The sequence below is a fragment of the Silene latifolia genome, chromosome 3 (assembly GCF_048544455.1).
Source record: "Silene latifolia isolate original U9 population chromosome 3, ASM4854445v1, whole genome shotgun sequence".
NCBI classification, from domain to species: Eukaryota; Viridiplantae; Streptophyta; class Magnoliopsida; order Caryophyllales; family Caryophyllaceae; genus Silene; species Silene latifolia.
This window is the reverse complement of record NC_133528.1, coordinates 33,577,166-33,716,532: the sequence shown is the minus strand read 5'-3', so window position 1 is coordinate 33,716,532 and position 139,367 is coordinate 33,577,166. Positions and strand designations below refer to the sequence as shown.

General features: G+C 39.0%; 4 protein-coding genes and 3 long non-coding RNA genes across 7 annotated transcripts; 3 read left to right on the top strand and 4 right to left on the bottom strand.

The window, feature by feature from the left end:
* Nucleotides 1-18,017: 18,017 nt before the first annotated feature.
* Nucleotides 18,018-83,055, bottom strand: LOC141646035 (uncharacterized). The gene is made up of 3 exons (XR_012545297.1): nucleotides 82,790-83,055; nucleotides 80,625-81,977; nucleotides 18,018-18,235 (listed from the first exon to the last, which is right to left on the bottom strand). It is a non-coding gene; the product is annotated as an uncharacterized LOC141646035 (long non-coding RNA).
* LOC141646034 (wall-associated receptor kinase-like 2) lies at nucleotides 25,826-27,793 on the top strand. The gene is made up of 2 exons (XM_074454132.1): nucleotides 25,826-26,886; nucleotides 27,571-27,793. The coding sequence occupies exons 1-2, from the start codon at nucleotides 25,881-25,883 to the stop codon at nucleotides 27,609-27,611; spliced, it is 1,047 nt and encodes a 348-aa protein (XP_074310233.1). The 5' UTR covers nucleotides 25,826-25,880; the 3' UTR covers nucleotides 27,612-27,793.
* Nucleotides 72,901-73,951, top strand: LOC141647536 (NDR1/HIN1-like protein 1). The gene has a single exon (XM_074455750.1). The coding sequence runs from the start codon at nucleotides 73,122-73,124 to the stop codon at nucleotides 73,749-73,751; it is 630 nt and encodes a 209-aa protein (XP_074311851.1). The 5' UTR covers nucleotides 72,901-73,121; the 3' UTR covers nucleotides 73,752-73,951.
* Nucleotides 83,056-83,565: 510 nt separating the features above from the next.
* On the bottom strand, nucleotides 83,566-84,269 carry LOC141648935 (NDR1/HIN1-like protein 3). Its single transcript, XM_074457641.1, has 2 exons — nucleotides 84,147-84,269; nucleotides 83,566-84,039 (listed from the first exon to the last, which is right to left on the bottom strand). The coding sequence occupies exons 1-2, from the start codon at nucleotides 84,267-84,269 to the stop codon at nucleotides 83,566-83,568; spliced, it is 597 nt and encodes a 198-aa protein (XP_074313742.1).
* Nucleotides 84,270-104,701: 20,432 nt separating this feature from the next.
* Nucleotides 104,702-105,771, top strand: LOC141648934 (uncharacterized). The gene is made up of 2 exons (XM_074457640.1): nucleotides 104,702-105,386; nucleotides 105,440-105,771. Exons 1-2 carry the CDS (start codon nucleotides 104,702-104,704, stop codon nucleotides 105,769-105,771), a joined length of 1,017 nt encoding a protein of 338 aa, XP_074313741.1.
* Nucleotides 105,772-106,947: 1,176 nt separating this feature from the next.
* LOC141647535 (uncharacterized) lies at nucleotides 106,948-107,571 on the bottom strand. The gene is made up of 2 exons (XR_012545758.1): nucleotides 107,493-107,571; nucleotides 106,948-107,383 (listed from the first exon to the last, which is right to left on the bottom strand). It is a non-coding gene; the product is annotated as an uncharacterized LOC141647535 (long non-coding RNA).
* A 15-nt stretch (nucleotides 107,572-107,586) lies between these two features.
* Nucleotides 107,587-109,574, bottom strand: LOC141647534 (uncharacterized). Its single transcript, XR_012545757.1, has 3 exons — nucleotides 109,333-109,574; nucleotides 109,013-109,064; nucleotides 107,587-108,111 (listed from the first exon to the last, which is right to left on the bottom strand). It is a non-coding gene; the product is annotated as an uncharacterized LOC141647534 (long non-coding RNA).
* Nucleotides 109,575-139,367: the final 29,793 nt, after the last annotated feature.

Sequence of the window (139,367 nt, the reverse complement as noted above, 5' to 3'; positions counted from 1 at the left end):
GGGAAGTTTCATATGCCACTCATCATCAACCCTCCAAGAATAGGTGTCGTCCTCCTCTCTATCTACTACCCAAGACTTAGCTTTCAACCAATCAAGTTCAAAATAAACCACTTCCTTAGACATGGGTGCATCCACCGCCCCCGGTTCAAAAGCTAACATTTTCTTGTCCAATCGAGTCATCAAGGCCCCACAATCTAAGGAGCATTGGTCCACCTCGACCATCTTCTCAAGGGCAAAACACACTAAAGACATGACATTGAAATGGAGACGGCTTTCATGGCGGGGGTTAAGGTAGAAGCTCAAGATCAATACCTCCATGGAGTTGATCTTGCTCGGGTCCCTCCTCCCATAGAGGAGGTTGGTCAAGGAGCGCAAGAAAATCGTTAGAACGGGGTGCTCAATGTTACTATTTTTCATGTTACTTACACTAACCTTTTCCTTGCTTGTGTAAAAGTGGTAATATTTTAAAGCTTTCATGTCCTTCTCAATCTTGTCATGGTGACCTACAACTCGCTTACCCACCCCTAGAGGGTCGGAAAAAGCATCACTACTTAAGTTGAAGGAGGTATTTTTGAGCCTAAAACTCACCTTATGGGTCCCCTTGTTATAGGTGAAGGAGCTCAAAAACTCGAGGGTGAGGTTGTGGTAACTTATCTCCTCTAAGGTGTAAAAGCCCTCTAATCCAAGAACCGTGAAGATGTTATGTACCTCATTCTCTATTCCTAGGGTTTTCAAGGCACTTACCGACACACACTTAGTCGGGGCCATCCTCCTAGTGGCTAGGACCTCAAACTTGTCCCGGTGCTCCTCACTCTCAAAAGCTATGGAAGGGTAGTCGCGGAGGGTGATAGCGGGCGGTGCTTCTTGTTGAGGTTGGCGAGCATTCCTTCCATGACCGGTTCTCGCGTTCCTTGCCATGCTACAAGAGGAGATCACACAAGATATGGAACGGGAAAGATGAGAATTTGAAGCAATTTTGAATATGGATAGAATTTTCTTGACTTCTCAATTTTATAAGCACCCAAATACAAAGGATTTTGATTATAGTCTTCTTGTAATTTAATTGACCCCTCCAAAATATTTCTTATGTAACAAAAATTATTTTTCCGGAATTTAAAGATCCTTTTGACATAACATGAGTTTGAGCATGACCTTAATTACATGTATTATCCCGATTCATCACCCGACTCGTCAAATTTCGACTCATCCATGACACACTACACTTCAAAGTTTTACTTAAGTGATTACATGACATTAGCATTAACAACAATTTCGTCAAAGTTGGTGGAAATAAAATTTAGCTTGTCAAAATTAAAAGGAATTTTGGGTGAGTGAAGTGCTTCTCTATCACAAGAAAATCTTTAAGTTGAACAAGTGAGTAGTAGCACAAGTAGTGAGATAAATTAAAATCTAACATCGTTAGTGTCGAATTTTCAAGACCTTGAGACAAAATTTCTCTTAATCCCTCTTATAAGGTGGTAGTAATCTCAAAATCCTCAATACTACAACATGGGAAAATCACCATTAAGGCACAAGAATGCATTATTCATGAGATTTTTTTTTTTTTTTTTTGAAGAACTTAAAAGAGTTTCACCCAAATTATAAGACAAAAATTGGTTTCACTTTGGTTTACATAATACATTATCAACCAAGATAGTAGTCTTACAAGGTGATTAAACTAAGTCTAGTTCATGAAAAATCAAAATTTGGGCACGACTTGTCTAGAATTCGAAAATTTAATTTAAGACGGAGTTTTAAGACGAAATTCACACATTTTATACAAGATCCATTCATGACAACAAAAGTTAGGCCTTTGTTGTCCAACTATACACAACAACAATCACCAAAATCCAATCATTAACTCAAGAACACCACTTTTCGAGTTCTACAATGGTGGACAAAAATTTTCCACAAAAATTTGAGTTTTATCTACAACAATGGTATTAAAAGCTTACTAGTACCATGAATTAAGCAAAAAGAACATATAATCAACAAAACTTGTAGGATTTAGAAGTAGATCTAAGAAATTCAAATTTGGGGAAAAAGATGGAAGGAGATGGATTAGCTTACCTTGACCAAATTAGTGAGATTAGATGAGAAAGGTGGAGAAATAGGATGAATTCCAAGCAAATTAGAGCAACAATGGAGATTTTTGGGAGAATTTGGTGTTGGAAGGGATGAAGATAAGAAAATATGAAGATAAGAATGGAGAATTGGGGAAAAATAAGGGCTTTAAGCCGAGTAACCCAACCCGTGTGAACCCACTCGGTCGAGTGCCGAGTGCACTCGGTCGAGTATGAGTCCACTCGGTCGAGTGGATGGCCCACTCGGTCGAGTGACGGGTTTTCCAGAATGTATAACTCCCTGGAACCAGGTCCACTCGGTCGAGTACCCGCTTACTCGGCCGATTTAGCACCCGCACTCGGTCAGGTGACCCCGCTGGGTTTCAAATCCTCACTAAGAGCTTATCGACGGATTTCTTGCAAGACAATACAAGGTTCGGGAGTCCACCACTTATCAGCGACTCATCCCAAGTTAGTTCGTGCGACACTAAGGGTGCCGATCCATACTTCCTACATCCACACTCGCACTTATCTTACCGAAATGTTGCCATTCATATACTATCAATAACACTATCAAGCATTAGATAACCGCATGATATGCATCAAGGGAATGAGATTATCATTTTCCAAGAGATGTCAAGACACGTAAATTCCTCCCTGCACATATGAAATTTCATAGAATGCAAGAGTCTAGCAGCAACCATATCATTCATGCCATCATACCACATTGTCAATATCGTTTACCCTTACTTGTAACCACCCACGTAGTGACCAACCAAGGCAATAGGCACTAGTTTTGATATGAGGGCGCCCACTCATACAAAACCAATTTCCTATCACACTCAATCGGGTTCATTTTATTGGACACACCTAGTTCATTTTGGTTCATTGGTTTTAGGTTCCAAAATCGTCGCTCTGATAACACTTTGTAACACCCCAACTATCCGGCCAAGATGATTGGGGCGTTACCGTCTCGGTTTCCCGAGGTAGTGAAATCGGAGATACAATGCAAGAACAATTTTATAAATAGAATGTTTAATGGTTTACAACGAATAAGTAAATAATGAGAGATTACGAGTCATGACCCCTAAACTAATCTAATCAATCATGTCTGACTCGGAGATCATCAAGCCTCATCCCTTCTCCACCATGCTACCAAAGCGAACCTGTAATAACTGCTCCCCATATGATCGGAAATATCATATGGATCGACACAGGCCACCCCGGAAATAGGTGACATTTACACGGACACAACAAACGCCAGTTTCAATGATAAATGCAAGACATGACATAATAAGTAAATATGCAACATGTTGATTATGTGAATGAGACACGAATAAATCAAGATCTTACCGGTACCGGGATACGCCCAGACATACCCATAGCCATTATACCGGTACGGAGACACGCCCAGACATACCAACCATCACACTAGGTACCAGGAGACGTCCAGACGTACCGGGTCCGGAAGCCAACCGGATCCCCTGCTAGATGTCGTGTCTCAACCACACGCGTCCCTCCGTACTCATGTCATTAATGTACACATTCCCCTTGGAGTGAGAAGCTTCAAGGGGAGACCCGAGCGTAAGACGGTTTCACAACCGTCTTACGTCTCCTCAACAATCAAGTACTACCATCAAAGGTCTCTAACACAATCCATTCACAACTATACATAGAAAATGGAAGAACCAATGGAAGAACCACATTAAGCATATGACCAATTCATGAATTCCATCCCACATGCTATGAATAACAACCCTTCCAATACCCACATGACATACTAACCAATTCATAAATGCATATGACAAGGAAAGACACATTAACATGCTTAAACAACATTGAAACCGAGTAGGATAACCTACCTTTAAGCATAATCCTCAAGCTAATTGAAACAACCAAGTATCCATCTCATAAAATCGTCTCATCCTACATAAATCATGTAATAACTATCACAATTCACTCTATACTAAATTATAACATAAAATCCCTCATTCTTAGTTATTAACTATTCGTTTTACCTAATTAAATACTAATTAACCTCTTTTAGTAAACCCTAACTCGAATTTATTCATAAAACAAAGAGATCGAAAAGGGTGAGATTTCTACTTACAAAGGTAGATCGGGGCATAGGAGGCATGTTCCACCATTAATCCAAGCTTGAAGGTCAAGGGAAAGGCATTTGAGGGTATTTTAGAGAGAGAGAGGAGAGGGTTTTAGTGTAAGAAGAAAGTGGGAGGAGAATGAATGGGATAAGGTTGGATAGAATGAAAATCCCGAAATATCATCTCTCGGGTACAGCTCAGCACACTCGACTGAGTGACCGGTTCACTCGACCGAGTGGCTCTCACTCGGTCGAGTGTACCCTCACTCGACCGAGTGTCAACTCACTTGATCCACTTGAGGTATTACTCGGTCCAATGGAAGTCCACTAGGTCTAGTTTAGGTCTTACTTGGTCTTATCCGAGTACGTGTGGGTTCCCTCACGCGTCCCTAGCTCTAAGTACGGGTCCCACGAATGTCGGGTATTACATTCATTGGGTAGGGATTTTTCAAGAGGTAGGGTGGCTAATGGTTGAGGTTCCAAGGGTGTTTCAGGGGAAGGGTTAATCGGAAAGGCATAGGATCCTATCCGTTTGTTGGTCATGTCGGTTTGAGAGGAGGACTAGTTAGGTAGGGGGTTTGATTGTGAGGTTAGGGAAGACATGGAGGTTTATTTGAGGTTAAGATTGGTATTGAATGACGTTTTTACCATAGTAAAATGGTAAAGGTGGGCTTATGGGTAGGTGAGAGAGGGAGATGAACGGTTGGTAGGTGAGAAGAGGTAGGTTTAGGATTTGTGAAGTGTTTAGACGGGTTTTGAAGAGCAACCCAATAAAGATAGTATAGTAAGGTAGTTGGGCCGAAATAAATGAAATGTATACAATTCAATCTCAAAACAGATGGTGAAGTAAAGATAAACATAGAGTTAGATATGAGGTTGAGTGATTACCGACTCACAAGTATGATATCAATTTACGGTCAAAAAACAGTATGCAAACACGAGAAAGAACAATATCATCCTAACATGTCCGTAATTAGTCAATCATTTAGGAGAATAAATATAATAATATTCATGAATAAATAGCAATTAATTAAACCTATATCCAGCCTAAGTTTCTCAAATTGTTTCCTTTCAAGTGGTTTAGTAGAAATGTCGGCTATTTGATCTTCGGTTTTGCAAAAAATAAGTTTAACATGCCCTTTCTCTACATGGTCTCGAATGAAATGATGATGAATCTCAATATGCTTAGTCTTAGATTGTTGTATTAGATTTTTGGAAATATTTATCGCACTCGTATTATTACACATGGTGGGAACGGAGTCGTAAATAATACCAAAGTCAAGGAGTTGTTGCTTTACCCAAAGAAGTTGTTAGCAACAATGTGCGGCAACTAACGTACTCACTATCAGCCGTTGAAAGAGCAACTGTGTTTTGTTCTTTTGAGCCCCACGAGATTAGGCATGGACCCAAGAACGTTACAATTCCGGAAGTGCTCTTTCTATGAACACTACACCTCGCATAGCCCGCATCGGAATATCCTATAAGATCAAAAGGACAATGTAAGGGGTACCATAAATAAAGTTCTTGTGTTCCAATCAAATATCAAAGAATAAGTTTAACCGCTTTAAAATGAGATTCTTTCGGATTTTATTGGAATCTAGCAGATAAACAACTGCTAAAAAGAATGTCAGGATGACTTGCGGTTAAATAGAGAAGCGATCCAATCATACCTCGATACAGCCTTTCACTAATGCTCTTACCGTTCTCATCTTTGTCCAATTTGGACTTAGATATCATAGGTGTAGGAAATGAGTTCCCATTAGTCATCCCAAACTTCTTAAGCATTTCTTTAATATACTTTTGTTGATGGATCATGATTCCGTCTTTGGATTGCTTAATTTGGAGCCCAAGAAAAAATTCTAGCTCACCCATCATGCTCATTTCAAATTCCGATTTCATTAGTTCCGAAAAATAAGCATAGAGTACTTCATTGGTTGCCCCAAATATAATATCATCAACATATACTTGGACAACCAACAGTTCGTCTGACTGTTGCTACAAAAACAATGTTTTGTCATTGGAACCTCTTCTAAAACCATTTTCAATGAGAAATTTAGACAATCTATCATACCAACACCTGGGTGCTTGTTTTAAACCATAAAGATCTTTGTCTAATTTGAAAACATGTTCAGGAAAATCATTGTTTAAGAAACCCGGAGGTTGTTCTACAAAGACATCCTCTTCTAAATATCCATTTAAGAAAGCGGTTTTGACATCCATTTGGAAGAGCTTAATGCCTTTGTGATCCGCAAAAGCTATTAGCAATCGAATGGCTTCAAGCCTAGCTACCGGTGCATAGGTTTCGTCATAATCGATTCCTTCTTGTTGATTGTAATCTTGCACCATTAGTCTAGCTTTATTCCTTACAATTTCACCGGAATCATCAAGCTTATTGCGAAAGACCCACCTAGTACCAATGACGGTACGATTAGGTGGTCTAGGGAACAAGTTCCATACCTCGTTTCTCTTGAATTGATTGAGTTCTTCTTGCATTGCAATCAACCAGTCTGCATCAGTCAGAGCGACTTTCACATTAGCGGGTTCGATTTGAGAAAGAAAGGCATTGTGTGCACAATATTCGTTGAGGTAGGCTAGGTTGTTGAGGGAGGATCTAGTCTTGATTCCACAGTTCAAGTCACTTGTGAGATTTGAAAGTGGGTGTGAGCTTTGATGTTTCCACCTTCTTAGAACAATGGTGGTTTGTTCTCCCTCAGATGTAATAGTCTCGGTGACTGTTGCTTGCTGGTCAGAACAAGGGTCTTCATTATGGTCTGAGTGGTCGCCTGTAGTAACAGTGTCTTGCACTATTGCTATTCTGGAAGTGGATGCAACAGTGGTTGGGTCTCTTACTGCTTGGGAAGAGGAGCAGGTAGTATCAGTGTTACTGACTGTTACCCCTAAGTTGTTGCTTAGATTAGCAGGTAACAGTCCGTCTGTCTGTTGCAGGGCGTCATTGTTTGGAACTTCTTCATCCACAAACACAAAGTCTTTTCTCACAAGACCAATCTCAAATTCATCATCTTCATCATCTTCATCCTCATTTTGTACCTGTCCAAGAATGCTAGATTCATTAAATATGACATGGACAATTTCCTCAATCAACATGGTTCATTTATTGTAAACTTTATAGGCCTTGATATGGTCGGAATAACCAATAAATACCCCTTCATCACTACGTGGATCGAACTTTTCCAAGTTATCTTTACCATTGTTGTGAACAAAACATTTGCTACCAAAGCGTCTAAAATATGAAATATTGGGCTTTCATCCACGTAGTATTTCATAGGGTGTTTTATTGATTATGCTCCTTATCATGACTCGATTATAAATATAGCAAGCGGTGTTTACCGCTTCGGCCCAAAAGTTCTTAGGCAACTTACTACATAATAACATGGTTCTAGCCATACTTTCAAGGGTCCTATTCATTCGTTCAACAACTCCATTTTGTTGTGGTGTTCTAGGAGCCGAGAAATTATGGTCTACACCATTGTCATTACAATAAGCACCAAATGATGAGTTTTCAAATTCAGTTCCATGATCCGTTCTTATGGAAACAAGTTTATTTTGAATCTTTTTCAACCAAATTAAAAACTCATCAAATGCCTCATTCTTGGAACTTAAGAAGAGTGCCCAAACAAACCTAGAGTAATCATCAACAATGACACACACATAACGACTACCATCTCTACTTCTAGTTCTCATTGGTCCACATAAGTCGATATGCAAGAGTTGCAATAGACGAAGAGTACTCACAATTCTTTTAGGTTTAAAGGAACTTCTAACATGCTTACATATAGCACATTCATCACATACTTTATCAAAGTCAAATTTCATGTTAGGAAATCCTTCAACCAAGGCAAGTCTTCTAAGAGTATTAAGAGTTTTAGCACTAACATGTCCAAACCTTTTGTGCCGCAACCAAGGATCGTTTTTCATTACACTCATGCATGAAATGGTATGACCGGATAACGTGTTTAAATCGGTTAAGTAAACATCTTTGACACGTCTCCCTTCGAGAATAAGTTTATGAGTTATGGCATAAATTATTCGACACACGTTAGCACTAAATTCCACAATGTTACCTTTATCACATAGTTGAGAAATGCTAAGGAGATTATGTTTCAAACCTTTGACAAGCCGCACATTGTCGACACAAAGTAACGATGCCTTACCGACCTTCCCAATGCCTATTATTTCACCTTTCTTGTCGCCAAATGTTATCTTGCCACCATCATAAGCTTCTAGTGAGAGGAATTGGCTTCTATCTCCCGTCATATGGCGAGAACATCCACTATCCAAGTACCAATTGCGGCCGCCTCTCACCAAGCCCTACACAAGATTAGATTTTGAGTTTAGGAACCCAAATGAATTTGGGTCCCTTCCTATCCTTTACATTTCTCAACATATCATTTCTAATCCACATTTGTTTTATAACTTTTTTTTTTGGTGGAATGTTAATATCATTAATTAATCATGTAGCAATTACAAACTGTTTCACCACCTTACAAGAGACTCCAACCCTTTACTCTACCTGACACCTCTCAGTTATCAAACTATTTCATCATTTAAATCTAATACACCATTCATTATCTAATCTATGAGGGACAGACCAAATCTTCATATTAGCTCGCACTTTGACCTGTTGTTGAACCCGTCTGAAAAGCACCCTTGGATGCCATACCAGTTGCTCCACTCGACATTGATTTCTCATACTCCAAATCTGATAAATCAGAGCTACCACCACCATATGGATCAATTTCTTTTTCAGCAGTGACCTATACTTCAGTCTGTAGCACCAATGAATACAGTCCCTGACTGGTATCTCACTGTCCAACCAGGCATTTATCAAAGCCAAGCACATCTGACTATATTTGCATTAAAAAAATAAATGCTCTACAGTCTTAGGTTCCTCACCACACAACTCGCAGCCTCCATCAGTGATTACTCCAAACCTCACCACTCTATCTTTTGTAAGTAACCTGCCCAGGACAAACAACCAAGCAATGAAGGAATGTTTAGGCCAATTCATTTTGTTCCAAATTACAGGGTACCACTCCACCTTCTCATGCTCACCCATCAACCATTTATAACCTGCATCAGGCCTATAAGCATTACCAGTAGGCTCCCAGATGCCTGCCTCATAACTTGGTTTCAACGTCTCCTTCACTTTACAAATTTGCCTCCAAGTCCAGCTGGTATTCGTATTAGGTAGATACTCAAACCAATCCTGATGCTTAATATATACATGATGCACCCAACGAATCCATAAATGATCCTCTTTACAAGCCATCCACCATGTATATTTGCCTATCAAGGCAGTATTCCAAGCCAAACAATTAATGACCCCCAACCCATCTTGCCTTTGATCCTGGCAAACTCTCTCCCAAGACACAGCAGGTGCTTTGTGGTAATGATCAACTCCCTCCCATAAATAATTCCTACATATGCTCTCTATCTTCCTTATAATACCCTTAGGTATAATAAAAATCCTTGCCCAGTAAGAATGTAACTGTGACAGGACAGACTTAACTAGGACTAGTCTTCCTGCATAGCTTAGCTTCCTAGACCCCCATCCTCTAATTCTGTCCACCATCCTTTCAACCAGTTTAGAGCAATCCCCAATAGATATTCTCTTATATGAGATAGGTATCCCAAGATACCTAAACGGGAATATGCCCACCCTGAAGCCAGACATCCTCAGAACCACCTGTAACTCCTCCTCTTTGATCCCATTACCAAATATTTCAGACTTGTCCCTATTCATATCAAGCCCTGATGCAACTGAGAAGGTAAGAAAAGCTCTCAAAATGACCTGCACAGAGTCCTTATCTCCCCTACAGAATAAGAGCAGATCATCTGCAAAACATAAGTGACAAAGGTTAAGCTGTTTACATAGTTACAAATGATATACTCGGGAAGACCAACATATTTCCTTCTCCTAAAGTCGGTTTTGGTTGGATCCGGTTTTTGAATGTAACAGTCGGACTGATTGTTCCATTTAAAATCGAGACCGGCAACCCTATCGCATCTTTTGGACTGATTTGTGAGAAAGTTTAAAACATTTTGACTTCCTTCCCAATTTTTTGAAACATTCTTAGCCTCAATAAGTTCCTTGTTTAGTTCATCGACTTTACAAGTGAGATACTTGTTTCTCTCCTTAGAGTTTTCAAGCTCTTTCTTCATTATGACATACTCGGACTTTAGCTCCATGAAAGTTTCAGATTTTTGTTGAACATTAAGCTTAAGACTCGAGATGCATCTATCTAGGTGAACAATTTTAGATCTAGATGAACTACATTCGGGAGATTCATGTTGAAATTTGATAAATTTTTCGTGAAGCATTCTAATCTCCCTCTTGTAGGCATCTATGTTAACCTTAAGACATTCATTCTCCTTGGATAGGTTAGTGACAAGTTCATTTGAAATTTCTTTGCTACTGTCAGAGGTGACAGTCTGAGACACTGTTACTTTAAGTTCTTCTACTTCATCAACTAGGTCATCGATTACACCTTTGAAAACAGATTTTTCTTTTAAAAGCTCATCACGTTCCTTGGTTATCATGGACATTTGCATAATTAGAGTAGTGTTGACATTCTCAAGGTCGGAGATATCATTGGGAGTCGACCAAAGACACTCTAGTTCTTTAGAAAATTGTTTGTTCAGTTTGTTCACTCTTTTTACTTCATCATGTGCCTCAGGGGTGACAGTGATGTTGTCTGTTGCTTTCAGTTCATTTTTAAGGTTAAAATTTTCTTGAGCCATTTCTTCTATTTCGTCTTGCATGACATTTAGCTTTTCATTTTGTGAACGACATTTATCAAAGAGTTTGTCAAGAAGCTTACATACTTTTTCTTTGGAGTAAGACATAACCTTGGCTTTTAGATGTTTTACCTCATTGTCGGAATCCGAGTCGGAATCATCGGGATGAGTCATAAGACATCTAAGATGTTCCATTTTAGCGGTTTTGGAGACTTTGTCCTTGATATGACTTGTAAGACACATTTTAGCCTCTAGTTCCTCCTCGATGATTTCACCGTCCTCGGAGTCGGAAATTCCCCAAATGGCGGACATGACCTTGTTCTTGTAATCCTTTTTAGCCTTATCTCGCTTATCCTTAGACTTAATCTCATCCCACTTAGGACATTCTTTAATTTAATGTGATTTTTCACCACACTTAAAGCATCCTATGGTGGTAGTAGGTCTTCTCTTTGGAAAGCGGTTTTTCGTGTAATTATCGTTGAACTTTTTATGTTCATGGCCATTCACCGTTCCAACTAAGTTCCTAGAGAACAAAGCAAACCCCTCTTCCTTTTCATCCTCATCATCAATTGAAGAGGATGCTAGAGCAAGACTCTTTCCCCTTTAATGTTTCACTCGAATGCTTATCGAGATTGAACTCGTGAGCCATTAGTGATCCCATTAGTTCATGAAGAGATAGAATGGATAAATCTTTGGCCTCCTCTTTGGCGGTTACCTTAGGTTGCCATTTAGTGGTAAGACTACGAAGAATTTTTCGAATGGTGTCCTCGGACTCGAAATTTCACCCTAGACTTTTAAGTTCATTGATAATACACGAAAAGCGAGATGAAAAACTATTTATGGACTCATCCTTTGACATGTGAAACATCTCATATTGTCGCATGAAAAGGTCAATACAGTGTTTTCTAACTTGAGATGTCCTCTCATAGGCAAGAACAAGGGACTCCCAAATTAATTTAGCCGTAGGACATCTGGAAATCCGACTTACCTCGGCGTCTCCTACACACCGTTGAAGAATCAATATTGCTTTCGAGTTCTTTTCGGCCAATTTAAAATCATTTTCATTGTAATATTTCTCGGCCTTGATTTTAGTAGAACCCGTAATAATGTCGGTTTCCTCAATAACAAGAGGTCCGTCCTCAATAATTTTTCAACATTGATAATCGATACTTTTGATATAGTGCTCCATTTTGCGCTTCCACCACCCAAAATTCTCACCGGTAAAGACCAGGATCTTGGAGTGTGTTGAGGAATCCATATCCCAAGAATTAAACTCTAAGGCGGTTAGCCTTGATCAAGAGCACAAGGCTCTGATACCAATTGAAGAGTTTAGGATTCTAAGTACCTAAGAGGGGGATGGGGTGGATTTGGTACTATTTTAAAATTTCAACTTTAATCTTTATTGTTTAAAGATAAGTTGATTAACAATGTGAAGATCAAATGGATACATCAATTAAATTGAATGATTAAATGTGTATCACGAAAGCTTAAGAGGACGAATGAAGTTTATAAGTGACAGTTGTTCTGACTGTTACTTGATGGTCTCAGTTTATAAAGTAAAAACTATAGACCACAAGTAACAGTATTCAGGACTGTTACTAGCAAAACCATAAAAGAAGAACAATAAGCAAATTGCAGCGGAATTAAAAGCGAAGGTAGATCAACACAACGGTTTTGAATTGGTTTGGTCAACACTCTAAAGGCCTACGTCCAATCCTCTTTTATTAATAAGTGAAGTTATCTACTCCGACTACTTAAGATACTTACAATAAAAGGACCAACAACCTACTCCGGTTGCGACACGAGTTCTAAGACTACTCCGTCTATAAACTCTGCACTCTAACTAGAATGTTTACAAAACCAAGTTTCCTCAAACTGAAAAGGATTGAGACAGACAACTTATTGGTACAAACGATTCTAGATGAGAGAGTACAATACTATGAAGTAACAATATTAATGACTGATACATGCACTTGAAGATTTAGAAGATTTTTGCAAAGGGAAAAGCTTTGAGTTCTTAAAACTGATTTTGCAAAATGCTTTGATTTCTCGGGTAAAGTCTTGCTTTCAAAGTGAAGGGAGGTACTCCTTTTATAGGGAAAAACCGAATGGATGCATGCTAGGATTTTAAGTCAAAACTTTTGGTCATGAGACAAAAGTGTTGACCTTCCCAAATTAGCACCAAAAGGACTTCTTTCTAAGAAGCATAAAGGAGAAAAGAAGGCTTGTAAATTTCCTTAAAGAGTCTTTGTATTTTTCAGAAACAAAATGAAGAAGACATTAACAAGAGGACAGCTCTTGATAAAGGAAGGAAAGAACCAAACATTGTTTCATAAAAGCCAAAGAAAAGTTGTAGCATAAAAGAGGAAATCTTTTGATGTGAAAATTACAATCTCTTTATAAAGACCACCCTTCCAATTATCTCAAGTTTAAAACGCTATTTTAGAGCTGATGTAAAAAAAGGTTATTTTGATAAAAGGTGAAATATTCAAATTGAAAGACTTGCTTCAAGTGTGACGGGTCAAACGTGACAGTCAAGCACACTGTTACCAGTGATGAGTAACGGTAGGCTTGACTGTTACCATTACATGTATTTTACCCTTCCATCTTTACATAGGTTGACAAAAACGACTCTAAATCTTGGGTAGCAAGCGATTGACGAATCTTGATTAAGACTTGCAAATTGATCGATTAATCCTGAAATAATAAACTAAGAAAGCACAAGTTAAATGGGTATGTCATCATCAATTAAGAAAACCCAAAAGGAAGTCCACTGTAAGTTCAATTTATATTTTCGCACTTGTCAACCATAAAAATTAATCAAGTAGAAGCGCAAAATTAATCATGTAGAAAACGCGAGAGTTCTTGATGAACAAGAGTATAGTACATGATTTAGGTATCAAAGGTTTTGTTTCATTGGGGCCGAGTTTTGCAATTATGGAGAAAAAATTAATTATGGCTTCTGGATAACATAGTTATTGCTTGGAGGACATGTAGTTCAAGATTAATATTGTAAAAGCATAACAATCTCTGAATTTTTATTTTTATTTTTTTATCATAATAGAACACTTGTTTTTATCAACCGATTCTTTGACATATTGCAAGAAATATTTAGCTCTCGTGACATATTCCTAGAAAATTAAATTGTCAGGTTGTAAATTGTATTTTGATGAAAATATACTTATTATGGTAACAGTTGTGTATATTTAGATCACTCGTGGGCATAACATTTGTTCCATTTCAAGGGTTTTGTACCCTATCATCCGATCATACACTATAGAGTATTTACTCTGTTTCATTTAATTGCGTACGTTTTTCAAAATACATTCCTATATTTTGTTAAACGTATAAAATCAAATGGAGTAGATGAAATATAATACAATGGGCATGAATCGCTATCGAGCCCAGGACCGTCTTTAGCCATGTACAACATGTTCAAATGAACAGCGCCCCCAAAAATTTGAGGCCCAAAAATTCTGATTGGGCGGTCTAGAGATAGGCAGTGAGGCAGATAGTTGTAAAAGCGGTGAAAACTACTACTACTAATTTATAGAATATGGACTACACAAAGAGGCCCAACTCCCAACATTTAGACTTTTCCTAAGTAGTCATAATTTGGCCCAAATTAAAATCTTCCTTATTCTTCTTTAAAATAATCTCCTCCAAGATTTAATCCTGGACTTTTTGATTCCTCCTAACTCTTGTGTTTTGAAAATAAGGAGTATTATTTTTGCTTGTATTAATTCCTTTCAAATTTACCTTAGGTTTTCCAAATTTTCTCTAATCTTGTAAGACTAAGTTTATCTCAATACCAACTTTCGGTATGAGTAACAGTAAAGGCAAAATTTCAACCAAAAAGTAGGCATAAAAGTAGTTTACTGTAGAAAAATCTTAGCAGGAGTCTTGGGTTTCAAAGACCCATTTTAAGACTCATAAATAGTGTGTTGTATGGGTAATAAGTGGGTCCTATTTACTATAGTTGAGATTGTTTATGAGTATGAGACTTTTGAGGGATAAAGTGAAAGAAATAAAGGAGTCTGAGGTAAGTCTTACCGATAAAATATTAATCCCCTATTTACTAAATGAATTGGCGAAACTCCAACTTTTCCCGCTTAAAACATATTTCGTAGAATAGTAATTGGTATTTTTAGCATATACTATAAGTGTGGATATGATAAGTTATAAATGGATATAATCTTTTGTATTTAAATATTTATAACATTTAATATTTCACATTCTACACAAATTTATCTCCGATCTTTTTAGGATAAGGAAATTCTTTTTTTTTTAAAGAACTTATTGATAAAAAAGTATTGACTTTTTATGATAAGAAGTTGCGGCTAAAAAATATGGTATTAGTAAATATTTGCTAAAATTCATTGACTTTTTATGATAAAAATTTGCAGCTAAAAAATATGTTATTAGTAAATATTTGTAAATTAACATCATTAATTTCTCGATAAAAACCCAAAAAAAAATTCAAAAAAAATACTCATTTTATTACTTCTTACGATTTTAATTTTTATTTATTTCTCTAATCAAAATACATCAAGGAGAAACATGAAAAATAAGTGAATTGTCAATTTAAATTCTATAAGTAATACTCTAAAAGATAAAACTCTATAAATATCGTGCATATATTGCACGGGATCTATATTAGTAAATCTATAAATATCGCGCATTCATTGCGCGGGATCTAAACTAGTATATTACTGTTCTTAAGACTCATATTAAGTCTGTGGATAAACATAATCTAATTTAACTAGCATTTTTCATCAAGACCTAGTAAGGGAAATTAGAAGGATGTTGCGGTAATGTATTTTTTGTAATTTTTTTTGCATATATCTTTTAATACATTATAGACAATATTTTGCTTTTGAAATGAGAAATTTTTCGAGTATTTGGATAATGATTAAGGTATGTGCTTAAGAAATGTTTATTGTTGTGTAATCGTAAATCTCCTTTAAAAAAATTAAGTATGTGTATTACTAGTCGTATTAGTTAGGGCCCCTTTTGAGATTTCGCACAGGGCCACTGAAATCTCCCAGACGGCCCTGTTCGAGCCGTTAAATAAAATGAAGCGAATCGGATGCTCTCGTGACAGTGTCACTTGGTATACAATTTGTGTTATAACAAGTGTTTTTTGTCTGACACCACCTTTAACATAAGGCACTTTGTCAAACACCACCTTTAAAAAAAATTCTGGCAATTTGATACCTTTAAAAAAAAAAATTGTAAAACACTACCAAATGCCCGGAGTTTGACCAAATTAAAAAAAAACGGTGTTGACTTCTACTTACTAACATTCACACGTGCGTAAGAATTGTAGACTCCTCATCAGTTCATTTCATTTGAACCCTAAATGTTTAACCAGTGCAATGCTCTTCCATTTTATGATATTAAGATCAAGCAAACGTAAAACTAGAAGACCAGTAGTTAGCTAGGCTACAAGCTTCGTAAAAAAACGTCACTCGACCCAATATTTGTCCTCTCTCTCTTGCCCCAAATTCCTGTGCACTCTCATCATCAACTTGAGCATACTTGTATCAAACTATGAAACTTAACAAGTAATCCCATATCTAGCTGAGTCTTAGCTCTTTTATTGTTACCTCGAAAGTGGTGGGAGCATATCGTAAATAAGTATTACCTCCAAATGCCAGAAATCAACATCAACTCCCTCAACCCAGCAGCATATGCGTCGAACTGAAGTAAACCCAAAATGACAAGCAGGCTAAAATTTATATTTCCATATTTCGTTAGAGATGATATACATATATGAAGTTAAAAGATTCAACAAATCTCAATTACAGACGACAACAAAATATACAGACAAAGATAATTACTTGAACATGTCTAATTTGACAAAGATATTACTATAGCCAGATTCAAGAATAGGGTAGAAATGTTATTAAGTGAAAAATGATAGGATAGAAGAGAGAGAGACTGTGAAGATGAAATGGAGGGAAAACTAATATAGAGTATATAAGGGGAAAAAATGGAGGGAAACTAAGGAGGAAATTTTTTCCCACGTGTGAAACAAATGAATGCCGGAGTGTTTAAATAATTTCCCAGTTTCCGGCAATTTGGTAGTGTTTTACAATTTTTTTTTTTTAAAGGTATCAAATTGCCAGAATTTTTTTTAAAGGTGGTGTTTGACAAACACCTTTTTTATAAGGTGGTGTCAGACAAAAAACACTTATAACAATAAGGATTTGCCAAGTGTAGCTGATTTATATCGACGACGTTTTAGTAAATATCGACGACGTTTTTCATAAAAAAGACGATGAATGCCCTTTTGACTTTATCTCTCTAAAAAAAATTCTCTCAAATTCAACTAAATAAAAAACAAAAAACAACAACAACAACAACAACAATTAACAATATGTCGGATCTCGATTCAACGGTATGTAAACAACTTAATCATTTGCTTAATTTTTCAATTTTTTTTTGCGCATCGTTCATTCTATTCGATAGTTGAATTAATTGACGTATTAACTTAATAGTAGCGAATGTTAGAATTTGTTGCGTAATCTGAAAAATGTCCCCGAAAGATGAACCATGGCCAAAGTTGGAAACCAGCGTTGGACCACGGTCCAAACGTTGGAAACCAACGTTTGCCACGGACCAAACATTGATTTCCAACGTTTGGCCATGGTCCAACATTGGATTTCAACGTTTGGCCATGGTCCAACGTTGGATTTCAATGTTTGGCCGTGGTCAAACGTTGGAATTCAATGTTTGGCCGTGGTCAAACGTTGGATTTCGTTGTTTGGCCGTGGTCAAATGTTGATTTTCATTGTTTGGCCGCGGATTAAAGTTGGTTTTCGTTGTTCGTCCGCGGTTGATCGATGAAAAGTAATGTTTTGCCGCGGTCGTTTATTGAGTCTCGTTGGAATTCAATGTTTTAGGCATGAATTACTCGTTTTTACATGTTTTTCTTTCGTTTTACGCAACTTATGTTGTTTATTAATCCTTTTTATTGTCTTACTATAGTCCTTATTGCTTGTAACAGGAATCGTGGGAGGATTTTGGCGAGAATCCAATTGATTACAACCCGTTGTTCGAGACTAATAAAGATTTCAAACGCGTGACGATGCTTTCAATTGGGCTCGAAAAATCGCATTCGAGAATGGGTTTGCTTTGGTTAAAGCAAATAACGGAGCTAAAAATAGGAAAAAGAACGGGTTGTTGGCAAGTTATTTTCGATGTAAAAGACATGGTAAACCAAAAGAAACGGACGATCTTGAAAAGCCAAGGAGGTCGCAGAAGTGTTCATGCAAGTTTCGTATTCGTGCCGTTCAAAATTTCGTGTCTAAAAATGATAAAGAGACGGTGGTGTGGAACATTCTAACCTCCGAGGGTGGTGGACTACACAACCACAACGTAGCCGTTTATAAGGACGGGGATCGGCACTTTGCGGGATTGGATGCGGAAGAGAAGGCATATGTTAGGCAACAAACATTGGCCGGGGTTCAACCGAGGGATATTAAAAATGGTCTTCATTTGAGATCCCCGATAAACCTCAACCGTCAAGCACCCAAATCGTATAATGAAACAAGGAAAATTAAGAAAGAAGAAATGGGTGAAAGAAACACCGCTCGGCAAATGTTGGCTCTAGCGGTGGCGGCGAAAATACGTCCACTTCTACGAGATTTCTTCCGAGGAGTCAAAAGAGTTGACTCACATTTTCATGGCTCATCCTGAAGCGATTAAGTTGTTCCGGGCTTATCCTTATGTGGTCCTCATGGATTCGACTTATAAAACCAACATTTACCAGAATCCACTCATTGAGATGGTTGGTGTGACACCCACGGGATCGTCCTTCTTAATTGCATGTGCGATGATTCCTAAGGAGAATGACGTGAATTACCGGTGGCGTTGAGAAAGTTAGCTGCGATTTTAGATGCCACCGGAGTTGCGTCCCCTGCTGTATTTGTCACCGACCGGGAATTGGGTTTGATCGGCGCTCTTGAGCAAGTATTTCCCAGGCCGAGCATTTGTTGTGTAGATGGCATGTGAACAAAGCCGTCAATGCAAAAGCCTTGACAACATACCAAACTGAAAGTATGAGGAAATTTGTCATCTCAAATGATGAAGATGGTTGGTTTAAGGTGATCAATTCTACCACCGAGGAATCGTTTCAGCGTGCGTGGCAGTGTTTCCAACGTAAGTGGCCAAAAATGGTGGATTATGTACGGACAAACATGGGGTCCACACGCAGGGAAGTTCGTTTTATGCTATACAAACGAGGTCTTACATTTTGGTAACACGGCAACTTCCCGTGTTGAGTCGGACATTCTCTATTGAAGGCTTGGTTGAAGTCAAAGCATCTCACACTTGACTCCATGTGGTCCCGTATCCACGGCATGCTTGAAAGTCAACACTCGAAGATTAAGAAAGAACTCGAAGATGAAATGAGTAAACCTAGGAGAACATCTCGTACTTTCTCCTTATTGCAAGGAAACGTGTCTACTAAGGCCATAGAGTTAATGGAGAAAGAACTTACTAGAGGCCTTGGTTTGGGTATCGGATTGAATAATCGTTGCCGACACGTGATGCGAACGACTCATGGATTACCTTGTGCATGCAATTTGGTATCTTTGCACGGAAAAGGTAGGAGGGTCCATCTCGAGGATATTCATGTCTTTTGGAAGACATTGGTGTATGATATTCCTCAACAAATGCCGAAAAATGACGGTGATTTATGGGATGAATTAGCGAATGATATGAGGCAAAGTGACCCGGTTAAACTAAGGGCGGCCATAGACTTGTTGCGTGATTTCCAGCACCCGGAGGACCAAGAGATTTTGCCACCCCCTATTAATGAGCACCCGAAAGGTCGTCCAAGAGGTTCAACCACTAGAAACAGTCGGGTTTTGAGCATGCGAGAAGGAAGTTCGGGACACCAAGTACTCATTGTTCAACAAATGCAGAGGTTCAACAAAGAATTGGTGATTTCGAATCAGGAACTCCCGGTGCTCCTTTGGGAATGAACTTTACCATTGGCTTTATATCAACATGGGTCAAACGGTGGGGTATACCTGAGGTTTTGTGGGGCCACTTCGATGGTTGGGTGGATGTTGGAGATGACGGTCATTGTGGATTCCGGGTAATATCGCACGCCCGCCAGGCCGAGAGACAGATTATATAGTTATGCGGGAATGGTGTTCGAGGGAGATGAGGTCCGACTCTATCTACGCAGAGTTATATGGAGGTTTTCTATCACCACTCAGCGGTATGTCGGGGTTAGATTTAGCGATTCGACGAGTTGAGTTTTTTCAGCAGATTGGTTGTGGGCAGGACCATTGGATGTGTAGCGACGATTTGCTAGTTTTTGCAACGATGTTCAACTGGACGATATGTGTGATTGGTCATACACTGCGAGACGGGAAGAATGTTTGGGAAGGAAGTTGCAAAACTATCATGCCATTGAAGACCCGAGTTGAAGGCCGACTACCGTGTGGTATTTTGTGGTTTGTCCTACATCATAGCCATTGGATGCGGTTGCATTCTAGCAGCCCCCTTGAGAGTCTCCCTATGCCGCCACTTGATCCCTCTTGGTTGACCTTCCGAGATCCCAGTGTCGTTCACCTAGAGACTTTGTACCAACATAACATTGAGATTTGGCAAGCGTTCATGTTAGAAACTCCGAGAACACGTCGTAGAAGTCGGTGTCCGATAGTGCGACGATTATCTCGATTAGTAGTTGTTCGCATTGAAAAAACTATTAAGTTCACTTGTGTAATGTAATATATTAATGAAAATCATAACAATTACTAATTTAAATGTTACCGTTATAATTCAAATGTTACCGTTATAATTCAAATGTTACCGTTATAATTCAAATGTTACCGTTATAATTCAAAATAACCGTTATAATTCAAATGTTACCGTTATAATTCAAATGTTACCGTTATAATTCAAAATAACCGTTATAATTCAAAATAACCGTTATAATTCAAAAATAGCCGTTACAATTAATAAATAGCCGTTACAATTACTAGCTTATAAATAGGCCATTCTATTTCAATTTCAATCACAACATCCAATTCTAATCACAACATCCAATTCTATTCACAACATCCAATTCTAATCACAACATCCAATTCTATTCACAACATACAATTCTAAAATGGATCTCACAAATGCACAAAAAACCAGAGTTTATCAAATAAGAATCGACCTAATTGTTCAAAATTTACCAATTCTAATTGAGCGTCTTGAATCGGTGCTTCCCGTGCCACCGTATGGCACATGCTTGAAGAGCCTCCAATTGGTAGCCTTTGTATAATTTTACAAGGAAACCGAGAAGATGTGCTAACTCCAAAGAATTACAGATGAGGTTGTCTCTGATGAAGCATTAACCGAGAAGATGTGGGAGTTTCGTAGGTTAAAAAGTGACATCTTAACATATTTTGAGCGCATTCTCACCGTGATCGATTACCCAAGACTATCAGACTTATGTCTTTGGTAGAGTCCGGAGCCAAGGAATTCTATATCTCTACTTGAATGATTTGTTGACTGAATATATGTCTACCCAACCTGAAGAAATTGAGGTTCATGACCATGAAGAAGATAAGGAATCGTCGTCTTCATCATCGGAAGATAATTAAGTTCGATAGTTATTTAATTATGTTATGTTTTAAGTAATAATCGTTTATGGTTTGGGGTTTAGGGTTTAGGGTATGGGGTTTAGGGTTTAGGGTATGGGGTTTAGGGTTTAGGGTATGGGGTTTAGGGTTTAGGGTATGTGGTGTTGTTGTTAGTTTTAAATTTATGTTTTAAGTGATTTATGTTTTAATCATATTTTTAAGTGCTTTATGTAATGTCCTTGTATTTCAATTAATGAATGTTTTAATTAAATTATGTTTAAAGTCATTTAATTAAATATCGTTGCATTTACTTAAATACCGTCTCCAAACAATAATAAAAATAAAACATAAAAATTATCCATACAAAGACACTAAAAAAACCATAAAAACATCATCCAAACATACATAATCCAACGAAATAGAAAAACATAAGAAAATGAAAAGAAACTAGTCATCATACACGTCTGCATAGTAAGGACGCAACCCCTCAAACAAATCCTCTAGAGTCTCTCTCTCGGTCTCCTCATCATCTTGCTGGAAGACCGTCTTCAACTTACGACTAACAGCTAGGGCGACTTACGGCTCCTCATGAAACTCGACAGGCCGAAAATGGACGCGGTGTGAGGGGGGATAAAAGTAGGGGTGTGAATGCTCTACATACCAAGTCATGTATCCCTTAGTACACTCGAAAGGCATATATGCCTTCTTTGACAGGTGTCGGAGTTGTATGATGGATATCTCGGACATCCATGTCCTATCGGGCTCTTGCCCGAAATCCAGCCTGTAAGACCCGTTCGCGGGCCGAGACTCCTTCACCGCAATAGGCATCGAGGCCGGGACATCCTGACGGTACCCAAACTGACGCATGCATCGATCCGGCTGGTACGGCTCTACTATATCAAGATGTCCGATAAAACCCGAGTAAAGCGATACTCGCAAGCTCCCGAGGACGGTTCCCGTAAGGCAACCATCGGACATGCTCTGCCGTAAGATCGTCCAAACTATGACGATACAACTGAAAAGTACGAGACTCGCCCTTACTCCGAGGCAAGTTGGCCCAACCCTCAACAAGAGGACGGTCCTCAAAACAGAATCCAGCACCGGGTCGGAACCTGGGAAAGTACTCGTATATCCACGCCTGGAGTAACGGTAGACACCCACTAACACCCAAACTATCTCGGCGCGATGCCATCCCTAGCCGCCGTCGGTACAAGTAAGCCAAACAAGCCGCACCCCAAGCATATGAACCAACCCGCTCAAGACTATCAAACAAGGGCAACAACTGAGCGGACACCCTATCACCACTCTTATCCATGAAAAGAGTGTGACCCGAAGAATATCAAGAGGTAAGCCCGTAACGAGTCATGCTCGTTCCCTAGGTAAACAACACGACTCAACTCCGATGTTAGTAAACCGCCATTCTTGTAGAGCGGTGGTACAACATCGGACTCAGGAACTCCATAAAACCTCGCAATCTTGCCCCGCAAACCACTGTCATCATCCTCGCCCGAACCGGCCACAAGAACCCGATCACCACTAACAGGTATCCCAAGAATATGCTGGACATCATGGAGCATGATACTAATCTCTCCAAAAGGCATATGGAAAGTGTTAGTATCCGGTGCCACCTCTCGATAAAAGCACTAAGGAGGTTATCATCTAGACCGGTGGTAAAACACCCCTTCAAAACCCCAAGCCCGCTCGCCTCTACCCTAGCTGCAACACCCTCAGTGAGAACCATGTGCCTAATCTCCCTCGCAGCTTTCGGCCTCTCGTAGAGCTTGATCCACGACCTCATATTCTCCGGGTTAGGGTCCGACCAACTGTTGAACGCAACGTGACCACCAAAACTCCGTAGGGTGCTAATGTTCCTAGGACCACCGAGAACGGGCTCTCTCAGGACCCAAGAACTATCCCTACTCGGCCTCCTCGACCTATCGGTGCTAGAGGACTCTCTAACACTCGAGTAACGTCCTCTACTATCCCGGCCCAACTTCGGACTCAACACTCTCGGCGGTGCGGGTTCGGTTGGACCACATACTCTCCGGCGTCCTCCTCCTCCTCCTCCCCTGGAACCGCCGTCATCCGACGGCTCATCATCTCTATCATCTTTAACTACCAACCTCCGAGACCTCGCCTCCTCCGACTCGCTAACGACGTGACCGGGAGTAGGCATCATAACCATACCGGGCGTCTCTCGAAGTGGGGGTGGCTGCTTGTGGGCTCGCTTAACTCGCAAACGACGCTGAGCAGTAACATAACGCCCGGCGAGTGCGGTCGTGTATGTTAGGCGGAATCGGAGCATTCATGATTGCCTTTCCTCTCTCATTTCGATCTGCCATCTGCATTAGGAAATTGGAAGTTGTTAGAAAACACGTTAATCGACTAAATATCATATAAAGTAACAAAAATCGGCAAATAATAGCATAAAACACGGTTTTTTAAAAAAAAAAATTAATTTACCGCGGACAAACATTTTTTTTTTTTTTTGGACCGCGGTTGAACAAAAAAATCCCTTACTTGACGGTGGCTAAACATTTTTTTTTTTTTTTTACCGCGGGCAAACATTTTTTTTTTTTTTAACCGCGGCCAAACAACGAAAATGGATGTTTGACCACGGCCAAACCTCCAAAACCAACGTTTGACCACGGTCAAACGTGAGAATTAAACGTTTGACCGCGGCCAAACCTCCAAATCCCACGTTCCACTGCCCTTTAACGTTGGAATTCAACGTTTCACCACGGCCCAAACGTCCAATTCCATCGTTTGGCCGTGGTTTCGCCAAAAACGCAACAAATTCACTCCCAATCCGATTAACAACAACAAATTTCGACTCAAAAATAAATCCCAATCAACTATATTTCGCAAACAACATATAACAATACCAAAATTTACATAATAACAATTAATTAACATGAATTTTAATAGAAAAACTATCAATTTCTAAACTAATTCAATTAATTTTAATAAAAACCTAACACATAACCTAATTTCAATTCTAAAACAAAATCTAATCAATTTAATCGATTAACAATAATAATAAAGGAAACAAAACAATTTAATTTCATAGTTTAATTCAATTACATTCAATTTCTAAACTAGTTTAACAAAAAAAAAAAAAAAAAAAACGGCACTTACCTTATGTAGCAAATGCGGCGGGGGCGTGTGGTAGCGGGGCCGTGGTGGTGGCAGTCGCGTGGTCGTAGCAGCGGCGGGGGTGTGGTAGTGGTGGTGGACGAATGGATTGAATGTTGGTGGAAGTTGAATGTTGGTGGAAGTTGAGTTTTGAGTTAGAGAGAATAGAGAGAAATGGTGAAGTGAGATAGCAGGGGCAATGACGTCTTTTTTATGAAAAACGTCGTCGACGTTTACTAAAACGTCGTCGATATTAACGAATCCGGTATAAAAACTGCCCTATGGCCTATGGGTGAGCTGCTAAATAAAATGAAGCGAATCGGATGCTTTGCTATACAATTATAACGGTACATCTCCTCAATAAGGATTTGGCAAGTGCAGCATGAATGGTTATTTAAAAACTGCCGTCTCGATATATATGAAGATATTCTCTTGTTTTTTTAATTCTTGTATTCAACAGCAAGCTTCAACATTGAGAATACATATTGCATGGAAATGGCGGTGCTCGTCAATTTTTATTTGAAGTGAAATCGAGTTAGATATTTCTCTTGTCCGTTGTTAATTCAGTGATATCGAGTTGGATACTTGTTTACCGGTTGTGCTCGTCAATTGCCTGTTATTAAATCAAATCATTTCTTTGATGTTGTTCTATTGGGAGTCACAGTAAGTCTCTATTCCAAACTTTTGCATAATGATCGGTTTGTCTCATTCCCAGTACCCTAATCTCTCTATTCAGCCACGAGACACATACAAATTAAATGGTCAAATATATACATGTATCTCAAGTTGTCCTTAAACTTATACTTATACCGGTGAGATGATAATTCATGATAAATAAGATACTCCGTAGTAGATAAAAAGTTTTTGCGGAACCACTTTTAAAAGCGTGTTTGTTCAAATTTGTACTTTTTAAGGCCGACCGCTAATTTTTTCCGGCCTATCTTGTCTCTTGTTTTCAAAAATACTCGTATGTTTTTTTGGTATATTTTTAAAAGAGAGACATAGTACTGGAAAATGACTACCCTCAGCATTTCCGCCTTTCTCTTCTGATGTCAAAAGTTAATCTTGACGTGTATATACAAGACCCATACAAATGGTCAAATATATACAGCTTGGACTTTTAAAAACACCAGAAGTGGAAACAAACAAGGTCAGCTACGGAATAATGATTATACTGTATGAGTATAACCTTTGTTATTTTCGTCCAATTCAGGTGTTGGTCCTTGTTAAATGGGTCATGCTTTGAGAAAGAGCGTGATCGTAAACAAGGAAGGGCGGCCGGTTTCTGAGGAATATTTCATCAGAAATGGTGGTATTTTACTCGAAAAGCAGCTTGCTCTTAGCCGTGGTCAAGAAAACGGAGCAGTGCAGCTGAAAGTTCTGTCAATTAATGATATTGAGAAAGCCACAAACAACTATAACCCTGATCTTGCCCTTGCTAATTCTCGTTGTGTCATCTACAAAGGAACGATTGACGATCAGCTTGTAGTGGTCAAGGTCTTTTGTGAAGTTAAGGTTGATCCGAAGTGGGTTGATTTCTTCTTAACAGAAGCTGCAACTGGGATGGTTTTAAACCATGCTAATATTATAAAGCTCTATGGTTGTTGCCTTGAGACCGACATACCCATACCAGTGTACGAGTTCCTACCCAATGAAGGCCTGTACAATCATTTACATGGTGCTTCCAATACTTTACAGTGGTGTCATCGTCTGAGGATTGCAATAGATATTGCATATGCACTCTCTTATATGCATGTTGCCTTTTCAAAGCCGTTGGTTCACCGGGATGTTAAGTCGAGGAGTGTCCTACTAGATAACTCATTTTATGCAAAGTTGTCGAATTTGGGCAGTTCTGTTACCATTACTCCTGGTGACAAGTCCCAAAAGTGGCCTGTTCGAGGGACTTTAGGGTATGTTGATCCTGAGTATATCCAAACACATGAGGTGACAGAGAAGTGTGATGTGTATAGCTTTGGGGTATTGATGTTGGAGTTGTTGACCGGAAGAGCACCAAAGGTGATGGCCAAGTCTGGGTTGGACTTGGTTGATGTCTTTATTTCAGGTGTGAAGAGAGATCGGATGAAGGAGATGATAGATGGCGCAGTGTTAGATCAGGTGAGCATGGATGAGGTCCAAAGGTTTTCGAGACTTGCTTTGACATGTGTGTCGAAAAAGGGCACAGAGAGGCCTTCCATGGTTGAAGTTGTTGAAGAGTTGTGGCTAATACAAGGCCGAGGTAATAAGTGAATTATGAACTCCTTGCTGTACCTCCAAAGTTATGACAAAATAAGCTAGAAATTTGATACGTTAGCATTCCAATATGTAGTCTTTTCAAATACAATAAATCAATAGTCCAGAAGTTATCTGGAAGCTCTGTATTTATGCTTTAAAACAGGAGAAAGACTGCAGTTATCCAACCTTAAGTTAGTCCTATTTTACTATAGGTGGGAGCCTACAAATTTCTCAGGTAATATTGTTGTTGTTGCGAGGCGAATTGTTTGTTATTCACCGGCATAAAGCTCAGTCTCCTACCAGAAATAGTTCTCCTCATCAGAAGCTGTGCTTTTTGTTGTGCACATATGATTTCTGTCATACATGTACATCCGAGTGTTATATTTGTATTAAAAGGAATGTCATGTTAATTAGTGATGTACATTCAAATTGATGCGTAAAACTACCAGAGATGAGAAGCATATCATAAGATTACGTGAATAAGATGCAGGATAGCTTGAGTAGTTTTCAGAATTTCGAATAATATACTTGTCGTAAATGGACCATTGTCTTTGGTGGGTTGTCAAAAGCAGTTCAAGGTTAGTGAAAAAATCAAAGTGAATTACCTTTGTTTTCCTCTTTCAAGGCTTAATGCGAGATTAAATCTTGTGTCTGTCAGTGCTGTGTCCTTGTTTTCTGATGGGTGCAGCTCAATCAAATAAGAGGAAGGCAACTGAAAATTGTATCTGAGGAGTATTTCAAAACAAGTGGCGGTATCTTGCTGTAAAAGCAGATTTCCTTTAGCCAGGGCCTTTACATAAGAGGAGGGCATCTGAAAATTGTATCCGAGGAAAAGATCAAGAATGCGACCAACAACTATGATCCGAAACTCGTTATTGCCAGTTTTAGTGAGGAAATCATCTATCTACGAAGGCATTGGCGATGACAGGATTGTAGCCATCAAAGCCCCTGAAGTCCGTCCGTGGATCCCATACGTGATCTCTACTTGACTGAGGTGTCTGTTGAAATGTTGATATGTCATGATAAAATATGATGATAATTTATGCGTGCAGTCCACCAATGATGATTTGTTTATCAGTTGTTACCAAGGGCCAAAACCTTCATCAATACTTACATGCTGTCCATAAGGCACTTTGGAAATCTCTGAAATGGAGCAATGACTTGAGCATTGCTACTAACTTTGCTTATGAATACTACTGGTTTCTTAAAGCAAATGGTTCACAGGGACGTCAAGCAATGACTTGAGCAATGACTGATTCCTCTGGCGGGACTGCTTCTGATGCCACTTCTTAACTGTAAAAATTTCATTATGCAATCTGACCAACATTATTCGTTTCTTCTATGGTAGTTAGCATTCGTATATTATGAATTAGCTGCTGACCTACAATTCTCTACTATTTTTTTTATTTTTAATTTGTATCATCTTGAAATGGCCTCTCCACATAAGGCCGTAAATGCCATACAGACGTACATGAGATACAATCTAGAAGACGATGAGCACATTTTATCTAAGTTTTAATATTAGGGAAGAATTGAAGCGAGCAGAAGCTGATAGACCGACATTAGTAAATGTTTGAATTGTTGGACATGTAATTGTACAAGACCAATTGTCGGTCGTTCCTTGTCTCTATATTCATTTAACTGGTTGTTTCATATAGTTTGAATTTTTAATCTGATGTTGATGGAGGAGTAGTTGGTCATTGAAAATATTAGACAGTAGTTTGGTAACAATGATTCTCGAATAATGTCACATTCATAGAGTATGGTTGCAAGTCTTGCAACTCCCTTTCATGAATACATTTGTAATTCAAGATTCCGGTGCATAATCAATCATGCATTGTTCAGTTAATAATGAGGGAAATATGGTTATATTTGCTACTTGTGTATATATAAAGATTGTTCAAGTTGGAGAGTTGGACTCTTATCAGTTACAAATCAACGTCAAAACCTATCTGGATATCGCTTGTGTTTTGTTACGGCAAGGTAATCTTATCAGACATAAGTACTTCGTATATATTACTCCCTCTATCTCAATTATTTGCTTACCCGTTTTATTTATTGTGAGGAGTATTTTAATCAAAAAGTTAAACAAATGATTGGGACAAAGGGAGCAGTACGTTCAATAATTTGTTGGTTGGACAACTTCATTTGATGATGAAGTTTGATCTCAGTTTTGACAACTTGCTATGATATGGTTCCCTCTTTGTTCAATCGCAAGTAGTTGGAAAATGAACAATTACAAGTAAATTTAAAATGTAGTCACTCGTAAATGTTGGTTCGTATTGACTTTGGGTGGCTCGAATTTGAGTCGAAAAAATAAGGTTGGCCATGAATGGATGTGGTTAGATCACGGTTGTGTTGTTAGGATCGAGATCCTACTTTGAATTTGCGAGCTTAGTAGGATTGAATCAGTAGTATAGAATCGTGGAATCGTAAGATCCTATAAATTAACTAAAATACATTGTGTTATCAAAATATGTTACGATTTCGTGTTTAAATATCAACACGCTATTATTGATAAGATTATAGAAGGGAGATTGCATAAGGGAGAATTGTATTATTGAGTTGTGTTATTGATATCATTAGAATGATCGGTATTTATAATACCTTACAAGAAACCCTAAGCACTACTAAAATCCTAGAGACAGCCACCGTGACGTAGCCGTCACTACTAACCCTAATGGGCCTACTATCATCCTAATACCCTCCCGCAATCGTAAAGGCAGTAAGTAGTACGAACTTTACGATTGGAGAAATACAAAGAAAATATAAAAAGAAAAAATGAAATCTTCAATCTTCATCTTTTTCGATCTTCATCAATCATCTTCGTCTTCGAAAAGTGGTAAGATACGAGGATAAAGACTCGCTAGAAATTTCTTCGAACAAGAACGTTAAGTTTTTCGGACTTGTCGAAAGTATGAGTTAATTTGCAGGAACCCTAATCGAACCTGACAAATATCGATAAAACGGAAAATTATCCGTCAATTTTAAGATCTGGAGAACGTTAATTTTTTCGGACTCCAAATAAATCAAGTACCACCTTAGACGACGTTGAATGATTTTCATCGGATGTCAAAGAGAATAGGATTTTTTTTCTTCCTTTTTTTTGAGAAATCTGTCGATGCCATTGATTAGGGTAATTGGCTAAAATCAAGGTGAGAAGCAGACAAGGTGTCGTTCACCATTAGAGTTTTTTTTTTTTTTTTTTTTTGATTTTTTTTTTTTTTTTTTTATATTTCTAAACGAATCGTTGTAAAATCCCGCCGGTGAGCGCCATAACTTTTCGCTCACCGGCAAGAATGCGGAAGCGGTTTTCTAGAGTCCTCAAGAAAGAGGCTCTGATACCATGATAAGATTATAGAAGGGAGATTGCATAAGGGAGAATTGTATTATTGAGTTGTGTTATTGATATCATTAGAATGATCGGTATTTATAATACCTTACAAGAAACCCTAAGCACTACTAAAATCCTAGAGACAGCCACCGTGACGTAGCCGTCACTACTAACCCTAATGGGCCTACTATCATCCTAATAATTATCTTTGGAATGTGATCACAAATTCTTCATGTTTATAGTAATTTTCTATTGTAAACGTCAAATATAAATTTTAAAGTAACGGAAAAATGAAATATTAAGAATATAGGATCGGTCAAGATTCAACAATAAAAATTTTGTGAGAGAAGTTGAATCGTAAGATCCTATCTAGGATCGGGATCGTCATTATTGGTCACCAATTTTTGAATCGTAGACTCTTAAGATCCTCTATCTAGATCGGAGTTAACAACAATGGGTTAGATGGGTTCACACGTGTGTTGGACGGTACTTCTTTTTGGGCTAAATGAAAAAAATGGGAAAAGTAATGCAGTGATTGATAGGGTAAATACTAGGTCGTTAATACTAGAAGTAACTACTAAATTAACAATTTATAAAGCCAAACTATACTCTAGATTACTCTAATTGTTAAAGCAATATAGTTCAAGTAAGGGTCGATCACAAGAGAAGGGCTATTAAACTAAAGACTCGAATTGTAAACTATTGAATACTTACCTTAGACTCTACTACCAATTTAGGCTCTAATGGCAAGTTTATGAACAAACAATAGTTATTACCAATGACAAACAATAGATGAACAAAGACAGGGGGGGGGGGGGTTAAATACAATGTAAAGTTGCAATCTTTTTCTAACAAGCAATATGACAAACACTTGGTGAGCAAGAAAATTCAATATTAAAGAGGACTTGGTGTAATCCTTCCTTAGTAGCCAACAAAGATAAAGTTTGACTCTTTTATAACTCTCTTCTTATTATCCACCCAATACTATCAAATCAAGATGTTAACATACACAAATTAAACCATCCATGTATATCCTTCAAGTTTAACAACAACTCATTAAACCATGAATGCAAATCAAACATGAGCATTAAGAGTGGTGTCAAGATAAGAAGCTAGGATCAATTCTCACAAGATTAAACCATACAAATGAGAAAGGACAAGAAATTTCCTACTTATTGCATGAATCCTTTAAACCAAATCAACATACAAGTGGTCTATACCCAAACACGGATTCATCACTTGGATATACCATCACAATAATATGAATACAAAGGATAAACTATGCAAATTAGGCATAAGCTCAGAGGATACCTGCTACATGTGCGCTCTCAGAACTGAAACCATTGAGCATGTTTTCTTTGATTGTGAGTACAGTAAAGCGGTAATAGATCTGGTAGGACAGCAGATTGGAGTCCAACTACCTACCCGAGACATTCTGGAATGGAGGTCGAACAGAAGGGGATCGAAGCTCAAAGTTGACCTGGAAAATGCCATCGTCAACGCGTGCACATACCACATATGGAGACATCGGAATCTAAGCAAATTTGAGTTAACTCTTATGAATCCCAGAAAGGTGGCGGATACCATCACCGAGGAGATGAAGCTTAGATTGAGGGGTATTACTTTGATGGTTCCTGACAACGAAAAGGGGTGGCTCCGCCGCTTGATTGGTGATAGAGGGTAAAGGGTGGAGACGAAGATGGAGACGGATGGTTGAGGAGACAGATCGTTGAGGTAGAGGAAAGGAGATGATAGAAGTGATGGAGGCAGATAGTGTTTGATGGGAGAGAAGTGAAGATAAGATTTCTATCTTATTTTGTTGATAAGTTAACAGTTAGTTTGGGCATTGCAAGAGTCTGAACTTTGTTTTGCTTAGGAACGAGCCCAATTCCTTTTTCTCATGATGTTATGGCCCGTTTCCTTTGTATGGTGACACTTTTTTTATATTAATATACTTACATTTTATCAAAAAAAAAAAAAAAAAATCAACATACAACAAGCTTGCTCCAATTAATCCTAGATAGATTAAACCATTTCTCTAGACTTTGCAATAGTTGAACAAATAACAAGCATGGATGGCCAGCCCAAGCATAAACTCATTCAACATACGAAAATAAGCACAAGGAAAGATCAATGGATAAATAAAAAGAGATTAAAAGAGTCTTACACTACCAAAGTTGGAAACTTTGGATGAATTACACCAAACAAAGAAGGATTTAGCCTTCAATAATCTTGTTACAACCCACAAAATGAAGAAAGATTAACATTCAATGTCAAAGATTACACCTTTCTTCCTAAAATACCAAGTTCTCTCAACACACAAGTTTTTGAAATTATTGCTTAACAAGATGATTTTTAGGTCTCCAAAACATGAACTATATATAGGGCTGCACCCCCATCTAGGTTAAACACGGATTTGGCTTGCCTCACAATCATTAAGGACGGTAGATCAACTTCACAAAGCTGAGGAAGACGCAGGCTGCGTCACACACCGCAGGCCTACGTAAAACGACGCAGGCTGCGTCATATGACGCATGCTGCGTTCTGGACTGCCTCTTCGCTCCAATTCTTCACTTCTCACATGATTTCTTCAATACTTAGCTTCCACGCTTCCTATCAAGGAATGTCGACCCCGAAATTGGTTCATGCAAGGTCGTCTCCGCGTGATTGCTTGTCTACGAGTGTGGCTAGAGTTTCATGCTCGGGATTTCGGGTTCTCCTCTCATACAAAGCTCCACACATGAGTAAAAAAACATTAGTCATGACAATCATTGGGACGGGAAGATTAATTCATTATTCCGACTAAAAGGACCCTTAATTTAAACAAACACGGCCTAAGAAGGCCCTAGTGACTCGACACTTTTCGACTCTATCAAAATCTCCCACACTTGAACTTTTGCTCGTCCCGAGTAAAACTCAAGGAAGGCATTTGGGCAAGTCCATAAGTGAGTGTGAGGTTGAATGATCACTCTTCCCTTTCCACACCCTTCTTATATCCCCCTCTTGAACAACCACCAATAAAAAGGAAAATGTAGACTCAAAGTTTTTGACACTCTCTCTTCACTCACTCCCCCGCCTTATATCTCCCTCAAACAAAGACATGACATACCACCAACTCCGACTCATCATGCAATTTCACCCTTCTTATCTCTCCAAAGTAGTAATGGTCACTCTTGCCTTATCCCAAGGCAATAGCAAAGTGACCTCTATATCATCCTACCACACACCACTTATCACCACTTATAACACCCCCTTATCACTCAATACATGAGAAATGCGCTACTTGGTTGGCCAAACTTCATTAAGCATCAACAACACAAGTAGCCAAATCAAAAATCCGCCAATTTGGGACAAGTTCTTGTGACTCAAAATAAATTAAATCCTAGACCTAGCCTCCTTCCAAGACCCTCCTTATCGCTCCCTTCTTATCCCTCCATCTTTTTGGTGCTACATTTTTCAATCTTTCCATTTTTTTTGTTGAAAATCCCTCATTTTGCTTAAGGCGCCCTTTCGGGTTTTCACCTTAACTTTTCCTTACCTCTCATGGTGGCTCGCAACTCGTTTCTTCATTTTGCCCGGAATGCCCTTTCGGGTTTTCATTCCGTCCTCGGCCACCTTCCCAATCTTGCCTTAGGTGCCCACCCTTTTGGGTTTTCACCTAGCCGGGATTTTCGTTTTTTTTTTTTGAAGCATCAAAACATGAATGTACATATATTACAAACATCTCACTCCCCCACACTTAAATCACACATTGTCCTCAATGTGGAGGAGTGCCATCACCTTCTCAAGGATAGTTGTTGGAGGGGCCCGAGCCTTCACCTTGCTCATATGCCCCGTGGTTTCTTCTTCTTCTTTATCTTCTTTCTCTTTCTCTCTTTGCCCTCTCATAGGCTTCATCAACTTGAGACTCATTAATGGTTGATTGGTATTGGGGTTCATTGTGATGGAGGGACATGTCAAAGAGGCCTCGAATGAGGCCGAAGGAGTCTTCTTGTGCTCGGGCGTCATGGTAGGAATCTTCTACATATTGGTGGTGCCTTTCATTTTGCACCCCAAATTGACGACTTACTTGCTCCATCCACTCATTTTGAGCCCTCCACATAGCTTGGTTATTCTCCCAAAGCTTGACTTGTTGTTTTTGCCAAGTGAAGGACTCCTCTTGCCATTTGGCTATCCCTCAAGCATTCTCATTTGGGCCAACTCAGCCTCATCCCCCAACCGTTTATGCTCCTCAAAAGCATTCTAAAATTGCTCCAAAATCTCCAACCTTGGCCCATATTGTTGTTGCCAAGTATGGGAGCTCTCAACCCTCCCACTAATTGTCTACAAAGTCCCCCGGGTGTCTTCAAAATATTTAAACATTTGATGTTGCTAAGGTTCCATGGTGGGATTTGAGGAACCTCCGGCTTCATGCATTGGAGTGTCTTGTAAAAAAGTTGATTGCAAACCCGGTTGTTGATGACTAAACTTCCATCCTTTCAATCTCCCTCTCTTCTTCTCTTATTTCATCTTCCCTCTCTTTTCTTTGTCTCTCCTCAACCATTTGAGCTACCCTCCTCTTAGATGGTGCTTCTCCTTGCTCTTTCTCAATGTCGGGATCCCGACGGCAATAGAAGTGACGAGTCGTGGGTCCTCTAGGGAGGGGTGTAATGGGAGGTAACCGGAGATAAGACAACCCATTGTTTCCAAGCCAATGTCCCGAAAGTGTTACCGTGGGAAGAATTCTAAACATATGACACTCTTGAAGGGCGAATTCGTTGTAGTAACAAATGCCCTTAACTTCATTTACCACTTGACTTTCGGAAATGTGACCATGGAAATGGCGAACAAAGAAGGTCACACGTCCACCACAATGAATATTTCCACCCGCCGTTTTCAATTTGTGATGCAAGCATGTATCCATGAATAGCTTAGCCCAATCTGTAATGCCTACCCCCTCGGGGAGCATAGTCCACAAATAAAGTTTTACCGTCTCACTCACCTTGGTTGGCTCTCCCACGGCCGTGAAAAGTGTGATAAGGAAACGGGCAAGTATGCGGAGCGGTGGGTTAGTTAGGGCGGAGATTTTGTCGTCTTTGGTGGTAGATGTTTGGTCGGTTAGTGCATCCCAAAAATCCACGATGGTTCTTTTGCTAGCCATGATGGGTTCGGGATTTTTGGTTATCTTTAAAATCTCCCTCACTTGTGAAAGGGTGCACTCATGCTATTTTTGATGAATTCTAAATCTATAGGAACGCTCACCATCATCATCCATGTCAAGCTCGGTCAATGTGGTTAGAAACTCGTAAGTATAAGACCGGTATGTTGTGTCCCAAGTGTCATTGTGGAGATAAGCCTCTAACCCCACCTTAGCAAGTAAAGGGAAAGTATAGTCATAGAGGCTAAGCTTTTTCAAAGTGGTTGGACACAAGAATTTTGTAGTAACAACATTTTGTGGTTTAGGGGAGAAAAATTTGTTCCAAATTTTTAGTTGGGCGGCAGTCATTCCCTCATGACCCATGAAAACTTCCTCAACATCCGAGTTGGATACTTCGACCACCCTTTTTTTCGACTTTCCTTTCCCAAATAACCTTGAAATCTTAGGGGCCATCCTACACTTCCTTACAAGAAAAAGGCAATGCAAATACCACTCAAAATAATGTTTCACTCAATGAGGCAAATCAACAAACACTTGGTGTGCACCACTTTGCAATGTCTCAAAAAGTTGTGTTTGATGATTTCCTCCACCTCACCCAGAAAAGTTTTTCCACCAACAATAAATTTAACAACAAAGAATCAACAAAAATCCTATAATTGGACTAAACAAAGCAATTTTCGGATCATGTAAGAGCATAAAATTGAAAGTTGAGTTCGGTTGTTATACCTCCCCGACTTCCACAAAGCAATGCTCCTTGATCCTCCTAGTTGCTCCCAAACCCGTCTTGGACCTTTGAATTCCAACTCCAAGCTTGAATTAAAGGATTTTCGAAAGTTAGGGTTCTTGAGGTTTTGGGGAAAATCTGTCAAAAAGTGGTGATGGGAGGTATTTGATGGTGGTAATCACAAAATTGAATGATTTGTGACAAGGGGAAAGGATTGAAGGTGATAATTTGTGGAATTTGAGGGAAGTTTAGGGATTATGATGGTGAGTTTGAAGTGGTTTTTGATGAAGGCAAGGATAGAACAATCCGGAGATATGAGGGAAGGTGAGTGTCGTGGTGTTTTGATGAAAGAAAGGTCACTATTCAACTTGGGACGCAGGCTGCATCAAACAACGCATGCCTGCGTAAAACGACGCAGGCTGCGTTTGCGTCTGCCCGTGTGCTCGAAATTTAGCTTTGGAATTTTTCTTTCTTTTGCTATAGTGAGTCTCCCCCACACTTAGACCATCCTTCACACTCCACATTGCCGAGTCGACCCTTTTCAACGCGTTTTCCCATGCTAACTAGTCCATCAAATCTCCACAAGAGCATTAGTAACTTTCATATATTTTGATGCAATTCATTTTTAACAAGGATTGAAATCATAAGAATTTAAATGACATAATGCTATGTTTGGGAACCTTGAATTGGAATCGAATTCCGGAATTGAGATATTTCAAGTGTTTGGGAACCCCTAGAATTTGGAATTGGAATTGACTCAATTCCTTGTTAATTCCAAGCTAATTAAAATTTGGGGTTCTCAAATACCTACCATATGGTAGTCATTTCAATTCCATCACTTTTTACGTTTTATTTTGTGACAAAAATTTCATCAAAATATTTTTATTTATGATATTTTTTCCGATCGCAAATATTTTTCGAGACAATATTTAATTTTTTTCAAATATAAAACATCCAATGACCTCGACCCATATCCGTCTCGCCCAAGTTCAATTCCAATTCCAATTCCAATTCCATGGGTTTCTCAAACGCAATTTTGGAATTGGATTTGGAATTGAATTCAAACATTTGAATTTCTACAATTGAAATCATGAAAACGAAATCAATTCCGTGTTTCCAAACGCTAACTAAATGTAAATTCTACCTATGAAAACGGTAAATTCTACACTAGAAAGAGGATATTTACAAATTTGTGCCGTATTTTTAATGTCGATGGCTCGACTTAGTCATTGCTTGAAAAGGTTAATCTTTGTAAATTGGATCCTCTAAAAGAAGATCCTCTTCACCTTGCAACTCGACTCCCTTGAAGTAGTGCTTCAACCTTTGACCATTAACCTTTATCACTTTTCCCGAGGTCGGGTTTTCCACCTCCACCGCTCCATGTGGAAAAACCTTCTTGACTTTGTAAGGCCCATACCATCTTGACCTTAGCTTGCCGGGAAAGTTCTTGAGACGACTTTGAAAAACCAATACATCTTGTCCCTCTTCAAAAACCCTTCTTGTTACCATCTTTTCATGCCAAGACCGAGCTTTCTCCTTGTAAATGCTAGCATTGTCATAGGCGTTTTGCCTAAGCTCTTCCAATTCTTGAATTTGAAGCTTTCGTTGCAATCCCGCCTCATCGATATTTTGATTGAAACCTTTTATCGCCCAATAGGCTTTGTGTTCAATTTATACGGGGAGGTGGCATCCCTTCCCATAAATTAGCCTATATGGAGACATATCGATTGGGGTCTTATAAGCCGTTCTATAAGCCCATAGAGCATCTTCAAGCCTTTTGCTCTAATCTTTTCGGTCGGAATTGACCGTTCTTTCCAAGATATGCTTAATCTCTCGGTTGGACACTTCCGTTTGGCTGTTTGTTTGGGGGTGATAGGCCGTAGAAACCTTGTGGAGGACACCGTATTTTTGAAGCAACGTTGTTATCACCTTGTTGCAAAAATGTGTTCCCTTATCACTAACAATGGCCATAGGAAATCCGAACCTTGAAAATATGTTTCTCTTTATAAATGCTTTCACCGTCTTTGCATCATCACATTTCGTGGGGATGGCCTCCACCCATTTGGAAACATAATCAACCGCCAAGAGGATATAGAGATATCCATAAGAATTAGGGAACGGTCCCATGAAGTCTATCCCCCACACATCGAAAACCTCCAAATATAGCATTCGTTTTTGGGGCATTTCATTTCGTCGTGAGATGTTGTCAAACCTTTGGCATCTATCACAAGTGTTGATGAAGATGTGAGCATCCTTGAACAAATTGGGCCAATAGAAACCACACTCTAGAATTTTCCGTGCCGTTCTTTGAGGCCCGAAGTGACCTCCACAAGCATATTCATGGCAATGATTTGGGATGGATGGTATCTCCACATCCGGAACACAACGCCGAATGACTTGGTCTTGACACATCTTCCATAGGTACGAGTCATCCCATATGTAGAATCGGGCATCGACCTTGATCTTATTTCTTTGACTTGATGATAAAGAGGTTGGAAATTTCTTAGTCACCATGTAGTTTACCAAGTTGTCATACCATGGCTCCGTCATCCTCAAACTATAAAGAGATTCGTGAGGCAAACTCCCATCAACTACCCCCATTCGTTGCATTTATTGATCATTAAGTTGTAGTCGACTTAGATGGTCGGCCACCACATTTACCAATCCCTTTTTCTCTCTAATCTCTATGTCAAACTCACTTAGGAGGAGAACCCACCTCATTAGTCTTGGTTTGGTATCCTTCTTGCTCACAAGTTGAGTGATGGACTGGTGATCGGTATAGACAATTACCTTGACTCCTAATAGGTATGATCGAAACTTCTCTAGAGCATATACTACCGCCAAGAATTCCTTCTCGGTTGTAGTGTAATTTCTTTGGGCATCATTGAGGAGGGATGAGGCATATTGAATGACATATGAAGCTTTGTCATCCTTTTGTCCCAATACGGCTCCAATGGCAAAATCGCTTACATCGGTCATGATCTCAAAAGGCCGATCCCACTTGGGTGCTTGAATGATTGGCGCCGTTACAAGTCTCTCCTTCAACAAGTCAAATGCTTTCCTATAATGAGCATCAAACACAAACTCCACATCCTTGTGCAAAAGTTTGCACAAGGGGTTAGTGATTTTGGAGAAATCCTTAATAAATCTTCGATAAAAACCCGCGTGTCCCAAGAACGACCTCACGTCTCGAGTATTAGATGGATACGGCAAGGTTTTAATCACATCCACCTTAGCCGTATCCACCTCAATCCCTCTTCTCGACACTATATGTCCTAACACGATCCCGCTACTCACCATTAAGTGACACTTTTCAGAATTTAAAATGAGGTGAGAGTCTATGCACCGTGATAGGACCATAGCGAGGTGGTCTAGACACCAAATGAGTCCCCATGGATGGTGAAGTCATCCATGAAAACTTCCAAAATGCGCTCCACATAGTCCGAAAAGATGCTCATCATGCATCGTTGAAAAGTGCCGGGGGCGTTGCACAATCCAAAGGGCATGCGGCGGTAAGAATAAGTACCAAATGGGCAAGTAAAGGTTGTTTTGGATTGATCCTCTGGGTGAATGGGGATTTGAAAATACCCGGAGTACCCGTCCAAAAAACAATAGTACTCTTTCCCTCCTAACCTTTCTATCATTTGATCTAGAAATAGTAGGGGCAAATGGTCCTTCAAAGTGACTTGGTTGAGGCGGCGATAATCGATACACACCCTCCATCCCGTTTGTAAACAGGTGGGGATCAATACCCCTTGGGTGTTTTTGACTACCGTCACCCCCCTTTTCTTAGGCACAACTTGAGTAGGACTTACCCATTGGGAATCACTAATGGGGTAGATGATTCCCATTTGAAGGAGCTTGATGACTTATTCCTTCACCACCCCCATCATAGGTGGATTGAGTCTCCTTTAAGGTTGTCTCATGGGCTTAACCTCTTTCTCCAACCGAATCTTGTGCATGCAAGTGCTTGGACCTATTCCCTTAATATCGGCAATGCTCCACCCAAAAGCTTCCTTATGCTTTTTCAACATGGTAACTAACCTCTCTTCTTGCTCTCCCTTGAGTTGGTTTGAGATGATTAATGGAAGGGTATTGTTTTCTCCCACGAAAATGTATTTGAGGTGATTTGGTAGAGGTTTTGGTTCATGTTTTGGGGGTTTTAAGACAGAGGGTAGTGGTCTTTCAAGATTAGCATCTAAGGGGAGGAAGGGTGAAAGGGATTTATGTTCTTGAAAAGCCAACATTTCAGCCACAACCAGAGAGAAACACAAGCTGCGTGGATTGACGCAGGCTACGTTGTATGACGCAGGCTGCGTCCCAGGCTGCCTCATGGACTTCCTTTTTGCTCTTTTGACAATGCTTCCCCATCTTCAAGCTCTTCTTCCTTGTCCAAGTCTTCCGAATATTCCTGCACATCATGAAACAACACTACCCGCAAACCCTCTTTCTCCAAATCGTTGGTGAGGGCAACCTCAAGAGGGTCCCTTTGACATAAATTATACACTTGTGAAACAATTGGTTCAATGATATCTAAGAAATAACATGAATGTGAATCACTAGGTTGCTTCATGGCATCATATATGTTGTATGTGAGTTTGCTCCCATCAAATTCCATGGTGAGGTTCCCATTAGACACATCAATCTTGGTTTTAGAGGTCTTCATGAAAGGCCTCCCCAAAAGGATTAGAGTGGCCCTTGAGTCGGCTTTCATGTCAAGAACATAGAAGTCGGCCGGGAAGGTTAAGTGATCTACCTCTACCAACACATCCTCCACCATTCCCTTTGGGTATATGTTTGAGCGATCCGCAAGTTGGATCACTACGTCGGTTTTGTTCAATGGTGGAAGTCCCAAGGTCTCATAGAGTGTATAGGGCATAACATTGATTGATGCACCAAGGTCTAACATAGTATGATTGAAAATCTTGTCCCCAATAGAGCATGGTATGGTGAACATTCCCGGGTCGCCACACTTTTTGGGAAGTGATTTTTTAAATATGGCGGAGACATGTTCACTTACCCGTACTTTTTGGGTTCTCTTCCTTGGGTTTCTCCTAGGTGTACAAAGTTCCTTGAGAAACTTTGCATACCTCGGAACACCTTTCAAAAGATTTATCAAAGGGATGTTTACTTCACACTTCCTAAAAGTTTCATAGAGATCCTCATCTCTTTCGAACCTTTTAGAATGTGTGAGAGCATTAGGAAAAGGTACCTCCACAACATATTCTCTTTCGATCTCCTCAATTTGATTCTTGGTGTTGTTGCTTTCTTTCTTTTCTTTGTCATTGCTCATTGGACTCTTTATTTCTTCTCCATTAGCTTTTGAGGGTGTCTTTTTCTCTTTTTCAACCACAACCTCTTCCTCAATTTGCTCTTCAATGTCAATTACTCTTTCATGTGACTTTGCCTTTCTCTTTTTCTTTGGGGGAGATTCTAGAGTTCTCCCTTTCCTCAATGTCATTGCACTTGCATTTTCCTTTGGAGGAAACGTGGTAGATGGGATTGAATTGGAGTTCTTTTGATTTTTCTTGGCCATCTCTTGTGCAATTTGGCCAAGTTGGATCTCAAGGTTCTTCACCTTAGCATCATTTGCAAGCTTGTCCGCATCCATCTTGTCAAACCACTTGGTATTTTAGGCTTGCCCTTTCATGATCATCTTAAACATCTCTTTTGTAAATAATTCTTCATCTCCTAGAGAAGAAGAGCCCCCTCCTTGTTGGAAGTTCTTGTTGTTACCTTGGAAATTCCCTTGATGTCCTTGGTTTCCAAATTGGAAGGATCCTCCTTTTGCTTGTTGAAGATTGTTGTTTCTTTGATAATTTGTACTTTGACCTTGTTAGTTGGAGTTCCTCAAGTGATTGAATTGGCCATTTTGAAAGCTTCTTGAGGTATCCCCTCCCCAAGAAAGGTTGGGGTTGTCCCTTGACCCAATATTGTAAGTGTTGCCACTTGGGTCATACTTGTAATACCCTCCCCCATTGGGGTTCCTAGAGTTATATTGACCATGCATCATGGCACTCACATTTTCCTTATTTATCCCTTGTTCTTCCATGATGGGACAATTCTCCATCGGGTGTGGACCTTGACAAAAATTGCACTCCATATTAGATCCTTATGCTCCTCCTTGATTGTTTCTCACTAGTTGAGCTACCATTTTTGTGAGATCATCCACGGTTTTATCAAGCTTGTGGTTGGAAGAAGAAGGTGACTCAATGGAGTTAAGAGTCTTTGACCCCCGGCTTTCTTCCATAGTTTCTTGTGCTAGCGGCCAACCTTTCTATGATCTCATTTGGCTCCGCCACGGGGTAGTTGTCAACCCCGCCACCCGTAGCGGCATTCACCATAATTTGGTATTGTTGAGTAAGACCATCACAGAAGTTGACCAAAAGGTCATCACCACTAAGACTATGGTAGGGACATTGAGCAACCAACTTCTTGAATCTCTCTCAATACTCATACAAGCTCTCACATGCATCTTGTTCCGGAGAAGTGATGGCTTTCTTTGCATGGTTATGTCTTGAGTCGGGGTAGTATTTTTCAAGAAAAGCTGCTTTCATGTCCTTCCAAGTACGGATTGTACCCGGTTGGAGGTAAAACAACCAATCCTTTGCCGCATCTTGTAGTGAAAATGGGAAGGCTCGCAACTTAAATTGGTCCTCCGTGACCCCATTGGGGATGGCACCTTCGCACATCATATGAAATTCGGAAAGATGGCGGTTTGGGTCATCTCTCGCATGTCCATGGAACTTTGGAAGGTTGTGGATGAAATAGCCTTTTAATTCAAAATTAGCATTAGCCCCCATGGGCGGGTAGGCTATACATAGAGGTTGAGTGTCGTAATTTCTTACCCGGAGCTCCCTAATAGTCCTTGTATCATTAGCCATTTGTGGATATTCTACTTCTATTGGATCAACCGAGAGGGGTTCGAAGTCTTCCTCTTCAACTTGTCCTCCCCTTGGAGGACGTTGATACCAAGGGTTGGTGAATAACCAAGAATATTCCAAATGTGTCTTCTTCAATTGGAGTGAACTCACCACCTTGTTGGGAACTAGACATAAACCTTTACACTAAACAAGATGGATTAGAACTACCACTTAGGCCCTGTTCTTTCTGGCTTATTTTTAGCTCACTTCAGTTCAGCTCAGCTCTATTCGATTCGATTCATCGTTTAGTTCACTTTCACTCTATTCGATTCGATTTAGCTCGATTCGATTCGGCTCGGCTTCACTCACTCGGCTATTCAATTCAATTCACTTCATTTCACTCATTCACTCCATTCAGTTCAATTCAGCTCAGCTCACTTCAGTTCAGCTCCACTAAATTCAGCCAATTTCAATTTTGCAAATCTTAAACTTAATAGTTTTTATTAATATTATATTATTATTATTATTATTATTATTATTATTATTATTATTATTACTATTATTATTATTATTATTATTATTATTATTATTACTATTACTATTACTATTACTATTATAATTTATTATTAATTAATCATCCTCATTATTGTTATTATTATGAATATTATGGTTATTAACATCAATAATATTCATATTAATATAATTAATACTATTACTAATATTATTATTAATAGGAATATGAATATTAATTAATAATCATATTGTTATTAACATTGTTAATTTTAATATTACTATTATTAATACCTAATTATTTTTTAATATACGAACGTTACTCTTCACATACACTTTTTTCATAACGTTATATTTTGTACCTTTTTCCCCTAAAACTGAACCAAGTGAACTCTTAAATCAATATCTTTCTCTAAAACTTAATTTAATTGCTCAAATGACTTAAAACTTACAAGATGGATTCTAATTTAGCAAATAATGAATTAATTTACTTGTTACTCCTATCAATTATTAATATTATTTGTTGAGTTTTAATTAATCAACAAAATTTTATTTATTTGTTAAAAATGAAATTAGGGTCTGTCAATTTTTATTTATCTAATTAATTAAATTAGGATTGTTGGTGCTTCGTGGTGGCTACCTACTCAGTCAAATTAGGATGATAAACGGCTAGACTTTGAACATTAATCTAGCAAATAGGTGCTACATTATTTTACCTAATTAGATTGATGGTGAACCGTGGTTCACGATGGCTACCTAGTTAATCACTCAAATTAGTATAATTACTAGTATTATTATTATTATTATTATTATTATTATTATTATTATTATTATTATTATTATTATTATTATTATTATTATTATTATTATTATTATTATTATTATTATTATTATTATTATTATTATTATTATTATTATTATTATTATTATTATTATTATTGATGCGTGTCTTTTATATGATGTTTTACATCCCATTTTACACGCATTTCAGAGCTCATTCATGTAGTTTATGCTACATTTCTCCCTATTTTCGTCTACTTAGTATTTTTGTACATTATTGCGAAAATGTGAAGAATCCAAATGGAAATCAAGCTAAATCCGTCCCCGAGTATCCTGCATTGCATTTGACGTGAAGTATTCACCCGAGGAACGAGCTTGGTGCGCATTTCAAAGCCCTAAAGACAAGTCCACGAGAAATATGAAGTCAAGTAGCAGCTAAAGCAGTCGATCGACCGTTACCTTCAGTCGATCGACCAACCATCGAGGTGCGAAACTATCAGACATCTGCTAAGCAGTCGATCGACCGGCCACTTCAGTCGATCGACCAAGACGCTATTTCAGACGAGAATTAAAAGATCGAGATTTATCAAGCCCATTAGTTACTAGGTTTAGGAATTATGTTACGTATACTCTCTTTATAACGTAACCTAATTTATTCAGTTTATCATCAAGCTTTATTTAGTTGTTTTACATTAAGTTTTACATACAGTTCTTTATAATTAATTAGGGTTTGGGATTATTGTTGAGCATTGGATCTTTGGTTCTTATTAATTTTCCCTCTGCAAATTCGGTATTCATCTACCCTAATTTCAGTTTATTGCTTTATTTCATCATTAGTATAGAATTGCTAGCTAGATTCCCGCAACCAATTTTATCGTTTATGTTAATTGTTTACTTTATCGTTTCAAGCATGAATTCAGTAATTCTTATCGTTAATGTCATTGTTTTTACCCTTAGCATGAGTAGCTAAATCAGTTGTGCTAGGATGTAGGCGAGTTATGGCATAGGCGGCGTAGTATTAAATCGGCCTGATTCGCGTGTCAGTCGATCGACTGACATTCTTGGTCGATCGACTGACCTCGTGGGGTTTTATTCTCGTTTTAATTGTTTTAATGTTGTATTTAACGAATCGAATGCATGCGACCAGTTAGATACCTAATTTGTGACTGACCCATTAGATCGAAAGATAGGGGAAGTTGTCAGACCGTCAATTAAAACGACTAGACTGTGCTGAGATCGAAAGATAGGTATAGTTTAGACTGTTAGTCACTTTTCAGGACGAAAGTTAGTATTAGTGACATTAGGGACCTATAGCGAGATCGAAAGATGCTATCTGTTAAGAGTGGACCGAGAATGAAGACCTCTTTATTTCCCGCCTCACATGTGTTTGATTCAGACCGACTTAGTTTGCTGCCGCCGAAGCTATAATGAACCGACCATCCTAGTACCCCTTCTTTATCTGTTTAATCCGTCTTTTTAGTTTTTTATTTTTATTTATTCTTAGCTTTAGACCAAATCAATTTAACCCCCACAATTGTTACCTTAAACTTTAATTAGACAGCTAGAAATTACGTCTGCCTCCTTGTGGTTCAACCCTGTTACCACTAGCCTAGGTTAGTCTTAATAGGAAATTATAAATCTTATTTTTGGTACTCACAACGACGGGTATCAAATTTTGGCGCCGTTGCCGGGGAGGCAATAGTTCTAATTTTTAGCTGTTTTAATTTTAGTCTTTCTTAGTTTAAGGGACTTCTGTTCCTTAAACTTTTCTTATATTCTTTTTGTAGTTTCTTCTTATGCGCAGGTCACAGGGTGGTGAACTAGTACCATTCGACCCTGAGATAGAGAAATCTTTGCGCGAGTTGAGACGATCACAAAGGGTAATACCGACAGAGGAAGAGCTGAGTACTCTGTCAAGCTATTACGAGAACGAGCTTTTCGAGGAAGATCCACATTCTTCACCCGTTTCCACTTCTTGGAGACGATTACTTCTCCGAAATTCCGGTCATGGCCGAGAAGCAAGTATAGCTAGTCATTCTGAGCCGACAGCTGAAAACTTATATAAGGGGTTCGAATTACCAGGAGATGCCAGGAAGTTCGAACCAAAGCCTTCATACATTAATATGGTTGAGAGAAACCAGTTCGAGGGAGCTGCAAATGAAGATGCAGCTAAGCATATGGAGACCTTTATTGACTACTGCTGTTCCATACCCCCACCAACTGGCGTGACCCAACACCAGATCAAGGAGACCATGTTTATCTTCTCCCTTCGTGATGCTGCAAGGGAGTGGTATATAGATCTGGACCGAACCGTTCATGGGATCACCGACTGGAATTCCTTTGCATTGGCATTCTACAAGAAGTACTTTTCTGCTTCAAAGACGATTGCTATTAGAGCTCAAATCACGAGCTTCAAACAAGGGCCAGATGAGAACTTCCACGAAGCATGGGTCCGTTTTAAGAAGTTGGTGCGAACCATACCGCACCATGGTTTCGAAAAATGGAGCTTGTGCAATCATTTCTATAATGGGTTGTACGACGATCAGAGGGCCATTTTGGATGCTGCAGCCAATGGCCGATTTGCTGAGAACTTGGGAGCAACCAAGGGGTGGAAGATCATTGACAATCTAGCCACCCACAAGGCTGAGTATGGTAATTCCAGAGGGAACCAGAGGAGAGCTGCTGAATCTTCCTCTGTTGCTGCGCTTGAAGCTCTTACTGCAAGATTTGACAAGTATGAACTAGGAGGAGCTTCAAAGGGGGGTATTTACCAAGTAAATGCTGTGTCAGACGGTCCTTTCGTCTGCGAAAGGTGTGGAGCTGAGGGACACGTTTCGAAGAACTGCCCTAGTCCCTTTGAGTCTTGTGCTGCCTTTCAACACTATAGGCAGACAAACACCTACTATGAGTCGAATACTCATCCAAACTTGAGTTGGAGGAGCCAAAATGTCCTGAATCTAACTCAACCTCCGCCGCAGCAGCAACCTTATGTACCTCCTCATCAAAAGCAACAACAATATCAGAAACCTCCCTATGTGCCGCAGCAGCAACAATCGCAGAATTCTGAATTTTCCGAGCTTAAGAACTTGTTGCTAAAGGGGTCCCAAGCTAGAGAGGCCGGGATGAAGTTGCTAGAAAGCCAAATTGCTCAATTGACTAGCAAAAGTAACACTCGAGCTCCCGGACACTTACCGACTCAAACTGACAAAAAGGAGACCTTAAATGCCATCACTTTGAGGAGTGGGTCCACCCTTGAGGGTCCTGCCATGGTCGAGGACGCTGTTGAAAAAGATGAGCCGGAAACAAGTCAAAAGAAAGCTTTAACGAACAAAAACAAGAAAAAGGCGTCTACCAGGTATATCAGTCGATCGATTGATATACCCGGTCGATCGACTGATGTGCGCATTACAGGAGCTTCTGGAACTGTTCATCTCAGTCGATCGACTGACCAAGGTGGTCGATCGACCGAGGTCACTGCTGATGTCGAGGAATTTCGTCCTTCAATGCCCGACAATTTGAGAGACCATTTGTTTCGGGGTACCACAGTCCCGAAAATATTGGGGGCAGACCCGAGTGCTGATGGGTCAGTCCCGGCTCCGAAGTTCGATCCAATGACGGTTAATGGCTCACATTTGAGACGGTCTGAGGAGGGTTCGAGCTTCAATAAGGAGAAGGTGGTGGACTTTCAACCTAAGTCCACGGATATCGGCACGCGCGATTTAGAGGAGAGGGCTAAGGTACTTCTTACAGCCCCATATCCGGAGAGACTAGTGCCAACAAAAGAACAGGTATCTTTCAATAAATTTGAAAAGGTTATCCGTAGTTTGAATGTGCAAGTACCCTTCCTTGAGTTGGTCAACCAAGTGCCTGCATACACTAAGTTTATGAAACAACTCCTGTCTAAGAAAAAGTCGCTTGAACATGTGCACACGGTCGCTTTAACCAAAGAGTCTTGCTCTTACTTGTCTCACACTGCACCCCATAAGCTAGAGGATCCGGGTAGCTTTTCTGTTCCTTGCAATATAGGTACCTTCTCTATTGAGAAGGCATTATGTGACTTAGGAGCTAGTATAAGCGTCATGCCTTTGAGTCTAGCTAGGAAGCTCAAATTGACTAGGTTCGCAGTGACAGATATGACCGTCCAGATGGCCGATCGCTCTGCGGTCCAACCCATAGGAGTCCTAGAGGACATCCCTGTACAAATAGGGAAGTTTTTCTTCCCTGTTGACTTTGTTGTCCTTGACATGCCTGAGGATGCTCATATACCCATTATTTTGGGTAGGCCATTTCTGCACACTGCTGGTGCAGTCATAGATGTCGGTCTAGGTACCTTGACTTTCAAAGTAGGCAAGCATTCTATTGTCTTTGCCCAGCCGGCTAAGAAAAAGGACCCCATGTGGCCTGTGACTTGCAATACAGTTTCTGAAAAGAAATTGTACTTTGTGCTTCCTGAATTGCCTGTATCCATTATCACTCCCGTGTTAACCCCTCCGCCCCAGATTGGGAGCAAAAAGGAGGAAGAATCTGTTGTTTTAGATGTTGCAGGAGCTGGTTTGGGGAAGGGCGAGCCGCTTGTTGCTTCCGCTGTAAAGAAGCCGATCATTCAAAGAGGAGGTCTTGGTTGCCTGAGCTATGGAATTGATGAGGTAGTTGATGACGAGCCGGTCAAAGCCAGACAGTCTGATTTGGATTCTGACAAGCCCGAAGAGATTCTTGACTGGGGAAAAGATGAGAGTGTTGACCCATTGAGTTCAGCGGACGTGGAAGCTAAGAAGGGTGCAGTTGCTAAGATAAGCACCACTGAGGCTACGTCTAGTAGCCAGAAGCCGACGAAGTGGGCCATATCGTGGTCTTTCTTGATCAACTATTAGTTGATCGAGCTCTTTATAAACTTCATTTTATTTGCTTTTGTTAAGACACCTTTTTATTGCTTTTGTGTGCGCGAAAGCTTCGCATTTATTTTGCTTGCTTAGGATTTTATATGCTTTAGACTTTGCTTTGGGTTTTTGCGCAGTTTTGGGCGCGTATTATTGTGCACTTGCAGGTTTTTAGACCTCATTAGCTCAAGCAATTGAGCAAATACGAAGAAATAAGGAGTACAGCAGTATTTTTCAGTCGATCGACTGGCTACATAGGTCGATCGACTGAGTTGCACTTTCCAGGAGCTACTGTTCCTGAAACAGTGGTCGATCGACTGCCCCTTCTGGTCGATCGACCAAGGACGCTGATGTACCTATTCACGACCTCTCCCCTGCTGTGTTTGGTCGATTTGCGGACTTAAGGGAGTTTTCTACTCCACTTTATTTTCCGTCCAAATATTTATTTCTTCTGATTTTCTCATTCGTGCACGTATTTACCGCTTCAAAATTGTCTTCTCGATTTTATGCGTGGGTTTTATTTGTCTTTCAGGTACTTATTAGTAGCACTGCTGGCTACTGAAACCTCCTAGCTCACGCTGGTTTGGGGAGGTTTCCTTTGCTGCGCTTAAAGTCTTGTGAGTTCCTTACTTTCTCTTCATGTCTTATTTATTTAATTTTCTCACAATTCCCGTTTTCCATTTTTCTTCATTACATGATTTTGCACAATGGGGACATTGTGCGATTTGGTTTGGGGAAGGGTTTTGCGTCGCATATCATTTGCTTGCATTCACGTTTACATTTTTTGTTTTGCATCGTTTATTTCATTTCTCATATATACAAAATTTCAAAAAAAAAAAATTGAAAAATTTCAAAAATTTCAATAAAATGCACGTTTATTTTAGCATACAGGTCGAGTCGGAACGGTAGTATTTCAATGATGACATTGCATTTGCATCCGTTTTTGCCTAAGCCTTGCTAATTAACATGTTATTAGTAGAATCGTAAATGCATATCTACGAGTTTTCGTTAATTTTTGCTGGACTTGAGACTTGACTTTGAAAATTGGCAACCTACATCATATTTCTGAGATTTAGAGCCTATAACTGGTGACATTCATGACCAGTTCATCTAGGAATGTGAGTAGTACTCCTTATAAGACATGTCATATCAACGTGCATAAATATGAACTTAATCTGCTTAATACCTGTATGCATTCGGTCTGTGGTTAGTTGACACATGTGGTAGAGGTTTCCCCTTATTCGTTTTGTCCATAAGCTCCACACTGCCAAAATATCCTTTTTGTCCTAATTACTACATCCTACATTCAGCCTGTCCTTTGTCAAGCTAGTAGTCTGTGTTCTCGGGGTTATTACTCATTTTTGGTGGCATATGCTCTGTTGAGACGTTATTGGGAAAACGAAATGAAGGAAAGAAATGCAAAAGAAAAGAAAAAAAAGATGAAAAAATGATTCGAGAAAAGGAAAAAAAAAAAAGAGTTCTGTACTGTTTAAGCAGTCGATCGACTGGCATCATAGGTCGATCGACTGAGGTTCGTGATAAAGAGAAAGAATCAATTCGCATAATTCAAATCCCTATCTTTTGGCGATTTTTGCTCACATGTATTATTCGTATTTTATGGGGAGTTAGTTGATTACTTTTATACCTGGAGATTGTGAGATTTGTGCTTGCTATAGCACCGTTTCTGTTGATTATGAGCAAGAAGAAGGATGTTGCCATTTGGTTCCGTTTTGGTACTAGCTTGATCACCTGTACCTCCACTTTACCATAAAACGTTTTGCCTCTTCCTACCCATACCTCACATTTCCATATTTATACCTCGGCATGTGTCATGGTCTTTTGTTGGTTGGAATGCGTATGTACGGTCGTAGAGATTACTTTCATATTAGATTGCAGGCATGTCCCTATAGGTCGCAGTTAGGTGAGAGTCTTTACAAAATGAATTCTTTCTATTCTCTTATATATTCACCTGTGCTTATGTGTGATATGAGCGACCCGTGAGAGTCCGATTTGATAAGTCTCTATGGTCGACTGTTCAGCACTTTCTAACGACTACATAACTCGTTTGCATGATTCATGTTACTAATTGATTGTTAGTTATTGCATTAAATTGGTTTAGGCTTTACATGTTGCATTTCGCTCTGAGATTGAACTCGTTTCATTAGGTCATTAGATCGAGTCTAGTTCTTGCTTGGGGACAAGCAAGGGTTTGGTTTGGGGAAGTTTGATGCGTGTCTTTTATATGATGTTTTACATCCCATTTTACACGCATTTCAGAGCTCATTCATGTAGTTTATGCTACATTTCTCCCTATTTCCGTCTACTTCCGTATTTTTGTACATTATTGCAGAAATGTGAAGAATCCAGCGGAAATCAAGCTAAATCCGTCCCCGAGTATCCTGCATTGCATTTGACGTGAAGTATTCACCCGAGGAACGAGCTTGGTGCGCATTTCAAAGCCCTTAAGACAAGTCCACGAGAAATATGAAGTCAAGTAGCAGCTAAAGCAGTCGATCGACCGTTACCTTCAGTCGATCGACCAACCATCGGGGTATCTGAAGCTCTACTCAGACATCTGCTAAGATCGATCGACCGCCACTTCAGTCGATCGACCAAGACGCTATTCCAGACGAGAATTAAAAGATCGAGACTTATCAAGCCCATTAGTTACTAGGTTTAGGAATTATGTTACGTATACTCTCTTTATAACGTAACCTAATTCATTCAGTTTATCATCAAGCTTTATTCAGTAGTTTTACATTAAGTTTTACATACAGTTCTTTATAATTAATTAGGGTTTGGGATTATTGTTGAGCATTGGATCTTTGGTTCTTATTAATCTTCCCTCTGCAAATTCGGTATTCATCAACCCTAATTTCAGTTTATTGCTTTATTTCATCATTAGTATAGAATTGCTAGCTAGATTCCCGCAACCAATTTTATCGTTTATGTTAATTGTTTACTTTATCGTTTCAAGCATGAATTCAGTAATTCTTATCGTTAATGTCATTGTTTTTACCCTTAGCATGAGTAGCTAAATCAGTTGTGCTAGGATGTAGGCGAGTTATGGCATAGGCGGCGTAGTATTAAATCGGCCTGATTCGCGTGTCAGTCGATCGACTGACATTCTTGGTCGATCGACTGACCTCGTGGGGTTTTATTCTCGTTTTAATTGTTTTAATGTTGTATTTAACGAATCGAATGCATGCGACCAGTTAGATACCTAATTTGTGACTGACCCATTAGATCGAAAGATAGGGGAAGTTGTTAGACCGTCAATTAAAACGACTAGACTGTGCTGAGATCGAAAGATAGGTATAGTTTAGACTGTTAGTCACTTTTCAGGACGAAAGTTAGTATTAGTGACATTATGGACCTATAGCGAGATCGAAAGATGCTATCTGTTAAGAGTGGACCGAGAGGACCTCTTTATTTCCCGCCTCACATGTGTTTGATTCAGACCGACTTAGTTTGCTGCCGACTAAGCTATAATGAACCGACCATCCTAGTACCCCTTCTTTATCTGTTTAATCCGTCTTTTTAGTTTATTATTTTTATTTATTCTTAGCTTTAGACCAAATCAATTCAACCCCCACAATTGTTACCTTAGACTTTAATCAGACAGCTAGAAATTACGTCTGCCTCCTTGTGGTTCGACCCTGTTACCACTAGCCTAGGTTAGTCTTAATAGGAAATTATAAATCTTATTTTTGGTACTCACAACGACGGGTATCAATTATTATTATTATTGTTGTTGTTGTTGTTGTTGTTGTTGTTGTTGTTGTTGTTGTTGTTGTTGTTGTTGTTGTTGTTGTTGTTGTTGTTGTTGTTGTTGTTGTTGTTGTTGTTGTTGTTGTTGTTGTTGTTGTTGTTGTTGTTGTTGTTGTTGTTGTTGTTGTTGTTGTTGTTGTTGTTGTTGTTGTTGTTGTTGTTGTTGTTGTTGTTGTTGTTGTTGTTGTTGTTGTTGTTGTTGTTGTTGTTGTTGTTGTTGTTGTTGTTGTTGTTGTTGTTGTTGTTGTTGTTGTTATTATTATTATTATTATTATTTTTTATTATTATTATAAGATGCGCGCAACTTTCATTAAAGTAAAAATAAAAGGTTTACATGAAATTGGTGGGGAGCCGAGAGACAATCTGGGCTCCCACACCCTTAGCAATAGCAAAACTAAGTCTAGAAAAAATGTAAGCGGCTACCCGAGCCCCCGCATCCTGAGATATCGAGAATTTCTGGATCCGTTTGAGCAAGGCAACAGCATCCGAACCCAGCTCCCCAAGTGAAGAGAAAGAGAAAGGTAGGAAACCATAACCCGCTACCGCGCACAACTCCCCATACTTAGCACACTTTCGCTTTGAGCGAGCAAGATCGGCGACAACCCGCCCGGCACAAAATCGCCAACCCAGTCCCGAGTCAAAGGTGAAGAACCCGTCAGTCGACGCACACATCACGCCCCTGTCCCAAGAATAAAGCAATAAATCCGCAGGACGAAGAGAGCCACCATGCCCATCAACCAAACCGATATCAACCTCCTTCCCCGCAGAATACGGATCTATAGCGGATGTCGAAAAGAGTGTCCCGGACAAGGTTATGCCGATGTTTAACGCCCACGATGCCGGTACAAGAAACAGCGTGGTCACCAAAAACATCCCCAAGAAAAAACCGAGAGCAAGCGGGGACAGGGGCTAGATACCGTGAATAACGGAACACCCAGACGATACCCCAAAGACACTACGGTAAGTTCTCCCGTTCATAGTCTGACCCAACCCCGAGATAGGAACCGCACGTAACCAATCGGAGGAGTGAGAACCTGCTTTGAGACTGCCATAAAGCAAGGCGGCGTGGTGTCAAAGAGAAAACAGACTACGAGGCGGCGAAAGAACCGTCGTGAAATAAATGTCCGCCAATTTCTTCATAAGTTTGGGGCGAATTTCACTAGGGTGACCTAATATATCGAGAACCTGTAGTCGCAGAAAACACCGCGCGACATCATCAAAAGCGGGGCCGCAGCTACAACACCGGAAGGGCCGAGGAGCTTAGCCTCGCAAACCAAAGATCGCAAGCGGGACGCAATAAAAGCATAAAATAAAACATCTCCCGCCGCATAGACACCAAGTCCACCAAGATGAAAAGGGAATGTAGCAAGGCGCCACTGCCAATCCCCAAAACCCGGCCCTGACGCGGCGACAATACGTTCCAAGCTAGAACGGAGAGCGGCATCAAAAGGAAGATGGACAGACCCAAAAACACTAGGGGAGCAAGTACGAAGGGAGAAGTAGAGCTTAGAAATACCAGTACAAGCTCGAAGAAGAAGCAACTCACATTGCGGGTCCTCAATCCTCGCAACCAAGTCCATTAGCTCAATTGTCTTAGTTACTCTCGTCGCCACAACCTCACTGCTAAAACCAGGACAAGTACTGACAGGTCCTCCCAATACTGTAACATCGCGCAATGGCCGAGAAATAGAAGTGAGGAAAACGCCAGGAAGCCGGCTCCCTGGGTCCTCAACAGGCCAAAAGACCTCCGTCTAGGAGACATTTAGGTGTAAACCAAAACGAGGGCCATCCAACCTAATCAAGTCGAAAACCTTCCCCACCTCCAAAGTATCACCCACAATGGTGCCATCATCTAAGTACCATGCCTGCAAAGTGAGGTCAAAAGTGTCCCGGATCTTGCAAACCAAGGGATGCAAAACCAACGCGAAAAGCAAAGGCCCCAACGGATCACCCTGCTGAACACCCTGACAAGACCACAAGCAGTGCTCCCCATAAAAAAGGCGGGCCGGGCTGGAATAACAAAACTCCACCCAACGGGAGAGAGCCGGGCAACGACGGCGGACCTCCTGAAGCATGGTCGAACGGTCAACAAGGTTGAACGCATTCAAAATCAACCAAAGCAGATAGAAAGCCCCACTGAGCCCCCGAGCCTCAATGAGCCGATTCAAGACATGCAAGATAGCCTCTCCTCCACCGGACACACCCACCCCCCGAATCAAGCCCATCAAAATAAGAAGATAAAGACGGGCCAACCATAGAAGCACCAACCTTAGAGACAAGCCGTCTCCAGACCGTACCAACAGCAATAGGACGAACTCCACCACCCGGTTTAACGAGTGGTGTGAGAGGGGCGCTGGCAATGTACTCACCCAGAGGAAGAGGACACCGGCCCTCAAGAAAAAGATTAACCACCCTAGTAATAGAAGTGATCAAATCATCGGAGATAGCCACATCAGCGCCACTCAAACAATCCATAAGGTGCTGGGCACGAAAACCATCCCTCCCACAGGAAGTACCACGAGGGAAGCTCCGAATTATATCCAAGACCACCGCCGAAGAGGCAACCAGAGGATGATGATCCCCAGACAGAGGAGGCAATGAAGGAGGCGGGGCGACAGGATGCTTCTCACGCAGGGCCACGAGAGTGGCATCGGAGTAGGGGGCGACCCCAGGAGAAGAAAGCACCGTACGCAGCGATATAATGGCCATCAGAAATCTTCCGCCGGCATTGGCGGAGGTTAAGCTCACTCAAATCCAGATCCTTATCCACATAAAATGAAGAAGGACCCTCATCAAAGCACTCCTGTAATAAACTCAACAACCCCCCCCCCCAAGGTGTCCCCCAAGCAAGTATAGACCTGGCAATACTCTCCTCCTGATGCTGCCGCCGAATAGCAGTCCGACACTCATGATTACTCCGAGGAGCGAAAGTCCTGAGCAAACAAAGTGGTAGAACTAGCAAATGAACCCAGCGGGAGAGATCACTAGGGGCATCAAACACCGTATCCAAGGCCCCTTTCAAAGCCCGAGCAAACCCAAGACGGCACTTAGGAGGAATAGATTTCACGGTGCGAAGGCCTAAAGACAGCAAACGATCCAACGAAGATATAGGCCATTGAACGAGCTCTACACTATCATCAGAAGAAACCGAAGTAGAAGGAGCCGTAGGTCTCGGAATACCATGAATATGGAAGGTGTAAATGCCATCAACACACCCCGGGTGCTCCACAAAATCACCCCGATTATGCCGACATCTTGCTCTAACAGTACGGGTCATAAAACACACCCCACACAACCAGAGCCCCATCCGTCTCAAAGAACTCTCGGCATTGGAATAAACAGTCAAACTATCAGTAAGAGTCTGACGCGTAAGGTCCAACGTACCGTCATGACAATGTCGGATCTGTAAATGTTTCTGCCAAGCTGCCTTAGTAAGGCCCTTACCGAAACCATCCCGACACCCATGAAGAGCCGAAAAAGGACAATGGTATCGTACAAGCTCGGGCATGAAGGAAGAAGAAGCCCCACACACCGAACCTGCACAAACACCAATATAGCCACCAAAACAAACACCCGCACGAGAACCACCACACAGGCAAACGCTTGAGCAAAAAGAGGCAAGGCCCACTCCTGGTCTAGTTAACCACCAACACACCACCCACTCCGGTGGTGGTCAACAATCACCACAAAACAATCCTAAAAACCACACGGCACTAGCACAACACCCACTATAAAACACCACCACAACCAGGCAGCGGCGGCAGATAGCGGCCGGATATTGTACCAGCAAACACCAGGGAACACCAGGGCCCCAACCAGCAGCAACCACGTGGATAAAAAAACGGCAGAAAAAGGAACCCTAAAAAAAACGATCAAGAGGAAATAAAAAAAACGCAACAGGCAGGTAAACTCACCGTAGGGATGGGTTGGGCCGTCAGCCACCACAGCCTTGACGGGAGACTTGAGGTCTAAAAGCCAAAGGGTGGTGGTGTTGGTGTACACCGACCGCAAAGAGGCGGCAGTGACCCACGATAACAACCGCAACACAAAAACCCAGCAACAGCGGCACCACCGCACTAACAGCCAACAACAATCACCCCTGACTTGCGACGTGAGGTCTAAAAGTCGATGTGGGTGGTGGTTGGCCGTCAACGGTGGCCGCAAGACCGTAGAAAACGAAGCCCTAACAGAACCGCGATTTGAAAACCAATCACTGCACCTTAAAACAACAACCACCGATGACCCCTAGGCCGACGACTAGAAAGGCCGGTGAGAGGCGGTCGTCACGGTGGTTGGTTTGGGTGGTAGTAATCGCTGACGGTAGGGCAGTAGGGAATCGCGTTTGAAGTCGCCTGAAATCGCCACTCACCCTCTCTCTCTCTCTATTATTAATATTATTATTATTATTATTATTATTATTATTATTATTATTATTATTATTATTATTATTATTATTATTATTATTATTATTATTATTATTATTATTAAATATTAATATTAATATTAATACTATTTCAATTCAATTCAGCTCCAATCAGCTTAGTTCAGTTCAACTCTATTCATTCGATTCATTTCTCGGCTCCATTCGATTCGATTCGATTCACTCACTCCATTCGATTCGATTCATTCGTTCGTTTAGTTAAGCTCCATTCAGTTCAGTTCAGCTCAATTCAGTTCAGTTCAGCTCTATTCAGTTCAACTCAGTTCAGTTTAACTCTAAAAAGCCAGAAAGAACAGGGCCTTACTTCTAACAACAAGAAGGATATAAAAACAACTAAACATAAATTCAAAACTCAAGCTTTTATCTATGTTGCCCTTCCCCAGCAACGGCGCCAAAATTTGATAGGGTAAATACTAGGTCGCTAAATACTAGAATTAACTATCAAATTAACAATTTATAAAGTCAAACTATACTCTAGATTACTCTAATTGTTAAAGCAATATAGTGCAAGTAAGGGTCGATCCCAAGAGAAGGGCTATTAAACTAAAGACCCGAATTGTAAACTATTGAATACTTAGCTTAGACTCTACTACCAATTTAGGCTCTAATGACAAGTTTATGAACAAACAATGGTTATTACCAATGACAAACAATAGATGAACATAGACAAGGAGGGGTGGGGGGGTTGAGTTGATTGGTAACATAAATGCAATGTAAAGTTGCAATCTTTTTCTAACAAGCAATATGACAAACACTTGGTGAGCAAGAAAATTCAATATTAAAGAGGACTTGGTGTAATCCTTCCTTAGTAGCCAACAAAGATAAAGTTTGACTCTTTTGTAACTCTCTTCTTATTATCCACCCTGATGGGGCATATTCTGCACCGCTGACCAAGTCAACATATTGAGCAAGGTCAAAGATATCCACAGCAAGTCAACGACTTAGACGGCCTAGCCGATGCGGCCCATCGGCCTGCCAACCTGGGTCCCGGCATGACAACCTGCCAGCCGGAACACATACCCGCGTACTCATATCCAAGACCCCTCGGCGGTGAGTCACCAGGGCCCGCCGGCCAGCCATAGGTCCCTCGGCCGAGGGGTAGATCAGTCTTTCCACCTGCTAGCCACTTGGCCACTTGGCCACTACGTGACAAAAGGTGAAGTCTATAAATACTCCTCAACCTTCATTGAGGAAAGGATCCAATCCAGAAATACACAACTTAACCTAAATACACTATTCATCTGGTATAATCTTCCTTATCTCTCTACAATATATTCCTAGCCAATTAGCATACAACTTATACATCTAAGTTTACTGACTTGGGCGTCGGAGTGGGTACGCTTGGCTCAAAGCCAAGCCCTCAGTTCGTTCATTGTTGCAGGAGAGGCCGAGAGGAACGATTAAGACCAAGGGAGAATCCAACTCAAGACATCATTCAACAAGCCACGGGTGGTAACTATACTTGCTCTGGAATCACACCCGGAACAATTGGCGCCGTCTGTGGGAAGAGACACTAGAAGCTAGTCACATTCATTCCCAAAACAAAAAAAAAAACACACAAAAACCCACCCAAAAAGCTAAGAAGATGTCGAAACAACAAGACGCAGTCGACACCGACGAAACCGCGTTCCACCAAGATGATACCTTCAACAATTCTGGAGTCGTGCAGCCCTCCACCGGCGGGGTAATCCAACCGGAGTTCGGGATGCCGATAATACCGACACGCCGCCCGACCAACCAGTCACCATCATGGGGCATGTGGTTGACATAGCAAAGCTGAAAATGGTCCTGGACCTAATTAGTAATACGTCTGCTCACACTTTGTCACGCCGACAAGAGCGGCGGAAACGTCCCGAGAGACCGGGGCCCAAAATGTGACTCCGAGAAATTTGAACGGAGCACTAGGAGAAGCCGACCAAAGAAAGTCGCCGGGAGCCCAAAGTGGGCGTGGTAGACCTAAGTCCTTCCCGTACTCACGGGAGGACAGCGTCCCCGCAAAGACGAACGAGGCTTACCCCAAAGGAGCCGAGAGAAGCCCGACTCGGAGTTGGAGAAGAAGTCCAAGTCGAAGAAGGAGCCCCTCCCGCTACGAGGAGAGGAGCCGGGTTAGGAATGCGAGGAGCCGATCGCCACGTGTCATCCGGCATGTGATCGATCGACCCCTCGGCGCCTACGTCCTAGAAGTCCAGGTGCCAACTAAGCTCAAGTTGCCGCCCATATCATACAAAGGGGAAGGTGATCCAGCCGACCACGCTGAGGCTTTCGAGTCTCACATGTCGGTATGGGAGCAGCCCGATGAAGTGTGGTGCCGAGTTTTCCCAACAACGTTGCATGGGATGGCTCAAAGTTGGTACAAAGGGCTTCCCGACGGCTCGGTGTACTACTACGCCGACCTAAGGGACGCCTTTTTAGCCCAGTACTCTTGCAACAAGAGAAGGGCCGTGGAGACATCGGACCTCCTAACTATCAAACAGGAGGGGGGCGAGTCTCTACGAAGCTACATGAAGAGGTTCGACGGAAAGGTCCAACATTCGAGAGATTAATCCCGAATCGGCGGCCTTGCGGCGATGAAGGGCCTCCCAAGGGGAGATTTAAAAAATGAGCTCATCAAATGCGGAGGCCTGGGCTTGGATGCCGCCAGGAAAATGGCCGAACAGGCCATCAAAGTAGAAGACTATCACAAGACGTGGTTAGGCCCCAACGAGGCCGAGCACTCAGAAAAGAAGAGCCGTCGGGAGGACAGCCCCGATGAAAGACGTCGTGACAACAACGGGTCACGGTCCGACGAAAGACGCCGTGACAACAATAGGCCACGGTCGACAAATCGCCAGAGACGGACTCGACGGGCGCGGGGAGTTCGGGAGCGTACTACAAAAAACGGTACAACGATCACACCCCCTAGTCGTGTCGGCCGCCGAGGTATTCGCTCTGAGCAAGAGCGAAGGCCAGAAGTGGGAAAGGCCCCTAGGCCGAGGAGTGACGGTGACACGAGCCAGTACTGTGAGTACCACGGCCACACCGGACACTTAACCAACGACTGCCGACATCTGAAGGACGCCATTGAAGAGCTGATCCGGAAGGGGAGCCTCGGCAAATATGTTGCCAAAGGCCAGAAACCGAATGCCGGCGGGTCAAACAGCAAATCCGTCTTCGAACGGATAGGAGTAATCCATGCTATCATCGAAGGCAACGGGAATGGTGGGTCCGCTCATGGGCACAAACGGCACCTGAATGAACCGTGCCAGACCATCAACTTTGTGCCCAACACAGCCACCCCCGCTTCCAACATCCCCGATATGACCATTGGGAAGAAGGACTACGAGGGAGTCGTCGCTCTTCACAGCGACCCACTTACGGTCCACCTAGACATAGCCAACCACTTGGTGAAGAGGTGCCGATTGACACGGCGCCTACACAAACATTATGTACAGAGAATGCTTTCTCGGCCTCGGTCGAGAGTCGAAGATTTGAGCCCCGCACCAACCCGCCGTACAGCTTTTAAAGGGTCGGCCTGGTACCCACAGGGTCGGTCGGACTGCCGGTGAGGTTCGGCAAGGGAACTGCACCAGAATGTTATGTCTGAATTTATAGTCATCGACGGCGCGTCTGCCCACAACGTGCTCATAGGCCGGGTCACTTTGAGTGAGACCGACGCCGTAATTTCCATCCGGGCCTTGACATTGATATACGTCTCGGACCGGGGGGAAGCGCATAAGCTCGCCTCAAAGAACGAGAAGGAACCCGGCGTATGGGAGATACACACTAACGGCCCTTCCACGACGGGTAGCCCGAAAGCCAGCATCGTTATTTTTAGCCCAAACGGAGACGTGTTTGAGCACGCCTTAAAACTTACCTCCGTAACCTCAAACAACGAATCCAAGTTCGAGGCGGTAATAACCGAGTCAAGCTAGCCGAACCGCCGGGCGAGCACGTCGTAGTGAAAATGCATTCGCTCCTAGTGACCAACCCGGATCAAAGGAGAGTACAAGGCTCGGGACTATAGGACGACAAGGTATCTAGAGAGGGTGAGAGCCGCGCTTCAAAATTAAAATCCTTCCGGATCTGACATACTCCCGTGGCCCGAGAACGACCGAACCATCGGCATGGTCGAAGGAGCAGAGACCGAGGAGGTGGAGATTGATCCAGGCCGCACCATAACCATCGGTGTCAACCTGGAACCAAAGTTCGAGCCGAACTCCTGGACTGCTAAGGAAAAATAAAGACGTCTTCGCCTACTCGGCCGAGATGCCAGTGTGAGCCGGAGGTAATTATTCACAAGCTGAACGTACTCCCCACCGCTCGCCCCGTCAAGCAAAGGATGAGGAACTCCTCGGTCGAGAAAGATGAGGCCATCAAGGCCGAGGTAGATAAACCGCTACGGCGGGCTTTATTATGCCTTGCACTTACCCCGAGTGGTTAGCCAATGTTGTGATGGTAAAGAAATCATCGGGGGCATGGAGAATGTGTGTAGACTTTACCCAACTTAATAAAGCATGCCCCAAAGATTGTTACCCTTTGCCTCGAATAGATAGCTTGATCCACGCCACGGCAGGATACACCATGCTAAGCCTGCTAGACGCCTTCTCGGGGTATCACCAGGTATTCATGGCTGAGGAAGACATGCCTAAATGCGCATTCATCACCGCTAACGGCACATACATGTACAAAATGATGCCGTTTGGTTTGAAAAACGTCGGCGCCACGTATACAAGACTGGTGGACAAGGTATTCCAAAATCGAAAAGGACGAAACCTTGAGGCTTACGTCGACGATGCTATTGTGAAAAGCAAGTCCGACAAATGAGAGCACCGGCCGATTTACACGAAACATTTTGTTCACTAAGGAAATACAAGATGAAGCTCAACCCAATGAAATGCAACTTCGGTGTCCGGCGGGTAAATTCCTCGGTGTACTTGTCGGTGCGAGGCATCGATGCAAATCCAGACAAGATCCAAGCAATACTAGACCTACCGGAACCAAGGAATCGAAAAGAGGTTATGATGCTTGGCCGGGAGAATGGCGGCTCTCGCCCGTTTCATCTCTCGGTCGGTAGACAAGAGCACCCCATTCTTCAAGGTATTGAAAGGGAATAAAGACTTCACTGGGGGAGGAACAGGCACGGCTTTCAAACAACTCAAGCTCATCTTCGGACTCTCCCAACTCTGTCCGGGCCGATCTTTGGGGAGACGCTATACCTATACATAGCGATTACCTCGGCCACGGTCGGTGCGGTGATCATCGGGAAGAAGACAAACAAAGAACACCCAATCTACTTTGTCGGCCATACGCTGTTGCCCGCCGAGAGAAAAATTACCCACTAATCGAAAAAGCACCTTGGCAAGTCGTCGTTGCCTCGAGGAAGTTAAAACCCTACTTCGACGCGCACCCCGTGACGGTCCTAACCGATCAGCCGTTAGAGAAAGCTTTGGAAAAATTCGAACAATCCGGCGGGCTCATCAAGTGGGCGGTGGAACTCTCCTCGGCCGGCATTCAAGACAAACCAAGACCTTCGATAAAGGGGCAAGCACTTGCAGATTTCCTGGCCGAATGCACGTATCAAGAAGAGCCAAACCCAGGCGTATGGGAGGTCTACACCGACGGCTCCTCCACGACGAACAGCTCGGGAGCCGGCATCCTCATCATCAGCCCAAACGGGGACGAGTTCGAGTACGCCTTGAAATTCACCTTCTCGGCCTCGAACAACGAATCCGAATACGAGGCGGTGATAACCGGGTCGAGCTAGCTAGGGCTGCCGGAGCGAGCACATTGTGTTGAAGATAGACTCACTGTTGGTTACTAACCAAATCAGAGGGAGTTTGAGGCTCGGGACGACGGAATGGTAAGGTACCTAGAAAGGGTAAAGGCCGACATAGCGAAATTGAAGTCTTTCCAAATCCAATGCGTTCCCGGATCCGAGAACAACCGGCCGACGCTCTCTCCAAACTTGCCACTCAACCATCAAGAACGTCGGCCGAACCGTGCTTTGGTAGATATCGAGAATGCGAAGAGCATCACCGAGACCGACGGCATGGTGGGCAACGTAGAGGCCGAGACAACGTGGATGACTCCGATAATGAAATACAAACTTACAGGTGAATTACCGGAGGTCCGCAATCCCTCGGCCAAAATAAAACGGATCGCCGCCGGTACTTAGTGTTCGAAGGAGAATCGTACGGAAGGTCCGTAATAAGACCACTCTTGAAGTGTGTCGGTCCAGTAGACGCAGAGCGATCGACAGAGATTCACGAAGGCATCTGTGGACACCACATAGGGGCAAGAACGCTAGCCCACAAAGCTCTACGAGCCGGCTACTTCGGCCCACCATGCTTCAAGATTCCGAACAAAGACCAAGAAGTGCACGAATCGTCGATGCATGCCCCGTGCCCGTGCGCTCCCTCCAGGGACCTACAACCGGTGCTTAGCCCTCTTCCCTTCGCACAATGGGGGATGGACATGCTAGGGCCATTCCCAACAGCCTCCGGAGGAAGGAAGTTCTTGATCGTCGCTGTTGATTACTTCACCAAATGGGTTGAAGGCGTAGCGATGACTTGGCGAAGACCACAATGCGGCCGTCGAAAGGTAATCTGGGAAAATGTTATAACTCGTTTCAGATTACCCCAAGTTATAGTATTTGACCACGGCCGAGAGTTCCGGTGACCGATAATGAATTGGTTAGAAGAGCTTGGTATCAAGTTTGCATACTCCTCCGTCCGCCACCCACGAGCAACGGACAAAGGAGGCGGCCAACAAAACGATCCTCAACGGTTTGAAGAAGACAGTCGAAGACCTTAAGGGAAGGTGGGCCGATGAACTACCCGGCGTCCTATGGTCCCTTCGAACCACGGAGAAAGAAGCAACGGGGTACACCCCTTTCCACCTAGTCTACGGTTCCGAAGCGATCCCGCCATTGAAGCGACGGTGCCAACATTCGAACGGCTACCTTTAACCCGATTGAAAACGAAGAAGGCCTGAGAGCTTCCTTAGACCTAGTCGAAGAAAGCCGAGATACAAACACGCCTCAACTTGGCGTATATCAAAACCGGATGAAAAGAGCCTACAAAATCGAAGAGTCCACAAAAGGGACCTAAGAGTGGGAGACCTAGTCCTAAGAAAGTCGGCTGCCACTAACAAGGGAAACATTCACGGTAAGTGACGGCCAACGGGAAGGTCCCTACAAAGTGGTTGAAGAGATGAGGCCGGGTACATACCGGCTGACGGACATGGAGGGTGTGCCTTTGATGAGCCATTGGAACACCGACAACTTAAGAAAGTACTTTGTATAGCGGCAGAGGTGTCCAAGCCCATTGTGGACACCCCAATGCGTAATCATAACAAATGAAGAATCACCCAAATTTTCCATCAAAGTGCTTGTCCCCTCCATAAGTTGCCACCGGTCAGTCACCCAAAGAAGAAACGTATACTCAGTGCAGTTGAGACGCAAGTCTGGCGGTCAATATGCCTACGATTCACGAATGCTATCGAGCCATAACCCCGATTACCTCGGCCCTAGCCGAGAGCGACGGGACACAATGACCGATCGCGCTATCGAGCCGTAACCCCGATTACCTCGGCCAAAGCCGAGAGCGACGGGGACACAACGACCGATATGCTAGAAGAAACGTATACTCGGTGCGGTTGAGACGCAAGTCCGGCGGTCAATATGCCTACGATTCACGAATTCTATCGAGCCATAACCCCGATTACCTCGGCCCTAGCCGAGAGCGACGGGGACACAATGATCCGATCTGCGCTATCGAGCCGTAACCCGATTACCTCGGCCAAAGCCGAGAGCGACGGGGACACAACGACCGATATGCTAGAAGAAACGTATACTCGGTGCGGTTGAGACGCAAGTCCGCGCGGTCAATATGCCTACGATTCACGAATGCTATCGAGCCATAACCCCGATTACCTCGGCCCTAGCCGAGAGCGACGGGGACACAATGACCGATACGCGCTATCGAGCCATAACCCCGATTACCTCGGCCTTAGCCGAGAGCGACGGGGACACAATGACCGGTATGCTAGAAGAAATGCTAAAGACGTTAACACGGTTGAGATGTGCATTCTAATCGCGCCTCGGCCATGCCGACGGTAAAACGAAGGCACTCAATTAAATAACGCAAAGAGACAAGTGAAGAATGATGATCAAAGTCCCGGCCAAAGCCAAGGACCAAAAGATAAAACTTTATTAAAAATGATTGCAAGGAGAGTACAGACGACGGCCGTCCCCATGAGGATAGCCTAAACTCTACCTACCAAAGCTTTACAAAAAGCAAGGAAACAAAGAAAAACAAAAGGTTACAGACTTAGGATTTGAAGCGCCAAAAGATGGCAGGGAGAGAAGGCTCAATAATTGGCCCCGAACAGCTAAAGCTATCCGAGACGCCGGGTGAGTCTCGGTGACGACCGCCCGTCTCCCTATGCTGTTCTTTGTCCTCCATCGGCGCAGCAGCTTCTTTCGGTGGCCGGCTCGGAAGAGGGCTCTACATTTTCAAGTGCCTTTAGCACGTCACCCTCCTTCACCTCTACATCACAGACGGCCTCCGTCTTCTCCGCCGCCGCTGCGTCCGCAGCCTCAGCCATCTCGTCCAAAAGCTGCTCAAATTTATCCCACGGGAAAGAGCCCTCGGGGACGAGCTTCCTTATTGCCTCCCTGGTCGCCTCCTCGGCCTGGTCCCGGAATTGGGCGCACATTTTAGGGAGAAGATCATCTTGAAGCATGGCAATATCCTTCTCCTTTTGAGCAAGGACAGCCTGCGCGTCCCTAAGCGCCTCCGCCTGGTGGTGGAACTGATTCTTCCACTTTTCACCCTCGGCGACCACGGCGTTATGAGCGTCCTTGTGCCTATCCCGCTCCTCCATCATCTTGGCGATAGCGGCATCGGCTTGCTCAACTTTGGCCCTCTCGGCCCCCGCCTTCTCAACCTCCTCCACGCGCTTCTTGGCGAGAAAAGAGATCCGATTTAAACTTCGCGGCTTCCCCCTTCGCGGCGGAGAGGTCAAGTTTAAGCTTCGCCATCAGCGGCGCGGCTTGGGCCATGGTTTTCTCCTGCTCCGCGATATAGGAGCCGGCTTGTTGGGTCCACTTCGCCAGCCTCTTATACATTTTCACACCCTCCGCCACAAGCTCGGAGGCGGAGATCTTCTGAGCAGGAGGAGTCAACATTGACATTTCCGTCACCCGCCTTCTCGACAGCCCCTCTCGGGCTTCTTCCCAGATTGCCGTTCTAAGAACGACGGTCGCCGAGGGAGGATCTACAAAAAATTTACACAAAGCATCCATGTCACCTTGAATTGACACATCGAAAGCTTCGGTCATCCGGGATATCCAAATAACCGGCTAAATCCGAACCATAAGTTAGATCCGTACCGTTTGGAACCTCTTCGCTCGTGGGCCGATTTTCTCCCAACGACGGCGAGGTAGATGGCGGATCTTTCCTCTTCTCCCCGACAACGGCGGAAGCAAGCGGTGGCTCCTTAGCAACGGTCACCGACCCCCGAATATCAACGACCTCCACGGGTTCCTTCCGAACCACCGAGGTCGAAGAGGGAGTCGGCACGACGCCGCCCCGCACCGGACGCAGCTTTCTTCGTTCTCTTTGGCACGCCTCCGAGAACCCTTGCACAGGCCGCCCACCGGATCTACCCCTTTCAACTGCTTATCCATGAGCTCGTTGGGGGACGGTCTACGATCGCGCGATTTAGCCGTAGGATGCTGCTCAACGACCTTCCCGTCCCGATCAAGGCCTAACCTCTTCAAGGTACTCTCGGACGGACCACAGCCAAACCGGTCCGCAAAAACAAACAAGAATTACACGACGGGAATAGAACATAGCTCTAAAAAACAGGAGCATAACAGAGCAAAAATGGGCCTCACACCGACCCCACTCACCCCGGGCCGAGGGGCCGGTATGAGGCCGACGTGACAGAGCGCTCATCTTGAAGAATAATCTGAGTCGGGGGCAGCCATCCCTTCTCAGCATCGAACAGCTGCATCGCCCGCTCCTCATCCTCAGTAAGAGGAACCTTCGAAGCGTCCATTTTCACCTTACCCCGGGAGGTACACTCCTCATACTCTTCCCGGTTCTCACACCGCAAGTAAACAGGGCTCTGGAAAGACCGGGGCAATGGGTAATCCTCCGGCACTTGGACGTACACCCACCGCCGTTGCCAGTCTTTGCAAGAAGTAAGCTTGTTCACGGAGACATAGCCTCGGCTGCTCCGTCATGTCTGTACCACCCCACTTTAACGGCAATTGACGGTCGAAGACTGTGGAGTCGGCGGAATAAGTTGACTGTCGGGATCTCTCCCCTAAAGAGACAAAGCCACACAAAGCCAACTATCGTCCTCATGGCGGCGGATGTAGTTGGGCCACCGCGACGTTCATAGCTCTGATAATGGCCACGACGTATTTATTCGGAGGAAACCGCAGCCCATACTCCGGATGCCGATGTACACGCCGGTGTGACCGGTGGAGGGCAACAGACCGCCCGACCCTTTTAGGAATAACGATCTTATACCCCTCACCGAACGAGAAATGGCCTCCGAAAAATGTCTCGCCGGAACAATCGGCGAACTTATGGGACCAACCACGTTCAAGACCGGTCGTGCGGGGCTCGCCATGATCCGGGACAGACGGCCTCCCACCATCGAAGGGGTCCCCTCATCCTCATCAACATCCTCACCCTCATCCTCCCGTCCCTCCGGTGGTGGATCGACTACGGGAGAAGGAGACCTAGGGCCCCCAAACCTTATCGGAATGGCGTCTAGTATCTCCTCCCCATCAAGACGCAACGGGGAATCCTCCGGCGCAAAGTACTAGTCCCGGCGCCGATGAGCGAGACATAATAGCAACAATTATTTAACAAAATAAAAAGTGAAGAAGTTTGTTTGTTTACCTTGAAGAAAAACACTCGCTGAATAACAACTCGAATGTTAGAAGACAGAAGCCCTTGAAAGTTTAGAGAGAAGAAAAATTTTGGAGAATGAAATTGGTGACCAATTTCACGAGCAACCGCCCTATTTATAGGGAAAAGCCCATGAAGAAGGACCAATCGAAAGAAACGCCCATGAAGCGTCAACCAATCAGCGTGCGGACACGTGTCGGACATGCAACCACGGGATGTCAATCGTTGCAACGATTAGACGTCAATCAATGCAACAGTGACCAAGCGTCTTCAACACGCCTATTCATATCTCCTTGCCTATTCACCTTCCTCAACAAATTCCCAAGCATCTGTTCTCCGCCGGCCACATGATCAACCAGGCCGACAACAAATGGCCGGGGGGCAATCAAGAACTACCGGCACTCTCAAACCGGTCTCGACCGGCGTCCCTTTCTTTTTTTCCACATCGGATGCCCAATACACATCCATGTGGAGGGGGGATATGGTACGGCCTAAGAAAGACCAGCGAGAGGCAAAAGAAGCCGCCGCGAAGAAGCCGATCTGAAAAATTTTCTACAAACTACTTGCGCGAGAATATACGCTCGTACGTACATCGAAGCCCATACCACGACATAGACTACGGCCGGGGCAAATTGATGGGGCATATTACGCACCGCCGACCAAGTCAACATATTGAGCAAGGTCAAAGATATCCACAAAGAAGTCAACGACTTAGACGGCCTAGCCGATCGGCCCATCGGCTGCCAACTGGTCCCGGCATGACAACAACCGGCCAAATGGAACACATACCCGCGTACTCATATCCAAGACCCCTCGGTGAGTCACCGGGGCCCGCCGGCCAGCCAGCCATAGGTCCCTCGGCGAGGGGTAGATCGATCTTTCCACCTGCTAGCCACTTGGCCACTACGTGACAAAAGGTGAAGTCTATAAATACTCCTCAACCTTCATTGAGGAAAGGATCCAATCCAGAAATACACAACTTAACCTAAATACACTATTCATCTGGTATAATCTTCCTTATCTCTCTACAATATATTCCTAGCCAATTAGCATACAACTTATACATCTAAGTTTACTGACTTGGGCGTCGGAGTGGGTACGCTTGGCTCAAAGCCAAGCCCTCAGTTCGTTCATTGTTGCAGGAGAGGCCGAGAGGAACGATTAAGACCAAGGGAGAATCCAACTCAAGACATCATTCAACAAGCCACGGGTGGTAACTATACTTGCTCTGGAATCACACCCGGAACACACCCAATGCTATCAAATCAAGATGTTAACATACACAAATTAAACCATCCATGTATATCCTTCAAGTTTAACCAACAATTCATTAAACCATGAATGCAAATCAAACATGAGCATTAAGAGTGGTGCCAAGATAAGAAGCTAGGATCAATTCTCACAAGATTAAACCATACAAATGAGAAAGGACAAGAAATTTCCTACTTATTGCATGAATCCTTTAAACCAAATCAACATACAACAAGCTTACTCCAATTAATCCTAGATAGATTAAACTATTTCTCTAGAATTTGCAATAGTTGAACAAATAACAAGCATGGATGGCCAACCCAAGCATAAACTCATTCAACATACGAAAATAAGCACAAGGAAAGATCAATGGATAAATAAAAAGAGATTAAAAAAGTCTTACAATACCAAAGTTGGAAACTTTGGATGAATTACAACAAGCAAAGAAGGATTTAGCCTTCCATAATGTTGTTACAACCCACAAAATGAAGAAAGATTAACATTCAATGTCAAAGATTACACCTTTCTTCCTAAAATATCAAGTTCTCTCAACACACAAGTTTTTGAAATTATTGCTTAACAAGATGATTTTTAGGTCTCCAAAACATGAACTATATATAAGGCTGCACCCCCATCTAGGTTAAACACGGATTTGGCTTGCCTCAAAATCATTAAGGACGGTAGATCAACTTCACAAAGCTGGGGAAGACGCAGGCTGCGTCAGACACCGCAGGCCTGCGTAAAACGACGCAGGCTGCGTCATATGACGCAGGCTGCATTCTGGACTGCCTTTTCGCTCCAATTCTTCACTTCTCACATGATTTCTTCAATACTTAGCTTCCACGCTTCCTATCAAGGAATGTCGACCCCGAAATTGGTTCATGCAAGGCCGTCTCCGCGTGATTGCTTGTCTACGAGTGTGACTAGAGTTTCATGCTCGGGATTTCGGGTTCTCCTCTCATACAAAGCTCCACACATGAGTCAAAAAAACATTAGTCATGACAATCATTGGGACGGGAAGATTAACTCATTATTCCGACTAAAAGGACCCTTAATTTAAACAAACTCGGCCTGAGAAGGCCCTAGTGACTCGACACTTTTCGACTCTATAAGTGATTTACAAGAAAAAATTGGATTAAACCGATAAAAAGGTTGCTCCAATAATAAACATTACTCCGAATAATCAATATACATCATAACATAATACCCCAATTGCGCGATCCCAAACTGTCATTGAAGATGGACAAAATCCGTCTCTTCAAAGAGACTTCTCACAAAAAGCAAGTGGGAGTACAAATGGGAAGGCAAGTGGGGGGAGCGGCTCTGAGAGGTCACAAGCTGAAGACTGTCAAAAGCAATACGGATTGTTGCGTGAACTTGAGTTTGAGTTCGGGTCGGGTTATTCAGGTTGGGTCAATTTTGTATAATACTACAAATTGTAACAAATTAATAAATCATCACACCATTATAGCTTTATTCCAGTAATTTAGGATTGAGCAACAATAGTAATGGCCTAGTTTGGGCAAAACAACCATGTGGAGGATGCTCTGGTTGAAGCTAATGTTGCAGTAGGTTGAGTCACAAAAAAAGAAAGAATAAATGTAAGTAGGAGTTGATAGCAGGAATGCAGAATATTCAAAGGAAACATAGCTGACAAAACGTCGTTTTTTAGCAACTACGAACCTTCTTGTTTTCTTCTTATTATTCTTCCAATTCAACATTCGTCGTATGTTACCTACCTTCTATCTACTAGACTACACTTTTTTTGTCACCTATTTGCACAGTCAATACTCAATTACTTCATCTACTCGCCTGAATCGCTCCACCATTACCTCCATTTTTATCAATTTTACTCTATTAAATTTCCCATATACTTGCACAAATATTTCTATTCAGAAATCATTGTGTACCTTTCACAAAACTAAGCGTATTCATCAATTTAACGTTGTAATTCCCTAACTGTACGATGATCTATATATTACCACGCACCTTTGCATAACGATTCTTTGGTTGAATACCACTTTTTAGGGAAAACTAAACTCCCAATCGCATGAATCATGACTCGAAATTAAGTTGCAACATTCAAAAATATAGCACTAATACTTGTTTTCGATCTTATATTTATTATTCTAACCTTATATATAAGTTATAACATACACTGTCAAATCACATCTAATTCGGTTTACCAAGTTTACCATTATTAACATTCACCACGACAGAGTGAAGATTCTAAGAAGATAGGAAATTAGAGAGTGAAATTCATCTTGACAACCATGTCGCATGTCGTTCTCATCATACTAATCATACCATGGTTGCAAATTGTAAATAAACAACGTATGGCCATTATCTTACGACTTACGTACTCAATATTAATAATAACAATAATAATAATAATAATAATAATATTATTATTATCAGCAATAATAATTGTAATTGGAAAGCAACGTGTAAAGGTAGTGTATTAGCAAGACTTGCAACTTAGTCGGAGTAGTATACATCACCAACCATAAATTATGGATACGTAAATAAAGCAATCAAACACTAACCCATGTTACTGCATCCTCCACATATACACGCTTATACATACCTACCATTTACAGTAGTATTATTATTATTATTATTATTATTTTTGAAAGAAAGGATCAATTTATTAATAAATAGTCATACGACATTTACAACATGTGATAAATTTGAACGGATACAACTCGATTAGAACCAAATGAAATAAAATCTTGTTCAAAGAAAGATCTGTAAACTTGAATTGCTCCAAAGCATGTCCTCTATCATATCGCCGCAAAACAATTTTTTCACAAGAGGATCATAGGTTCTTGAGCCTTGACGAGAGACGATTTCATCTGACCAAATTGAGTGCAACCAACAAATTGACAACATATGTAATACCATATAACGATCTATTACGAAACTGATCTTCTGCATCTTCACCATATGAAGAACAACCAAAGCGCTCTTATCTATATTTCCAATAGAACTAAAACCTAGAAAAACAAGGACTGAAAAAACTCCGAAAATAGAGATAGACAAACGGATCTCACCAAAACGGATCTCGAATAAAAAGAATTAAATAACATCTCACTTGTATAAATAACACAATTTTTCTTGGCATATAGTTTATGATTATTCTGCTGATTTTATCTTACTTATGCTATTTTTATTAAGGAAATTTAGATATTGTGAAAATGTCGTATCTTTTACCTTGTATCCCAAGCTTGCAATCTCTGTAATTATTTAGTTTATATTATTTCTTGTATCTTGTAATTATTTAATTTCCATTATCTAATTATTTTTAATCAATTTTAATCTTAAAATGGATACTTCTCTCTTAAATTTTTGTATTCTAGGTTCAACCCAAAATATACACCACCATTCCCTTTCATTTTCCAAAAAAAAAAAATATATATACCACCAGTCCACCATGCATTAGTCTTCCTAGTCAACTCCTTCACCTTCCTTAAGCCAAACTCTCCCTACTATTTATGCACTTCTTTCACACGTAAAGTTCACCTAAATTCCTCAAAATTACAAACCAAAACAATTAATCTCCTCCTTTCTTTCACAAAATTCTTCCTTTTTTCTTTTCTCTTCCCAAAAATTCTTAGCAGTTATACTCAAGGGTACGAACTATGGGTGTTAAAGATTGCGGCCACCACGAGGACAAAAGAAAGAAGCTCCTAAAGAGAATTGCCTTTGGCATCCTGACCTTCATTGTCCTCGTACTTCTCATAATTCTGATTATCTGGGCCGTCTTACGGCCTACAAAGCCCAAGTTCGTCCTCCAAGACGCCACCCTGTATAGCTTCAACCTCACAAGTCCAACACAGCTTAACTCGGTGTTTCAGGTCACGGTCCAAACCCGAAACCCAAACGACAAGATCGGAATTTACTACGATCGGCTGATAACCTATGCGTTTTATCAAAATCAGCAGATCACCTTACCAACTTCAATTCCACCTACTTATCAGGATGCCAATGGTATGAACGTGTGGTCTCCTTATCTACAGGGTCCCAGTGTGCCTATCGCACCGTACCTGGGTGCGGAAATCAATCAAGATATTTCTATGGGAAGCGTGCAGCTTGTGATCAAGATGGATGGACGGGTGAGATTTAAAGTTGGGACTTATGTTAGTGGTTCATACCGAATTCATGTGAATTGTCATGCCTATATTCCTATAGGGAATACTGATAATGGGATTTATGTGTCACGTAATGTCATCAAGTATACACTAAGTAAGAGTTGCGACGTTAGCGTGTGAGGAGGATCAATTACTGGGGCTAAAGCGCCATATTGATGGTACTGAGTTTCAATATCGTCTTTATGTATTGTTTTGAGTACGTATACTCCCTTGTTAATTAGCTCTTTCATTAATTTCATACTTCTATATCTTATGTTAGCAATTAGGAAGTAATTTTCTATATTTGTGAATTTTGTTGCACAATAAGATGAAGGGGAGAATGGAAATGTTGGGTTGGTGGGTAATTAATTAAGGAGAAATACACATGGAGGTGATACATTCAAATTGGGAACATTAATATATTATTATTACATAAATTGTATTGTTCTCATTTATATTTTATACTTCCTTTGTCTCAGTAAATTGTTACACGTTTCTACTATAGTTGTTTTTGTGAGAGTGACTTCAAATATAAATACGGAGTAACTATTAAATGAAACGGAGGGAGTCCGTATTATATAGTAAGGGCCGAGTCGTCGCTTAATATGTGGATTTCGGTGAACGATAACATGAAAGGGGGAATGGTCATGTAGGGTTGGTGATTTGATATGCACAATTACTGACTAGCTAGGAAGAATGTTGAGTGAATACAAACAACACAAAATGCCAATATTATAATATTACTGACGATTATAATGTGTATTATACTGATGATTACTTATTAACCGACTAAATTGAATTATTGGGGGGATGATAATGAAGTTTGTGTGTTTAATTTAATGGATAGAACAGGCTGTAGTGACAAACCTAATTAATTAAACAAACCTTATGTGCAAGGGATGGTTGATCTCTCAAGTGACGGGTCATAAATTAACCGCGTAAATATGATTATTTTAAGATAAAAAGTAATTTATATGTTTTTATTTATCAGATAATAAACACAATTTATTATAAAATGAACGAGAATTCTTGTAGGTGCAATAATCTAGTTTGGTTTGTTTTCAGGAATCTGCTCTTTTTCTCCCCAGTCCGTTTTTCTTAAGATCATTGCTTTTGGTCTGAAATAAGACGGGTAACATGTCATCATTTTACAATAAAATGTTGTTATTTTCTGATAACATGTTACCATTATTGTTCACATCATTTTCAGGGTAAAAAATGACACCTTTAGTTATAACATTTTGTGAATTAATTGGTTACATTTTCTTAAAAAATGGCAACATTTTATCCGTCTGACAAATAAGACCAAAAGTGTCCGTCTGAAACAAGAATTTGTGTTTTCTCCCTTTTAATTCGTATAGAAACGACACATCTCAATCATGTCAATATGATTAAGTTTGATAATTTGATTCTACAATGTGGATTGTGGAACATTCCAACTGTCTACAGTATTTGTTTATTTATGCTAGCAAGAAAGTGGCTGACAACTTGCCTCGATGCTTATCCTTGTGACCTTGTATACCAAAAAATGCAAAATTTTGTACTTGTAATTTTTGATTTTGCAAAAATCAGTGAGATATAAAAATTGAACTTAAAATCAATATATTTGTAAAAGAAAATTGTTTGTGAAAGGATATAAAATTTCATAGTCTATAAGGATTCGACTAAATAGATTATCATGAAGCAAGCTCTCCCTTCTCATAAAATAGATTGAGAAATTTGTATATTTGTATATGTGAGAGAGAGAGAAAACAAAAAGTAATATCTAAACAAAGTTGTGAGAATAGTCATATTAAAAAAAACTGTTGCATATTTCTTAGTACTCCTTATTAGATAACCATTATTCGTCACATCTTATTAAATTCCTACAATTTTAGCCCGTCTATAGATGGAGAATTCAAAGTCATTATACCACTGAGTAGAAGTGTAGAAATAGAAACAAATTTCATTGAAAAAAGGTTTTGGGTTTAAATCTCATTAAAAGTAATCTTATAAAATGCTTATGGCCTGAAGCCGTGTCTTGTAAATTTTGACTTACCACCCTTATATGACCTACCTGACATACGTGATTTATAGGCTATTACGTACTCCCTTCATACCAATCCAAAGGTAACATTGACTTTTTCACACTTGTCGAGACACGTTTTGCAACGTGAATATCGTTAGTTACACATTATTAAAAATTATAAAAAAATTGATATACTTGTAGCATTCATGACGATAAATCAAACAAGATTTCACATGACTATATTTTGTCTTATAGATTAAGAATAATATCGAAAATTCCCTACGACCATAAATAGTGCCATTTTGGTCAATGTTACCTTTGGATTGGTATGGAGGGAGTATATTCGGAAATTTATTCTGCGAGTCCAAAAAAAGGGCCACGGCTCCCTCATTGCCACAAATGACCTAAATAGAGGAGAGAGGGAAGCACATGGGAGTGCCCCACCTTATCCCCCTATCCATTTTGTGAGTGCGTCACTTACTCCGACCCGTCTTCAGCAAGACTAATTAAAAAAGAAAAACAATTACGAGTAAAATGTGGTCCCTTTACGTAGAGTGATAGACTAAGGTAGAAATAATAAAGGCACATGATGGAAAGTATTGGAGTGACCATTAAAAAGGGCAAGAACATAGACCGTACACAAGACTACAAGAGATTGAGATATGCCTAATTGTCAAGGTTTTGATTTTGATTCATAAGCTGATGCGAAGGTGAAGAAAAGGGCGCATCATCTCACTATCGTGTCTAGGCTGCCCGGCCCTTGGAAGCATTATGTGAGTCTATTTTTTCTCTATTTTCTAAAAAGAGATAAGTTTTTATTAATGGTCTGAATCACATTTTAACATTTAAGGGTTTTAAATTTATGTATAAAAATAAAGGAAAATGATGGTGATAGGGAAAATTATTATTTAAGGAGATTGTGAGAGAAAATTGAGAGACAAAAAATAGAGAGAGAAAAAGTTCTGAAATAAGGTAAAGTTCTAGGTTTTTGTGTGTCGTCTTTAATAATGGCGAGATCCACCTCGACCAAATCAAATTCTGCTTCCAAATTACCACAAAACCAAAAAAATACTTCTTCTTCGTCTACCTCTATCCTAAATAATCCAAAAAAAACTAGCCCGTCGGAATCGACCGTCAATAAGGTGAAGAACGTGAATGAAATAGTGGGTTTGACTCCATTTGAGCTTGAGTCTGTGGACATTAATAAAAGTGGTGAAGTATGGGTTGTTCAAGGGAAGAAAGAGCCAGTTTTAACCAGTATTGAGGAGGAGCCTAAAGATTTACTGCAGTTCACTCCTGAGGATGTCCAGGAGGAACTTAACTACTGGAAGCCATCTGTGTACTACTTTATCTTAGGTGCTAATCCACCGTTAGATGTGGTTGAAGGTTTTATCAGAAGTATCTGGGCGAATTTCTCCATTGATAAGGTATCATTTCTGCCCAATGGTATTTTTTTAGTTCGGTTTGCGAATGAACAAAGTAAAGAGGTTGTTCTCAGACAAGGGCACTACTTGTTTGACAATAAACCTCTTATTGTGCGCAGTTGGACTGACAATGTTGAGTTGACAAAAGGAAATGTTAAGAATGTACCAGTTTGGATTAAATTATTAGATTTGTCTTTAAAATATTGGGTTAAATGTTTGCCAAAAATAGCTGGCTCGGCGGGTAAGTACATTCGTAGTGATGTCTCTACTATGGACAAAACCAGATTGGGGTTTCCTCGTGTCCTACTTGAGGTACCTTTTGGTCAAAAGCTCCCTGATGTGGTTAAGTTCCTAGATGAGGAAGGAAAACTTGTTAAGATTGTGGTTGAATGTGAGTGGAAACCAATCTTATGCACGGTCTGTGGGGGGTATAGGGCATGAAGCTGAAAATTGCAGGAAGCCTAAACCTAAGTCTTCTGGCCAACCTATCCCTGTAACCCACAAATGGATCCCATGCAAAAAACCAATTTATGCTGCTGTTGCTACTATTGTACCTCCTAAACCAGTGTCTCCTGTTGTGATTGTTCCTGCTACTCCTGTAGTGAATAAAACCCATGAGGCGTTACAACAAAAACTTCAGGCTACTTGATCTAAAGATGGTAATTCTAAATCTGTTAATACTCCTGCTAGGCCACCAGTTACATTAAGCAGAAAAGAGATTATTAGAGCAGGGAAAGCATCTTCTTCTCTGAGCCAATATACTTTTCAGGATGCTCTTAATAATGCTACACCCAAAGTTGGAATTAACAATGCTTTGGTCAGTGCAGCACCAAGGGTTGGAGTTGGTACTAATGGTAGTGTGTTACTCCCTTCTGGGAGTAATGCATAACATTGGCTTTTGGAATATTAGGGGATTGAATAACCCATCCAAACAAACACAAGTTAAATGGTTTAGGTTTATTTGGTCTCCTTGAGACAAAGGTTTCTCTAAATTCTGTCAGCTCAAGTGTGTGTGATGGGTGGTCTCTATCTACTAATACCTCTTACCATCCTGGAGGGAGAATATGGGTGATGTGGAATGCTTCTATTTTACATGTGCATTTTGTTCAGTATAGTGCCCAATTAATTCACATGGAAGTGACTGAAATTAGTTCTAATTTCTATTTCTTTTGCACAATGATATATGCCCATAATGATACAACTGATATGAAGTCATTATGTCATGATTTGAATAGCTGCTCAGACAGTATTCTTGCTCCTTGGATTCTCAGTGGGGACTTTAACTGTGTTTTGAACCCCTCTGAGAGACTAGGAGGTCAATCCACTGAGGAAATGGAAGATTTCCAAGCTTGCCTTGATTATTGCCATTTTTGGATAGCCTTGCTGTTGGATCTTTCTACACTTGGAATAATAAGCAGGATCCTCAGACTAGGGTATATTCCAGGTTTGATGCATCACCACCTTCATCTTCACATGCTATCTTCAACCTTTTTGTTATTGTCAAATGATCTTCAGTCAACCACGACACAAAATTATTGCAATCTAAACACTTTAAATACGCTTTCATTGGATTATTAATTGCCCTGGAAATCTTGATGATAGCGGTTTTGCCACAACGATTGCAACATTGATTCTTAAAGTTAAGGCCTTCAATTGGGTGGTTTCTCCACATTGAGGATGATGTCGACATTAGTGGAGAGATGAGGAAGAAAATAGAAGTCAAAAGTAGAAGAAGATGAGGATGATTGAAAACTGGAAGAAGATGAATATGTTAATATAGTTGAGATTCAGACAAAAACCCGTTACAATGCAAAAATAGCCGTTATATTTCAAAAATAGCCGTTACAATTCAAATTAACCGTTAAATTTCAAAAAAACCGTTACAATTCAAAAATAGCCGTTACATTTCAAATATAACCGTTAAATTTCAAAAAAACCGTTACAATTCAAAAATAACCGTTTTAATTCAAATTAACCGTTATAATTCAAAAAAACCGTTATAATTCTAAAATAGCCGTTACATTTCAAATATAACCGTTAAATTTCAAAAAAAGCGTTATAATTCAAAAATAGCGGTTATAATTCAAAAATAGCCGTTACAGTTCAGAGCTTATAAATAGGCCATTCTATGTCAATTTCAATCACAACATCCAATCCTATTCACTCACTACAATATTAAAATGGTTCTCACAAATACTCAGAAAATCAGAGGTTATCAAGGCAGAATCGATCTAATTGTTCAAAATTTATCAGTTCTAGTTTCTCGACTTGAATTAGTGGTTCCTAGTCCACTGTATAGCACATGCTTGAAAATCCTCCAATTGGTAGCCTTTGTATAATTTTATCCGGAAACCCGGATCAAATTCTAACTCCAGCAGTTAGAGATGAGGTTGTTTCTGATGAAGCAGTAACCGAGAAGATGTGGGAGTTTCGCAGGTTAAGAAGTGATCTCTTTACATATTTTGAGCGCATCCTCACCGTGATCGATTACGCAAGACTATCAGACTTATATGCCGGTAGAGTGCTCAACCTAGAAAATGTTTATCTCTACATCAATGATTTGTTGTCTCAATATATGGTTACCCAACCTGAAGAAATTGAGGCTCAAGATCATGAAGAAGATAAGGAATCGTCATCTTCATCATCGGAAGATAATTAAGTTCGATAGTTATTTAATTATGTTTTAATTAAGTTGTATTTTCATTTTATGTCGTCGTTGCATTTCCATTAAGTTGTATTTTCAATTTATGTTGTCTTTTCATTTCCATTTCAGTTGTATTTTCAGTTAAGTGTTGTCTCTGTATTATGTCCTAATGTTAAATTGTATCGTGTTAAAAATTAAGTTCTCGGGTACGCTTAATTTCCGTTAACTACGTTTTAATTTGTATCGTTTAAGTACGGGATCGATCAATAAAAAGATTATTAAAATTAAAAAAACTGAAAATAAAAAAAAACCATAAAAATTATCCATACAAAGATACTAAAATATCCATACAAACATAATCCAAACAAAGAGACAAACATAAAAAAATAAAAACAAACTAGTCCTCATACACGTCTTCATAGTAAGGACGCATCTCCGCAAACAAATCCTCTAGAGTCTCTCTCTCAGCCTCCTCATCAGCTTGCTGGAAGACATTCTTGAACTTACGACTAAGAGCTAGGGCGACCTCCGGCTCCTCATAAAACTCGACAGACCGAAAATGGAGGCGGTTTGAGGGGGGATAAAGGTAGGGGTGTGAAATATCCGCATACCAGGACATGTATCCATCAGTACACTCAAAAGGCATATATGCTTTCCTTGACAGGTTTCGTAACGGTGTGATAGAGTTCTCGGTCATCCATGTCCTATCGGGCTCTTGCCCGAAGTCCAGCCTGTAAGTCCCGTTCGCGGGCCGAGACTCAACAACCGCAATAGTCATCGAGACTGGGAGAGCCTGAATATACCTAAACTGACGCATGCACCGATCCGACTGGTACGACTCTACTATACCAAGATGCCTGATAAAACCCGAGTAAAACGATACTCTACAAGCTCCCTGGGGACGGTTCCCATAAGGCAACCATCGGACATGCTCCGACCTAAGATCGTCCAAACTATGATGATACATCTGAAAAGTATGAGAATCGCCCTTACCCCGAGGCAAGCTGGCCCAAGCCTGAACAAGAGGACGGTCCTAAAAAAAGAAATCACCGCCGGGTCGGAACCTGGGAAAGTACTCGTATATCCATGCTTGGAGTAACGGTAGACACCTACTAACACCAGTACTATCTCGGCGCGATGCTATCCCTAACTGTCGGTACAAGTAAGCCAAACAAGCCGCACCCCAAGCATATGAACCAACCCGATCAAGACTATCAAACAAGGGCAACAACTAAGTGGACACCCTATCACCACTCTTATCCATGAAAATAGTATGACCCAGTAAAATCAAGAGGTAAGCCCGTAACGAGTCATGCTCGTTCCCTAGGTAAACAACACTCCTCAAGTCCGATGTAAGTAAACCGCCATTCTTGTAGCGCGGTGGTACAACATCGGCCTCAGGAAGTCCATAAAACCTCGCAATCTTGCCCCTCAGACCACTATCATCAGCCTCGCCCAAACCGTCCACAAGCACCCGCTCACCACTAACAGGTATCCCAAGAATATGCTGGACATCATGGAGCATGATACTAATCTCTCCAAAAAGCATATGGAAAGTGTTAGTATCCGGGTGTCACCTCTCGATAAAAGCACTAAGGAGGTTATCATCTAGACCGGTGGTAAAACACTCCCTCAAAACCCCAAGCCCGCTCGCCTGTACCCTAGCTGCAACACCCTCATTGAGACACATCTGCCTAATCTCCCTCGCAGCTTTCGGCCTCTCGTAGAGCTTGATCCACGACCTCATATTCTCCGGGTTAGGATCCGACCAACTGTTGAACGCAACGTGACCACCAAAACTCCGTAGGGTGCCAGGGTTCCTAGGACCACCAGGAACGGGCTCTCTCAGGATCCAAGAATTATCATATCCCTCCTCGACCTCCTCGACCTATCGGTGCTAGAGGACGTCTCTCTAACACTCGAATAGCGTCCTCTACTATCCCGGCCCAACCTCAGACTCAACACTCTCTGTGGTGGTGGGTTCTCTTGGACCCGATACTCTCCAGCATCTCCTTGGAACCGTCATCCGACGGCTCATCCTCTCTATCATGCTGGTAACTACCAGCAACCTCCCGTGACCTTGCCTCCTCCGACTCACTACCGACGTGACCGGGAGTAGGCATCATAACCATTCGAGACGTCTCTCGAAGTGGCGGTGGCTCTTTGTGGGTCTGCTTAACTCGCAAACGATGCTTCGAGTCCGTAACAAACCGCCCAGCGGTATGGTCGTGTACGTTAGGCGGAGGCGGAGCATTCATGATGGCCTTTCCTCTCTTATTTCGATCTGCCATCTGCATTAGGAAAATATAAGTTGTTAGAAAACACGTTAATCGACTAAAAAACATATAAAGTAACAAAAATCGGCAAATAATAGCAAAAAACACGGTTTTTTTAAAAAAAAAAATTAATTTACACGGACGAACAAAAAAGCGCCTTGTTTGACCACGGACGAACAACAAAACCCTTTGTTTGACCGTGGTCAAACATAATTTTTTTTTTTTTTTTACCATGACCGAACGTTTTTTTTTATTTTACCATGGCCAAACGTTTTTTGTTTAACCGCGGCCAAACATAAAATCTCGTTGTTTGACCACGGCCAAACGAAATTTCCCAACGTTTGACCACAGCCAAACGTGAGAAACCCAAGTTTGACTGCAGTCAAACGTCCAAACTCCACGTTTGACCACAATCAAACGTCCAAACTCCACGTTCAGACCATGGCCAAACGTGTATTCCCACCGTTTGCCATGGTCTCGTCCCCAAATCGACAATAAAACACTCCCAATCCGATTTAACAACATCAAAAATCGACTCAAAATCAAGTCTATTTCGCAAACAACATCTAACAATAATAAAATTTACATAATAAGAACTAATTAACATGAATTTTACAAGAAAAACTAACAATTTCAAAACTAATTCAATTAATTTCAATAAAAACCAAACACATAACCTAATTTACTAACTAATTCAATTACAAAACAAAATTAAAGTCATATAATCAATTAACAACAACAATAAGGGAAGGGGAAGAGAAACTAACAATTAAAAACAATAGTTTAGCTAACTTTAACAAAAAAAAACTAAAAAAATTGAAACTTACTTGTTATGGTGATGGTGGAAGTAGTGGCTGTCGTGGTGGTGGGAGCAACGGACGGCTGGTGGCGGCGGCCGGCGGGTAGGATGGTGGTGTCGTGTGGTGGTGTGTAGTGGTGGTGGTGGTTAATTGGTGGATTGGTGAGTATATTGCTTGGGTTTTTTGAATTAGAGAAGATAGTTAGTATGTTAGTGAGAGAGTAGGGGTAGTCACCGTCTTTTTTATGAAAAACGTCGTCGATATTTACTAAAGCGTCGTCGATATTTACGAATTGGGTTAAAGGAAATAACAATCATGTCTTGGCGGTCTATGCCACTAGTAAGTACTCTCTTCATACCAGACTAATGATAAAACTTACCTAATACAGCCATACCACACCAATGGTAACATACTATAAATGGTTGTTTTTTTTTCCAATAATACCCTTATATCTTTCTTATATTTATACAAATACCAAATAGTGAGACTCTCACCAACCCAATATTTATCTTTATTATATTCATCTTACTTTTCATATTTGCCCCTGCTTTTACTTTTTTCTTAAAAACCTCATTTTTTATCATGTTACCATTTGTCTCTATGGAAGGACTAGTAATCACTTTACCCCTATATTCCAATTATTTATTTACATTTGATTAAAAATATCCCTCACTAAAAATAAAGAAAGTAAACATGTAATTGGCGATTGAGGGACTATTTGAGAAACAATCAAGTAATAGTCCGTATCAATTAAGATTTAACAAGCTTAGAAACTTGGAAATTTAGAATCAAAATAGTTAAAATCAAAAGTAATAGTTACACTTAGTTTCTTGAAATATCTGAGACGAATTTCCAAGCAATGGAACCTTCAAATTACACTTAACCTTAGGCTTCCAATTCCCACTCTTAATAATTCCAACTTTAAACGTAACTCTCAAATGAAACTTGACCTGAATCTCATACAAACCATCTTTACTCTGTTTATCAAACTTTAACTTCTCATCACTCCCTAAAATGACTACATTCTGCCCCTTAAACACCAACGTCCCTAACGACGACGTATTCTTATGCCCTTGATAAAACGTCATTGCTTCAATCGTCTTCAACCTATGCCAACCATAATTAAGGTTAGCCTGGATGTCGTCGTAGTAAACACCCATACGACGGTTGGGGTTACGGACCGTGAAGTTCACAGCCATGTTAAAGTTGAGGTTGTTGGTGTTGAAATTGAATGTCGTAAGGGCCGCATCCGTGACCTTGAACTTAAGCCCATGCGGCTGAACGATGAGCCATATGATTAGTACGATTAGTCCAACAATAACTACAACTGTTATTAGAATTGAAAATATTATCTCGAAAACGCAACCTAATAGACAACACCCACATTCGCATAAACATTTGGGGAAGCAGCATAAACAGTCCAGGAGGCAGCATCCGAATCCGTCCCCACCCCGGTTCCGTGTACGATGGTAGTTTCGAGGAGGTGGCGGGTGGAAGGATGCCCCATTTTGTTCCGGTTGATCTTGGTACGACATTGAACGTACGTACTCGTATATTTCGGTTATATCTTAATCTTCTCTAAATTATGATTCAACTTTTTTTTGGAATTAACTAATTTTTGTGAAGAAGACGAAGAGATAAGAATTTGAGAAGGTAGATGTGTTATGTGGTGATAAACTAGATCGGTTAAGTTCCATTGTACAAGTGTGGCCATTTTTTTGTTTCCATTTTTCGGTTTCTTAGCACTTAAAAAACAAAGTTACCTTGTTTCCTAAGAAGTAGGAATTTGTTAAGAGAATTAAGCAAAAGAGCAACAAACACGGTAAAACATTCTTAAATAACATTAAAATTACGTTACATTCCCCACGTTTTTTTTTCCTTTTTTTTTTTCAAAAAAAAAACGTGAGGAATGTAAATCTTACTCCGTATAAAATTATATGGGTTTTTCTAATATATGTCCTTAGGGCATTAATAAACCAAATAAGGAAAGATTTTGAGGAGTACTAATGTATGGTAATGACTATAGACTTTGAGCATATCATTCCACAAACACGAATTGAAAGATGAAAAATTCTTGTGTCTCCGGGAGGATCGTACTCCTTACACCTAAACTTTTATAATATTTTATTTGGTGGATTTGTTTTAGGTGTAAGGAGGACGATATCCCTGAGGACGCAAGAATTTTACTTGAAAGATACTTGTATGTAATTAACGATTGTTAACCATGTCCATGTTCATGTCCATGTCCTCTTCCATTGGACTTTAGATCCAATCGCGAGGGAGTCTCTTTGGACCCAATTTCACATGTTAGATCGGTAAAGATTAATTGGGCCGAAGAACAAGGTGAACTCATAAGCCCAACAATTATGCGAGAGGAGAAGGAAGCTATGGGTCACGGGTAGTAGGCCAGGGGTAACAGAAAATGAGCCAATCAGATGGACTTTGTTTAGCTTGGGGGCAAGCAAGCTAAACCCTAGTAGTGATTAATCCTATATAAGACGGAAAAGGAAAAAGGAGATCATTCATAAATCATAACCTCATAGCCTCATAGCCTCATAGCCTCACGCATAATACGCATATACTAGCAAACCAGCCGTCTTATTTCTCTTGTACTCGTGACCCAAATTACATATTATTGTTAGTGGAACTTTGGAAGGACATCGTCTCCTTTCGCGGTTGTTTCCCATTGAGTTTTCCGCGTCACCAAATTTTTTGTGTCATTCTCTCTACTTACGTATCACGTTATTTACATTACAGTCATTCAGACGCATATAATTAATATCGCACGATTAGCATATAAGACCGCTTTAATACTAAATTAACTAACCCGGTAAAAAATACCAAAATAGAGTCTTCCAACTTTCCCATTGCATTTTCCCGTCAAAGTGCGACTATTCTGCGTGAAGCCCTAACTATAAGACCGCTCATATCTAGCTCAACTAAACTCTCTCTCAAAATCTAGAGAGATGGAAAAAATCAAAAAAAAGAAAAAAAAGGATAAACCGAAGACGGAAGGCCAAAAAGACCCTATTGAAGTTCTCTGTAATTTTAATCACAATTTTACAAACCATAATAATTCTTTAAGTCATTCCTCTTATGGATTTTCTTTGTCCCAACACCAAATCAGCTTTATTTTTTATAGATTCAATTTCCTGCAAAAATCCTTTGGATTTGAGATTTGTTTCCCAGATTGTCAGGCCCCACTTTCAACCTCTCTTTCCTTTTCCTCTATGAATAAAGGAGTGGTGTTGCAGAAAGTGTGTGAGGATGTCTTCCATCGTTTCGTTGACCGATGGTTTTTCTACTTTGGTCTGCATGTGGAGTTTTGGGTTCCTTGTCTTTGTGATCTGTTCCGTTACCTCTACCCTTCGGTCTCTCTGGATTCTGCTGTTGAGGATCCCTCTTTTATCCTTGATTTTGTGGTGGATCTGCCAACATCTTCCCCTTCATCCAGAGGTTTGTTATCCTTTCCTCTCCTTTTATCCAGGTTTGTTCTCTCACCCTTTAGTATCTCCTTTCTTGCTGCCTATTTAAGAACCAGTTTAGTGACAGAAGTTACTGCAACTCTCTCCACTATCCTATCAAAATCTCTCTTTTTTAGTACTTTTCCTTTGAATTTTTTTCTGTTTTGTGTAATGGAGTCGGACTTGAATTTTAAGAATGCACTTTTAGAAAATGATCCTCCTCCGTCTGTAACTCTGGTTGACGAGGCTGGACCCTCGAACTCCTTTATGGACGTTCCTGAGAGGGACCAGCCAGGGACTCAACCCTCGGAGATACCTGTTGCTCAGTCCGAGCACGAAGAGGATCATACTTCTTCTCTTCCTTTTACTATTCACGATCTTCCTGAAGTGAAGGACGAAATTTTTAAGTTAAGTAAATCGTGTTTGGTTGGTCAGATGTTACAAACCACTGTTGATTACAAGCTTGTTATTGCTCGCCTTAAAATTGAATGGAATTTTGCTGCGGGTAGTATTGACTTTTTAGACATGGGTAATCGTTGGGTTCTCATTAAATGTGCTAACCCTAATGACAAAGAGCGGATTTGGCTTAACAGACCTTGGCATGTTCAAGGCGATTTATTTGTCATTAGTCAGTGGAGACCTATGTTCGACCCTTTCTGTGAGTCTATTACTTTTGCTGATGTTTGGGTCAGACTTCCCCGTTTTCCAATCGAGTTAGCTAGTTTTGTCCCAATCTGTAAACTCTTTGAAGCTAATAAGGTGGGCAAACTTATTAAACTTGACATTTGCACTGAAGAGAAATTTAAAATTAAGTTTGCAAGAGCTTGTATTTCTGTGAACGTAACTGTCCCCTTGGTCTCGTATGTTGAAACTGCTAGTGTCGGAGGCTTAATGGATGCTTTTGTTGTTTGGTACGAAGATTTTCCAATTGGTTGTTCTTGCTGTGGTTCACCCTCTCATTTAATTGATGTTTGCCCTTTATTGTCCCTCCCCAAAAGGGAGAATAAGATTTTTATAAAAAAAGATCCTAAGTTGCTTGAACTTTCTGAGTCAATTTTGGCCAGAGCCTCTTGGGTAGCATCGCATGGTATCACGGCTGAGACGGCCGATGTGATCCATGCCCCAATGAGGAGTGTGCCTAAGACTAAAGTGAAAGCTCCTTACAAGAAAGTACCTCAGCCTAACCTTCCTAAGAAAAATAAACAAAATGCCAATTCTAATATCCCAAAGAAGGATAGAGTTGTGCCCAAAGGAATTGTTATTAGGGAACCGTCTGAGGTCCCTAAGAAAGCTAATGATACTGAGCAATGGATTACTGGAAAGGGTAAAGAAAAAATGGTTTTTGAAACAAATGATTCCTTTGTTAGCCAGGCTGTTATACAGGCTGGTCTGGACTTAGGTCAGGTTCTAAAAAATCATGAAATAGGTCAGGGTCAGTCTGAGCCCGATCTTGTTAAAGAAAATGAAATTGTTGTCTGTCAAAAAATAGCTATTTCTACTTCCTTATCAATTGTTCCAGCAGCTTTGAATGATTCTTTCTCTAATAATATTATTGTTTCTAACCCTTTCTCTTTACTTGGAGAGGGGTTGGACACTGATGATGTTGCATCAAAAGGTATTTTGACAGAGTTCATTTATGACGATGATGACTTGCTCATGGATGATGATGACTTGGCTGAGAATTCCTTCAATTCCATGAACTCAGCCAACTCTTTTATAAAGAAAATTGGTTTTTTGGAAGTGAACAATGGTAATTGCAAATCGTTGTCCAAAGATTCGGAGTCGTCGAAAAGAAAAGTGGATGATGGGGATGAAGTTGATTCTGTTTCAACTGCATCAAAGCGTCCAAGGGCTTGAGGCCTTCAGTTTTCTTTCTCCTGTCCTTTATCAAATTTCAGTTATGATAGTCCAAATTTTTTTGCAGCTGTTCGTTTTTATTGCTTTCTTTGGAACAACCTTTTCTAAAGGTTTTGGTTATTTTGCCCCCTTCTCTTCTTGGATTTTTTGTTTCCTGATTTGGGGATGTTCTTGGACTTTCTTAAAGGAAGGAGTTTTTATATGTAGTAGATCTTTCTTAGAGCAATCTTTTTTGAGGAAGAATCCTGGTAAAGGATCTTCTTGCCCCCCTGTTTTTCATATAATGTCAAATGCTAATTTATGGGAGGTTTGCTCCGTTTCTTCGATTTATGACGCCTTCTCTCTTTGTTTTGAACTTTTCGAGTTATACTATCACGGCCGTGGTTATGCTCCTAGAATCTCTTACCTGCATTGTTGGAAATGCTTGGAATTTACCCAAGTTTTTGCTAAACGCTATGGTCATATTGGATTGATTAAAAATTTCATATGCCTCTCTTCTGTTTTTTTATTAGCTACGCTTGGTCTTTTCATCTCGACCGCCTACAAACTTGCAGAAAGTGTGTGCTTAATTGTACACTCTTTGAGTTACTTTGTCTACGGTCTTTTTTCAATTTAAATGAATATTGCTTTTTGGAATGTTAGGGGTATAAAAAGAAAAAACTTTGCCGAGGAACTTAATTTTTTTAGCTCGTCCAATGGTATTAAAATTTTAGCTATTTGTGATACGAAATCAACTTCAAAGCCCGAACCTTTTACGACTGCTAGTTTTGGCTTTAATAACTGCGATTTTGTTCCGAGTATTGGGCTATCGGGTGGTATTTGGTTATTTTGGAAAGAGTCTATTTCCATGACTTTTTCGTTAAAGGTCCTTTTCAAGTCAATTAGATTCATTGCGTGTGAAATTTGTGACTTACAAAATAACTTGGTTTTTTGCCTTATCTTCGTTTATGCTCCAGCTCAACCATCTGAAAAGGCGGATTTTTGGAGTGAGTTGGAAAATTTTGTCCTAAATCTTGAGTTGCCTTTCTTGTTACTAGGAGATCTCAACGAGATTAAAAGTCCTAGTGAAAAAGAAGGTGGTGCTAAAGTTACCAATGCGCGTTGTGTGAGACTAAATAAGTTCCTAAACAATACAAATTGTGTAGACCTCCCCTTTTCTGGTAATTTTTTCACTTGGAGAAAAAAGAAAACTGGCTCTGATAATGTTTTTGAAATTCTTGATAGAGCCGTAGCCTCTCTAAATTGGATTAATAGTTATCCAAACTTACAATTTATGCACCATGCTTTCACTAGCTCCGACCATTGTCCTATATCTGTGAAATTTCATGAGCAAGCTCATAAAAAAGCGCCTCCGTTTCGGTTCGAACTCATGTGGACCCTTCGAAATGACTTCACTAAGATGGTTAAAAGTAGTTGGCAGTACCAATTTCGTGGATCTTATATGTTTTGTCTTTCTCAAAAATGCAAGTTAGTAAAGCAAAAGGCTAAGAAATGGAACCAATCTACCTCTGAAAATATTTTTAGACAACTTTCAATTGCTGAAAAAAAGTTAGAGAATATTCAAAACCAACTTGGTTCATCCCATGCTACAGTTTTAGAAGTTGCGCAGTTGAAATGGCTGAAAAAACGAGATGCCCTACTTGATTATAAACGCATTTATTGGCAACAGAAAACTCGTATAGATAAAGCTAAGTTTGGAGATAATAATACCAAGTATTTTCAAAACCATGCCACTATTAGACGTAGTAGGAATGGAATTAAGCAGTTCATAAATAGGAACGGTGCTTGTATTACTGACCGAGAACTCATTAAACAAGAAATATCTGTGGAATTTAAATTTAGATTTACAAGAAATAATCTTTGTCTTTTCGACAAAAATGAGGATTTTAAGTCGATTAGTGGATTAATTACTGACGAAGATAACGATTTTCTTACAAGTAATGTTAGTATGGAAGAGGTTAAACAAACAATTTTTAATTTAGCCGCAAATAAATGTCCTGGTCCGGATGGTTTCCCTATAGAATTCTTTCAAAAATATTGGGATATTGTAGGAAATTCGGTAACTAAAGCAGTTCTAGCTTTTTTCCATTCGGGTAAATTATTAAAAGAAATAAATCATACTTTCATAGCATTAATTCCTAAAATTGATAATCCTCAAACAGCAAACCATTTTCGCCCTATTAGTCTTTGCTCAACAATCTATAAAATTATTTCGAAAATCTTAGCCACTCGTCTTCGTAGTGTCTTGCATAAGATTATCCACCCTTTTCAAGGTGCTTTTACACCTAATCGTTTTATTCAAGATAATATCCTTCTTGCCCACGAAATTTTCAACTCTTTTAAGCGTAAAAAAGGTAAAGGTGGCTGGATTGCTATTAAACTTGATATGGAGAAAGCATATGACCGACTAGAATTGGACTTTATTGAGGAAACTTTTAGACAAATGGGTTTCAATGATATTTGGATTTCATGGATCATGGAATGTATAAAAACTGTCTCGTTCTCTGTGTTAGTAAATGGAACACCAGGTGATGTTTTTACACCCACTAGAGGCATTAGACAGGGAGACCCACTCTCGCCATATATATTCATTATGTGCGCCGAGATTCTAGCAAGATCCCTACAAAAAAATAGTGATCTTAGTTCTAGTGATATTGGTATTAGAATTGGATCTGGGGTGGAGAAAATCCCTTTTCTCACTTTTGCGGATGATACTATCATTTTCGCTAAAGCATCTAATCAGAGCTGTAGAACCATTAAGTCTATGTTAAATAACTTTTGCACGATATCAGGACAATTTATCAATTTTGACAAATCCACCTTTCAATGCACTAGAAATATTGACCGGCCTCTTCGAGAATCCTTTAGAGGTATTCTTCATATGAACGAGGAAGCTCACCTAGGTAAGTACTTAGGTTGTCCCATCATTGATAGTAGAGTTACTAAAAATACTTTTGACATTATTATTCTTTCTTCTCATAATCAACTATCAAAATGGAAAGCGAATTCTTTATCACAAGCAGGTAGACTAGTTCTAACTAATGCAAATTTAGCCTCGAAAGGAACTTTTCAAATGCAAAGCTTCTTACTTCCCTCATCAATCCATAAAAGATTGGACAAGATTAATAGAGATTTTCTCTGAAACAAGAATCCCTCTCAACGATCCCCTAATTTGATTGGTTGGCAAAAGTCTGTTTACCGAAATCTTCGGGTGGACTAGGAATTAAAACGTCTGAGGCAGCTAACAAAGCTCTCCAAATGAAACTCTTATGGAAAATTCTTACGGAGAAGGAAAATATATGGGTCAAAGTGATAACTAAAAAATACTTGAAAAATTGTTCACTTTTTGACCATAAGCCAAACTCAGTATCCTCTTGGCAATGGCGTAAGCTTATGAGTCTTCGAAATCTCTTTAGAAAAGGACTAAGATGGCAAGTAGGTGATGGTAGCAACATTAAGTTTTGGTCTGATAATTGGGTCTTTTCACACCCACTTACAAGCATTATGATTGATGATGTTAGTAACCGTGACCCTAATCTTTTGGTTAAATATTTCATAACCTCAGACAAACAATGGGATGTTTGTAAATTATCCAGTTTAGTGAATAACGATATAGTTAATCAGATTACTAACATTCCACTACCACATAATGATATTCCTGATACCCTCATTTGGGGGCTGTCCGTAGACGGAGCTTTCTCTACCAAGAAGCAACTTGGTTAGCGCAAGGTTTGTTCGATCATGCTCTTGACAAATGTGAATTTCAGTGGATTTGGAAATTGAATATTCCTCCAAAATTGAAATTTTTTCTTTGGAAAGCCTGTGTTGACGGTCTCCCAACGAAAATTAGACTTCTTAAGAGTCATATTGATGTCCCATCTCATTGTGTTCTGTGCAACAATCCTACTGAAAGCAAATATCATTTCTTTTACGAATGTCCCTTGATTGGATCTGTCATCCAAGACCTGAACATTATTAGTTTCAATGAGTTTGTGTCAAAATATGATAATATTACAAGTCAAAGTTTTCTAACGAAACTTAATTTTCTCAAAGATTTAATTTCAAAAGATGATTTCACTAAGATTATTTTTATTTGGTGGAATGCATGGTTTCATAGAAATGACATTATCTTTAATAATCTTAACTTAAGTATCAGCAAACTTATTACTTTATGTAATAATAGCATTAAGATCTGGAATGTGACGAGATTTAAGGATCTCAACAATCCCGAGATAGAAGAGTCAGCTAGAAACAATTCTAGTAAGGAAGAAATTTGGTGGGAAAAACCTAGAAACGGTTTCCTAAAGCTAAATTTTGACGAATCGAGAATAGAAGGTAGTAAAGCTGCGTTAGGATATTCAATAAGAGATCACAATGGTAACGTTGTTTTGTTAGGAGCAAAAAAGTGCGGTTCCAATAGTATTCTTGTTGCGGAAGCTCTCGCTTTAAAAGAAGGCATTTTAGCAGCTAAATATTTAGAAATCTCAAAGTTAATTGTGGAGGGTAATAATTTATGTGTGATTAACTCGATTAGAGGTACCTTGCAAATTCTTTGGGAAATTTCTAGTATTATTAAGGATGTGAAGTTAGACCTTCATTTTTTCGATGAAGTGATAATTAAACATTGTTTTCGTGAAGCCAACAAGGTTGCTGACTTCATGGCTTCTATTGGACATTCATGTCCAACTCTTTCGAGGTGGTTTGATAGCTGGTGCCTTCAACTTACCTCCCTCATTCGAAAGGATGAAATAGGTTGATTCTATCCTAGAGGATCAACCTAGTTTTCTTACCTTATCAAAAAAAAAAAATATCTAGCTCAACTAAGCTAAAGATTGACTTGTAAAATAAAAATCGAACTCAACTAAGCTAAAGATTGATATCTAGCTCAACTAGCTCAAACTCATTATTACATACGGAGTACTCCGTAGTATTTTAAACAACACAAATTCTCATTGAAGACATGACATATCTGTCACAAGCTGAAGATGGATACCATTTTACCTCACAATGTACCCACTTTTTCTCTCTCCACTAACCCATTTTGTTATCATTTTATCTCACAAAATATCCGTCACAAATGGTAACCCGTCACAAGGGAGACCAATTGTTTAAACAATGCCTTATTTAACTATCAAACCATGTTACCCTCTCTTCCATTTTTATTGTCCCCTTCCATTCACAAATTTATCTCACAATTATTCCCATTTTTTAAATTAGTAAGGAAAAGTTGTAACCACCCAAATATTATCTCTACATAATTTAGCTATTGCATCTTCATTCGAATGATATTGTTCCATTCCCTTTAATTCAAAAGGTAGAATTGATATTTCATCATGTTTTCTTAAATCATCCCAATTATGGGAGAAGGAGACAATAAAAGTGGAATTGGGGTGAGTATAAAAAAAAATTACTTCCATATAATTTACTTAAAACATTGGGATATTCTCACTTATACCCTTTAACTTTTTCGTTTTCTAAGGTGTACGGTATACCCTCTTTTTTTTGCAAAAAACTTTGACCGTCAATAACTCACAACTACAAACGAGTTCAGAAACCGGTAAATTTTTTTTTTCAAACCAATTCTATCGTAAAAGCCTTGAATTTGAAAAAAAAAATTGCCGCTCTTTGAACTCGTAGCCGAGAATTATGGTTAGTCAAAAGTTTTTTTTAAGGAATAAACTTTGACCACATAATTTCCTATTACGAGTTCAAAAATTGCTAATTGGTTTTTCAAATACAATAGACTCAGTATTTATAGAGACTTATATCTAAACCTAATTCTAGAACATTCCTGAATATTCTACCTTTATTATTCCATAATATCCTCTAAGGATGTCAGCGGGGCGGGTACAAGTGGGTACCGCCCCGCATCCGCCCCAGTTGGGCGGGGATGGGAAGAGCTTTCGCGGGTGGTGGGGCGGGTGCGGGTACGAAAATTGTACCCGCCATGGGTAATGGGGCGGGGATGAATTTTGCATCTTACCCGCCTCAAACCCGCCTACTCGCCAAAATAATTAGTGCGATTATGAGAATTTTTTAAATATTATTTAGTTATAATTAAGATATAATGTAAATAATAGCTATTCTCTAAAGTTTTTTACTAACTTCTTTGGTGAAAAACTAAACTTATAAAGATAAATTCAAAAAAAATGGAAATTAATAATGATTAAATCAATATTTGCGAAAAAATCTATCGAATAAAATTATGATGTAGCGGCTTAATGGATAAGCGGGGCGGGTACGGTTTTATATTTCTACCCGTTGGGGCGGGGATGGTTTTGGAAACTTGTACCCGCCACGGGTGGTGGGGCGGGTACGGGTACAAGTTTTTCTTGGTGGGTACGAGTACGGGGGAGCCTATATCCACCACCGCCCCGCCCCAATGACATCCCATTATCTTCCTTTATTTTATATGATATATTGTAATATATCATATTACCTAATTAGTTGATGTCGATATCTCGACATATACTATACTATAATTCCTATCAGTTTTTTTACAAAAAAAAGAGAGATACATATTAGAAATCGTAAAAGTTAAGGGATACAAGTGAGAATATCCCGAACATTTTTAATCTGTGAATTTATATTTTTCACTGCTGGAGAAAAATGTGCAGGGAAAAGAGTAACATTATAATGAGAATTCTTCGGTGACCAAACGGGACATATTTCTCTATATTCTCTAATGACTAATTTTTATTCTAAGTGACAATAACTTGAAAGGACGCTTTTTGTGCATGTCAACTATTCTACTCGATATCGTCTTTTTGGTATTTTGATGTTATATGGTGGCCAAACTATCAAATTGGTAAAAAAAGTGGAGAGTTGTTGGCTTGTTGCCAAATTGGTAAAAAGAGTTTCACATATGACAAATTGGTAAAAAAACTAATGAAATGTGACAAATTGGCCAAAAAAATTTTACTTTAACAAATCTTATCTATATTAATACAAAAGACAATACTCAATCCTCAGCGCGCCACGTCATTAATGCAATTTTTTTTTTTTTTTGGAAATTCATGTTATGGTAGGACCATGTGAGTGTCAAGAATGTATTTATTTCTTCGATTTAAAATCTTTATCTATAAATTCCGTCTTACACAAATTCTATGAAATAATATTATGAAAAAATTTTATGAATTAATATTATAAAATAATTTTATACATTCCGTGTAAACAAAATTAATAACATATACGCAGATTGAATTACAAATGCGAGTAAAATGAAATTGAATTACATAATTTTTAAAACAAAATTACATAATAATAAAATTACATAATTTCAAGAAGGAATTATATTTATATACGGGATCGAACATAAAACGCAAATGAATTACATATATAATTTTTTAAAACTACATGGTACAATAATTTTTGTTAAAAAAATAAATATTGACGGAGTATTTACTTGGAGTATAAAATATTCATGTATTTTGGTTAATATTATTGTACCATGCAGCAATAACATCCCAACATAATTTTTTAAAAGTACATGGTACCAAAAAATTTATTTAAAAAAAATCAATTATGACGGAGTATTTATTTGTAATATAAAACTCGGCAACTTAACTATCAGCCGCGCACACCAAAAATGGTAGGTGGCAATGATAAGCAACCGAGTTAATTTAGTCTTCAACTAGAATTTAAAGAAAATTTTAATTTTTTTTTAACTGTAAAAAAACAAATAAAATTTTAATTTAATTTCCAAATGATTAAAAAAAATTAATAAATTTTTTATAATAAATATTTCGCAATTGTTGTAATAAATATTTTTTAATAATAACAACACGATAAGTTAACAGTCGAAAAACTTTAAAATATGTTCTTTTTAGAAAAAATAATCCTCTCAGATCTATATAGAAAGCCGTTCATCACCGATGATTTATGTACTTGGAGCAAAAATTCTGGCAATTTTACTATCAGTCTCGCACTCCGAATTCGGAAGATGACAATGATAGGCTACCGAGTAATTTCTACTTCAAAAAGTACGAATGATAGGTCATGATAGATTATGTAGATCGTAGATTTAGACCAACTAGATAAGTACAATAGAAATGCAAAAACAAATATACATCCAAAAACATTAATACTGGCCCAAATACATACCCGTGCAATTTTGCACGGGTTTAAAACTAGTATTCTATTATTGCAACTAAATTTGACAAAACTACTCTCGTCATTCGCAACTATGACTCGAAACTTAAAATTAACAAACCTAACCCAAATTCGATCGAACTCGTTAAACATGTTTTTCTCTTACTTGAATCATTCGAACAAAAAAAATGATTAGATTCATAAATATTTAGATAAAAAATACTCGTAAACATTGATTTTTAATATTTCACCTCAGATAGATATATAAATTAATGAAATATTAAATAAGAAAAATAATCCGATTTTCATTTTCGAGCCTAGTAGGGCTTAGTTTTGGGCCTCAATATTGGCCCAATAATATAGGTCGGCCAACAGTCTTCGGGTCGCGTGCGGGTTTTCTTAAGATGATAGGATCCCCAAACCCCGAAAAAGGTCGAGTTGGTTCGGGTTTGCCTTGTAAGTAGACCCGAACATTGTTGACTAGGAACTGACCCAACCCGAAATGACCAAATTCAAAACCTCGACCCGAAAATGACGCGAAAAATTTAACTCTAATTGAATAAATAAATGACTAATTTAAAAGCTCACTTAATATAATTTACGTTAAAATAAAGAATTAATTATCAAAATTAAACTAAAAATAAGTAATAATATTAAACGTACTTTTTTTTCTCTTAACCATTGACCCGAATATGATTCTGGCCCGAAATAATCCTGAAATAACCCGACCCGCTTGATCCGAAACTGACCCGACCAACATACCCGAAAAACACCCAAAATAAGTCAACTCGACCCGATCTGAACTAACCCGATAATATGAACCCGAATTTGGCCCACCCAAACCCGAATCGATTGACCCGTTTGTCAGGTCTAGTTGTAAACTTCATTTGGTCATCTATTCTTATGGTTTTCGGTTAGATTTCGTGAGTTGGTTGACTTTGATAAGAGTATTTTAGTCAAATTGTTCTAGGTATAACAAATTAAATAAAGTAATAGAGTTTTTTGGCCAATTTGTCACATTCCCTTAAGTTTTTTTATCAATTTGTCACAAATGAGACTTTTTTTAACCAATTTGACAACTACCCTCCACTTGCTTTTACCAATTTGGTTATTTGGCTGTTATATGGTAGACAACTGTGGGCTAATTAACAGGGGCGCTCGTACCACAGCGGATGAGATTTTGGTAATAACTGGTGATCGATAATGACCTGACACAAACACCCGGTAAATGAATGGTTTTGCACTGACTCCCTAAGTCTCCGCCATAACGAGGGACCATATTAACAAGACGTGTAGCAGTTACGCAATAGAAAAATAAACGAAAGCAACAAATTGACAATTAAGATCAAAATCGATTTAAAAACATAGAAATTTAGAAACAAAAGAGTTAAAATCAAAAGTAATAATGACAGTTAGTTTCCTGAAATATCTGAGACGAACTTCCAAGCAAAGGAACCTTCAAATTACACTTAACCTTAGGCTTCCAATTCCCAGTCTTAATAATTACAACCTCAAACTTAACCCTCAAATGAAACTTGACTTGAATATCATACAAACCATCTTTACTCTGTTTATCAAACTTCAACTTCTCATCACTTCCCAAAATCACCACATTTTGCCCCTTGAACACCAACGTCCCTAACGAAGACGTATTCTTCTGCCCTTGATAAAATGTCATTGCTTCCATTGTCTTCAACCTATGGGAACCGTAGATAAGGTTAGCCTGGATGTCGTCGTAGAAAACGCCCATACGATGGTTGGGGTTTCGTACAGTAAGGTTCACAGCTAGGTTGAAGTTGAGGTTGTTGGTATAGTTGTCGGTGTTGAAGTTGAATGTTGTAAGGGCCGCATCCGAGACATTGAATTTGAGCCCGTGAGACCGAACGATGAGCCATATGATTAGTGCGATTACTGCAACTGCTACTAGGATGTCACATATTATCCAAATAACGCAACTTAATAGACAACACCCACATTGATATAAACATTTGGGGAGGCAGCAGCATAAACACTCCAGGAGGCAGCTTCCTAATCCGTCCTCGCCTCGGTTCTGTGTACGATGATGGTTTCGTGGAGGCCACGGGTGGAAGGATGCCCTATTTTGCTCCGGTTGATCTTGGTACGACATTGGGAAGAATTTGATAAATTAGATGTGTTATGAACGGTTATGAATGAATTTTATTAATTGAATCTTACATCAACTGTAATACAAGGATGAGTTATTATACTAATTATTACAATTACCTTAAACTAGCATGACTCGAAATATGGTAAATTACAGATACGGAAGCTACAATATTAACAAAAAAAAACTACAACGAAAATAAGGAAACACCAGATTAAGGAAAGCGGTAGATCATACTAGTGAAGATTCCAAACAAAACATTATTAAATGAAAATATAATTACGTAATTTGGCAAATTCCAAAATGAAATATACTCGTCCTTGTATTACAATTGATGTACGAGTAATGAGTTTGAGTATAACATTCGACAGTGCTCTTATTTTCCATATTTTCAAGTAATTATCGATTATATATAACCATGTTCAGTTCCACTTCCATTAGACCCTAGATCCAATCGTGAGGGAGTCTTCCATCTTCCCCATTGTATTTTTTCCATCCAAGTGCGACTATTCTTGGCTGGGCCTCATGATTACACTGACTTGTAAAATAAAAATCGAACTCGAGTCTAGCTCGCTCAGACTTTTGAAATCAAATTAAAGCAAAGCTCGATCTTAGCAATTGTTTCTCAAGCTCGAACTTTTCTCAAGCACTTTTTTAGTCGAGTATGATTAAGGGTACTACAAGTAAATATTCATGACAGCTTTAATTTTTCATGTTGTTTATTGACCCCATACACCAACACGGGTCTTTTCGAGCACATTTTACCTCACTCATCGCAGGCACATATTTTCATCTTGGAAACCTTTACACATCATAGGACTATCCTACTCTTCAAGGATGTATGCCAGCATCAAATATTCAAACATTTCAATTGTTACTCCGTACTATTAGTAATAATTGTGCAACTAATTATCACTCCAGCCACAAAAAAAAAAATAAAAAAATAAAAAAATAAAAAAAAATAAAATAAAAAATCAAACCATGGACAATTAACCGTACTCTCTTTAATACTACCCTAAAGCAAGAAATGTAAATAGAAACATAATCATCAAATTATATTTCAGAGGAAGAAAAAATAAAACAAAATCAGAAGTACAATCAGAAGTAACAAAAAGCAACCGCATCCTCGAGTGCATTTACTCCCCGGACGATGGTGGTTTCCGGGAGTTTCGGGGATTGATCGGCTGAAGCCATAGGTTATATTTCTTTTTCCAAAACCCATTATAGTTTTTTTCACTTTTAGATTATTTCTTAGATTTTCTTAACAAGATTTTTATCATTACTAGTTGGAATCAAAAGTTTCATTTTGTATAGAAGATTAAGATAAGGATACGGAGAATTTATTGGTTAGAGATGGTTTGTAGGGGTATATATAGATTTACAAGGATGAGATAGACATTGAGCCATGCAAGTGTTTTATAGTTTCAAAAAAATTCCAAGTGTTTTATAGTTAGGGCCGGATGGATGGTCGTAACGAGTGTGAAGGCATTGAAACACGACTTAGGGTTAACCGTTAATTGAAAGGTCTATAATCATTCTAAAAGGTTAACCAAATCATCTAAAATTGTTCGAATTAGTTTAGAGTTCTGGTTAATCTGAATAAAAATATCTACGGAGTAGTTTGTTAAAAATTAAACCATTTTAATATTCCTAGGTGTGATTTAATAATTAGATAATCTGCATTAATCTTCTGTATACTAAGAGATAGTCTCTTTAAAATTTTCATTAACATGGAACATTACATTATTATTACTAGTTTAAAACCCGTGCAACTTTGCACGGTATATATAAAAAAAAAGTTTTTTAATTGTTATCTCAAGTTGTTTTTAAGTTTTGCATAAATAGTCATCCGTTACCCTTGAGGAGGTGGAATCACCTGTCCCACTTTTGTGTCTCATCTCTTATCTCATTACCTTTGTCTGACCTTTGTCTTGCGACACATATCATTCACATAATAAAATAGATAATAATCTATATTAAACTAATGATGTGCCACAATAAGAATGGAAGTTTTCAATGCGGTACGTTGACCATGAGTCCACCATTTTTAACATTCATACAATTTTGTTAGTTGAAAATTTATTCTCATGAAAGAGTGTATAAAAAATGTACATGTATTATCTTACATCATACCAAAATCATTAGTATAATAGTATTTTATATATTTTTTGTCATTTTTTTTAACTTTGACTCCAAGAAACAATGTCAAAGATCTTTAAAAATGGGAGTAAATACTATCTATCTTATAGCACCAGTTGTATCTTCTTCCCGGTGTCTTAGATACTCATGGAACGATCAGAAGCATTTAGTTTCCAAAAAGTATTGTTGTATTGGCTAGTTTAATTGAATTGTACTTGCTGTCAAAAAAAAAAATATTGAATTGTACTTGATTGAGCTCTCTCTATGTGAACCAAATTATTTCATTCCGTATTCGAAAAAGGAAAATGAAAGGGCGCACTCAATTTGGGCGCCACCCTTTCACATGGAGTGAGTGGAGACCCCTTCAATTAATAATGATTGGGAGAGGGTGGCACCTAATTTGGGCGTCACCCGGTGGCGCCCTATCACTATCCTTCGAAAAATTTGTAATGAGTTTGAACTATCTTTTGCAACCTAAAAAACTTGTTGGCAAATGAAATAAGATGAAACGGTAGGATAGACCAACATGCTAACCAAATGAAACATGAGAGAATTATAGTAAGACAAATAATAAAATAATGGCCTTTCTAATTAAAATCAATAACCAATACGGAGTATATTAGATGCATTCGAAAACAATGTTATTGTGTAAAATGTATAGAGCCATGTAGCCAACATACACTTATATCAAAAATCAAAGAGAGTACCAAATTTATGTCCTTGCCAATTACGCGGAGATAATTAAGGGAAAGCACTTCTTTATCATTATAGATGCCAAGATACTACTACTTGAAAACCAATCCCTTGATCTTTGACTTTCACAAGTGCAAAAAGTTAAAGATCAAGGAATAAACCACTACTCAAAAGCACATGTACTCAAAAGCACATGTACTGTGTGTTTAATCTTTAGTCTCCCACCTTTTATGATGTACGTACCAAATTCTGTGAATAATTTCTTGAAAATAGTTTCACGGCTACTTTTCCATAACGGTAAGAGGAAAAATTCATTTCTGCAAGCATTCACAGAGTCACAGTGTAGGCTCACCTTCTTTATAACCAATTCCAAGCCAAATATCCTAGCATTTGCTTTGACGATATCTGGTGACCGCTGTTAGTAGCCATTATTGAGACTTAAGAGACATGCTTACAGGTAAGTAACCTTTTATAAAAGTCCATCAACGCCACATAAAATGACTCACGTCACAACTTTCCCGGATTATAACATATAGACCATCATTATAGTTTGTCGAAACCCATGCACACATATATTCCGTCTTGGGGTACAGACTCTAGGCAAAATACTAACAGCAGAAATTAGTTTCAGGTCAACATTGGCATATCTAGTATGCTTCCAAGTAGCTCAACCACTTCATTATCACAAATTCTTGTTTAAGACGGGCATATATGTCTTAAGCTTAAGACATGTCAAATACTAAGAATAAGACAAAAGTACACCGAATAGAAAAAAGCAAAATATTTGTTCTATATGCGGTGGGACGATACTTGACATGTTTTAATGCCAAGACGGATATATAGTCTTATAGAAGAGTAACGAATTTATTATTACATTTTCATATAATTCTAGTGCTTGTGTATCTAGTAACATAAACATCAAGTACGTTATAAATGAGGGACTCATGCTAATGAGAAGTCACATTTTTTCAAGGATGAGATAAAGTAAGATTTTTAGGTATCACTTGTTCGTGTTGAACCATTAAATGTGACTAACCAAATAGGAAAACACCATCATATACTTATATTTTCTAAGACACCAAGAATTCGTTTTATTCCTCTTGAGCATCAAATTATTAGATTTTTTTCAGAAAGTTTTTATATGAGCTTCATCCAATTAGCACTACACAATTTGTGCTCCTCAATAAGTTGTTGAATGTACTTGCCTTGAATTCTTACCCATCATTACATATAGTTACATACAATCTGCTATAATTAAGGGTTAACATAAAGAAAAGTAACATTGAAATTTTTGAACAATAAACATCAAAGACAGTCACAATGAAACATATCATTTTTAAGAGAATGCATATCAAATAGATTGATATAGACTAAACACTCATTATATGCTTACTATATGATAAAGTTCAGGAGAACATGTGATAAGAGAAGGGAGGGGAACATAAGAGGCTAATTATTTCAGAGCAATGCGAAGCAAATATTATTATAGCATTTTTACCGGAACTTTTGGGGTTCAACAAACCAGCCATAACCACTGTGAAACGAAAAATGTATCAATTTAAGCGATGCTAAAACCAATAAATGCAATCTAAATCAAGATTCCTGTCAATGTAAACACTCATATAAGTATGTAATTAACTATTGCCAATTTTTCCCAGGCTAATAGGACAACCTAAGCTATATTTCAAAGACTCGCCCTAGGGTCATTGTGAGGTCCAACACCAACGAAGGTAGGTTGTTAGAACACAAGTGCATCATATTAAAACATCATCTATGAATTGTTAAAAAAAAAGGATTTCACACTAATAATAATACAAATTGATAAAGTTATGTAACGTAAGGTAGTATACTAATATGTCCGTGCACAGACTTTAAATATGTAACTTTTGTATCCTTCTATACAAGATCGACATTTAAAAATTGAACTTATAAATGCATTTTAGGTAGTATCACAATATCAATATAGGGATTTTAAGTGATGAAATACGAACCTTAAAAAATTGACGGTGTGAATTAGCACTGCAAGTTATAACGATACTCTCAGTAGATATGGTTATAACTTATAAGCTATCAACTCTACCAAAGGGTTAGAAATTTTATATGATAATACTATATGGAAATAAAGGATGAAAATAAAGGTTTATGAAAATTGCAATTTGTAATGGTTCAAACAACCAGGTTGATGTGGAAGATTCCAACATCGGTTATCTTCATTCAAGAAGTTAATGAGAAAGACAATGTACATTCAATTTCCTTAACCCCGCCATTTATGAGAGCCCTTGAGTCTTAAGACAAAGAGTAACACTAATGTATATACTCTAAGTACTTATATATGAGTAGAGGTTATAAGATAACGCATAACTATATTATTAGTACTTTGAACATACCAATAAGCAATTGATCAATCGTAATCTTCTCGTTCTCGTGCACCGTAAGAGAAAACATTATAAGAAACTATAGTTGCTTCTAAAACTCAAATAAGTAGTTGCCGCTACTTAACATTCAATAAATTGATGGATCTCTCTCACCCATTAATAGAGTAACCAAAACAATCAATAGATTAACCAAAAGAATAGTTACAAAATTATAGTAATAAACTATAGAGACCGAAAGTCACGACAAATAAATTGTTATCACTAAAATTGCAAAAAAAATATCAAATTTATGTCTCTGGCTATTAAAAACATTACGGTGTACAATTGTATCAGTTTATCTATGTAAGAGTCCAAATTAACCATCCAATCCAACTATAAAGATCAGAGTACAGAACTTGAATCAATCAAAAAGCGAGAAGTAGGATGTCGTCGGAAAAATAAATACTTCCTTCATTCAACTTCACTCTACCATGTTTGACTTTGCACAAGTATTAAAGAGTTAATAAAGAAATGAAAGAAGTACAAACGGAATTGTGCAAATTACTTTATTAATGCATAATGTGTGGGTCATAAGAGTTTTGATTAAGCATTAATCTTCCCACCAAAAAATTCAATGTTTCAAAACCCCCACCAAGACTTCCCTTCTTATTTTTTCCCTCCACTTCCTGTCAACTCCAATTTACCAAAACCGAGGGAAAGAAGCAATATAACAGTGCTTCAGTACCATAATTTATAAGAAACCTTACCTTAAATTACATTTTTCTTTCATTCATTAACAACTCAACAAAAAAAAAATTACAGTTCCTAAATTCTTACAGTAAAAAACATCAAATTACAAACATCAAATTACATCAACAATGGGCTTTAAGTGCATGACAGAAGAACAGAGGACTGAAATCGCCATTTACTGGCTCGAAAAGTCGCAAAATGGTTAGCTTTCTCATGGTACCATCCAGGAGGTAGCTGCAAGGTAAACTTTGAGTGATAGAAGCATATGTAACATATGGAGACTAGCCAAAAAACCAAGGTTAGTAGGTGAGAAGTTAGATGTGAAAAGTGGGAGGATAGGCAACAAAAATAGGAAAAGAATCCTACCAAACATTATTGAGCACATAAAGTCACTGGATCATTCTCTAAGGGATACCATAATTAGAGTTTCAGAAAATTGTGGAGTTTCAGTTAGAACAGTCTATTCATGGCCTTGATGAAAGAAGGTTTACTTAAACCTCATTCAAGCCCATTACATCCTAAACTCACTTACTTACACAAGGATCAAAGGTTACTTTATTCACTTAGGTCGTTAGTTGTCAAACAAGTTCTTGATGGATTCTTTGATCTCAATAATGTGCCACTCACTGAAATTTTATTTACTGAAATGAGCAATACAATACATATGGATGAGAAGTGGTTCTTCATCACAGATGACAACGAGAAAGTATATGTTGTGGTGGGGGAGGAGCTGCCATATAGAAGCTGCCAATCAAAGAGGTACATCACAAAAGTGATGTTCATGTGTGCAGTCAGCAGACCAATATATTCAGCTGATGAGGAATGTCTATTTGATGGTAAAATAGGCATGTTTCCATTCACAAACCAAGTACCAGCAGCTAGGGCAAGCAGAAATAGGCCAAGGGATACTTTAGAGACTAAGCCAATTGAGTCTATCACAAAAGTGGTCATCAAAGAATGCTTAATACAGCAAGTTATTCCATTAATTAAGAGGGTTTGGCCAGAAGGTTTAAGCAAACATATATACATACAGCAAGACAATGTGAGGCCTTATATCAAGAATGATGATCCTGAGTTAATGGCAGCTGCAAACTCAGATGGATTTCACATTGAGTTAGTTTTTCAGCCACCCAACTCACCAGACCTCAACTGTAATGACTTAGGTTATTTCAGAGCTTTAAAGTCTTTACAAAAAAACATGCAGCAAAGACAGTGGATGATTTAGTTAATGAGGTAATGCAAGCATTTGTTGATTATAGTCCAAGCAAACTGAATAATATATTCCTATCATTACAAGCAGTAATGGTGGAGATTATGAAATGCAAGGGTCATAACAATTTTTCTCTTCCACATTTGGAAAAGGGGCATCTTACTGCTATTGGTATGTTACCAAGGAATTTAGAGGTCAATGTGGAGTTGGTCAGGGAATGCATTGATTATTTGAAAGGTATTGGTAAAATACAAGGGTTAGAATATCTTATGAACGAACTAGGTTACAATGTCGAAGGTATAGTTGATCAGCTAAATGGAATATAATGGTTAGTTTAATGTTCACTTTAATTTTTGAATGTAATGTTAAGTTTAAAGTTCATTTGAAAAAACCATTTCAAATGACAATTAAACTTCATTTTGAAATGTAATGGAATGTGAAATGCAATGCTAAGTTCAGTTTTATGCATACCGAAATGTGAAATTTTCAGTTTCATGCATACAAAAATGATACACTTTCAAATGCATACAGATAAGTGTTCAGCTCAGTAAACAGTTTCAAATGAATACAGAAATGCAATGTGACAAATTCAGTTGCAAAATGCATAGACTAACTCTCAGGCTAAGTGTGCCCTCATCATTGAGTTGTCCCAAGTATTCAAGCCTCCTACACTTAACAAAATGAAGGTAGACCATGCTCAACAAGCAAAAACAGTATTGATTAAAGTAAATCTAAATTAATCTCTCAAACCAATAAGGTACAATCATCATTGAGTTATCATACTGCAGTTACCATGATTGAGCACACACACCCTTTCATTAATAGACCATGTGGTGGCTTAAATACTTGTAAGTAATGGACAATTAAACGTACATATACTTCCTCCATTCAACTCCACCAAAAACCATGTATAGCCACTACTACACATACCTTGCATTGGTGACGCTTTTTCAGGCGTTTTTCGACGCTTTAAAGCGTCAATTTTTTTTTTATCGACACTTTATAAAAGCGTCAAATTTTGGGCCGTCGGTATTTTTTGACGCTTTTTTTAGTCAATAATTATGACGCTTTTTAGCGTCTTCATGGACTATTGACGCTTTTAATTGTCAACAAATTTGTCGCTTTTAAGCGTCTTCAGTGATTATTGACGGTTTTTATTGTCAATATATGTGACGCTTTTAAACGTCTTCATGGACTATTGACGCTTTTAATTGTTAACAAATTTGACGCTTTTAACCGTCGTCAGTGACCATTGATGGTTTTTTTTGTCAACAAATTTGACGCTTTTAAGCGTCTCCAAATGACTATTGATGCTTTTATGTGTCATTAGGCATCAACTATTTATATATTAACACTTTATTGTCACAATATAATTTCAAATTATAGGTTTTTTAGATTTTAATTTCCTGATGAAATCGTAGAGATTACTTAAATAGACCTATAAGTACGTATTGGTACTACTAGCTATTACTAAATCATGAAAAAACATAATGCAATATATATATATAGAATGATGTAGTGAGTACGTACGTACCCACGTACTTTTATAAATAATCATATGTTTGATACATATATCGTCTCCGTCGTCACAAATACTGCTAGCATTGAAAATTAAACTAATATAAGCTAGTTCGTACTTTATAGTACGATAAAATCAAATACCAAAAGGGGTCCGGATGATAGTAAAATCCAACATAAAACTATCCAAAAAAATCGTAAATAATGCTAAGTAACTAGCTAGACAAGGACACTTGGTAGTTTGAACGTGGTAGGAGCTTCAATCATATAGGCGCAATGTCAAAGGGGCTTCAATCAACATATGAAGGCGCATCTTCACCATATGACAAATCTGAAACCTATAACGGGCAAAAATGCTACTTCAGTTGTTAGCCTTGACAGTTGACACCACTAGATGGCCTGGTGATTCAACATTGATTCCTAGAGATTGGGTGAGTTCAAGAAATGGACAATAATAGCTAATATTGTAAGTACCAACTGCTTAAAGAGAGCCAATGAAACAATGCTTGTAGTTACTAAGGGAAATTACCAACTGCTGATCACTTGAAGAACTAGCGTCAGCGGTAATTACTTGACCCATGGCACTCCTATACCGCTCGTAGTCGTCTGCAAAACACGAAGTTCAATCCGTAAGCAGATGCTCCATTTAGCTCTAATACTTAACTAGATGTGACAATAGTGTTGGGATTAGTTTCACAGTGACAGCTGCATTGGATTGGGTACACTGTATATAATAATTGGGTACACTGTAGATATGGCGGTTTTCCAAAAAAAAATTGGAGGGTTATTTATGGGTCCACGCTTTATAAAAGCATCAATAGAAAAATGCCATTTATGTAAGGGATTTGTAGTAGTGGTATTAAGATCATAAATCGTAAGCTTATAACTAATATGGTCATCTCCATCTTCTTTGGTATCAAGTTCCAACAACCAGAACTTAAAGAATACTCAATGATAGAGCACTGAAGTTTGATAGACTATAAATATGAGCTGAAATTACCAACTATAAATAAACGGAAGAATAAGCAAATAAGAAAAACAACCAATAGTCAAGATGATTACATAATTTATACTTGGTATTTAGAAAAGTGAGTGACGTCCATGGGCTGGCGTGATTATGAAGATTTAATCAAGTTAGCTAAGTACACCTGCAAACCCATGCCAAAAAAAACTACTCATTATCTTAGTCATATATGATAATAATTTCAGAGGGCATGGTAAGAACCATGGACCACTACTAAACACTACTCCTATATGTATCCATAAGTAATCTCATCATCTCCTAGCTAACAAGATAAAATGCTAAACGTTTTATTTGCAGTATTATACTTTCAAGTATCGGCACAAACTATGCAATACATGCCATCATGCTGATAAAAACAGCAAACTTAACAAATCCTAATCGATTGCATTGTAAGAAAACATACTCATGATATATACTACTTATTTATTCCCTCCGTCTCAATCATTTGTTTACCTTTCATTAAAGTACCCTTCACAAATAATTAAAAAGGTAAACAAATGACGAGGACGAAGGGAGTAAATACAAGTTGGTGCAATTGGAGACCTAAGTATTTTACTGGAGTAAAAGTTTAAAATTAAGCATGCCACAAAATTAAATATTTCATAGACATTCACACCTATAGTCAAAACGATTATAAAGACTCATTCAAAATCTGGCAATACAACCTACAAGCACTGCAAACAAATGATGCTACTATAAAACTTAAATTTCTCGTTTTAGTGTTTTTCCAGAATTTAATCCTATTTATCAATCTTCATCAGACCCAAGTCTATTATATCAAAAATCCTACATGATTAAATCAAATCAATGTGAAAATTAATAATACTCATTTGCTAATAATCTGTACAAACAGACCATGTCAGGGTAATAAGTTAAATAATATAATCATAACCGAGACAAACACTCATTAGAATAGTAGCTTGAGAAAAATTAGAAATAAATTAAAAAATAAAGAAAAATACTTTGGCTGGAAGGAGGCAACAGATCTGAGGTAAGTTGAGAAATGATAGTTGTAGTATCATTACCTGTGTAACCCAAGATTCAACCCTTGATTTGGACCATTGTAACTTCATTTAGCTGAAATTGAAAAAAAAAAAAACAGAACCCACATTATTAGACAAAAAAGCTTGGATCTTATGGTAGGTAATACATGTGAAATCTATCAAATTTTAATTCGTAGAAAAGCATATCCCTTCGCCCAAATTAAATTACCTAATTAAATAGATGAGGAAGAAATTAGAGTGACATGAGAGAATCACAGAAAGTAGTATTGAATTTTGTGATGTTTCGACGATAAGGAGTTTTGAAACTAGGAATCATAGCGCAAAGAGATGGAGAAATGAACCTGAAATTGCATAATCCATGGACATATGAGAATCTCGAACGTTCCTTTTAAATTCTTTAGAAGATTAATTTGTTTGAGAGAAAGAGAGAAGAAGAAGAGGTGGATGTGAGTAAGGGTGGTTGGCGGTTTATGTCTGTCTATTAGGGTTTGGAAAGATTGTATTATGATTATAGCCTTTTTAAGCGCTAAGAAGCCCAATACCAAGTAGCTGCCCAATAAAAGACCTCGACGCTCTATTGAAGCGTAGATCAGGATGTGTCAATATTTAGAGGGATTTGTAGTAGTGAGCTCTCAAACCATTAAGGTATAATCATCATAGAGCTTGTCTGGTTTAAATAACTCTCAGGACAATGTGGCCTCATCATTAAGTTGTCTGAAGTTGTAAAGCCTCCTACACAGAAACAATGAAGGTAGACCATGTCATCTCCATTCAACAAGAGTACTAAATCAGCCCTCAAACCATGAAGGTAGAGCTATCATTGAGCTCTCAAAGTACTCCTATTTCAATGGTTAGACACACACACCCATTCATTCATACATAATGTGGTGGCTTAACAACTAAACATTATTGGCCACTTAACTAGACTCCAAATTTCTTTCATTGATATCCAATGAGCATACCTAAAGCTCTCATACCATTAAGGCAAGTTCATCACAGAGCAACAATGACAGTAACACTAACAGTGATGAGACCCTCTCAGTCCAGGAAGGACCTTCATCGAGGTTCATGACAATTAACCCAAATATTTCAACCAACACAATAAACCTTGAATCCTAACAGAAAAAATTCATCACAATAAGCCTTGAATCCTTAGAAATAAAAACAAAACAGTAGACCAAATATTTCAACCAACACAATAAGCCTTGAATCCTAACAGAAAAAATTCATCACAATATGCATTGAATCCTTAGAAATAAAAACAAACAGTAAACCAAATATTTCAACAAACACAATAAGCCTTGAATCCTAACAGAAAAAATTCATCCTTAACAGAAACAATTAATCCTAACAGAAAAAAATTCACCCAACATTAATCCTAATTCCTAACAGCACGAAATCCAAGCATATTAATTGTTGAAATTAGAAATAAATAAATTATAAAAAGACTAACATTTAGGGATTATACCAACGAGTTTGATTAATTAATGTTTAGCATTGAATCTCTCGCAATAAGCCTTGAATCTCTTTGAACTTGGTGATGGAGAATGATCCTCCAGATATTCAACTTGCAGAGGTTTTTTCACAGGTGTTTTCGGACGTTTAGCAGCCATCCTCTTCAAATAAGCATTCGCATATTTGGTGCACGGTGATTCAGACTTAGGACGGTCGTCAGGGGCACCAGATTTACAACCCAAATCATCATCGGTGGGATGTCAGGTGATTTAGGACGGTCGTCGTTCTCAAGGGACTTACCCAAGCATAAATTACCATCATCGAACTCCGTCTCCAAGACTTGAGTCCCTAAATCTTCAGGATCTAGGGAATCAGAAACAACGATGTTTGGAGGAGTGTAGATACCCATATCCGTCGATATTGGAATTTATAGAGAACCCGACAAACACCCGATGATGATAGGACACATGTATTTATTTAGTTGTCACTGTCATTATTTGGGTTCGTTTTACGATGTAGAATGAGCGTTGTCGACGGAGTATTTTAATTTAAATGATATTTAAATTAAAGTCTTTTTTAAGGTGATTTCAATTTATTTTATTTTATTTTGAATTTATTTTCTCAAGTTTATTTTATTGAAAATAAAATAAATATTTGATTTGAAAAATCATTTTATGAGTATATTTGATTTGAAAAATCATTTATTAATTGATTTGAAAAATCGATTTTAAAAGCGAAGAAAACTCGTTTTAAAAGCATGTTTTTGAGCTCGATTTTAGCTCGGTTTTTGAGCCCGTTTTCTTTACGAATTGGCACGAATCTCGAGTACACTAACCAACCTAGACCACTACCCATACAACCCAGTTCGAACCCCCATAACCACGGCCCAAATTCCATCCCAAACACCCCCCAAACAGCCCGCATATACACGAAGCAGCCCCCCTGTTTTGCAGCTCAAATCCCGAGCCCAAAACCCGCTCCAAACACCACCAAAACCCGTGCCCATTAATCCTAACCCATACCCTAATATCCTACCCATATTACCTTACCTTAATCACCAAGAAAAACCCCCAAACGAACCCTAGAAAACCCCCAAAAGCTGCTGGACAGCAGCTATGCTCAGCAAGCCCGACTGCCTCTCCCCCTCTTTTACCCTACTTTAACTCTTATAAATACCCACCCTTCACCATACATTCATGGCTCTAAGTTCTCCATACATCCTACCTTCACTCACAAGCTTAAAACCTCAGAAACGAACCCTAATTGCCTCTCAAAAACCCTCCACAAAACCGACATACAAACTGAAACTGTTTGTGTGTCCTCCTCGAAAAACAATTCGTTCCTCCCTCAAACCTCCATCAAAACTCGATTTTCTTGTTCCTAATTAACCACATAACATCCATCTACACATTAGACAAAGATTTACGAGCCAAATTGCCCTTGAGAGCACACGAAATCCCTCGAAAAACAGAGTGTTATACACTCTGTTTTCGCGGTTTGTTCTTGTCTGTCCAGTTCTGTTTGTGCTCGTTTTTCGTGCCCAATAACCCAAAACGAGCAGAGGTTGCTTTAAGATCTCTGTTCTCCTCTCTTTCTAGTTTTCAAAACATCTTTTAAATCGAATTTTCATCGTGAAACGAGGGAGAAATCATCGTTTGAAAGTTGCTGTCCAGATTTGCCAAAAACGCGTGTTTGCTTTGTTTCTTCGTCGACGACGGCCTCTCGAGATAAAATCTACCATCGATTACGACCCAAGACGGTGTCAACGATACATGTAGGTTGAGGGTGCATCAAATCCTCCTCTTTCTCCTTTTTTATTTCGTTTTTTATGTTTGTTCTTTTATAGTTTGTTTTGTTTGTTTATCGCTTTTTATTTATCGTTTAAATTAACTATGAAACTAGTTTAGTCCGAGTATGAGTTAAAGTACCACCATGAACACCCGCGTTGACTTGAGATGGGAAAAGAAACCGCTACATCAGTCGGTCGTACACCCCCGTCTCATTTACATATCCTCGTGTTCAAGGTAGGGTATTAATAAAACGAATTTCTAACTTCGCTCCTCGCTTTTGACCCTTTGTTTGTTTCGCGTGATTCGACCCACCTTAGGACCATTCACATGTTAATACGACCTCTGATTGTTAACACACAACTCGTTTAGATGACACTAGATCAATTTAATAACCTAATTAGACACATTAGGGTACATCGACATAGCTTTAAAAACCGATTAACAATTCTGTAACTTAATTGAATTCATCTTCCCTTTCACTAATTTTCTCGCTAGCATGGAAGTGCGTGCTTAACACCTTTCCATTTGCACTCGTTGGCGATTTAGAATTGTACCTAACCTAGTTCGTATTTATTTAATTCAATTTGTAATTAATTAACCTTTAATTTGTTTTATTTATTTCTAATTTTTTAAAAGTCGTTTTAATTATCTTTTATGGTTCAAAATCTGTAAATTTAATTTAATGAATTTTTTCGTAATTTATTTTACTGATTTCGTAATTAAAACATAATTAACTTTGCTTTTCTACAAAAACCGTGCCTTGCACGGGTCTGTCTGACTTCTGATCCGTGCACTGCACGGGTCTGCCAGTTGTAGTTTCTTTTCTTCTTTTGTTTCTTTAATTGTTTACTAATCCTATTTTAATAAATATGGATTGGTGAATAATTTTAATAAGTTAGGTTCAATTTAATTAATAAGTTGTACCTAATTTATTTCAAGCCTTTGTACTTATTTATTTTAATTTAATTAGTTTAATTCTAATCTAATTTGTTTATTAACTAATAATTCGGCTAACATCTTTAATTAGTCTAACTTAGCTTTAGCTTTTTTTGTTTACATTTGTTTCGTTTATTAAGACTTAATAGTTTAAGTTGTATTTTGTTAGTTTGTATTGTAATCCGAGTCAAAGTAATTACGATAGTTGTTGTAATTAGATTGAGTTGTAATTTATTTCTCGTTGTGTCGGCATGAAATGCCTGGGTTGTAATAGGATAGATCCCAATGGCTCCCCCATTCCCATCAAGCCTTGTTTGCTTTGCTTTGTATGTTGTTAGATTAATCAACCCACATGCTAAATTACAACTTTGACAAAGTTAGTTTAGTTGCATCTAAAACGACATAGAAATTGTTGTCACATGTTAGGGTTTAAAACGATGTTTGCATATCATATATCGTAGTAGCTATGACCTTGTTTGAACTCCGACACTTGACTTAGTAGAGGCCGTTATCGACGGGCGGGGTTAGGTGTCCTTATGGGCTTCCTAACACGTACCCTCACCCCTTACTCAAGATCTATGGTTTGTGGATCCGTCTAAATACCATTGGATTACGAGAGTCATTCAAATCGAGTGATATAGGGTACAAGTCTTTATCTTTAATCACTCATAGTCGATTGGCTTTATGCTTTTCGATGAAAGGTGTAAAGTTGACTTGAACGGTTCCAAGTTCCCAAAAAAACTTGGTGGCGACTCTAATTTGTCTTAATTCGATTCGAAAGAACCTCGAGTCGATTATGCCTAGTGTGGATCCCGCGGACGCAGTTCCCGAGGGCCTTGTCCACAGTTTGGCGACTCCGCTGGGGAAAAGAGGACTAGTTACACTTTGTTTCTAGGGTCTTTTCCTCCGAGGTGAAACTTGAAAAGAAAGTGTTGGAAAGTAAAACATTACTCATAGTGCTACGATTCATGCATAAACCCTTAAGGACTTGCCCGGGCCGTCCCAGCGTTTCTTCGTGATGCGTGGGGGGCGACATCCCACTATGCTAGGAAGCTGCACATTGCTCGCTTCCACTTCACCTCGCGTGGTTCTTGATGGTGGGGACGATCTTCTAGGTACTCTACCTTAAGACACCTTGCTCTATAAGACCGCAAAAGGATGGAGGGCATAGACCTTCTTGTAGAAGACTTGCCGAGACTTAGAGATGTCTAGGAGCATACATCCTTATAACATGAGAATGACAATGTGCAAATTGTTTTCCCGAGTCTTTTCGAAATTTCCCATGTCCTTTTCAAAACCGAACTTTTGAACAACTTACTTTCAAAATAGCATGGTTTTAAAAACGCGGAATGCTGCCCAAATAGGACTAGAATTTTCGGCCCAAAATGAGCTTTTATAGCCGGCATGCTGCCCATTTCAAATCTCATTTTCGAATCAATCTTTCGTTTTTTTCAAAACCAATCCAAAATGCCTCTCGAACCTCAACCAAGCATGAAATGCGTCAAGTCGTGTCCAGGTCATGGCCGTGTTAGGCCGGGTGTGTTTCGTTCTAAGAGTCTAGAACACGACCCTGTTGGGTCACCCAAGCTCACCTCTTGGGCTTTGAGTCATGTGGGTCGACCATTTGGTCTAGGATAGTCCACAAAAACGCCCAAGCTAGGCCATTTAGGGCATTTCACCCGAACCTATGGGCTATGTTAGTCCAATCACGGGTTTGGCCACACCGAGTCCGGTTTATAACCGATTTATGACAGTTTGAGTCATGTCGTTTTGTCGAGTCTAAAATGAACCAAGGTCTAGATCCAACCGTGAGTCGAACCTCTGGTTAGTCAATCTCAAGTCGAGTCTTTGTTTGAGTCAAGTTGGGGTCGTGTCCCTAAGTGTGCAGGGGCTCTTACTTTAAATATTAACTCAGTACGGGGTTTTCTTGTAGAAAGGCCGCCAAAAACCCGACGTCAAGCAATGGAAGATCTTTGTTAACAAGCTTTACGAGGCCGTGAACCTCATGATGACCCGAATGGATGCAATCGAATCTAAGCTGGGTGAAGATTCCTCTTCATCTACCCCACCTCTGACTGATCTGGAGAAACGGTTCAAATTCATTGAAGACCGTCTGAGGCTCTCCCAGGGGAAGAACATCCACTACGAAAATGCTAGGGCCTATGCCCCAGTTCAGGATAAGTTGCCCACAAACATGGTACTCACTGATATCCCAAAGTTTAAGGGCACAGAAGATCCAGTCCACCATGTTAAGGCCTATAAGGGGTACTTAGCATTGAAGGGAGTGCCTGCTGACATGCTCTCTGAAATTTTTGCTCAATCTCTGGATGAACACCCGAAGGCATGGTTCTATAATCTTGACCTTAAGAACTTCCCCACTTTCGAAGATATTACGGTGGAGTTCTGTAAGCACTATGCTGACAATGTTGAGATTCAAACCAACATAAGGACTTTGGAAGTAATGACACAGAAGGAAAAAGAGGGCTTTACTGAATTCCTTGCAAGATGGCGCGCTGAAAGCGTGAAATTAGCCAAGAAGCCTGACGAAGTTGAAATGGTAGATAAGTTCGTAAAGAATCTACGACCTATTTACCGCAATGCTCTGAAATACCAGAATTTTGGCTCTTTCAAAGAATTGATAAGAATCGGGATAAAGGTAGAAGATGATGTCATAAGGGCGGTGGCAGGAAAAGCCGAAAGGGTACCAAGGGGCCTCATCGTCTAAGGGCAAGGCCCCAGCAACGACCCATATTGATGAAGCCATCAATCTCTTAGAAGGGCAATCGAAGAAGCCGCAGCGCCAAACACCTAGGGCATTCACCGATATCGGATGCACTTATACATACGCTCTCCAAAGGCTCATAGCCCAAGGAAAGCTGAAGCCTATTGGTCCAACTCCGGACCCTCCCGCTGATCAACAAGGTAAATGGTATAAACCAAATGCATACTGTGCCTTTCATCAAGGGAAAGGCCATGATACTGAAAGGTGCTATCGACTGAAGCACAAAATTCAAGACATGATCGAGAATGGAACACTCCCGATCCCAACTGTTAAACCCAATAACATCACCAATCCATTTGGCGATCACACCAACTTTGTTTCTGTCGAAGACAATGTCGATTATTCCCATCTTATCCGCCCATGTCACTTGAAAGGGGTGTTTATTGGGAAAATATTTGTGGATTGCTTTGCATTCTTGCCAAACCCGAAGAATGAAATTCAAGTCGGGAGTCTTGCTCTAGAATGTACTCCTCTCGTTAACGAAGTTAATAAAGGACAATTCGATTCACCAACCTTCATCACTGGCGTAGATCCTCGGAGGACTACCTTGGGATGGAGGTCGACCATCAAAGGGATCAAGGAGAAGAGCCGAGCATCTAAGCTGACAGCTGAACAAGAGAAAGCTCAAGACCAGATTTGAAAATTATGAGTCGGGATCTGTTTTCTTATCTTAGTCGAGTCGAGTCTAGGACTTTCTTTTCTTGAAGTTGAGTCATTTGTTCCACGATGACCTAGGGTGTGTCCTAGGAATCGTTCCTTCGAGTCTGTCAAGCATTTGTCTTTCCAATAAAAAGTTCCAGTTTCATTTCCAAATTTGTCTTGTTTCCAATCCTCAATCATTCTGAAAGCATGATAAAATGCACAACACACTCAAAGGCATCCCTGGGGTAGAAATATGTCCCATTTCAAAACGTAAGGTACAATAAGATTCCGTGTTTGATTCCTTTACCTATTCCACGTCTGGTGGTAGAAAACCTCCATCTGAACCAATGTTTATGACAAGCTTTTAGATGATTCTATGACAAACCCGGACTAGCTCCTTGTTTCCCCTATCGATGATGGAAGGCAAGCCTTTTCCCCAACAAAATCATCCCATCTCGAAGAGAGAAGATATCAACCCCTTCTAACAAGGAATTGTTAGTTCCTACCCAAATTAGTTGGCGAAGCCCAGTTTTCAAGGTGTATCCATTTATGACTAAGAGAATGAATAGAAGATCATTTTCAAAGAGAGAGAAAAAAAGATGAAAAAGAATGAAAAATGAGAAAAAGAGAAAAATTGGAAAAATGAAAAAAAATGAAAAAAAAAGAAAAATGAAAAAAAAGATGAAAGAAAAAGAAAAAAAGAAAAAAAATGTTGAAGTTATTGCAGAGTGTTTTTGGTTGGATGTCGAAGTTACGGAAGCCAGAAGTCAAGTCAAGTACCCATAGTTGAGGTTCAATGGGCGAAGCCCAAATGCGTAAGTAGTGACCTCTTTACCCTCTAAGTCCTTCCTAAGACGGTTACAAGGGGATAGTCAGGAATTTTGAGAATCATTCCGCTTGTGCTGTTACACCCAGCCTTTAGGGTCCAGATATGGAGATCTGAACCCACATCATTTTTTCAACCCATTTGCACTCGTGGTTCATCAAACCCGAGACACCCATTTCCAACCACATTATAAGCCATAGCCCTTGGCCTTAGCACCACAAAACGAACCTTCAGAATGATGGTTTACCTTGCGAACCTATTTTTACCAAGCTCCACATCCTAAAGAACCACAACCTTTTGTACCAACCCTAGACACGGGATACAACGGTACCTTACAGGCTAGAATGGGATACGACATGATACCTTAGGTGAAACCTTTGAGTGTGTACACACAATCAATATGCCATGTTTATGCACCATGATCGAACTACGTCGGATTTGATTTCGCTCCACGCGAATACGTAGGCAGTCCTTCAGAATAAGGGATTCAATCCACTCATCAACCAGGTTGTCATCTTGTCGGTTTCTTACGGGTCTTAACCAAGTCCAAATGAAGCCACCTTTGTTTGAGTCGGTCTTAGCACTCGATGTAGGCTAGGATAAGGATATAGGTTCAGATGAGTAGTGTCAAGTCTCGGAATGAGCTTTATCGAACGGTTTAGGCAAAGATGCTGAGTCACATAGATGTGGGTTTGTGTTGGGAACAGAAAATATGAAAATCCCGCTGAAAAGAAAGAAGGCGTGGACAAAAAATAGTAAAAGCCCGCTGAAAAGAAAGAAGGCGGTGGCAAGAAATGATGAAACTCGCTGAAAAGAAAGGAGGCGAGGAGAAGAGTGACAGAATGTTCCCAACAAGAGTGATGTGTGATGTCTAAGTGTTCTCATAACATCAGTCTGTGTTTAGTGTCTGGGCGAAGCCAACGTTGTTGCTCTGTGAGTTTAATCCACCTTGTCAATGCCAAGTGATCTTGATTCCCATGTGCCCTCGGGAGCACGCCCATGACAACGATATCTCCGTCCCCAGTCCGACGACCTTGTGATTCCTGTTTGTCATCTTTTGGCGTCAGAATGGCCAATTTACATTTCTACCCCCAACAAGTCAATAATTGAATTAAAACCCGTGCATACTTACGGTTTTATTTTCCTTTTTGTTTTACGGTAGCGGGCTACGCCCACGTTGTTTACGGGTCATACAGAGTGTCTGAGTCGTATTTCCTGCTCACCCGTCAAGATTCGATTTCAAAATGCCAAAGATTTCAGAATTCCGAAATTTCAAAAACTCAAAGTTCAAAATCAAATTTTGGGTCGACGACCCAACATCCAAATGATTCATTTCAAATTCAAAATTTGGGTCGATAGCCCAATTATTCAAAATTTTGAACATGTTCAAATTTCGGGTCGATGACCCATTCTTTCAAACTCAAATTTCGGGTCGATGACCCAACATACCAAGTGATGTCAAATTTAAACTTCGGGTCGATGGCCCAATTATTCAAAATTTTCAAATTCAATTTTCGGGTCGATGACCCAATATTTCAAATAATCCAATTTTAAGATCGATGATCCAAATGTGCTTATGTGATGATTATTGCTAGTACGTTTTTGTGTTTCAAATATAGCAGGATATGCTTCAACTGGGGGCTCTAAAGTCTTCGACTTTAGAGCCATTGCAAATCGGGGCTCTGGCCGTTGGCTTCAGAGACCATTATCAAGATGAAATGGATGACATCCACTCAGAATTCAATTCAATACAAGAGTATGAAATGGAAGAATTCCGTAGCTGAAAGCAAATGATGAAAGCGGCGGCAACCTCCTTGGAAAGTCCCGTCCCATTTAGGACAACTGCCAGCAGATGATAAATTTTGGGCAAATGTCAGCAGATGATGAATTTTGGACAAACGCCAACAGATGATAAACTTTGGGCATGTGTCAACAGTTGCCGAACTACGACGCGGGTTTGATTCCGTCAGAAACGGATACGTAGGCGCCTAAGGATAAGGCTCAACCCACCATATATGCAATTTAGGGGTCGATGACCAACGATGGTAATTTGACACAGCAGAAGCAAGAGTCAATCCCCAACGAAGTTTCAGGTATGATCTCTTCTTATGGCTGGCGAGCTTATATACGCAAGTCTAATGGACTATAAACGACCCGCAGAATCCTCAGGTCGAGAGGGACCTGGGGTATACTTTGACTTTCGCCTTGTCCATGAAGGAAATGTAGATTCATATACATACTAACATACTCTTATATGTCAAAATTAATTTGTCATAAAATTAAATATGGATTTTATGCATGCAAACAATATAATAAAAGAGAAGAAATCATATCCTTACATTGATGATTTCGATTTAATGGGCACAAGAGAGATCACCTTTCTCTCTTGTTCTTGAGCTTTCCAAATGGAAGAACAAGGATTCAAGTGTAGAATCCCTCCCAAAAGCATATACCCAAGGAATACATCTTAATAAACCAATACTATTTAGATCTAGTAATAATATTAGTTTTCTCATAAAAATGACACAAAATAAATTGTATTTTGGCTCTTGAAAATTTCGGTCAAGAGGTGATGTTTTTGTGAGATTTTATTTCTCTAGAATTATCATAAATTGTAGAGAGTTTTCAAGGATTTTCTTACACTAGAAAAAAATAAGATGGGAGGAATGAATGATATAAAAGAGAAGAGCTTTCCTCTCTTTCTTGTTGGTGGCCGAAAAAGGGGCATTGGGTAGTATGCCCAATGCCTTTTGTTTTTGCTCTTCACAAGAGACTAGGCATGCAAGCCTACTACCTAGTGTCATGATTGTGTTTTTATTTAAAAATAAATAACACAATATTTACTAAACACACACCCATATTTCGGTTTTAAGTGTAAAATGGAGAATCCATTTTATTTTGTCATTTGTCAAATTTGTCACATGTAACATGTTACATGACATGTTACGATGCAATGTATTTTTATCATATTAAAAATCAACATACTCATAAAATATGTCATTTACAAAATCGACTAGTAATTCGTAATTACTTGTACCAAAATATTTCACCAATTTATAAATCGTATTTATAATAATTCATTCAAATTTAATTGTTTCTTTAAACAATAATTTCATCCGAGTAATGATACAATTCGATTACTCAGACCGTATCTCATTTAATTACATTTCAATTTGATACGTAAATTATACTCACAAAATCATCCGTCAATTTTAAGCAATTTAATTAACTGGTATCGGTATACGATTAATTAAATAATCAATTAAGAGTATTTCCCTATAGGTATGACCTAAGGGGATCAACTGATCACCACCGTCGCACGACAGTAATGTCAAACTCTAGTCAGCCAATCATTACCGATATGTGTGGACCAGTTGACTTGTAAAATATTACATCCCACATGTATTCTTAAAATGAGATTTAATAATGATATTTAAATCATGTGATCGCACTATTGTTGAGGACACATTTCCCAACAATCTCCCACTTGTCCTCGACAAGTGTGCGTCACCAATTCTCTTGTCCTATTACTATCTCCCACTCAATGCAAGGTGTCTTTCAGGTCGTACTTGCAAGTGATCATATCGAGAGTGGTTTCCTCGATCTGGAGAATAACTGATTGACCGGATTTATCTATCATAGATACCTTCCGAGCGTGGCCACGCATTTCCAGTTCATTACTCCTCGAGTGGCCCTGAGATATTGTTTTAACCCTGACAAGGGGATGGACAATTCCTATCGCACTCATTCCCTTCGACTATCCACAGCCATCATAACCCAAAATATGCCCATTTGACCCCATTTACGAAGGTCGTAGTAACACAAATCAAAGTTAATCTGAAACTGTGCCATCTTAGGTGAATAGTCTTTAGTCAAAAGAATCGACTCATTAGAATAATATATTAGCTCTCGCCACGACCAGGCTATATAAATTTGCCAGAACTCTATAAGCGGTCATAAGGCCCGACAAAACGTTCCTAACAGATCTGCCGCCTATGTGATCGACTAGTCATCTCATATGACTCTATCACACTTGAACTTGCCATCAATCGCATCACACTCTAGTCACTTCGAGACGTCACCTCATACAAGTAACTATGGGCAAATACAATGTTAATCCGTGTTCACTTTAACGGGGTTCAATTGTCTCCACAACCCGTTTGGATGTAACAAAGTATAATAAAAGAGTTTTAAAATAAAACTCGAACGACAAATGCGATTATCACACATGAATAGTCAATGCCTGATTACTATTTCATGTTCTATAATCTAATTTGATCTTGTACGTAGTTGTTCATTTCAATTCAATTGAAATGACATGACTCATCATGTTTATCCTTTGAGAAGGCTTTGGTTAGTAGGCTTTATCAATTTCTTGTACCTTACTCAACCTCACTACATACTCGTTTTCCTTTTGTAATGTATACATTTGCATTACAAAACTTTCTGAGTACGTGTCGAGATCCAATCAAGACATAGGCCCTCTAGCCTAAGAATAGCTCCCACTGTTTTCACAGTGTGCGGGACTCATCCTTCTTGCACATCTCATGATCACAAGTGTACTCAATTTCCGTTATAAATATCACTCATTGTTCTTTATTGCCTAGAACGATTCTAGAAAATCTACTTCTTAATTAACATTTCCACAATGGTATCTTAACCATCCTAATGTGTTTTGATTATAGTTTTGTCGGAAACCATGCGCAATCTCAATTGTCAATTGTCACTTGTGTAACACCCTTACACAACATTGCATCATAAACACTTTGCTTTACTTCCTTAATGCTTCTGCAAGCACTTAAGGGTAATCTTTATAGCTTACTTGGTAAAGATTACTTAAATTCGATTTTTGAAAACAATTCATCATACTCAAAGTATATGAAGTGTTATACATCATTACTCATTTAATTGATCCGGCAATGAAGCAAATGGAATCAATCAAATATGTTCAATTTAATTGAACTAGTCATGAATCTTATCAACATAAGACTTCTTCTTGACGCTAATATCATGTGGATTTATCTTCATAAATCCGGATATTCCAGATGTATTATAATACTCCAAAAGTCTTAAATCATTCTCAATGATCAATATGTCATCCACATATCGGACTAATTAAAATTTCCGTAACTCCCACTAAACTTCATGTATAAACACAACTTCTTAACTTATCGAGAAATGTTTTATCACATGATCAAAATGTTGATTCTAACTCATTGATGTCCTACTTAAGACCCTCTCTTAAGTTTCACATTATCTTAGGATTGCAAGAATCTACTAAACTCATGATATGTATTGAATACATTCCTTCTATTGAAGAAGCGGGTTTTAGATTCACTTGCTACGTATTTCATAACCTCATAATGAAACACAATCCTTAAGAAGATCCAAATAGACTTAAGCATTTCAACTAGTGCAAAACCCTTTGCAACCAATCTTGCTTTGAAATATCTCTTTATTAGTGCAAAACCCTTTGTAACTAATCAAGCCTTTTATTTCGGATTCTCATGGCTCTAAGCCTTGTATTGAGTTGTGACTTAAACACTCTTATGTAAGTCATATGTTCATTACTTTCTAGATGTAATCAACTTGAATCAAACAATTTCTTTTGTAAGTTATAAGCTCTTTACTTTCTTAAAAGTAGCATGAATTCATCATTTTTAACAAGTGACGAATTTAACCTCCTAGGTTTTAAAGAAACAATATTTTACACAAAACGTCTCATGTAGCCAAGTGCGACATAACATTCTCTGTGGCATTCTTTGTGGCTCTTGAATAATTTCTCCCACTCTGTCTTCTAAAATAAACTTGTATTTTAGAAAGACAGCTTCACGAGTCGCAAACCCGTCGTACTCGTGAGAAAAGAAAGGGAAAAATGAGCATTTGTTTCTTGTGAAAACTTACAAATATGGTACCCTTACCATTTCATATCTCATATGATATAGTGGAACATAATTTAGACAAAATGATAAAATCCCCAAGGGATCAAGTAACTCAAAGTAACTTGATCGAAGTCCAAACCATATCGAATAGCGTTTGATTTCTTATCCAACCACACATTGTCCCATAATGTGTGTTAAGAGAGATTAACTTGTGATACTATATCACATTTCCTTTGGCTTATGTCAAAGTCTTGACTTTGATAATCCCATCACGACTAAATCGTGATTCCTTGAACTCTTTAAACTTTTTCAAAGATTTCTCTATTTACCTTATTAAGTGAACACATTAGCATCAACTTAAATCGTTGGTAAAAGAAAATGATCAACCTATTATGGATCAATGATTTACTACCTCGATCTCCTTTTCAACCAAAAGGCACGAGACATCTTGCTTTGAATACAAGATACGCATATACCATTAACAATCTAATGGTTTCAAGAGTACTTGATAACTCTTTGCGTTCATCATTCCAAAATTTAAGGTTTAATCTTGGGTTACCAATTGGAGTCTTGCATCATCTTCATGATATATCGTTCTAGTTTGGTTTAGAATATTATCACCTTGATAATGGGCTAGCCATATATCAAATCGTGGTGTAAAGGGTCACAAAAATGAAACCTCTTTTGTATCTTAACAAGTTAATATTCTTATTTAGAGTTTATGCACTTAATAGTCACAATTAAGTACAACTTTAAATCCAAAAACTAGATTGAGTACACAATTACTCTATCTCTCGACATTATTGTTGCTAGTCGTCATATTCTAATCATCCTATGTATCAAGTACAATGATGAAAACCTCCACTGGTTTCTAATATTGACGAAGTGGTACTAGCAAAAATTTATGTTTAATCAAATAAACATTTAAAGAAGAAGGTCCCATTAGATGTCCCACAACTAACTTGTTGATTCTTCAATAATTTGGGGTAGTTTCCTTTTTCGTGTCCAACATTTAAGACAATGGAAACTTTATCGGTCGGGATTGATAGGTTTAGTATCGTCATTCTCAACAACTTTACCTTTAACATAACCTTGTATCAATTCCATACTAATTTTACTTCTTTAACCTCGTCCTCATCTTAACGGTTTAAGAGAATGCTCCCACTCATTTCAATGAGTCTTTGCTTTGAGAAGCAAAATTGAATTCATGAAGATTACTCTTCATTTGTTCGTTTTAGTCTTAAAACTTTCATTGAAGTGGTTGCGTTATTTTGGTCAATTACGAATTCTGACAAAACTAATTACCAAAAAAAAAAAAAAAATTTATCGCTTCAAAGTACTTAATTCACTTAAGTATATGAAAAACAATCCATTGTAAGTAGAAGTGTTAGTCAAGAATCAAAAATCTGTTTGATAATGAATAACTTTAATCTATACTCTTTACAAGAGATCCTTAGCAATGGTTCATACGAGGTCTTTAGAAGAAAATTCATATTTTGTCTTTAGTTACGATGTTTTAATGGAGATTTGAATCAAAATCGAAATGATATCGTATATGAATTGTGGTAAAGAAATAGAACAATATGATAACGGAATAGTGGAAAACAAAACATTCATCGTTATATTAATACTTGTAAACAAGTATAGCATTTACATAGTGACCTCTACCCAACTATGATAAATGATTCCAAGATCCAAATTCATATTAACTTGGGCACGGGGTAGCCGATGAAACCCTTATCAATATAACTCGGTGGATTAACTCTTTAATCGATTCTACTTTTAGAACTCTCGGTCGATAAAATTACTCTAATATTTATCTATAGCCCAAAACACATCAACAAGGGCACGGGGTAGCCGATGAAACCCTTATCAATTACTTTTGTTGAGTTCAATCCAAATTTCGAATAAATGTGTCCATTATCCAAACCCACATTAACTTAGGCACGGGGTAGCCGATGAAACCCTCATCAACATGAATTCGGTGGATTAACATTTATCACCCACTTCCCCTACGTAACAAGGTTTGTACCCCGGGGTAGCCGAGTGCACTCCCTCGCGAAATAGGTTTTCATGGTTTCTACTATTTGGTAAGGCTATGTCTCAATTAATTGTTTTAGCGAGAGGTCATGTCAATTTATTATCTATCACGTTTTAAGTGAACTAAAGCGGTGAACTACGATAATTCGAATTGACACGGTCGATAAACTTGATGAAATAAGGATGCATGTTTAGTTATGGCGATTTAGCGATGCATGTGACATAAAATAAAATGCAAGCATAAAAATAAATAAATCCTAGTATGGCCTTTCCTAAAATAGAAAAACTATTTAACTATTACATATTCGGAAACCAACTCCATTGGTCCCTTGAACTTCGGTTGTTTCACGCATCTCGAGGTAACAACGTCTTTATGTATCGTCATTCTTGAAGAAATCCGTCTTTGGGAACTCCGGAATGAATAAAATTACATAACAAATTACATAATTTCCTATTATACATTTGTAACTAAAATAAAATAAATCTATTAAATTACAAAACGGTGATACGAGATCACAATAAAAATTACAACCGAATCGATATTCCCATACATTTCGGGAAATACCAATTAAAAACTAAGGCCATACTAAGTAAAATTACATAATTCAAAATTACATAAATTAAAAATTATGACAATCATAAAGAAAATACAGCATTATGATATGTATGAACATGCCCAATTTTATGCTAAATCGCCTTTAATTAGCCAATATCGTATATTACTCGGTTTTTTTTTGTTTGCGTGATTTCAACATTTTATAATCACAAAAATACATAAACTCATATTTATGCATAAGTTAATTACCCTAACCTCTTAGGACTCAAAATTTAGTCTTCACTAATAATTTGACCATAATTAACCCATATTTTATAAAATTGTTCATAAATGGTCCAAAATTACAAAAATAAGCTATTAAACTTCAAATAAATCACAAAATTTCAAATAAATTCAAAATTTGAAATTTAAACTCATGAATATTCTGGAAAATTTCCATGACACTCATAATGTTCAAAATCTTAGGTTAAAAATTTCGAAATTTTTCCGGAAAAACAATGTTGCGGTTTATCGATTTTTAATAAAATAATCATAAAAACATGGAAAAATTATTTTCATTAACTTTTCAATTTTAGATCTGAAAAAGATAATAAAATGCAACATTAGACGTTTTTCCTAAGTCATAGATTATGTTTTATTAATTTTCCACTAATAATGTCACTATTTATGCTATTTTTCTTCAAAAATCCATAAATCATGCAAAAAGACTTCTTTATAGCCAATTATTTTACACACATCTTGTAAAATTTCATGTGACAACATATTAATTTTCTATGACCAGATTCGAAATTTAACTCATATTAACCTATTTTTCACCTAAATCCGAATTTAATAATGAAAAATTCATTTTTCGAGCATAACAAGTCCAAAAAATGTGAAAATTTACAGGTTATCTCAAAATATTATATGTGAGAACATATCCAAAAACCAAGTAAAAATTCGAAGTATAGCTAATTTTAGACCAAAAATGACATTTTTACTCATAAAATCACATTTAAATGCCATTATTGTAAATTATGAACAATAAAAATCCGAAAAATTAACCAAAATATCCTAAAACATTTTAGGACCAGAAATATTAACATGCATTGATTGATTTCGTGATATCTCATAATAACACAAATTTTACAAGTTTTATTTGTTATTCTTATAACTCGGAAAAACTTTTAACCGATTTGCATGCAAACAACCGTGGCTCTGATACCAATAGAAGGAAATGTAGATTCATATACATACTAACATACTCTTATATGTCAAAATTAATTTGTCATAAAATTAAATATGGATTTTATGCATGCAAACAATATAATAAAAGAGAAGAAATCATATCCTTACATTGATGATTTCGATTTAATGGGCACAAGAGAGATCACCTTTCTCTCTTGTTCTTGAGCTTTCCAAATGGAAGAACAAGGATTCAAGTGTAGAATCCCTCCCAAAAGCATATACCCAAGGAATACATCTTAATAAACCAATACTATTTAGATCTAGTAATAATATTAGTTTTCTCATAAAAATGACACAAAATAAATTGTATTTTGGCTCTTGAAAATTTCGGTCAAGAGGTGATGTTTTTGTGAGATTTTATTTCTCTAGAATTATCATAAATTGTAGAGAGTTTTCAAGGATTTTCTTACACTAGAAAAAAAATAAGATGGGAGGAATGAATGATATAAAAGAGAAGAGCTTTCCTCTCTTTCTTGTTGGTGGCCGAAAAAGGGGCATTGGGTAGTATGCCCAATGCCTTTTGTTTTTGCTCTTCACAAGAGACTAGACATGCAAGCCTACTACCTAGTGTCATGATTGTGTTTTTATTTAAAAATAAATAACACAATATTTACTAAACACACACCCATATTTCAGTTTTAAGTGTAAAATGGAGAATCCATTTTATTTTGTCATTTGTCAAATTTGTCACATGTAACATGTTACATGACATGTTACGATGCAATGTATTTTTATCATATTAAAAATCAACATACTCATAAAATATGTCATTTACAAAATCGACTAGTAATTCGTAATTACTTGTACCAAAATATTTCACCAATTTATAAATCGTATTTATAATAATTCATTCAAATTTAATTGTTTCTTTAAACAATAATTTCATCCGAGTAATGATACAATTCGATTACTCAGACCGTATCTCATTTAATTACATTTCAATTTGATACGTAAATTATACTCACAAAATCATCCGTCAATTTTAAGCAATTTAATTAACTCGTATCGGTATACGATTAATTAAATAATCAATTAAGAGTATTTCCCTATAGGTATGACCTAAGGGGATCAACTGATCACCACCGTCGCACGACAGTAATGTCAAACTCTAGTCAGCCAATCATTACCGATATGTGTGGACCAGTTGACTTGTAAAATATTACATCCCACATGTATTCTTAAAATGAGATTTAATAATGATATTTAAATCATGTGATCGCACTATTGTTGAGGACACATTTCCCAACAGTCCAAGCCTCAGTCAAAGTGGGGGGCTCTGTAGATACCCGTATCCGTCGATATTGGAATTTATAGAGAACCCGACAAACACCCGATGATGATAGGACGCATGTATTTATTTAGTTGTCACTTTCATTATTTGGGTTCGTTTTACGATGTAGAATGAGCGTTGTCGACGGAGTATTTTAATTTAAATGATATTTAAATTAAAGTCTTTTTTAAGGTGATTTCAATTTATTTTATTTTATTTTGAATTTATTTTCTCAAGTTTATTTTATTGAAAATAAAATAAATATTTGATTTGAAAAATCATTTTATGAGTATATTTGATTTGAAAAATCATTTATTAATTGATTTGAAAAATCGATTTTAAAAGCGAAGAAAACTCGTTTTAAAAGCATGTTTTTGAGCTCGATTTTAGCTCGGTTTTTGAGCCCGTTTTCTTTACAAATTGGCACGAATCTCGAGTACACTAACCAACCTAGACCACTACCCATACAACCCAGTTCGAACCCCCATAACCACGGCCCAAATTCCATCCCAAACACCCCCCAAACAGCCCGCATATACACGAGCAGCCCCCCTGTTTTGCAGCTCAAATCCCGAGCCCAAAACCCGCTCCAAACACCACCAAAACCCGTGCCCATTAATCCTAACCCATACCCTAATATCCTACCCATATTACCTTACCTTAATCACCAAGAAAAACCCCCAAACGAACCCTAGAAAACCCCCCCAAAAGCTGCTGGACAGCAGCTATGCTCAACAGGCCCGACTGCCTCTCCCCCTCTTTTACCCTACTTTAACTCTTATAAATACCCACCCTTCACCATACATTCATGGCTCTAAGTTCTCCATACATCCTACCTTCACTCACAAGCTTAAAACCTCAGAAACGAACCCTAATTGCCTCTCAAAAACCCTCCACAAAACCGACATACAAACTGAAACTGTTTGTGTGTCCTCCTCGAAAAACAATTCGTTCCTCCCTCAAACCTCCATCAAAACTCGATTTTCTTGTTCCTAATTAACCACATAACATCCATCTACACATTAGACAAAGATTTACGAGCCAAATTGCCCTTGAGAGCACACGAAATCCCTCGAAAAACAGAGTGTTATACACTCTGTTTTCGCGGTTTGTTCTTGTCTGTCCAGTTCTGTTTGTGCTCGTTTTTCGTGCCCAATAACCCAAAACGAGCAGAGGTTGCTTTAAGATCTCTGTTCTCCTCTCTTTCTAGTTTTCAAAACATCTTTTAAATCGAATTTTCATCGTGAAACGAGGGAGAAATCATCGTTTGAAAGTTGCTGTCCAGATTTGCCAAAAACGCGTGTTTGCTTTGTTTCTTCGTCGACGACGGCCTCTCGAGATAAAATCTACCATCGATTACGACCCAAGACGGTGTCAACGATACATGTAGGTTGAGGGTGCATCAAATCCTCCTCTTTCTCCTTTTTTATTTCGTTTTTTATGTTTGTTCTTTTATAGTTTGTTTTGTTTGTTTATCGCTTTTTATTTATCGTTTAAATTAACTATGAAACTAGTTTAGTCCGAGTATGAGTTAAAGTACCACCATGAACACCCGCGTTGACTTGAGATGGGAAAAGAAACCGCTACATCAGTCGGTCGTACACCCCCGTCTCATTTACATATCCTCGTGTTCAAGGTAGGGCATTAATAAAACGAATTTCTAACTTCGCTCCTCGCTTTTGACCCTTTGTTTGTTTCGCGTGATTCGACCCACCTTAGGACCATTCACATGTTAATACGACCTCTGATTGTTAACACACAACTCGTTTAGATGACACTAGATCAATTTGATAACCTAATTAGACACATTAGGGTACATCGACATAGCTTTAAAAACCGATTAACAATTACAGAATTTAATTGAATTCATCTTCCCTTTCACTAATTTTCTCGCTAGCATGGAAGTGCGTGCTTAACACCTTTCCATTTGCACTCGTTGACGATTTAGAATTGTACCTAACCTAGTTCGTATTTATTTAATTCAATTTGTAATTAATTAACCTTTAATTTGTTTTATTTATTTCTAATTTTTTAAAAGTCGTTTTAATTATCTTTTATGGTTCAAAATCTGTAAATTTAATTTAATGAATTTTTTCGTAATTTATTTTACTGATTTCGTAATTAAAACATAATTAACTTTGCTTTTCTACAAAAACCGTGCCTTGCACGGGTCTGTCTGACTTCTGATCCGTGCACTGCACGGGTCTGCCAGTTGTAGTTTCTTTTCTTCTTTTGTTTCTTTAATTGTTTACTAATCCTATTTTAATAAATATGGATTGGTGAATAATTTTAATAAGTTGGGTTCAATTTAATTAATAAGTTGTACCTAATTTATTTCAAGCCTTTGTACTTATTTATTTTAATTTAATTAGTTTAATTCTAATCTAATTTGTTTATTAACTAATAATTCGGCTAACATCTTTAATTAGTCTAACTTAGCTTTAGCTTTTTTTGTTTACATTTGTTTCGTTTATTAAGACTTAATAGTTTAAGTTGTATTTTGTTAGTTTGTATTGTAATCTGAGTCAAAGTAATTACGATAGTTGTTGTAATTAGATTGAGTTGTAATTTATTTCTCGTTGTGTCGGCATGAAATGCCTGGGTTGTAATAGGATAGATCCCAATGGCTCCCCCATTCCCATCAAGCCTTGTTTGCTTTGCTTTGTATGTTGTTAGATTAATCAACCCACATGCTAAATTACAACTTTGACAAAGTTAGTTTAGTTGCATCTAAAACGACATAGAAATTGTTGTCACATGTTAGGGTTTAAAACGATGTTTGCATATCATATATCGTAGTAGCTATGACCTTGTTTGAACTCCGACACTTGACTTAGTAGAGGCCGTTATCGACGGGCGGGGTTAGGTGTCCTTATGGGCTTCCTAACACGTACCCTCACCCCTTACTCAAGATCTATGGTTTGTGGATCCGTCTAAATACCATTGGATTACGAGAGTCATTCAAATCGAGTGATATAGGGTACAAGTCTTTATCTTTAATCACTCGTAGTCGATTGGCTTTATGCTTTTCGATGAAAGGTGTAAAGTTGACTTGAACGGTTCCAAGTTCCCAAAAAACTTGGTGGCGACTCTAATTTGTCTTAATTCGATTCGAAAGAACCTCGAGTCGATTATGCCTAGTGTGGATCCCGCGGACGCAGTTCCCGAGGGCCTTGTCCACAAGGAGGTAAATCAGGCGCAGAATCTTCAATACATCTACTTGCTCATCTTCAGATGAACCGTTACGATACCAATCAAGCACACACATCAAACATTCATGGCCACATTTATTATGTGAAGGATTCATTATTTAGATTGAAAGAACAGTGATAAAATAATCTGAATTTTGATTTATGATTGAAAGGTAATCAAGATACAAGACAGATGTAATACTCCGTATTTTGATAATAATTTATGGAAGTAATTTATGTAATTTTTGATTAAATGACATTTCTAATAATAATTACAAGTAAGACGATAATTAATTAATAAATTAATAATTCAAGTCGGGAACTGGGTTTAGCTAATATAATATGGGCCGTGTGTTATTGATTAATTGGGCCAAAATTTATTAGTATAGTATGGATGTAATCGGGATTTGTATCGGGAATTAATAATAATATAATATGGAAATAATAATATATAAAGGTAATAATAATTATATCAATAATAATAATAAAGTTATGGCAATAAGAAATTGGTAAATATTATATGAGAAAATCCTATTTATGGTAAGATTAACACATGTAATAATAATAATAATAACAATAATAATAATAACAATAATAAGAATAACAATAATAAGAATAACAATAATAATAATAACAATAATAATAATAACAATAATAATAATAACAATAATAATAATAATAATAATAATAATAATAATAATAATAATAATAATAATAATAATAATAATAATAATAATAATAATAATAATAATAATAATAATAATAATAATAATAATAATAATATAATGGTAAGATTATAATAATGGTAATTCCTATAATAGTTAGAATAAAGTAATTTATATAGTTTCCTAATTGACCTCGTATTCTTTATAATCCTACACTATAAATACCCTATTAAATCTGAGAAATAAATCACAAATTTAGAGGAGGAGCTTTTGGAGACGGAATTAGCAAGCGATATTTAATAGGTAACAACTTTTAATCTCGTTTTATTGTCTTATTAAGCTGAATATGAGACGATCTTAAGACGCTTAGAAACTGACCCAAACCTTGACGAAATCAGACCAAACCTTGGGAAATGGTACCAGGGATTGTAAGGGTTGGAATGGGTGTGGTGGTGGTGTCAGGGAAGGCCTAGGGTGGCGGTGGCAAGCGGCTGAAAATGGCTGGTCAGAGGAGTTGCGGTTTAGGTCGTGGGTAGTTTAAGGGAGTAATTGAACCCTCTATTGGCCGAGTCTTGACCTGGGTAAGGTGGGGTTGTGACGGGGGTAGTTAGTAGACCATCGTTGTGGTTAGTTGGTGGTCGGAGATGGAGGTTTGCGACGGTGGTGGCTGGAAAACGCGAAAACATGGGAGGGATTGTAAGGGTGTTGCTGTCGGATTTGGTAGGGCTGAGTAGTTAGTGGTGGGTCGACGGTTGTGGGAGGTTCTGGGTGGTCAGAAGGTGGCGTATGGTGGCTGCAAGTGGGTAGTGCCGCTGCTGCTATTTTTCTTGTTGTTGTCGTATGCTCGATGTTGTGATTGTTGGTGTTTGTTGATTTGTGGGTGGCAGCTAAGGCGAGGTATGGTGGCCGTGTATTGGTGGTGTTCTCGGTTTCAGTTGGGTATTTGGGCAGCAGGTTGTGGTGGCAGGCCTTGGTGGGTGTCGGGTTGAGTTGTATACACGGTTGAATGGGTTTTGTTGTTTTCGTGTCGGGTTTTTCGGGGGTTAGCTAGGGCGTATAGGTGTGGGTTGTAGGGGGAGTTTTAGCTAGTGGTTAAGGGTTGTCGGGGTTGGTCGAGGTGCAGGCTAAGGTGAGGCAGGTTGGGTAGTGATGAAGGTGGCTGGGGGTGGCGTAATAGGTGGCTAAAGGAAGGGGGTTTGAGCGAAGGGTTGAGCTCGGGTGTTAGTCGTGGTACATGGGTGTGCATGGTAGGAGGGTTTCACGTGTTTTGGGGGTTGGGTAAATGGGTTGACTTATTTAGTTTTAAGACGGATTTTTGTTTGGGTGACTCGGGTTTGTAATTGGGTCGGGTTTTAATATCGTGACCTTTAATAAATATAATAAATAATTATTTTGAATAAGTAAATAAAAGGAATAAATAAATAATTGAATTGAATTATAATTATAATTATTTATGATCAGGTGACGGTATTGTTGAGAAGCTTATGGATTTATACTAATTGGATTGCGGTAATTGGAAAGCTTGCTTTCGAGGTAGGATAACTACTCAACTCGTTGTCTTTTGTGGAATGGAATGGATGCGTAAATTATTATTATTGGATTATTGTGGTTGTTTATTATTGGATGGGAATATTCGTATTGGCATATTATTTTATTGGTTATCCTCAGTCTCGCACTGGGACGACATTTGTGTTTATATTGTGGGACATAATATTTTTATGAGATTATCCTCAGTCTCGGACTAGGACGACAATGAGTAATGAGATTATCCTCAGTCTCGGACTGGGACGACATTTGTGCTTATCCCAGGGCCAGGAGTTGGCGGGACGACGGTGTGGTGGAGCCTCGGTCACGGACCGGGACGACTAGTGTGGTTATGATGGGAATTGGTGGTTGTATTTATTCCACGTGTTACATCTGTTAAAGTTTGTATTTTAATGTTGTGTGATTATCCTACTCAACCTCGTGGTTGACAGTGTATTCGTGAACACCTGCGGTGAACCGTTTTATGGGGAGAAGATTTGACAGGTACTAAAGATTAGCTGACTTGGGAGCATTGGGATGAGAGCTTGACTTGGACCATAGTTGAAGTCTAGATCACATAGAATAATTATATCACTTTATTTATTTTCGCTGCGAGTTGTAATTATTTTATATTAAGTTTTAGTTAGTTAAACTTGTAATAAACATGTAATCGCTAAGTTTTAATTTAAAGTACTTTGGTATTGTTGTACTTTGTTATTCACTACCTCGGGAGACCGAGATGGTAACAGTTCTATTTATTTGGGAATGTCTAGCTAAAGGCTTCTGAATAAATGAGGGTGTTACAACAGATTTAGGGTTTGGAAGATCTTGGGTAATAAATGACGGAGTTTTGATTTACTCAGATGAGGATGAATGAGAGGGAGAGAGAGAGAGAGAGAGAGAGAGAGAGAGAGAGAGAGAGAGAGAGAGAGAGAGAGAGAGAGAGAGAGAGAGAGAGAGAAAAGAGAGATTTAGGGTTTAGAAGTCTCTGGATGAATGGAGATAATGAAAGACGGAGTGGGTAGGTGATGGGAGTAAATGGGATGATGGGAGTAAATGGGATTGGGTATTGAATGAGGGATTTTTTTGAATGGATTTAGGGGAGTATATTGGGTTGGGTTAGGATAATTTGGAGAGGGTTAGTGAAGGGTAGATTGGATTAGGAACAGAAATTGGGCCAGGAATAGATTAGGGTGGATTTTGTTGGTAAAAGGAGGTGGGCCATTTAGTGGAATTTGTTGTAAATAGGATGGTGTGATAAGGACAATATGGTCATTTTACTTTCTTTTTATAGTAAGTGGTAGAGTGGAGTTGAATGGATGATTATGGAAAGGTGGTAGAGTGGAGTTGAATGGAGGAAGTATACACTAAGGAATAGAAAGAATCATTGATTGATCGCAGGGAAAATATAAAAACAAAAAAATCGAAAACAATTAGAAGTAGTTAGAGCATATTACCTAAAATAGATATAAGTATAGAGGCTGTCAAATCCAGGAAAGGAGGAGGTTGCAGAAGATCTGATCTTTGTTTGATGTATAGGCACCGACGGAGATGTACAGAATGAATGCGTAGAAAGAGGCGAAGAGTGGGATACAGAACGAAGTTTGGAAAATTGAGAAATAGTGTTCCTCATTAGGGTTAGCTCTGGGCGAGAAAAAAAATGTAGAGTGGTTCTTATTTTATTATTTTGTATAGATAGATTAGCTTCATGACAAAAAAAAAATCATCAAAACAACCTAAGAAAAAATTATAATATGATAACATTAGTCAACTCACTTGATTAATTTTTCGGTTTTAATTTTCTTTTATCTTAAATTAAAATAAAAGAATGTGAATTGTGAAAAATTAATAACTCTCTCCCAAATGGAAATCTCATTAGGCATATGAATATGTTTAATGGACTCTTAGATGAGTTGAACAAAGTCGAGGTAAAGTTGGAGGAGAAAGACAAATCGTTGTTACTTCATTTTTATCTCTTTCCTGGACACATATGAAAATCATGTGGATATTATCTTGTGCGGGAAGGATACCAGTACCATGGATCAAGTGCAAGCAGCTCTATTGTCTTTTGATGCGAGGAAGAAGGACAAGCCTGGGGTGCACGGTGGCAGCGGAGATACGGCTGCCGTTGTTCGTGGTCATAGAGGTCGATCATTAAACATGGGTGATGGGCCAAAGCATGGCGGGTCTCAGTCCCGGCTTCAATAGGTAAGGATGTGAAAAGTTGAAGAGGAACTCGGCCAGACGAAAGAGACGGAAATTTTGGGAATATTTTCTATGTTTTATTACGATGTGCAAACAATACATATATACTAGTACAATTGTTATAGCCCTAACACCGGGTTTAGGAAACCGAATATTTACCAAGACATAATTACCTAAAACACGACTACCACATAATATTACACACAATAATATATTTCCGTAACAACCCCCCCCCCTCCTCTCAAGTTGGAGCGTGGGGATCAAGAACGCCCAACTTGGAAACTAAATACTCGAACTGTCAAACACAAAGAGCCTTCCTAAGCAAATAAGCTACTTGCTCGGACGTCTGCACATATGAAGGATAAATAAGACCATCCTAAATGGAATCCCGGCAAAATGACAATCTATTTTGATATGCTTCGTACGTTTATGAAATACGGGATTGCGAGCAAGAGACAATGCTGACTGACTATCACAATGAAGCACAGCAGGCCGAGCAAAAGAGACATGAAAAAACTGTAATAAGCTACGTAACCACTTAACCTCACATGTCGCAACGGCCATAGAACGATATTCAGCTTCAACAGACGAGCTGTGAACAAAAATACTCTCATTGAAATGCTTAAAGAAATTGTTTATAGCATAAAGGAAATGATAAAGGAAAACCTAATCTAAACTAAACTAAGAACTAAAATAAGAGTATGAAAGTGGTGTAGAAAGTGTGTGAGAAGTTTTTCAAAAGTGTCGACCAAAGCTTCTATTTATAAGGGTACAAGGAAGTAACGTTCGGGCATAGAGGGGGTTAACCCCGATCGGGGCCACCAACCCTGATCGGTGTCGTGATGTTTCCAGCTTTTCCTCTTTAATCCATGATTAATTAGCACAAGAATCCAATGTTGATGTTTAATGCCTTGTTTAAGCACCCGGTTAAGCTCTTCAATTGGCATCCTAAGCTTCACTAAGCATCCAAAGTTTCCACCTTAGTTGGACTTGATTTCTTGAGCTTGATTTTGCATAAGACGTTATTTTGCATTTCTCATTTTATTCCATATCTTTATGCATGCAAATCCATGTAATACTTCAATGTCGGTCCAACCCATGTTCCACACTTAGCCTTGCTTCTAGTTACTTGCACAAGTGATGGAATAAGCTTCTAAAGGCTCAACTTCCTACAAAATGTGACAAAACATGCAAAGAATACTAGAATACAATATTAGCTCATAAAATCACTAAGGTTAGTGCAAATGACATGTAAAATAGAGCTAAAGTAGGGGGTTAAAATGTATATAAAATGGACCTGTCAAACTCCCCCAAGCTAAACCCTTGCTTGTCCTCAAGCAAGCACACAATACAATGTATGATAAGGACAAGGGTATGAGGCAACAATCATCCCTTCCAAATGTAATTCCCGTCAATTAATCTTTAAAACTTTATGAATCAAATCCTGAAACAACATAGGCATAGGGAAAATGCAACAACATGGATGAGATTTATATGACGGCGTAGCATGAAATAATTCATATGAACTTTTCGGCCCTTACATGATCTTTTGACTTTGGACTGTCACGGTACACTCAAACTCTTTTATATGTGAAAGGATATTTATATGAGTAGCACTCACCCATCCTCGACTCATGAGAGTGTGCCCGCAATCTAATATGGTAGTCATTTCAAATCACAAGTCAAAAACAATCAAAATGCAAGCATATAAAAGAAGCCATTGGGTAGAAGAAGGCAATATCTAATGGGTAAGAAAAGGAAACATATGAATTGTGGTATGTGGAGCTAAGTCAAGCTAGCAACAACCAAGTAAAAGGATGCTCAATCCCAAAACTAAACTCAATATTTCTAATACCTGTCGATGTGAGTATCAAAAATAATATTTATAATTTCCAAACTACAACTAGCAAGTGGTAGTAAGGGTCGATCTGCAGGGAGGTGGGGAGTTCTAACTGTCTTAATTTTAGTCTAAGATTGGGGGGTTTTGCTTGAATTATATCTAAGTCTAAATGCAAAAATCAATAAGCAAATAATAAAAATAAGTGTAAACAAATGATAAAAAGGAGCTAAGACGGTCGGTTCACTATAGCTACGATGGCACATAATCCTAGGTAAGTCCGAAATACAATCGTGTAGGATGGGTAAAACATGTCCTCTCGGTCCAAGTTAACTAGTAGCTCCTTTCGGCCTATGCTACTAGTCCCTAGGTCTCACTAATACTAGCTCTCGCCCTGAAAAGTGATTCCTAAATCCTAAATTACTTATCTTTTGATCTTAGCAATTTAGTCGTCTTAATTCATTACTTAATGCCCTCCCCTATCTCTCGATCTACGGGTTGGTCAAAACTAAGCATCTAACAAGTCTCCTCTCGGTCTCATTATTAAATATTGCACTTAACGAATCAAACGATGCTAATCAGACACGGGCCTAGTCGATCGACCAACTACCTCAGTCGACCGACCACACGACATAGTCGATCGATCAGTTAAGCCAGTCGATCGACCATGCCCTAATTTGGGGTCACCTGTTCTATGCCATCTACGCTATAGCTCCCCTAAATCTTAGCAAAGGGTACTTAGCTATTCATGTGAATGATAATAACAACAACGAATTCGATGAAAACTATAAAGGAAAACATGATTAAAAGCAATAATAACGCAATAAAGCAATTAAGGTTTCGGGATCTAACTAGCAATTTCTAGACTAAATAAAGCAAATAAAGGTAAACTGTAAATTAAAGAACAAGAATTACCGTAGACTAGGAAAGATAAATAAGATCCGGAAGCAATGAACTTTATTAAGAATGCTAAAACTAAACTAATCTACCGTTCTTCTCTCATGCGAGAGAGACCTCCCTAAAACTGATGAATGATGTTTTGTTTTTATAGAGAAGTCTCGTAACTTATTCCTAAACCTAATTACAAGTGGGCTTCGGAATTCTAATTTTATTTTGCGCGTCAGACTCGCGGTGCGGTCGATCGACCACTAGGACCAGTCGATCGACCAAAGGTGCTGTACAGTAATGCATTCTGACGAATTCTACAGCGCGCACCGATCTTAAAACAGCTGCCATTTCTTCGTTACTTGGTCAAATCAGGCGTTCTACGCGGCGTTGGAAACTAAGAGGATAAGCTTTCACCTTCAATTGGAATCACTCGATTATCAGATCTAGAACTCGAGATATAGCCATTTTAAGCAGCCTGCAGTAAACTGTTCAGCATTCTGACAGTCTATAGACCATGTAGGTTAGTTTATAGACCAAGTCAGCTGGTAATCCGCTTCTGGAACTCTCGCAAATCTATCTTTCAGGCCTTGAAATGCGCACCAAGTTCATCTCTCGAGTCACTACTTCATGTCAAATCTTATGCCAAGCACTCGGGGACAG

Coding starts and splice junctions, on each gene's coding strand:
- LOC141646034 (XM_074454132.1), top strand. CDS start 25,881: ATGGGTCATGCTTTGAGAAAGAGCGTGATCGTAAACAAGGAAGGGCGG. Junction 26,887..27,570: donor GTGGCTAATACAAGGCCGAG/GTAATAAGTGAA, acceptor TGATGGGTGCAG/CTCAATCAAATAAGAGGAAG.
- LOC141648934 (XM_074457640.1), top strand. CDS start 104,702: ATGGCCTTGATGAAAGAAGGTTTACTTAAACCTCATTCAAGCCCATTA. Junction 105,387..105,439: donor CAACTCACCAGACCTCAACT/GTAATGACTTAG, acceptor AAAAACATGCAG/CAAAGACAGTGGATGATTTA.
- LOC141647536 (XM_074455750.1), top strand. CDS start 73,122: ATGGGTGTTAAAGATTGCGGCCACCACGAGGACAAAAGAAAGAAGCTC.
- LOC141648935 (XM_074457641.1), bottom strand. CDS start 84,269: ATGGGGCATCCTTCCACCCGCCACCTCCTCGAAACTACCATCGTACAC. Junction 84,040..84,146: donor CCCCAAATGTTTATGCGAAT/GTGGGTGTTGTC, acceptor CTCATCGTTCAG/CCGCATGGGCTTAAGTTCAA.